The 121,598-nt window shown below is 39.2% G+C and overlaps 7 protein-coding genes across 10 annotated transcripts; 5 read left to right on the top strand and 2 right to left on the bottom strand.

Annotated features, from left to right (window-relative positions):
* Positions 1-52,950: 52,950 nt before the first annotated feature.
* Positions 52,951-57,026, bottom strand: cks1b (CDC28 protein kinase regulatory subunit 1B). Its single transcript, XM_014474239.2, has 4 exons — positions 56,905-57,026; positions 56,645-56,712; positions 56,383-56,510; positions 52,951-54,620 (listed from the first exon to the last, which is right to left on the bottom strand). The coding sequence occupies exons 2-4, from the start codon at positions 56,701-56,703 to the stop codon at positions 54,571-54,573; spliced, it is 237 nt and encodes a 78-aa protein (XP_014329725.1). The 5' UTR covers positions 56,704-56,712; positions 56,905-57,026; the 3' UTR covers positions 52,951-54,570.
* Positions 57,027-59,305: 2,279 nt separating this feature from the next.
* LOC102220499 (pre-B-cell leukemia transcription factor-interacting protein 1-like) lies at positions 59,306-72,578 on the top strand. 2 transcript variants are annotated; one of them, XM_005796515.3, is made up of 10 exons: positions 59,306-59,461; positions 60,230-60,357; positions 63,468-63,552; positions 63,632-63,699; positions 64,418-65,021; positions 65,640-65,873; positions 67,515-67,570; positions 68,108-68,194; positions 68,338-68,518; positions 70,122-72,578. In XM_005796515.3, exons 2-10 carry the CDS (start codon positions 60,286-60,288, stop codon positions 71,042-71,044), a joined length of 2,310 nt encoding a protein of 769 aa, XP_005796572.2. In that variant the 5' UTR covers positions 59,306-59,461; positions 60,230-60,285; the 3' UTR covers positions 71,045-72,578. The 2 variants fall into 2 exon arrangements, with proteins under 2 accessions (XP_005796572.2, XP_023200790.1); XM_023345022.1 differs by lacking the exon at positions 59,306-59,461 and adding an exon at positions 59,478-59,692.
* A 111-nt stretch (positions 72,579-72,689) lies between these two features.
* Positions 72,690-75,356, top strand: LOC102227667 (protein S100-A13-like). Its single transcript, XM_014474248.2, has 3 exons — positions 72,690-74,180; positions 74,255-74,394; positions 75,059-75,356. The coding sequence occupies exons 2-3, from the start codon at positions 74,266-74,268 to the stop codon at positions 75,188-75,190; spliced, it is 261 nt and encodes an 86-aa protein (XP_014329734.1). The 5' UTR covers positions 72,690-74,180; positions 74,255-74,265; the 3' UTR covers positions 75,191-75,356.
* A 2,976-nt stretch (positions 75,357-78,332) lies between these two features.
* On the top strand, positions 78,333-85,771 carry LOC102220762 (protein TonB-like). The gene is made up of 3 exons (XM_023345096.1): positions 78,333-78,481; positions 82,220-82,350; positions 83,314-85,771. Exons 2-3 carry the CDS (start codon positions 82,231-82,233, stop codon positions 83,842-83,844), a joined length of 651 nt encoding a protein of 216 aa, XP_023200864.1. The 5' UTR covers positions 78,333-78,481; positions 82,220-82,230; the 3' UTR covers positions 83,845-85,771.
* Positions 85,772-88,605: 2,834 nt separating this feature from the next.
* Positions 88,606-91,808, top strand: LOC102227924 (protein S100-A1-like). Of its 2 annotated transcripts, XM_005796460.3 has the most exons (4): positions 88,607-88,794; positions 90,420-90,466; positions 90,686-90,839; positions 91,051-91,808. In XM_005796460.3, exons 2-4 carry the CDS (start codon positions 90,453-90,455, stop codon positions 91,231-91,233), a joined length of 351 nt encoding a protein of 116 aa, XP_005796517.2. In that variant the 5' UTR covers positions 88,607-88,794; positions 90,420-90,452; the 3' UTR covers positions 91,234-91,808. The 2 variants fall into 2 exon arrangements, with proteins under 2 accessions (XP_023200865.1, XP_005796517.2); XM_023345097.1 differs by lacking the exon at positions 90,420-90,466 and having other exon boundaries at positions 88,606-88,794.
* Positions 91,809-100,460: 8,652 nt separating this feature from the next.
* On the bottom strand, positions 100,461-111,025 carry she (Src homology 2 domain containing E). The gene is given in 7 exon segments (XM_014474478.2): positions 100,461-103,551; positions 104,592-104,711; positions 105,931-106,150; positions 106,456-106,677; positions 107,760-107,886; positions 110,126-110,619; positions 110,622-111,025. Coding segments are annotated over 7 exon segments (1,422 nt in total). The 5' UTR covers positions 110,677-111,025; the 3' UTR covers positions 100,461-103,367.
* A 1,431-nt stretch (positions 111,026-112,456) lies between these two features.
* pygo2 (pygopus family PHD finger 2) lies at positions 112,457-120,261 on the top strand. 2 transcript variants are annotated; one of them, XM_005796518.3, is made up of 4 exons: positions 112,457-112,598; positions 114,738-114,798; positions 115,392-115,444; positions 117,574-120,261. In XM_005796518.3, the coding sequence occupies exons 2-4, from the start codon at positions 114,750-114,752 to the stop codon at positions 119,221-119,223; spliced, it is 1,752 nt and encodes a 583-aa protein (XP_005796575.1). In that variant the 5' UTR covers positions 112,457-112,598; positions 114,738-114,749; the 3' UTR covers positions 119,224-120,261. The 2 variants fall into 2 exon arrangements, with proteins under 2 accessions (XP_005796575.1, XP_023200626.1); XM_023344858.1 differs by lacking the exon at positions 114,738-114,798.
* Positions 120,262-121,598: the final 1,337 nt, after the last annotated feature.

Genomic DNA, 121,598 nt, shown 5'->3' with positions numbered 1-121,598 from the left:
AAAAAGGACGTTTAAATTAAGATTAATTTTGAAGGTGTGGATTATCAGACATCTGGGATGTGACAAACTTCATCAAGCTTTGGACATGAGGTGAAACGTCTTCCACAAACAACAAAATAATTCCAGTTGCCATCTATTTAGGGACTAATTAATAAAATTAGTTCATTTTATTAATCTAAAAAAATGAATATTGATCAATTTCTTCCTAACACTAGGAGTACTAGGTTTTCGATTTCTCCCCAGACTTACTGAAACAGTGCCAAAAGAACCTGAGTCCAAACTGACGACTCTGATGGCTCAAATTAGCATCCCTTCTTCAAATGTAAATGTGGTCGTTGACCGTCAGGCCAGAAGGTAGGAGTGTGAATAGTCCATGTTGGGGGTGGGTATCTATGATACCAACAGGAGATCAGGTCTCCTGTAGGTAATGCTCTTCAGTCTAGTTTTGAAGCATACATGAAGTGTTTTTGGAGAGATGTGACCTTTTGCAGCTGATGTTGTGCTGCATTATCCAGTCTAAGTCTAAGTCAAAGTCTAAGTCTAAGGAACAATTGTGCAACTGTGAGATGCGTTGAGGCCATTACCAGGGTACTTATAAGGTAATGGACTTATTTACAGAACAAAAGCAATCCTTCAGGTCATTTGGCCTATCTCTGGATGTCAAAGTGGAGTCAAGGTGGACTAACTCCAGCACTTCTAGTGTTCTTCCTAAACCAATAAAACAGGCAGTGCCACCCTTGGCAGCAACAACAGCCGTCAAGCGTCTGTTAGCCACTAACGAGACTTTTACATCTCTGCAGGTGAAACTTTCACCTTTTATTTACAGAATAGTTTCAATTCAGACACATTAGAATGTTTTGAACGGGTTTTTTAATTCATCATACAGCATTTCAGTCAGATTTAACTCAGAACTTTGACTAGGCCACTCTGAAAGAACTTAAATGGGTTACTAGACTATAAGCACACAATGCTTTTCCATTTAATCATTGACAATAACTGCATTATGAACATCAAGCATGTTTTCCCCTAGGAAAAAATTCAGCCAGGAAAAAAAATCAGATCAATGCATTCCTAAATAGAATTGATTTTCCTTTTTTTCATGTTTGAGGTATATTCATGTAGAACAATCCTTACTAACAATTAAGTGTGCTTGTTTTAATAAATCTTTTGCTAAATTCACTCACTTCATGTACTGAGGAGCCTCATTGCATCATTTTGAGGTTTTACCATATTGAGAATTAACCTTTAGTCAGGTATTAACTGTTGTTGTGTATGTGTGTGTGACTGCTGCATTCTTTAAGTTTATGACCCTAAGGAGGTTTTCCTCCTCCTGCTGATTAGTTAGGTGAAGGGCTTCCTTCCGTATATTAAAATGTGCTCTGCTAAATGCTACACCGCATACAGACAATGGCATATTTATTAACACGTCTGCCAACCATTGGCAACGCAAATGGAAGCTCAATTAAAGCGAATAAATTAGGATTAACACAGAAATGCGGCGCATTTTCGTTTTAATTAAATGTGTTTATTATTTATTTTCAGAGTCACTGCAAGAGAGAGGCGGCGGGGAGACAGACGCCTCATTGCCTCTCTGCAGACTGAAGGCAACATTGTGAGGTAGAGTGGTGCTCAAAGTGGCTGAGATACACTCTGCAAAACACATTTTATGAGAAAATGATGGGGATGTCATTAGCTCTGATAGAAATTCCCAGATAATCCCAGAACCGGATTTTAAACACCTTTACGATGCCTGCAATGCGACAGAGGCAGCTGAATCTGCACTGCCCTCCAATTCCATTCTTTTAAAGTTACGCCTGGCCAGGTTTTATGAGCTTCTACACAAATCATATTAGATGAGTTGCCACCAAGTCATTTCTTATACATTACTGCACCTCATCAAATCCTAGAAGCAGAGAAGAGAGCGGGGGGGAAAAAATACAACCGGGAGGCCCACACGGAGCAGCACGTAGAGAGGCAGCGGAGGGGTGACATGCGTTGTGTCATCAATGTCACGGCAGCTCGTCCCACTGTCGTGTGTGGTATAATATCACCAGCGCGGGTGTTAGACAGGCTCTCCCCGGCGTGCCAATGTGTCTTCTTGGATAGGAGGCACAATGACAAGTGGCAGAAAATCGGAGACATGATGCAGGCAGATGCACAAACAGGCAGATATAATCGCACAAATGCGCTTTATCCCTCCAAACACGCTTAACATCCAGCTCAAACTGACTTCTAATTGGTTGTCTTCTGGTTATTCCAGACCGATTGTGTGTCGTGTTGGTACATCTCACCTCCATTAATAGCAGATTTGTTCAACATATCTGAATTTTTAACAATTCAGACCTTATTGTGAAGCTTAAAATTCTCTTGATAAACTGTTTATTTTTTACATCTGTAGCTTACAGAACTGAACAACCAGCAGCTGAAGGAAGACGGAACAATGCCACTATTGTGAAGGATAGGATGGAAAGCTTAAATAAGGAGTGAACAAAAAAAAACGGGTGTTGTTTGTGAGCATGAAGTTTCTTTGGTTAAAAAATATGAGGTTTTACCATTTTTATCAGTCCTGTGAATATCAAACTTATTTCCATGTTACTCAAGACTATATGTGTCTGAGTTCTGTTTATAAACTTACATTATTGCTGTTCTTTCTTTCCCCACTTTGGCCTCCTGCTTTTCTGAGAGTCTTTTGCTAAGAAATTTTACATTTTACTCCTTTTAAAGTTCAAGATGTGGATAGAAGTGGGGCAGAAATCAAAACTCAAGCTAAATGCCACCAGACTACTAGTTTGTGTCATTACTGTGGAGAATTACAGGCTGCCTAGACTTACACAAAGTGCTTTTAAATCTCTCTATGGGGTGCTGGAGTGTTGGCTCTCCATTCTACTGCCTCTTTAACAGTATGTGTCTTTATTTACTTCTCATCACAGGAGAAATTCTTTTGAATGATTTTCTGATATTTTGTCAGTAGAAATCTTCCTCCTATTTCTTCTGAGTTTTTTATGAAAAAATAGAAAGTTTTACATGCATAAAACCGTATTTTTACCCCAGCCAGAGGATTCCAAAAGAGCTCTGACAGGTGCTGAGCTAAAAAATTGCAAATCAGAGGTGCAGTGTCAGGTGTTTCATTGATTTTCTTTTTGTTTTCTTTTTTATTAAGGATATAACTCTCAGTTACTGTTTGTCTGCAGTAAATAGTCTTTTTCTCAGACCGAGAGCTTCATCTTTCGCCCTCCACTTGTCCACATTTCTCATTTTTTAAACACAAACTGTGCAATATGCTGTCTTGTACAGACAGGGCGGAAACTAAGAAAAAAAAAACATTTGTTAAAGTCTAAAAAAATGCATCAGATCTCACCCCAGCCTGGTAAACAGTGCATTTATTGACTATTAACATTCTACATGAATATTTGATATGCATACCCCTTAGTGAGCGTGCCAGCTGTTTAACTGAAATTCAGCTTGGAAAAAAATGGATATATAGCTCTGGAAGAAATTGAAAGACCAATGCAAAATGATCAGTTTCTCTGATTTTACTCTTTATCCACCTTATTCCTACCCCCCATGAGGCTTTGCGTAAGATATGGGCACCACTTCCGCCGCTAACTGGAACCGCCATTTGTCGAAGTTTGTCTTATATTATGTATATACACATAACCTGCATCTTAACTCGAGTCGAGCAAATCTCAATCTCGTAATCTGTTGATGACAATGACAATAAAACTTATCTTATCTTTATATGTTAGCAACCCGCTAACTGGCTTTCCACAGAGGTTTTAGGCTATAAAATATGTAGGAACTCCAGCTATCACAGCTTAGATGTGGCAATATTGTTTTACCGCTACCTACAGCTAATGTGGGAAGGGATGGCGGCTTAAAAAATGGCCACATTTCTTCAATACGCACTAGCATAGTTAGCTACTTCACTGACTCAGTTGCTTCTGATGCAGATGTGGGTTTTCTTCCCTTGGCTTTCTATCCACACAATGAAATGAGCACACATGAAGCATTTTGGGGTCTCTTTTCAAGTTTAGAATTTTTAAGCCAAATTTTTTTATTTCCTTATCTGAAAACTACAGCTTTTGTTTTGGGAGCATGTTCAAGACACACCTGTTGCTGCCACAAACTAAACCTGGTCTGATTATTAAAGTACAGCCACGAACTGCACAACAGTTACCCAAGCTCCTCAAGGGCAGACACTTTCCGGTGGCAAGCTGCTCTCTATAACAGGTTAATGTGTGATTCGGTTCGGTTCTGGTCCAGTGGGGAGATTCTCCATATTACGGTCTGGAGCGCAGAAGCTGCAGACATTTCTCCACTGATTCGCAGCATCACTCAGCAACGGATAACCTTGAGATTCTGGTTGTGATGGACTAAATAAAATCAGATATTTTATTTTGTCTTATAAAAAATGTTCCTGGCCCAAACATAATGATAAAGACTCAGATCATGAACTTTATTGTTTTTTAAATACAAACGAAAAATAAAATTCACATCACACCAAGCTAATATTATGTAGTTCTGGTGTTTTACATTGTTGGCGCAAAACGGCGGCAGCTCAGATCTCTGACCAGCTTCTCTGCTTTTCTCTTTATTACTGTCAGTTCTTCAGACAAATGAGCTGCTAGCTAGCGTTGCTAATTCACGGTCATTCCGTTACAAAACATAATGATCATGTTCCTGTCGCTCCCCGTGATTAAACTCACAATTACAATCCTCTGTACTGAGCAGCTCTCTGGTAGCAGACGGTGTGTCCGTGAACAAGTTTAACTAAATATTGTAATATAACTGAAAAGAGAGATGTAACTTCTATCATGACTATAGATTAGCAAAAAACCCTACAACTTACAATGAAATACTGATACTTCTGGTGGACGCCAGAAGTAAGACTCATAATCGTTTCCCCATTAAGCCTCCCAGAATAAGGTGGATAGGTACAGTATATGTTTTCAGTAAAATGAACATTGTTTTTTATTCTATGAAGTACTGACAACATGTCTGAAATTCCAAGCAAAGAAATTTAGTATTTATTTGCAGAAAATGAGAAATGGTAAACATAACAAAAAAGATGCAGTGCTTTCAGACCTTAAATAATGCAAAAAAAAAAAAAAAACAAGTAATATTCATCTATAAACAACAATACTAATGTTTTAACTCAGAAATCAACCTTTGGTGGAACAACCAGGAGGTTTTCAGGGGGATTCAGTGCAGTGGGCTCTTTATTTTTTCCAGACCTGACATTCTCTATTTTACAAGGCCTTTGACTTTCTATGCAGTTCCACTCAATTATAATCTCCCGATGTCTCTGCGATTTATCCCATTCAGCTAGATTTCTCCAAATGAATTTCAGCGAACAGAAGGGGAAGTTGTGAACGATGACAAAGATTTTCTGCGCTGTCTAGTGAACAAGGCCTTTCAGTCTGTGTTGGCCGCGCTTCCAAATACTGAACTAACATTAACTCATTCAGCTCACAACTTCTCTCCTTACACAGGGAGATGGTTGTTTACAGTGCAAGCAAAATCTGGTAAGCTTCATAGCGTCGAACTGGCGCATTACATACATCACGTACAAAAGTTAGCAATAGCGATAAGTTTAAAACATCGAACTCTGCGCCTACAGGTAGCAAATGTTTCTGAATAGCTGAGTTTGTAGAACAAGAGTCTGGTTTTTACTCGCCGATTGTTTTATGATCACAAATTCTGTGTTAAAGCTGAACCAAATTGCCCTAATTTCTTTATAGCTCATCTCACCTGCACAATGACAGATATTTTGAAAAAGGCAGAAGCAGATTAGGGAGAAGTCTAGCGAGAATAAAACCAGTTGTTCCTACCTGCAGCTTTATTGTGTATTGCATCTACACTAACACCTGAGGCACAGCTGCAATATTGTGCCAAAGGTTCAAATTGTTTAGCTTTCTATTCCAAAATCTTCACAGCAGCCAAACTGAGCCACATGTAGCTATAAAAATCAACAATCTCCTAAGAGTGCATCTCATTATTAATAACTTGCATCTCAAGTTAATTTATTTCAGCTGTTCAATTCAAAATGTGAAACTCATATTTTACACAGTGATATATTTCAAGTCTGTTTTGCTAATTTTGAGGATTTAAAGGCTTACAGTTAAAAAAGAAAAACTAATTCAGTTTCTTAAAAAAAATAATGTTGCATTAAACCAAGGAAAATTTATTTTAATATAGAAATTATTTTGTCATGTTCATGTTTTGGATTATTATAACCATAGAGAAGACAGCAGACAGTCATGGACTCCCTCCATAGTTAGCCACACAAGGTCAGTGCTAAAGATAACAAACATTTCATTGAGTATTATGCCTCCACAATTGAAAGTTTAGTAAAAGGAAAAAACTGCAGTAGAAAAAGATCCACAACCACCAGAAATAAAAGAGAGGTTAAAGATGTTTTATGTTATTGCGGCAAAGAAAACTTCCTCCAGAAAACATCAACATCTAGTGACGAAGATGTAAAGAATAAGAGACAGTAAAGCTTTATAGATGTAAAATATAAATGAACAGATGGCTCAATATTTCTATACAGTAGTTTCTGACTGCAGTTTTAATGCTTTTACAAATTTGTGGAGGAATCAAACCGGACCTAAGTGCTTCGCTCGCAGCTTGAGTTGAGGTAGGCTGGTCTTTGCGTGAGCACAGAAACCTTTTGTTGTGCATTAGCTCTCCCCTCCACACCTGAACCCAGTAGGAGGAAAACTGAAGCCTCAGCAGCACTCTTCTCTGAGTGCCACAGAAACGCCTAAACGCCCATCGTCTTCTCGAGTAGATGCGTGCATGAATCAGCTGTCCATTAGACTTTGAGGAGGGAGCAGAAAGACAACACACAGCTTTTTCTTTATATTACCTCTGCGGCCGCAAAAAGGCATGAGAGAGCTTTGCAAACAATGATACATGGCATGTCTTGCACAAGTACATTATCATAAAGAAAGGCTCTATAGTAACTTATTACGAGAGAGAAAGAAAAGTAGAAAATGATGAAACCCCTGTGCAAATATGAACAGAATGGAAAAACGTCTGAGGAAAGCCACGCTGACGTGAGTTAATGTTTAAATTAACAAAATAATATTTTCATTAAAAAAAGAGGCACCAGAGTTGGTTGGGAGAGGGCAAATGAAGGAGACATCAGAAAAAAAGGCAAAGGTGTTCATTCAGTGGTGAAGGCAGGATGTGTGGGAGTGTGTGTGTAAAATTAGGAGGTAAATGTGGCAAGAAAAGGAGCAAAAAGGGAGTCATAAACTGCATTTATAAACACGTCTCTATAGTAACCAACTGGTAATTTCACCAGTGGGAGCACGGGAGGAGGAGGGGGAGACAAACTGGGCCACCATTTACCAGACCAGAGCTGGTTATTTCAGAAAAGAGAGCGATGAAGGTGGAGAACGCTTAGAAAATGTAGAAACAAGCAAAGCAAACTGACAGAAAGAGACTCAAACTTTGTAAATGAAGAGAATAAAATGAGGGAAGTCTCAAACTACTTCCTTTTCTTCAAACATAAGCAGACAGCAGGTTCTACTCCTCAGGCCTCTATAATTATGTGATTGGTCTGTGGTTTTACCAAGCCGAGGGAGTGATTCTCTGCTGGGTTTTTATTCGGGGTTTTTTTACTATGAACAGCTTTCCTGGCGCTTTGAGCCTGCCTATGTGAAATCAGTCACAACACACCTTCACTGCAGCAGGCAGGTAGGTGATAATATCGCTCTGGTTAAGACAAAAGGTAAAAGTATGAGCATGTAATGCAGAGGTCGTCTTTTTTTCAGTAGCGGAACGTGCTTCACATACTGTACAGAGCTGCAGCACGATATACAATCGCCCTCTGGCTGTGGGACGGTGCTTTGTCTGGTTAGTAAGTGCAGACAGTTCCTAGTAAAAATGTCATGTTATAACTACACACTTAAAATGATCTTATAGGGATTTTATGTGATTGGAAAGAACGAAGTGGTGTATAACTGAAGAAGAAGAAGGAAATGATTCACAGCTTCTAATTATAAAAAATCTGCAAAGTGCAGCATGCGTTTGTATTTAGCCCCATTTAACATGCCTCTGAGAGATGATTTCATTTCAAACAAGCCCTTACAATCAATACAATCCAGATTTCTTGTGAAGCAGCTCTGTATTTAGCTCCATTCATCTCCTCATCAACTTTTGACTAGCTTTGATGGAAAAAAATCTTCTCTCTATTATAATAGCTCAAAGTCTGGGCCAGACTTTAAGAATGGCTTACAAGCCACTCCTTTTTTCTACAGTTTTCCTGTCTTTTCTTTCAGTGCAGCGCCACCCCAGGCAAGGAGGGGAACAGGTAGCTCAAAGGGTTTGGTTGGCTTGGTGCGGTGCACTGTGAACGCGTAACGCACCAGCTGAAAACATAGCAAATGTTGCAGTTTTGGTCCCCAATCAAACGGTGCAAAAACACTGTTTATTTCTATTTGGGGGGGAAAAAATTAACAATTCAAGGTGTTTGAATAGGTTTGCAAGGCACCTGTCCGCATGTGTTAGCCTCTGTCATTTGCTGTTGTGGCTTTCCAACTATCAAGATTTTTTACTGGAGCGTATTGGTTTCTAATGTACTGTGCTGACAGTTTTTCACTGTCCCTGCATGTCTCCTTTCTGCCAATCTCCCCTCCACAGTCACATGGATCATTTTTACTCATTGCAAGCATTGGTGGGATTAGAAGAAGCCCAGACACCCACTTCAGACTGTAAATCTCTAAAACGCGTCTGTCTACATATAGCATATCTGACGTACATACTGCAAAGCTTGATATCGGCACAGCGTGTTTCATCGAGGTGTCATCTCAGACTTTCACAGAGAGGAAGAACATCTAATCCATAGTCAAGTACATGACAGTTTGCATTAACCTGGACTGTCTGAGCTGAAAGATGAGGTTGTACTCTGCTACTTTTAATCTTTCCTTAGAAAGCAAGAGAAAAATATTTCTCTTCTCCTTTTTCTAGTTTCTCTATAACTTTCCTGACAAGATTGCAGATAAGGTGCCAGCAGTAAACAATAAGACCACGGCTTCATGTCAAGAGACCAAATGGGGGAGCTATATTAAGGGTCTCACTGGGTTGCAGATGAATAGCAGTGCATGTTTGACTCTTTAGCCACCAGGTGGACAGGAGGAGAAATTATAACCAAAGCAACTGCAGCTAAATCAGCTGAGCACTGCAGTGCACACAAGTTTTGCTTAAATAGGAAACAGATTAAAGAACCAGCATGTGGCCAATCAATCAGCAAAACTGCTAAAACAAAAAGGTTAAAGGATGAATGATAATCTGCATCATAAAACTTTAATTTGGAAGATCCCAAATGATGTCAACTTTCACATAGCTATAATATAACTAGTTTGGCCTGTCCATGTTGTTGTTTCAGTCAGATAATCTGTTCTGCCATTAAGTAAATACTGTAACTTTTCCACATTTTAAAATCAAATCACAACACTGCAAGCCCACCAGACCCACCGTACTGTTTGTCTTGGTTGTCAGAAAAGGACACACAAATAAATCTTACCTTGAGAATATGTTTTGTCCGGTTTTCTTTTAGATACAGTGATTCCAACTCATTGTGAGTCAAAACTGAGAATGTCTTGTTTTGAACTCTTTACTTTAAAACAGTGATCTCAACCTGCCTCCCTCAAGGAGCAGAGTCCTGAAACTTTAAAATGTCCCTCTGCTTCAGCACACCTGAACTCATTAGCAAAGCTCTGTAGGGCCTGACTGCATGCTAGTGACGCAGCTTCACCATTTAGTTCAAGTGTGTTGGAAAAGGGATATATTTAAAAGACTAAAAAATAGGACAAATATTGTTTGTTGTTATTAGCAACATGCTAATGCTAACATGTTTAAGAATGCCAACATTTAACAGTCTTACTAATAGCTTGAAAGCTCAAATCAGATGCATTTTGAGCACAATTCAGCTACAAATCCTTAAATCATGTTTAAATGTACACACAGAGATGCAGCTACTGTAAAATGTAATTGGAAATACCTACTGATTGTGGATCTGATTCCTGTTTCAATTGGTCAACCACTAATAATTATTGAACCGTGATGAAAACAAACTAACTTTGAGGGACATCTGGATGGAAGAAACAATTTCTTGGACTCCTGTAGAAAGATTCCCCTTCTAGCAAATAAGTTGAGTCAGAATGTATAAGCTTACTTTAAACTATCGGAAGTCAAAGCGAGTTGGGAACATCTCCAAAGTGAGCACAAATTGGCACTTGGTCAGTATGAAGCATCCTGTGCTGCACAGTAAAAATTAGTCTCAGTCTACCCGTACAGCTGATGAGGATTTACCAGGGTTGTTTTGATGATTTGATTCAAATGTCTGAAATTATTGTCTCAAGTCACTGAATCTTTTCATGATGTTTCATGAATAAGTATTTTTTTCCTCCATATGAGAGAAAAAACCTGCATCATTGTCCCTTTTGCAGTAATGAGTAAACCCACTGTGTTCATCAAGTCGACTTGGTACGGTACTAAATTCAGTGGGTATTTATTACATATGTTTGCTTACACCTACAATCAAAGTCCAAGTAACAGTACATAAATATGCAAAAAAATCATAGCTGCTACGCCCATCATTTTAGCAACACAAACAAATAATTTATATATTTGTTAAATTTAAAAAACTGATTTATTTTTTTTTAAACCTAGGTTTTGAATCTAAACTCTCTAACAAATAGTCTTTATTGTTTAGTTTGTTAGTCACAGAACTACTTTATTTACAAAAGGAAATATTTGCGTTTTGCAGAAAAAAAATCTTGTATCTTCAATGGTGGTACATGGAGCTATTTTGGTGAACAGTTGTGCTGCTACATGTTTACATCTTTCCTTGTCAATGAACCTCACAGCAGTATGCAAACCCACGCTAACGCACATAAACAAATGCATGCTCTGTGGAAAAAACATTTGCTTTGTCCTATGTTTGTCCTTGTGAGTGACGGGTCTGACACACGGCCTCCAGTAAAAGTTATCCAGCCACTTTAGCGGCTCAGCGGTGCTGTTGCATTGTGGTAACCTCTTTTCCTCTCCCCTTTCTCACATTCTTCCAGCTTAATTGCTCCTTGCTCATTTTTCCCTTATATATTTCCTCTGATTCTGCTTACTGATTCGTTCTTTGTTTTCCCCAGTTCTGCTCTGATTTCTTTAACAGATATAGTTCTGGAAATCTACTCTCTCGGGAACGCTCCAGGCAACATGCAGGGAAATTAATGTTGAGACCACCTCAGCCACTATGTTTATACAGGCGCTATGCTGAAATAGAGCAGTGCAGCCACAGAGGACTTATGCAGATTAAACCTGCAACAAAGGATCTATGCTGTAAATTCTACTTTAAACGTATGAAAAAAAAAAAAATCCACAGAGATGCAAACCTAAAAGTTTACACTGTCTCACAAGAGAGCTGAAGCAAATAAATTACCAGTTAATGGTAGGGCTGCATGCCAAATTTCTTCATTAATTTTGTGATCTTTCCCACACATGTTTAATAAATCAGTTTTAAGCAGTGCTTGTATTAATATGTGTACCCCCTGTTGTGATTCGGACTATAAAAATTAAGATTTATAATATTCCATCTGCAATAAAAAGGCACAGTAGACAGATTAAAAGAACTCTCCAAAGAAGAGAAAGCAAAGAGACCTCCTTGTAGAGCCAAGCTGGAATTTATTGCACCGGACAGGAAAAGCGCGTCCCTTTTATTATTGATAAACAAAGAAGTGAGAGGAAAAGACTAAATGCAGCCCTCTCTCTATGTCGAAGCCGGTCCAGAGTAATTTTGCTTTAAGAAAACGCCGGGCTCCATTCATCTGTCCCAGCTGCCGCCATTTACACGTCCAATACAGCCCAGTCCTGTCAGAGGCGCATTGAGGAAAATTGAGCAGTGCCCCTTCCCTTTCCCGTATAGTTTCTTAGCGCCTCTCATTTGATCAAAAGTTGCAGGGCAAAAATAAATAAATAAATAAAAATCTTGCCCAAGTTTCTGTTTTGCAACACTTGTCCAGTCCGGTGGGAAGACGAGGAGGAGGAGGAAAGTTGGCAGTTCAGCTCCTCTCTTTTCCAAAAATATCCTGTTCCCTAAAAGAAGCAGCCGAGATGTGGGAAATAAGGTAGGTTGTCGTTCAAGGTGGAACATTGGATTTAGCTTGTTATCTGCTTCCTGGCTGTAGGGAGGAATTCTGCATGAAAAGCGAAATTCAAGGGATTGTTTACAGGTTTATATGACATATAGGAGCAAAGACACGACTGGCAATGCTAGTGCCCACCAGTCTAATTATTTAAAAGCCAACATACAGGCTGTATATCCACATATAGATATAGATATAGATATCCACATAGATATCATAACTAAAGTTTTATCATTGAAATCAATTTGAAGAGTCTGATAAGAACCTACAGGATGTCTATGTACAACCCAGAATTAATGCACAAAGTGTCAGTTGCAAAAATGGTCCCAACAGAACCATAAATAAATATTTAAAACGAGTAAAAACATAAAATGTGATGGATCCAAATGGAGGTGCAGCGTTTTGTCTCCTGTTTTATGTTTCTTTCTGATTGCCATTTAATTTTAAACTTTTCTTATCGATCATTTTGGTGTATTTTTACTTTTCTCCTGTTTCAGTGTGTTAATCTGCTTCATAAGTAAAGTTGGATTGGATTGCCACTTCTTCTGGTTTTGCTTTTTATTACATCTACTCTAAATGTTTCAGATTAAACTCATTTTAATCTCAAACCAAACTGGAAAAAAACTATTTATGGTACATTACATTTTATTAAGGGAATTGGCTAACCAAACCAACCAAATATTTTCAATATTTTAAGTCATTTTTTGTTGCTGATTGACAAGAGAGACCTGAAATAAACTTCCTCTGTTAGCTATGAAGCAGATTATATAGCACGAGTTGCATAAATATTAAGGGCTTTAGCTAAATATATCCAAGAGTATGACTATTGCTCATTTTGCAGGTACTGTTGCATGTAACCGGATAGAATGGAAACAATTGAACATAAACGTTCATGTAAAGGAAAAATCCCAGTTTGGGAAAAAAAAAACAACTAGTAACCCATTTTGTTTGAGACTGCACAGACCAGCACAATCCTGCAGCCTCATTTTCACTGTAAAAGACAAGACTTATTAATTTGGCAACGTATCAAGTTTTAAATTTGAAATTATTTTCTGCTTTATAGAACAAAAATGCATGAATATTTGCTGCAATCTGAGCTAATTTTAGCCCATGTTCCCAGCTTGCCTGGTAGTCTTACAAACCTCTATAAATGTTCCTCATCACCTAAAAGGCTTTGTTTGACAACAATTAAATGCATTCTAATATTGTCATCTCTGTCTTGCATCTGGATTAACAGGTAAGTCTCAAACTCTGAAAGATGTTGCTTTTTTTTCTTCTCTGCACAAAAAATTACAGTGAGGACTGAAGCTTCTGCTGATGACAAACAAGGCACAAAGAAAATAATGTTTTTTTTAATAAACCAACGGAGCAGAAATGTCATGCCTGCCACTGAAGTAATTGCTTGTTTGTGTTACACCGTAAGTATTTGGTTCACCTTTTTCTCCAGATCAATGCTTACAAATATAGATCAGGCAAGCTTGCGTTTGACGTCCATCTTATCAGATGATTTTAATGAGGTGAACTCTGTCATCGTTCCAGGATAAAAGTAGACTAAATTTACAAAACCAATCAATTATGTGATTGTTTTTCTGGAGATAGCGTGCGCTCGTTTTTAAATTTAACCTTTAAAGCTTCCTTATGTGGGTTTTTGTTCATCCCTTCATGCTTTTATAACTGTCTCCACGTCTTGTGTATATTTGTGTGTGGCATCGTGAGTGGGACAGTGTGTGTTCTGTCTGTCATTCAAATAACGAACTGTGAGAGCTGCAAGCCTGAGATAAGCGTAAAGATCTGATTTCACTTCTCAGTTTGCCTACTGCTTGGGCTAATTTTCATAATTAATTAAAAAGCCGGTAAACATTACATCATGCAGCTGATAAGAGCCCCTGTTGTTCCACTTTCCTTCCATTAACTGGGAATTATCACTTTGTGATACGTTTTCCCGCTGTACTTCATTACTGAATGCCAGTGGATTGATGGTAGGAACCTAACATTGGGCTTTCCAGTGAAGTGACAAAATGTAGCCCCCGTCAATCTGTCAATCACTGTGATGGGACTGAACTCAACAACACAGACAAAAGAAAATGCCTGGAGCAAATGTTCAGTGGCCTCATGATGCAAATAAACCCTTTTGTTTCGTCTCAGTTGGTTAATGGTCATTAAAATTAATTAGGAAAAAGTTAATATTTCCACACATTGTTAACATGCTATTCATTAAGTTCACATTGTTGTATGAAACATGTTTTTTATTGGGTCTGATGTACTACTCTAATCTTATAGGTTGTGTTTTCATTAGCTATAAGAGGAAAATCATCGTAATTAACAGAATTAAAGGCTTGAAAACATCCGTCTATGTGTAATTAATCTGTATGTGTTTCACTTCATGAATTGAGCCACTGAAATAAATGTACATTTATTTCAATGTGTTTATTTCCTCAATGTGCAGACGCTTTCCTCAACTCCTACTGTTTCCTCGTCTCTGGTTTTAGCACAGCCTATAGCTTCTTAAATGTCACTTAGTTAACTAACAATTAATTAGTTAACTAAAACAAGCTCTAGATCAGGTAGACAGTTTAAGATTAATTTAATGCTTTTGTTGTGTGTCAACTGTATGGCTGAAAAATACATCATGATAAAAGCGTTTTATATCAGTCAATATCAGTCATTATTATTTTTAGTTTTAAAAATCGGAAATACTGCCAAACTGTTTTCACTCCACGCTGTTGTTTTTTATTTTAAGCTGTTATGAGCTACGGTGGCAAAACCTTCAACTGCTTCTACAACCTAAGGCCCAAAAATACTGGGGCACGGAACCTCCGAGGACGTTCGCCGGACATGTCCGCGCAAGGATAGATTTTTATGACCGCGTACTCGGTGTCGCACAGTAAACTACCCGTTGGAAACAGTGTTCACATCGAACCGGTTTTCATGTGACACCGGGCTGATAAGGTTGAGAATAAGGGTAATATGAGTTCATATTGTTTCAAAGTTGACATCAACATGATAAAAGTCAACATAAAGTTGTCACGGGGACGTGATAGACACGTAAGCGAAAATGCTTGACAGCAACAGGCTTTATATATTCACGCAAATATTGACATGGTGAATTATGCAGAATTATAAGAACAAAAAACAAGACATCATCCCAGACTTCTTTATCAGCAGCGGAGCAGAGAGGTGGTCCGATAAGTTGAGTCTGACTTTTTTTTCTCGAACAACAGCAAGGAAAGGATGATCGGGTTTGTGCTCATTTTTGATTGCTGCACAAATTATTACACCGATCACAATTGTGCTTTTGGAACATAATAAAAAAGCTTATTGAATGGATTCCTGATTGCAGCTAAAGCCAGCGCAGCATCCTGCTGCTCCTCTGCCCACAGTAGGATGCTGCGCTGGCTTTAGCTGCAGGTGGTTGCTAAGTAACCAAAGAATGAGTGAGTTGCTAGGTAACCATAGAGTGAGTCAGCTAGTTGAAGCCACCAACCTTGCCAAGCTGGGTGAGACGTTGAGTAGCTGTAACCTTTCTGTGTAAATTACCCAGAACGCCATTCATATTACTGAATATTTTATTATCACGTGTCTATCGTGATATATTTTCAATTCAGTTCAAATTCAAAAATACTTCATCACAAAGGGAAAATTTGTTATTGATTTATTGTCCCACCATATTCAACTGTTTTCAGCGTTTTTTTACTGCAGACATTTCTTTAATAGCAGCATTTAGTAGGAACAATTCATCCCTCCATGAATTGTATTTATGTAATTATAATATCAAGCATTTGTGGTCATATGCCCATCTTCCTCTGTATCTGCTGCCAGTTCTCATATTCACAAACTAAGAAAAGAATAAATCATGCGTAATTTGAGAGCAACCTGAGCAACATGGACGACAAAGAGAAGAGGACTGTAGAAGAGGCTTCAAGATGACGTGCTTGCAGCTGCCTGTTGTGAACAAGCCCTCTCAGCATCGCAGCCCTCAATGGTTTGGATGAATTAGCGTGAAACCACGGGGTCTTCACTTTATCCCATCACCCTCCAGTTCCATCTTCTCTCCATGAATCTTTCACTCTTATTCCTTCCACTTCCTCCCACTTCTCTCGTTTCATTTGGTTCGTCTCTTCGCCCTCCTCTTCTGAGCCCCTTCCTTTTTACATAGCTTTCCTCTTTTTCCTCAGCAGTGAAGGAGCCTCTGCTCGTCCATTTTACACCGTGGCCGTGTCTGTTTGTCATTACAGTGGAAACTAATTTATTCGTGTTGCTGCTTCTCATACTTTTTCATAGGTTAAATTATATTTAGAGCTTATGCTACTTATTGTTACTATCTTACCCTTTCTTCAGTCTCCGCACTCCAATAGCTGTCAGGAAAACATTAAAATTGATAGACCCAAATGAATACAGCGCAGTTTCTCCTTTTTCAGTGGCCATAACTGTCTAATTTTACACTTCTAATTAATTTTGGTGTCTTTTTCACTATGCATAGAGCTTTCCTCCTACTTTTAAAGAACTCTGCATTGACAAATGTCTTCTGTTTTTGCATTTTTCATCACGTTCACTGTAAGTATTTCAGACTAAATTAATCAATATAAATAACTGAGTAAATGCTATGGCAGATTACATTTAATAAGGGAACCAAACCAGATATTTTCAGTGTTTTAAGTCAGTTTTGTTCTTGTCAAAATGTTGCTTATTGAAATGATGGTTAAACAATTTTGAAAACATTCAGATATTCCACTAAATATACACTTCCTCTGTAAGCCTTAGGCTAATCATAGAGCATAATTTACACTACTGATCGTTCTATCTTAGAAGTTTTTAAAATATTTAGAAAGACTAAGGACTTTAGCTTAAGATATTCAAGAATATAACGTGACTCGGTATTGAAATTGTCTGTTGCAACCTAAAAACAATGAAATATTGAAATTATTCCCTGTTTTGCTGCAACCTGAGCATATTTTATTGAACTTATTTTAGCCACATATGCTAATTATTGCTACCGTTTTACCCTTTCTTCAGGCTCCACACACTCCCCTAGCTGTCAGTCACGCCCACACACAACATTTCCAGCATTTTCTTTGAGCTTTTCATAAATAAGTAGATCTCCAGTTGTTTGTGTGTCTCCTTGCTCCCCTTTGCGGGGAGTTTCTTGTCAGGATTAAGGTCTTGTAATGAAGAGCGGAGGGAGTCGGAAAGCTGAAGGTTTTGGCCGGGACGGTTTTCCGATGGATTAATGCAGGACCCCGGTGTTTGGTTAAATCCCATGTAAATACCCTCTTTGGGGTTGCTGCAGATGTAGAAATAAAAACACAGAATTAGAGTAGGACTGGCACGTTGGGAAAACAGATCAATGCATTTAGAAAAGATAAAAAAAATTCAAAAGTCTGTATAAAATGAAAGGGGCTTTCATTTCAACAACAAATTAAACTATTCAACACCAGCAACTCAGAAAGAGGGCATCTAATTTGAAAGTTTGCCATCCACAAGCTCTGGGTACTTTTTCATTCATTAGCCTGAATCCTGACAGAGGAAGAGGTAAAAATATGCTAATTCCCTGGATGTCCTTCTAACACACCTAGAGGTGACAGAACGACGGCACGGCACCTTGCAAACCCCCCAAGCTCCTGAATTCAGGCGTAAGCCTAATAAATACTGAGCCACACAGCACAAAATAACTGTCTGCTTTAATTGCACATTTTCCCTTTAGTAATTGATGGAATAATTAAGACTCAGAGGAGTCACTGAAACCATCTGGTCAGGTACAGAGAAAGGGTGTCCACAGAGGTGGAGACAGAGACAGTGGCATAGAAAATAAGAGGAGAGTGTGAAACACAAAGCAACTGAGACAAAGGAAATAAATATATGTAATAAAGGAGAGTCCACAGTTTAGATTTAACTCTTAGTTTTCAGGCAAACTAACATTTTTGTGTAGATGACCACACCAAGCTTCACACACACACGTAAAAACTTTCAGCAAAACCCTTCAAAATGCTCATTATGGACTCAGAGATTATTCCCAACATCATCTTACCTTGAGCAAAATAAAATCCTATAGCCAGATGTGCTGGGTCAAAAAAAATATCTCTTATATTATTTATCTCATTTTGATCGTTTCAAATGTTTCAAAAGCTTTTAAAAGGTAGATAACTTAAAATAGTGGTTAATTAGTTACTCTAAAAGTGGCTTTTATTTCAATATAATGGTTACATGTCAACAAAAACAGACATCTTCCCTTCACGACAGTTCTATCTTGTTTTGTTTCTTCTTTTTTTTACCTATTTTTAAATCTTTCATAAATAGGCACGAGCGTGATTATTAGTAGATATAATCCCAGATTATTTGTAATTAATCTGTTAGTGGTAAGTAAATAAACATAATATCCTCACTCCTATAAATACCTGAGAAAGATCATAACCTAATAATAAATAATTCATGCTTGTGACAGAATTTTGCAGAATTATAAAACAGATTATAATATTTATGTTTGTTAATAAAGATTAGCATAGGTTCTAATTGCTTCAATATAATTTTAAGCCATTGTTTTGGTTTGTGGATCATAAAGTAGATTTTTGCCATGTCTATTAAAAGAAAACAATACTCTGGGGTAACGTTTTTGATGCCATCCCCTCTGTGAAGACATTTATCCTTCGGTGAAAATGCAGATATCCACAGGACACCTGGATAAAACTCAAATGGATAAAAGCATCAATCTTCCCTGGTGTAAGGCAGGATTACAAACTGTTGGCAGGGGCATCTGATTGTGTCACAACAGACATGCCTAACATTCTGACAGCACAAAGAAATGCATCCTCCCTTCTGCAATGCATGTTTTCTGCTTTGTTTTTCTACCCAGGCCCTCCCTGCTGTGCTTCTGAAGCTACATTCATACTGTCAGTGTCACAAATTGCAGTGCTAATGAGAGATTTTTTTTTTTTTTTTTTTGTAGGGCTGAATAAAATGAACACTGCATGTGTGCAAACAGGTAAACATAGTCGGCTCCCAATTAATGGTGCATTACTAACATTTGTAACCATGGTAACGTCTAGTGCAGGTCGACAATGGCGATGTTTGTGGCTTACTAAAGTGTTTAATGAACCTGGAACAACCAGGAGCTTTCATCAATTTAGACGAACATCTATCTTTTCTATTGTTCATGTTTATAAAGTCAGCGTATAATTTCCTGCCTTTCTTTTCTAAATCTGAAATGTAACCAATAATTCAAATTTTAGTTGCACTTGCAAGCATTTTTATAATTTTGATGTGATTTTTTCCAATTCAGATTATGTGTTGACCAGTGTAAATTACCAAGCTTGTTTTGTCATCATCTATTGAAACATCTTTCTGTGTTGTGGTAATACTGTTTTATCTTTTTCAGCAAAGCCTTATTTCTTTGTTCAGTAGTGATGTCTTAACAGTTGAAGATATTTTATGACAGTAAATAAGACAATACTTATTTACTGTACAATACAATTTCTGTTTAGTTTTTTAAAATAACTGTATTCACTAGCTTACATGAACAGAGAACAGAAGTAACAGAAAAAAACAAGGAAAACTAAAACATCTCTGTGCTTTTAATAGCTGCATTTACCTAGCTAGCTGCTACTTTGTTTATTTTTAGCTATTCTGTTGTTGGTAGCTTGATTAAAAAAAAAAAAAAGAAATAGCGTTTACCTAACAAAAAAGTAATTGCTTTTACCTAGTAAAAGTGATTACTTTTATTATTAATTTTTCTAGGAAAAATTATCCACTTTCAAATAGCTTATTAGCATTTAGCAGTTACATTATTAGCTTGATAGTTTGATCAATGTAACAGTTAGCTTGGTTACTTTTAGCAATTTCTTTGCTAGGTATGTTTATAAAAATAATAGCAATACTTATACCTTACTAACTTGCTCTTAGCTACTTTTAGCTACAATTGCCTTGCTGAAAGTAATAGCTAACCAATTAGCAAAAGCTAATCAACTAAAATGTTCTATCTGGGATTTGAAGTTCAGTAAACAGTTTTCCTGTAAAAGTAAGTTGTTTCTCCACCATTAGCACATTGACAGCCCTAAAACTTTTCTCTTGGCTCTGATTGGCTGTTTCAGGAGCAGCGCATTTCTTCAAACATAAAAAGTAGGACTGGGAGGATGCAGAGGAGCATCACAACATGGTGGCAGATTTAAAAAGCACGTAAAAACGGATCCATCCATCCATTTATCCATCCATTATCTGGTGCCTATCTCCAGTGGTAAAAGGTCAAGAGACAAGGTAAGCTCTGGACAGATCGCCAGTCCATCGAAAGTCGATGTAAAAATAATATTGCTTAGAAAAGTTACATAATGCAACTTTCATGTGCTGAACTCCCGAGGTATGCATCGCCGAAGGTCATGCAATTGTTTATGATCCATTTATTGATTGTTCATTATGGGTTTTTTTTTTATATTTTAGAATAGAATAGAATTCAACTTTATTGTCATTGCACTGTCACAAGTACAAGCAACGAGATGTAGTTTGCATCTATCCAGAAGTGCTCTATGAGATATAAATATTTATTTACAGATGTACAAGACTATGTACTGTATGTTTGGGCTATAAGGGGTCATAGCAAGAGATATAGATATTGTGTATAAATATAAATATGGGAGCTATATGCACAGATTATACAGTTGTTGTTATTTACATAACATTTCTTAGATTATTACTGATTTAAAATGTCTGTCTTAAAACAAATACAGTAAATACCATACAATTAAGTTTTTATGTTTTGCATTTAAGTTTCATAGTTCTTGCTTCTTATACAAGTCCTAACTCTCAACTTTCATTGTTTTTTAGTTTTCAGTTCTAATGGGTCAAAAATACACATTAACCCAAAGTAAAGACAAAACGACAGAGCCAGCAAGGCAGGTAACGTAACATAAAATGAAGCAGTCAACAAAGCTCAGCTCACAGAACATCAAGTTGGTCCCAGGAGGAAAACCGAGGAAAGGAGCCAGGCCCACTGAGGCCTGAGGAAAAGAGCACAATTTATTACTGCCATTGATGGAGTAACTGGCCAGATGAAGAGAAGGCATTGCTGAAAGAAAGGGACATGCAAAGTACAACACTTTCTCTAAAACTACAAAGTGTTTTAGCTGTCGGTAAATGATGGTAGTGGAGGTGTGATAATGCATAAATGTGTTTCTATTGGTGGGTGGTGAAAGTAGGTGATGTCTGAATACCTCTCAGAGAGTCTCTTTATTAGGAACAGCTATAAAGTGGAGATTGGAGTACTATCAAACACCAGAGAATGGGAATCGGTTGTTAAACAAAATTACCTCAGTTCTGCTGGAGAACTACTGAGCACCGTTCTGAGTCTCTGCATATTTGTGCATTAGTGGCAGGTTTAAACTGCTCTCTGGTGAGCCGACCACAGAGTTGACCTTACAATAAAAGTATACTTCATAAACAATTATTTACTAAACAGTTTGTCAATCTAGTTATTAAGTTTGAGTAACTAAACTCCAAATCAACTTTATTTGCAGATAAACTGACTAAATTAGTCCTTTGTTTAGGGTGCTAAATTGTGACATTTTCATGTAATTTGTTCAACTCTTTTTAGTCTAAAAAAAATATTGTTCTTTTTGGATCCAGCTGCCATCTATGCCTGGTATACCCGCCTCTAGAATTGGATTTACTTCACAATAATTTCAATGTAGCAGATATTCCCGTTTGTGCTTTTTTCCAATAAACTTTCCAGTATTGTGCTTGGATACAGCAATGAACTTTTGTTGCTTTCCTTTCTTGGTTAGGGAGCCAGAGTACTGACAACTGTCAAGTCAGCAGTCTACGTCAATTCAATCTGGAGAGACTCAGACGGAAAAAACAGCGATTAAACAGGTTTATTGACATGCATGAATTTAAAGTTCTTTGGCGCTCGGGCCCCGGCTGAGGACATTTAGCTGTGAATTGCGATCAGCTCGGATGAGCATTCCCGATGTAGGTTAGGAATGTCATCCCCCGGGACCCGACACTGGTGGTGGGGGTCGGTGAAGGATGGGAGCCTGAAGAGTGGAGGTGGAGAAGGGGTGGAGGAGGGTTGAGCGCAGCTGGAAAGCGGAAGATGCCATGGATGGAGGTCCTTATCAACTGGGCCTTGGTCGGTGAGTGGACGTGACGTGGCTTGGTCCTGCGTTGATAGGTCGGCGGTGATGAGCGGGACGCGCCGACTGGATGATGCAGGTGGGGCTAAAGAGTCTTCCAGTTTGAATTTGCGCCTAGGCTTCATTTCAATCTGGAGAGACTCAGACGGAAAAAACAGCGATTAAACAGGTTTATTGACATGCATGAATTTAAAGTTCTTTGGCGCTCGGGCCCCGGCTGAGGACATTGAGCTGTGAATTGCGATCAGCTCGGATGAGCATTCCCGATGTAGGTTAGGAATGTCATCCCCCAAAAAGGGAGGCTGAGGCCGGGGCCGAGGCCGGGGAATTAGCATCAGGGTCAGAGAGTAATGTGGGGGAGCTACGCTAGCTCGGGGCTTACAGACTAGGACTTGAGGAGATCGTAGTAGGTGATGTTACTGTGATAGGGGTAAATTATGAAGCTGGTGGATAACGGTCAGCGGGGATGCTGCTAGGCGTGTATTGGCGAGATGCTGGTAGATGAAAGACACTGGGATGGTGCGAGGTATGAAATGACGGGATGTGGGTAGATGAAGGCCAGCTGGGGAAGAGGTGCGGCGTTAAATAGCAGAATGCTGGTAGATGGAGGCCAGCTGGGGACGCCGCTATGCATGAAATGACTAAATGCTGGTAGATGAAGGCCAGCTGGGGACGCCGCTATGCATGAAATGACTAAATGCTGGTAGATGAAGGCCAGCTGGGGACACCGCTATGCTTGAAATGACCGGATCTGGTAGATGTGGGCCGGCTGGGGAAGCCGCTATTTGTGAAAAGACTGGATGCTGGTAGATGTGGGCTAACTTGGGGGCGCCGTTAAGATGAAACGGCAGGAAGTTGGTAGATGAAGGCTGACTGGGGTAATGTGGTGATGCTATGAAATAGTATGTCAATTAGAAATAATATCCCCCCAAAAATGAAAGCTGAGGCTGGGGCCGGAGCTGGGAGTTAGAGACTGGGAGAGTGAGAAAAGGTCGGGAGCTACGCCAACTCGGGGCTTGCGGGCTGGAACCTTAAGGAGGCTATACAGCAGGGGTGGGCACCCCCGGCCCCCGAGGGCCGGCGCCCCGCAACTCCCAGACGCCTCCCCGGTCCAACACACCCGAATCCAACAGCTGAATCTCCTCCTAAGTGCAGCCAAGTTCTCCAGAGTCCTGTTAACGACCTCATTATTTGACTCAGGTGTGCTGAAGTAGAGACGCATCCAAAAGCCGCAGGACACCGGCCCCCGAGGACCAGGAGCGCCCACCCCCGCTACACAGGGTGACGGTACTGATGGTAGGGGAAAATGATGAAAGCCAGTGGATGAAGGTCAGCCGGAGACATAGATGGGCGTGGAATGGCAGGGTGCTCGTAGAGTAGACCGACTGAAATGATGATTTAGCTGTAGGAAAGAGATCAGCTGCATGGTACTGAGATAGCGAGAAAAGGATGGGAGAGGGAATAGATTAGGATGTAAGAAGATAGCTGCCTGCTACTGGAGGTGAGATGCTAGAACCAGGATTAGATTCGCAGGGTGACGTTAGAGGATGCGAGCGAGATATGGGGACATTCTGGAATGAAACTTAAAATAGGGGAGTGAAGGACAACAGGGAAAGATGAGCATAACATTTGCTGGATGGGAGTGTGCGCTTTGCGTGAGGTTGACCAACCACCACCAGTGAATTGCGCAGTGCACGTCGGGCACTGAGGGAAGCTATGAAGACGGAGACGAGATACGTAAAATTATATGAAGAGAATGCTGAAGATGACTATGGAGCTGTTGACGTAAGGTCGAGAGAATACCTGGAAAACTGGTTAAACGTGATCTAAAGAGTTGAATGATGTCGTATATAAATTATGGCCTCGAGATTGAGAGAATGCAGGGGCTTGGAATGATGGATGAGCATGAATAGGAAGCTAAGACTGGAAATGAGGATGAGAAACTGAGGAACTATAGGGAATAAAATTACGGTGCGAGGCGTGGATGAGGGTTTGAAATAGATTATTTTGTCTAGTAGCTGGACTGGACTGAACAAGGGCTGGGAGATATAGCTTATCAGCGAGAGTGATAGAATGGCAGGATGCTGGAAGATGAAGGCCAGCTGGGGAAGCGAGAGTGTTCGAATGGCGGGATGATAGTAGATGAAGGCCAGATCTGCCATAAGCGGAGGTGATTAGAATGATTAGTGGCAATTAAATTGATTAATGGCCAATGATGGCGAGGAAAATGGTGGAGATTCGGCTTTGCGGGTCAAACATGATAGCTTATGGCGGAGAGCGGCGATGTGGGGACGCTTACGGAAATGACCCCTCGGGAAACAGGCTACAGAAGTGGAACGGGCTTCGTAGAATGCTGAGGACTCGAGCTGCTGAAATGGAGGTTGGAGCTGAACCGGCTGCATGGGGGTTCCCTCTCGAAAGGGTCATGCAGGACAGGCTGGATAGAATGAGAAAATTAGAGAGGAGGTGCCGTCCTATACTCCCAGCGATAAGGAGGTGCTGGCTTTACCCCGATGGGGGTTGAGAAAATGGGCGATAATGAAATCTTTTTTTTTTTTTTCTTTTTTTTAAACCGAAGATGTGCAAAGCTTTGGCGCTTGTGAAAGGAACCATGCGAACTAACTTGACTTGGACCTAAGCAATGATGTTGGAGGTTCTGCTCCTCCGGATAGGGCCTTGGCTTCAGAACAACTGCGAGTGCTGGTAGGTCGTTGCTAACTGGCAGCAAGGGTGGCTCGTAGGTGCCTTATGATAATTGGCTCGGAAGAGGGACTGGAACGAATGTGCTAGTGAAACCTGGGAAAGCTAGAGGATAGGCTGCATAGACTTGGAAATGACAGGATGGCCTGGGAATAGCATGCGAATCCGGACAATTGTCTGGTGAGAGATGAAGCTTAGAAGCGCCAGCAGGGACATGAGCTTGAAATGTCGGCATACGAGGCAGTTTACTGTTGGCGGGCCACGGTTAAGCAAGTTATCAGGGGGCATGGACTTATTTGGGGGCAAAATGAATCTACGTAGCTGAACGTAGGTAACGGCTCGGTAGCCGCGGGCTACTTGTTAACAGGCTTAAGATGCTGTAATATTAGCTGAGCATCATTTATCTGTCGATACCTGCATCCGACAGCATTGCTCAACGTGGTCGTTACCTTGGGGGAAAACTTAGCAGGGTTCTGCGTTTGTGGCGTGATTATAATGGACATACACAGCTCTGCGCAGCAGCAGCAGGTCTCCTTCGCTGCCGCACCGGTGTAAATCCAGCAAGCATCTCAGAGTTCAAGTTGCGTTTGAGGGCGGCTCGGGAAACAGGTTACGACATTTAATGGATTAAACAGTTTTAACTGCTGAAAGTGACGGGGACGCGGATATGGGAAGCGCGGGAGCCCCCATAGTATCAAATCAACATAGGAATGACGGAGAATTGGCCGTTCTGGGGTGGAAACGGGCAGCTTCCGGTTCAGGGGGTGGGGAGGGGCACTGCTTACTCTGGGCAGGCAATACACTCCGAAGCTCACCCGTACCGTTGGGCCTGGCGGGGAAGCAGGTAAACTCTTGAGACCAAGGATAAACCCAGAAAACGACTTAGACAATCCTAAAACTTAAGCTAGGAAAAAGGGGCACTTTGTTAAAAGGCCAGGTGCTCGAATCCTGACAACGGCATGCAAAATGTCGAGGGTTTTTTTTTTTTTTTTTTTTTTTTTCCTTTTGATTATAATGCGCATCCCGCTCAGCAATGCCAGTGGGAGCGTGACGTACTGTCACGCGGTTAAAGACGGCGGGTGCACGATTTAAGATAGTCACTGTTGAAGCAGAGAAAATGAATACGGTAACCATGACGGCCCATGAACGGCTCTACGTAGCTGGGTGCGCATGCGTCTACCGTTTTATGAATGAATAATCCCGCTGTGCGGATAAACGTGACCAAACACGAACGCTGGCTTGAGAGGGGCCGAGAAAAGGAGCAGTAAGTCCAGTGCGGGCATAATAAAGTTAGAGGAGGAATATACGGGGCTTGATAACGGAGGCTACTACCGAGGTCGGGAAGCTGTAGAAAAGAGGTTGGCGATCCACCTTGGGTCACGCCGGGAGGGATGCCACTATTACCAATTCATTTATGCATTCATGCAATTAAAAGCTCTGAAGCACTTGAACCGCGCCCGGATGGCGCATGCGAAATGGGCCTGCAAGTTCGGGAAGGGGATAGACTAAGTTCCGCGTTTCCTAACGTTGCAAACATGAATGAGACAAGTGAGGCTACGTCTTACCCTGAAAGCCCGAGGCGGGCGTAGCGTGGGAAATCCGAAGGGAGGCGCTGATGACCGGGCTGCCAGCAGCTATGCGGAAGTGAGTGAAGCTGTTGAAGTGGCCGAACCAGAGCGGGGAACCGGTAGAAAGGCGACGTGATGAACGCGGTGGAAAGATGATGAACGACGAGCTGGGAGGGCGACGGAGATCGGTGCGGCGAGACCTTGGCGGGCCGGCCAGGGGCCTGAGGCGGAGAAAGATGGCCCAGGGATGAAGACAGTGGGATTATGTGGCCGCTTGCCAGAGACAGGCCGTGGAGTGGGTGGCGCGGGAGCAAGGGACGGTGGGTCCCGGTCAGGCGAGAGAGCGGCGGCAGAAGCTGCTTAGAATGAATGAGGCCGGGAGGAATACTTCTTCCATCCGAGGAGCGACTGAGGGAAAGAAGGGGCCGAGCAAACGGCTTAGCGGCTTTTAAGAGGGACATTAGAGGTGGAAGGGCGAGCAATCACGGAGAAAAGGATCTGGTGAGATAACTGACTGGGAGCTGAGGCGTGCGGCTGAACAGGTTGAGCGCAGCTGGAAAGCGGAAGATGCCATGGATGGAGGTCCTTATCAACTGGGCCTTGGTCGGTGAGTGGACGTGACGTGGCTTGGTCCTGCGTTGATAGGTCGGCGGTGATGAGCGGGACGCGCCGACTGGATGATGCAGGTGGGGCTAAAGAGTCTTCCAGTTTGAATTTGCGCCTAGGCTTCAAATTATCTACACCTTAACATAAAATTTATATACTTAAAAATATTTTGTTATTGGTCTTATGTAATGTTAACATTTTCAAAGAAGAAGGGGAATTAGAGCTTTTCATACCCGATGAAAGGATAACAACCTGAATTATATAAAAGTAAATATAAAGTATGAGTTTCCCCTTTTTAACAGAATTTCTGATTACATTTTTTTTTTATCTCTGATGATATTTTTGTTGAGATGCACCTGTACATGCACAATTTGAATTCATTGCTGATTGGCTGATTCCCACGAAACCTGTTGAATCCAGTCCAAAAATCACAATTTGAGTCTGATTTCTTAAAATCATTTACACTTTATAATCTTAATGGTCTAAACATGGGTGATTGTTACATTAAAGTATACAGTACATTGTTCAAATGGACATTTTTCCACCTGTAGGAGTTATAAGTGTAGCTTCCAAGCTAATTTATTTCAATTAGAATGACATTGGTGCTCCAAGCAGGTATGTGAAATATTTTAATTTCTTTAAAGTTTCATTTTAAAGCTAAAAATATAAATTCTACAAGCTCCCTGAGGGAGCTAATATTAAAATGAGCATAGAAGATCAAACTAATGGTATTCACATCTTGAACCTGCTCTTTTCTTCTCTGCCCTCTGTAGGTTATTACATTTACAGATGAGAGCATCCATCTAAAAACACTTTGCTTTACTTAACAACTTTGTGTTTTTGTTACAATGTACAAGACTCTTTTTTTTTCTCTAGCTTTCCTTATTCTTTGTGTCTCAGTTTTCAGTCTATGCCTCCTCTCACGTCCAAAAGGCTCTAATGACAGAACGGAGACTGAGATCTGTAAATCTGAGAAGGTCCATACAAGCAGTGAACACAAAGAGAAAGAGTGACAAAGAAAAAACAACAATATTGGAGAAATGAACATGAACTTAGTGGAAAAGTAAAGCTTGTCCATGAAAGACAAAGAAAGAAGGAGGTTGTTAGTTGAAAATCAGACCAGGGTGCAGCAGCAATGAAACAACTTAAATAAACACTACAAGACGAACTCTGGGACTAGAGACGCAAAACAGGAAAAATTACAGAAAATCTTTGCCATTTTCTGGACAAAAATTAGCTAGCATCTGCTCTGAATGTCCTTCTCCATCTTTAAACAATAGTGTATGTTGCAGATGATTCACAATTTAAATAAGTCTAATAATAAATTAGATGATTCACTATTTTAATAATTCTAAATTTTATGCAGAATTTTCAACCACTGATTCACAAACTCCCATCTCCCACGGCAAGACAACCATGGCAACCATCCAGCTGTGCAAAACGACTAGTTGGACTTAGCTCCACCTCTGAGGTACAGATCCTCCTCAGCAATATCAGCAATACCCCACGAATCCTCCACTCAGCTCCTTCAGACTAGCCAGCAGCAACCAATCAGGAATGTCACAACTAAACATAGCTAAAAAATAATAAATATAGTCCTACTACTTTGGAAAGGATTTCCATTTAATGTAGATTAGCTCTCTCCTATTTATTAGGATTCCAAATTATCCAGTGATAGTAAAATGGTGTTGTCTAAATACAGATTAGGATGATTATAAGTTATAAAGAACTGGAAACTATTTCCAATTCTGTATTTTTATTGTAGAGGAGTTATTGTTTATAAGTACAAAAAGTGACAGAGGCTGCAATTGCTAAATATTCTGGTAAAAAGATGTGAGATTTTTGTGCTTTCTAACTTGGAAACAAGAGAACGACTATGAAAAAGTTGAGTTTGTCCATTTGTCTTTGTCTCCCAGTAAGGCAACGTTTCCTTTCCTCGTCACAAACTGACAAACTTCTTTCTCTGCTGCTCTTTAGTTGTGTTCCTGTGTCAGAGGAGCACCTGAGTGTGCCAAGGTGCACCAGCTGTGGATCCTGTTTCCTGTCTGCCGTCTCTGGACCAAAGGTCGGCAGCCCAACTGTCACATTCAGTCCGTCACAGGATCTGCTCCATTCTACAACAATGGTGCGGGGTTCAAGGTCTGCTGGCAACACTTGACCCTCCAGTGTGGGCTGCAGGTGAGCAGTGAGGAGAGTGACAGGGCAGGGCTTCGAAACGGCAGCCGACACAACAAGGTCACCAAGCCAAAGGGCCATGAAGTGAGTCACAGGGATGAAGAAAACACCGGCAGACTGATGGAGGATAACCAAAGAGAGGGACAACTTTTTCTGAGAAGCATCTGTCTCTCTCATGCTCTCAGGCTTTATCTTTGTGTTTTTCCCTCTTTCACACCTGACTCTTCCTCACTTGCTCGCTCTGTTGATCCGTTAGCTCCTGGCAAGGCTGTCCGTTCCCCCCTCTCGCTCCGTGATGGAGTGGTGACTTGTAGGATGTAGGAGCAATGGAGCGACAGAGACCTGAAGCAAAAGGAAACACTCTCCTCCCTCTACTGTCATCTTTATTGGGCTGGAAATATCTAATTGAATAAGAGCTCAATGCCTTGATGTTAAATTATTGAACGTCACATTAAACATCAGAAATTAAAATAGAAGCCGTTTAGAACTCTGATTAACTAAACTACAAATTTAATTCAGATCTGAACTCTGAGATAAAATACACAATAAATTCTGTCTTGTCAATTCAGATCTTCTTTTCATAACATTTATAGGTTTTTTGTATCATCATTGCAACGTAAAAATCATTCAAATAAAACTTTATATGGGGTGACTGTGGCTGTGTGGTTTGAATAGTGATCAGAAGGTCGTAGGTTCAATTCTAGCTTCCTCCTGAACATGTCACTGTGCCTCTGGGCAAGGCCTTTAACCCCAAATTGCCTACTTATGGGTGAATGTAGTCAAAATTACTGGAAAAGCGCCACATAAATTAAGTCTAATTTACCTCATAAAAATACATTTTTCATGTAAGACAACAAGTAGATCTCAACTTCTCACCTGAACTTTATAGCAAGGGCAACAAGACTACATCCAAATCTCAATATTTTAAAACACATATTGGAAAGTGTAAGATAATTTAGCACAAATTGCAAGTTAATTTTAAATGGCGTGCTAATGCTAACCGAAGCTAAGTGCTTGTGTTTGTATTAGATGTGTGCAGAAGAAGTTGTTTTTCTAAGGACTTGAAAGTGTTGTTTTTTTTCTTTCAGTTTGTCCCATCCTTTGTTATCTGCTTAATTAGCTTCTTAATCATGATTGGACCATTTAGTTTTGGCAATTTGGCCAATTTAGCCATAGTGCTAAGCCCCTTGGGGGATTTGATTCTTAGAAATCGAAGTGCGACAACAAATGGCTTTGAGGAAGGACGAGTATATTTGGTTTGTGTTCAAATCAGGGAGGACAGAGGCGGGGGGCTATCAGCAGCTCAATATCATAATAGCGTCTTACAGCTCCAAGGGCTCCCAACGCTGTAGCAAGCAGCCCATGAGGTCAGCCATAATATCATTTAGCAGTGATAGAAGCATCTGTGCTTTGAGCGCCGGGTCTCTTTCTGGAATTATCTCCCGAAGGCATTATCGTTTAATTGCCAACACAGCCGGTACAAGGGTTCAGGACGGGTTATCCATAATGGGAAGGAGAGTTATTTTAAAAGTGAATCACACAACTCGTTCTCCATTAGACGGAATCGTTTCCTCTTAGGTATTGAACATATTGATCTCTAAGCTTCATTTAGATCTAACGTTCGTCAGAATCATCAGCGTTTCAACAAACTTTTTAAAGTCTGGATCGGTATCTGGGCTGACCTCAGCATGGAGGTGTGTGATACTCCAGCTTTATGACTCTTGGTCCATTCTGTCTCATTAAACGGTGACATCTGAGCAGTAAGCATAACTTAAAGTTAGCATAATTATCTCCTGCCTCTAATTAAGGAACCTCTTGTGTCTCAGCACTATCTGATTGTTTCACTGTGATGTTATTAACTTTTACCCAGAAAAGGCAGATCCTGCGTTTCTGCTGACTGCCTCTTCAGCATAGCGTCTATTTAAATTCAAAGCCTATAAGTTTAATGATAGAAAATTCATGCAGGCATACAGCACCTTGCAAAAGTATTTATATCCCAGAAACCTTTTTGCATCTTTTCAGATTACGACCACAAGAGACTTTGGATTTTATGGGGATTTTTGTCACCAGCAAAGAGTAAGTGGAAGAAAGAATGACTGTAATTTAAAAAAATAATACATATAAGATGTAAAATATGTGACAGGCATTTGTAGTCAGCTCTGATACGCTCAAATAAAATCTTAAGTCACCTGATTATTAGAGTCCACCTGTGTGTGATTTAATCTTAGTAAAACTCAGCGGTTCGCAAAATATATTAACAAAATAAGCTGCAACAACCTCGATTTTAAGTTGCTGCAGCTCCATTTATTTATTGTTTTAGGTCTTAAAACAATATTCTTAAAACAATATCAAAGTTCAGTTCTAAAATGCAATGATTGCCTTTTTAGAATAACTACAGTAAAACTTTTTAAACTGCAATCGATGGTTTCTTGGCAGCTTCTGATTATTCTTTTTCAAAAAGGTGTAGTTTGTGGTTCAAGTATTGATTCAGGGAGGCTAAATAAAAAAAGTGTATAAAAAATACACTTTTTTTCTTTTTTTGTGAATGAAAAAAAAGTAAAACCATGTATTATTTCTTTCATGTTGGAAATCAAGCACTACTTTTAGTACTCAATCATGTAGTATCCCATATGTGTGAAGTTTGGAGCTGCACCATGACAACATACTGTATTTAAAAGTTCAAGCGGTATAAATACTTTCGCATGGAGCTGTGATTCTTTTTGAGCCGGTGGATTTTCTGACACGCCATCTTTCACTCTGATGCTTCGTAGGTTTGCTTAAAGAACTTCTTTGTCAGTGTATATGTTTGCGCAATGAGCACTTAATTGAGATACACGGTGTTTGTCTTGGACTGAATACACTCACATAATATTGATCCTGAGGCCTTGTTTATGTCACATTTGATGGAGCGTGATCAATCCAGTCCTGGCACTATGATTGATCACCAATATACCGTCAGAAGTATTGATTAGTGCTATGCTTAGAATAATGCCACCACCCTAAGTAGGGTGGATGGAGAAGAACATGCTGAGTTGGCCTGATTTGCTTCTGGAAGTCCTCTTCTTCTGGAAGGTTCTGTCTCATTTCTGATTTTTGCAGTCCTTTTTTCAGTCTCTTAGTTCCTCCGATAAAGAGGAAGAAGTGCATCTCTCTCTCACTTCTTCCTCTCGGCCCCCTGTTTCTCCTCCTCCCTGTCTATGTTCATTATCCCCTCCTACCTCAATTTCTTGACTTGTCATTTTTCCAAAGTCTCTCCCGGATCTCCTCTGTGCATCTGTGAATTCCCTCCCTGGCGTTGCCCCTGTACAAGTAGACTCTTCACTCCATCCATCTCTGTCTCCATCCTGCCTCTCCACACTCCCCTCATCCATCTTTCCTGCTCCCTTATTCATATCCTCTGAGCTTTCCTCTGTGCTGTGTGTCATGGCAACCAAGTTTCTCCTTGACCCTTTGCTGAAAAACCACGTGCACATGTTCCTGTGAAATGTCAATAAGACTGAAATCTTTAAGGAGATCATTCAATTTTCCTAGCTTTGCTCAACATTTTGTACAAAGCTTAAGTATAATTCAAAATGAAGGAAAATGTGATATTTTACTCCTGATATTGTTCTTTGAATGTTCTTGATGTGAGATTGGAACTGCTTACCTTATTTTGGAGACTAATGCAGTGAGGAGGGGTTTTCTTCAAGCACCTCAATGAAGTTATTTTAGTGAGAAGGTGTCATCTGATGTTGTGTACTAACAACAAAATCTGACATTATTTGATAAACTTAATAATCCAATCTGACACATCGATCTGGTCTGTCCACCAATCCAGTTATTCTAGATACAGTTAGCAAAGGGAAAAGCTAATAATAATGCGGTATTATGTAAATATTCTCTTGTGTTTCCAGCATACCAATCTCTTTAATATGATTTTAGTTTAGCCTTTGCAGTTATAACAGCTTTAACTCTTCTGGTAAAGCCTTCATCAAGGTTTGCACTGTGTTTCTGAGTCTAGATGTGCATTGTTGAGGTCAGACACTGATGTTGGATGAGAACACCTGGCTTACCATCTCTACTCTAATTTAACCCCAAATGTGCTCCTGAGCAGGCAAGTCAACTTCTCTCAGACCAACAAACTTCACACTTCACCCTATTAGTCACTATCAATGTGGTTTTTCTGGCAGAAAAGTTGTTGACTCCATTTCCAGACAGAGAATGGTGATATATTGGCCAAAATGAAGCACTGTCACAGTGATTTGCACCACTGCATCTGACACTTAGCAATACTTTAAATAAATGAAGGCTTGGATCCAGCTGCTTGACCAAGGAAAGCCATTCATTGAAGCTTCATACTCACAGACTCATCATGCAGATTATCCTAATCTGCATGATGAGATCTTAACAAAAACAAACTCACACTGTCCTCTAGGAAAGTTCTCAATATTTTACTATGTTTATGTTTGAAACAACATAACATGCGTTTTTAGACAAAGGAAGAAAACAGTGTTACATCAGATTATGTTTAATATTCTAGTGAATGAAAACGTTTTTGTGGAAGGACAAGTTACGCCTTTAAAGCAGGGTAACCCTTCTGATTTGTTCACATTCATCAAGTGTATTATTATCAAGGGTATAGAAATTACATTGTTCTGATCCATCAGGATGATGTACTTAGCTTTTGCTGTGACATTATCGACTCAGTTATTTAGATATTTCATATTTAAGTATAAATGGTGGTCTGAAGAAATATCAAATGCATTGTATGATAATGCTGAAGCCCTTTTTCACTCAAGAAAGCAAGATTTTCTTCTTGTTTCTAAAAGACATGACTTTTGTACGTCGTTAATTTGCTATACGCAGCACAATATGGATGTAAAAAAGGCAAAAATGAAGGTTCAAACTAAAACCTAAACTTTGAAGGACTTTTCAAAAGGCATAAAGAAAAATTTTGAAGACTGCTTAAAAAGTTTGAAAAGAAGTGGAAATGTGGATCTACTTTAATTCGGTCGCTAATAAATGAAACTTGCCACAAAACTAACCTTTCCAGTCTTTATTAGCAGAGGTTATATGTATATATGTGGTCGTAGGCTGAAGTTGTTGTAACATAATTAAGAAAGAGTTCAAATGTCTCTAATTTAGTTGTTATTCCATAGAAGTCTAATTTGCACATCTTGATAAATAAGTCTAATAATAAATTAGATGTGTATTCTGAGATGTCATTAGCCACAATAATAATCTTAAATCAAGAAGTAAATTATTTGGAACAAACTGTGAGCAATTAAGAAATGACCTTTCAACCCAGAAGACAGGTTTACACAGGTGTTGCACACAATTATTAAACAAAGGGTGAGGGCTCAGGCTCACACCTGGGAGACCAGAGGCTCTGCAATCTGGGTCGGACCGACTGTAAAGGCAGAATAAAGAAAGCATTGATGATGTCTTTGTCAAATCGTAATCCAAACCACTTGAAAGAACTCGCATCTGCCTCCACAGACCTTGAGCACTGCATTTCTGCCTCTGGAAGAACAAAAGCCGCCACTTTTTTTTCTCTGTAGCTTCACTTTGTTCCAGGCAATTTGGTGACATCCTGGCTGGAGGCAGTTATTTCCCCACATTGCCCTTCTGACTACGAGGGGAATTGCTCAGGGGCATTTAGTTTACCACACACTGGCATCCTATTTGTTGCGAGTTTGAGTTGTCTCAGTTGGTTTCCTTTAAAAAGGGGTCACCTTCCCATTTAAAATCCCATCATTTAGAAACATGCCAGGAGAAATTGCTCCTCTCTCCCAGCAGTGCTTACTTTGATTTGAAAAGTTAGAGGTTTTAATCCAGATCAACTTTCTCAGTCCCACATAGCAACTGTTCATTTTGGAGCACACTGGTGTTTAACGAGTTTTGCTAACGGAATAAACAATGGGCAGTAATGGTTTTCACTCTTGTTTCACTCCTGAAATTTCTCTTTAAAGATTTGTCCCTGTTGTTGTCAGAAAATATATAGTTTTCCCTCAATAAAACAAAACATCACTGTCAAGTATTCAGTTTGGTTTTTGTTTTACACGCTTTACACGGAAAATATAAACCCTTAAAACAAATACAAGGTGCCTAGAAGACGTTGGTTAAAGGATACATCACAAAGGACTTCGTGTAGAAGCTGAATAATATTAAAAATGATGCCATGATCAGACTTCTTCATCCACTCTTTATCAAAACCACAATAACGTCTCCACAGTGTTTAATCTTTCTGGTTTCATTAACTTAGCTAATTGTCCTGTTCTGTCACACTGGCTTCTCTTCATGATGCGTCTGCCTCTGCCCTTCTACCATTTGGATCCAAACATGGCGGTAATCACCACAAATCTCTTTAAAACAAAACAACTTGGTTCTTTCCCTCTGTGACCGGCTCACAGTGTTCAGCGAAAAACAGATTTTGAATGATTTGTGCATGATTCCTTCTCACTTCACTTGCCAAAATGTGCACAGAGCCCTGTCCAAACTATGAAAACCTATTTGCTGCAGCCTATTTGGCGAGTACTGAGCTCTAGTTAGAATCTTTCTGGAATAATTTTGTTCCAGATTTGCAGCTATTGCACTCGGATGTCTTGATAACTTGTCATATGCAGTGAAGTACACTAATTTCAAACAGGAATATTTCTGAGGAGGTCCTAATTACCAAAGTTGTATTACCTGCATTTCCATTGAGCATATAATTGCACAATTTTACATCTTGATAATAAATTTGCTTAATGAAAACACAGCAGTTTGGGAAAAGCTCTTGCTTTTTGATTTAAAAAAAAAAGCAGGACATGGTTTTTTGGCCATATCGAAATTGGTTTATTTCAAAAACCTGCATCAAATGTGTCACATGGTCAACAAATGTTGCTACTGACGTAAACCATAAAGAAGACGGCGACAGGAAGTAGTTGGAGGACAATGGCGTTTTTAATATTTGTAATGACTTATCGCATGAACCAAATTATTTACATGTGATTTTAATTGCATTTCTTTAATAGGAATACTATAATTGTGAAATTGTTATTTTTCTTTTGACACAATTTTGCTCACATCTGTAATGGAAACACAGCTATTAATATTTTCCTTTTTCATGTTTTCACACATAGAACAGAGGTTTGGCATATCCTTGATTTTGTTTAACTGCATTTGTAAGTAACTAGTTAACCTGACAGTCATGTTTTTGGACTGTTGCAGGAAAACAGAAGCTCCAGAGAGAACACATGCATGCATGAGGAGAACATGCGAACTCCATGCAGAAAAGGTCAATAGTTGAACAACCTTTCTGCTGCGAGGAAACTGTGCAAACCACTGCACTGTCAAGTCATCAGGTGTGAAATAACCAATCAAATCAATTGTTAAAAGTCCAAAATGAATCAGTCCACCCAGAGGCAGACAACCATTCAAGCCCACTACTAAGCCCTAGTGAGAATCACCAAAAAATACTTGATTTGTTGAATTTAGCTAAGCTTCCAGTCTCTAATATAAAACTAGTTAAAGAGAGTATCACATGTAATACTACTTATAAAATCAAAACATTTATCCCAGCTAATTAATTCAACGTTTTGGTGGTTTAGCTCTAACGTTGGCTGAGACTAAGGTTTTAAGCCTCTATGGGCAAAACCTCAGTCCATAGAGGTTTTAAGCCTCTGTGGACAAAAGCAAGCAGACAGGAGTCCAGTCAGTTTTCTCCCCCACTTCTTCATCTTCCTCTGGCGCCCGTCTCCTCTTCTTTTTGCTCTCCTCGCTCACCACAAAGCAGGGCCAATTAGAGAACATCCCATGTTCTTTCTTGGCTCAACCAGGACTCTCTCCAGGGCCGCTAATTAAACACAAACCATTCTCCTCTCCGTCTCTTCCTGCCCCCCCCCTACCTCTCTGCACCGTCACCTCTCTCCGTCTGCCTCACATTCTCTCTCCCACAGCAACCTCTTTCCATCACTCTGCTCATGTTTCCCCCTCTCTTCGCGACTCTCGCCGGGCACTCCGTTCTTCGCCCTCTTTGCCTATTTGTCACGGCAGAGGTTTGATATTCACATTGGGACAGTCTTCAGAGTCAATCTGTACAAAGCACAGGACTTGTTATCCCCCTTCTTGCTCGTGTTAACCGTGCACCCCGTGACCTCGTGTTCACTTTCGGAGAATATCCAGATCTGACAGTGCTGCTCCCTTTTAACAATGTTCCCCCAGAACCGTCCACAGCTGAGCCCACTGACACTGACAGTCGGTCCTGTTATTGGGCCAACCGTAGCCATGTTTTTTCTCTCTCTCTCTCTCTTTCTTTTATTTTCAGACTCATCACTTCCCATCAAGCCACCGTGGAGTAAATATCTGCAGCTTCATGCAGACATTCACCTGGCAAACTGTTTGTTTTTTTTGTTTGTTTTTTTTTTCTTACTGCATGTAAATGTTGGCACAGAAAAATAGAAGGCATCTGTTGCTGCCACATTTTTGTATAATGGGTTTCATCCAGGAAACTTGATTAGGCAAACATATGATCCAGCAATTGTGTTTATTCTCATTAAACACTGATATTTGTTTTTGGCTTCTGTGCAAACGACTCGTATAATAACTCAGGGAAGAAAACTTGGCAGTTTTTTATCCTGGTGCACCACTAGAGACCAGATATGTTTGTCTTTGCATAATGTTCTTACTCCCTGTCTTGGCAGGTAACAGTACAGCATTTCTTTTACTAAGTAATACCTTTGAAAAGCAAATATAAACCTAAAACTCTTGAAAGTATGGAATATTAGTAAATCATAATCAGTTTTTCCTATGTTTTATCAGATAAATAACTTTAAAATACAGACTCAAAATGATTTGTTTGGCTCTTATTACCATATATATGGAGCCATAAGGCCTTTTGTTGTAAACAAAACTTTTATAAAAAAGACAGAGTAGATGGATGTGTGGATGCTTACAGGCAACAGAAGAAAACGGATGGAGTGAGCGCTCTTACTTTCTGCTGCAAACAAAAACTGAGTGAGATTTTGTGAAGGTAAAAAATGAAACTCTTTTGGCTCCAGTATTATGAAAAATATAAAAAAAATTCTGTATGGGAAGGAAAATCCTAAGCTGAGGGATCAGCACCGTACCCAGTTAGATGAGAAAATATTTCATTTTAGTATTTTATTTTGTTTGTTTGTTTGAGTTTAATGTGTTTTCTTTGGTCCAAAACATCTGCTGATGTACATTGATTGCTTTGTAAAATGTTATCACTTTCTTAAAAACTTTCTTTCTTTCTGTTGTTGCCACAACAACAGGCTGCAGCAGTGATTCTTTCTTTCTTTCTTTCTTTCTTTCTTTCTTTCTTTCTTTCTTTCTTTCTTTCTTTCTTTCTTTCTTTCTTTCTTTCTTTCTTTCTTTCTTTCTTTCTTTCTTTCTCAGTGTCTGAGCCAAATGAATTACAGATCAATTATTAACAAACTAAGTTCCCTTCCAACAACATCATGTGAAGCTAAAAACAACGTGTTGCAAAAGAAAAACAACAAAAAAATTCAATGAAGCTAGACTTATAATTCTTCATAATAGAGTACTTCAAATCTTCCCAAATTAAACCTACTGTACCTCTTCTATGTACCTAATAATAGAAAAGTTAGACTTTGGATGCTTCCATTCACAGAACCCAGTACTTGAAGAGTACTGATGCCAGTGAGCCGAGGAGCAGCAATGCTGGTCAGAACTGGAGCAGAAACTACAGTGTCAACCTGAATACTGCCAAACAATTTACAAAAACAAAAAATTTATTAATTACAACAATTTAGTCACAAATGGTAATTTTCTACGGCAGCAAAACACAAGCTTTTAAATCCCTGGGAATGGTGGCGATTTGTTAAGTCTCTCAGACAACACTTCCTCGTCCTTATCGGAGAAATCTCTATATTAATTCTGACTTTATGAACTTTGAGATGAAGCTTCACAATCACTGCTGTCTTCTTAGGTGACCATTATTTTATACATTAACACCTAAAATCAGTGTTTCACATGTAGTCTTATGCTTTCTGCTTGTTTTCATTTATGCATTTTAACATATTTCTCAACATTAAAGCTATAAAAATTATGCTAAATATACCCTGTAGACCACCAGATAAAAGACAAAAAATAAGGAAAGATTTATGCTAGTTGAAAAAACTATTGTGACAATCCATGCGCTGCAGTCTCGATTCCTGTATTGGACTTTAGGCGTTAACAGTTTTTAGCGACGGACCAAATAAAAAAAGGGAAGTTTGAGTAATCTGCAGATAGTGCGCTACACTCCGTTTACTCACCGTTCTACAAGCAGACACAAAATTAATGTATGACATTGGCTGCCAAACTGGGGGTCAGGCCTTCCAGATAGATTTGCATAACCGTGGGAATGATTAATAATCTTATTAAAATTGCATCTAAATGTTGCTGGAGGGTGTACGTGTATGTACGTTGTAGAACCTGTGAAACACTGTCATGGATTTGCTTTCTAACATTTTCTAAACATAAAAAAAAAAATTCATAATGTTCTGTACAGGTGAGGAGGAGGTCAAACTGTGTTTATATTAAGGTGTCACCCACATGTAGTGTTAGTAGTTTAGAGTTTTTGTATTAACAATGTGCAGGACAATGCCAAGCAATTTTAAGACTTTAAATCTCATAACAGTTTCCTATGAGCTGCATGTGCTCATGTGAATGTACAACTTCAATAAAATATAAATGAGTGCAAAGAAAACAGTGAAAGTCGGATTAATATTTTAGGACACATTTGTCTACTCTATTATATCATTTTACTTTGATATATTGTACCTTAGCAACATTTCCATGCATAGATCTGTGGGGGAAACATGATTTCTGTGGCTGTCAATGCAGCCATGTGAATTTAAGAGGGAAAATATCAACCAGGACTAATTTAATGTTCTTGATTAAATGTAGGAGTTTTGGCAATTTAGTCATTTTGAGCATGTGGGTGTGCATCAACGCAAACCTTAGAGAAGCTGCTGATATTAATCCTAAAAACTTGAACCTTGTTTTGAAGGGTTACCAGGAGAATGATTTTTTTTAAATGGCAGTAAATTTTTAGAGCAGAAACCAGTCGGTAAAAATTTTAAACATTTCGTCAGACAATGTTTAAAATAGATCAATAATGTCCAACTTTCTGGAGGTTTTATTGGAGAACATGTCGCTGTACACCAAATTACTCCAGATTTCTTTGAAAATCCAACAATGGCAAACCAAAATGAACTGACTGTGTTTATTAACATCTCCCATTATAATTTGGAGAGAACAATAAATTCAACTTTAATTTACTGCAATTAAAGGTTGTTGTCCAATGTTTTTAATCCCCAGGATGTACTTAGCCTTTGTTTCTGTATGTACATGATTTCATTTTGGGTATGATTGTGGTTTTGTCTATTCTAAAATACCAACTTTTAAAAAGATTACTCGAGTCTCTTTCCTAGCAGATTAGTAAGGTGATAATATGTATAATGTAACTGTGCAGAACAGCTGTGAGCTCAGGCAACACAGTCAGTAACACCTTTAATTAGATGCACAATAAATTTTAAATTTAATTGGTTAATTAATGATTGGTTGTCAAGTCTGATGTTCTTCTGTGTCTTGATGCCTCTATTAGTACATCTATTTTTATCACACCGTGTGCTTTAGGTACTTTCTCACAAAGTGCATGTGTTTCGACTAAATAGTTTTGAATCTGAACGCAACAGTTCTTGGTGAAAATGCTGTTTGCTGATACTTTCACAGATACCTTTTCCTCACACCATATGTTTCCTAATTTTAAAGGTTCATCCTGTCATAATGCTCTGATCTGTGAGCGCAGAACCAAACAGCAATGATTTGTTTTTCTCTGCACTTCTTCCAGATTTGATTTCAATCCAGTGACTGTGAAGGAAGACGTTCATCATGGAGATGTTGAGATTCAATAGGGCTGAATTCAATTCAATTCAATTTATTGTTTGTCACTGTACACATGCACAATTAGGTTAACAGTGGAGATACAGTACAGACCAAAAGTTTGGACACACTTTCTCATTGAATTCAATGAGAAGGTGTGTCCAAACTTTTGGTCTGTACTGTGGTTAATTACTGTATATACAATGTAAACAAATATGGGGATTTTTACATTACTTATAACATTAATCATGAGAAATAATGGCATGTTTAGAAGAACACTTTAGAAACAACAAAAAACACTTTATTTAATTTTGTGGTGCAAATACCTAAATTAGTGCTCTTAACAATAGAGATGGCATCATAAGGGAACAAACAATGTGGAAATAAAGAAGCAACATTTCAAGACATCAGCCAGGAAGTTAGTCTAAAGATAAACAGGTCTTATAAAAGGACATTTGAGAAACTTGTGTAATAAAACCCAAAATGTTTGACCCAAATCATATTGTTTAAACGCCAGTTCTGCCAAATACAGAGATTTATGTCAATTCTGACACTTTAAGAGAGCTTAAGGTAATACCCTAAAAAGAATATCTATGTTTTCTCTAATTTAGCTTTTGGATTTGTTTTTCCAAAATAACTGACATAAAGTAACATAATATGTCAGATTTAATATCAAAGAGTGATATTTTTTGTCTTTTAAGGGGAGTCTAAATTATTGGTTTGAACTATTATAATAAATAGGTTGTGGCTACAAATAAACCTCTATGAAGTTGCTCTGCTTAGAACCAAACCAGACCTTAACCAACCAGACTGAGACTTGAGAATGTGACAACTTTCTTTTGAATGTTAATGTTAATGTTGAATGTAAACTAATGCTCAGTTTCCATTATAAATATTCACAAAACTTTATCGATAATCCGCTAATATCGAAAGAACACAATTCCCAATTGTATCCATTAAATAAGAAATGCAATTGAAGTAATAAATTAATAAGTTTGTTAATGTGATAAGTCAATAAAAAAAAACATGCTGCATCCTCCTACCACTTCCTGTTGTCTTCTTCTTCATCTTTTCTGCCTGTGGTAACATCCGCTTGTTGACCTCATGACCCGTTTTAATACAGACAAAAAGTCAGCGCAAAAACTTTCTCTTGAAAAATTAGCATTTTCAAAACTGGCATGTTTCCATTGAGCAAATTTATTTTTGTATTTCCAATTTGAGCAATTATCTAGTCAATGAAACGCAGCTTTTATCGCCATCTATCGACACTGCACTGCAAAACATTTGAGCCGCATTTAGTTGTGTCTGCAGTCTTCTTCTCGCTAAGTCAGACAAATTTAGTGAGTTTGAGATTTTGAACCTAAGTGTCTGAGTTTGTGAAAGGTAAATAGTAGTAGTAGTGAGTTGTTTTAACTTTTTATTAATTCTGTCAAACCTCCAAGAGTTGAATAAACTAGAGTTTTTAGGTTAGAACTTAAAAAAACTGAAAGAAAAGACAGGAGTGGGAACTATTTCCCAGAATGCTTAGCGGCATGTTTTTGTGCGTTACATTGGTATGACTCGTGTGCAAAAGTTTATTTTAATGCAATTCTCAGTTTGCAAAGCTTGAGGATGCTGTCCTGTTAACACTAAATGTTTTAGAGCAGAATTCATTGTGATGTTTAATAAAATTCATTATCAGATCAGACATTTTGTTCATGCAACTTGAAACGAGAATTTAATTATTCTAAAGTAAAATAAGTATTTTTCCTGCATATTGTGAAATAATTATTTGGTTCAAATTGTAGCATTAAGTTAAAACTCACAATTCAAGATTAATGAACTTTAAAAAACAATATTTAGACAAGTTGTCTTCTGTTGTTGAATCAACTTCATGAACTTTCATTTCTGAGTTAAAACCAAAACAATTTTCTTGAAGGCAGCAGCTGGACTTTCATTTGCAAGTTAAACCACCTTCAAATGTTTTACAGTGTATCTATGCGGAAGGAAAATATCTGCTTAAACATACCTGGAGGAGTGTAGCCAGGATGCAACTAAAACTGAGAAGGTGACTAATCATTAACAGGCTGCATGAATAATAAAACAAAGCAATCAAAATAGTAGAAAGAAACACATAAACAAGCAAAGCAAAACAATAATTACATCAGAGCATCAAATAGAGTACAGAAATCCAAAACTCCTGACAGTTTTTGTAAGGAAAAGGCTTTAGTTGTGACAGTGCAATAAACAAAGGTCAGGAAAATCAATAAACTCATTGGGATTCATCATCTGAGGACCGTGAAGGTCTAAAACAAACAGACTGCTGTCAGGACTGTTCTATAAATGTCAGCCCATTATGGAGTTGGAGGAGGAAACGTTCATTGTAGGGGTTTGTTTTTTTAATCTGTAGGAGCTAATTTGAACATTTTTGGCACCAGAAAATCAGTTATAGAAATTGTTCTGCCTGTGATGCCCAGTAGATTTACACCACCCAGGGACAGGGAGTGGAGGGCATGGAGGAGAGATTGCTCTGGAGCTCACTCTGCCAACAATTGATTGATAAGAGGTTTTGTTTTCCTGACGCCAACCAGATCACCCAACTTCCCCCTCTTCCTCATTCAATCCCCAGTCCCTGAAGCAAAACTAATCCTAACTAAACTCCCAGGATTCCTCCCATTTCCCGACCGACTCTTATTTCTCTCACTCCCCCCACGCTCTGTCATTCCTGAAGTGGCACTAATCCTCCCACCCTTCTCTCTTTTTCATCTCTCCTCTCCTCCCCTTTACGTTTTTATGATCTGTCGCCACCAGACCAAGACTAATCTTCCTCTTTTCCTCAACGTACTCTTAGCTTCCCTCCCTTACACTTTCCCACTGCAGGTCTTCCTTCTTCCCTTTGACATCCTACTGTTATTCACCTCAAACCATAACTGTATTTACCTCTCTTGCTGCTCCCCTCTGGAGCACATCTCCGTTGCTCTAAGACCTATTGACAGGAAAGTCTGTAGAAAACGGAGGGGGAAAGGCTCGTGTGAGAGCCGGTGCCATGTAAGTGATGTTACAACCCAAAATATCCTACAGAAGAGAACTTTATCTGACACTTTGGGACCAGGAGCTCTACCAAAGAGATGAAGGTGTGCTGGGTATCCATCTGCCTTTTAAACAGGGAACTGCAGTGCAACGTTCAGTGTATTTCCTGGGATATCATGTGATCCACTCACAAAGTAGAACATATTTGAGTAATATGTTGTCATTTGCATTTATTCCTCTTAAAGCTGCAGCATGTAACTTTTATTTAAAAAAAAAGTTTTACATATTTGTTGAAACTGTCACCATATTGTGACATACAATCTGTGAGAAAAATTAGCTCAAATTATTTGAATGTCACATAAAGTCCAAATAAAACACATTAAGGTTTGTCGTCACTGGATGACAAGCGTGGTTTTGCAGGGCTCAGTGACAGCAGAACCAAACACGTTACCTCCTTCATAGCTGGATTTAGACATATTCGGCCAGCTGCATTCAAGATTCTCAACATGTACTCATTCAGACAGCAACGTTTTCATTTAATTGCAACGAAAGTGGCAATTTCATCCACACGCCAAAGCCAAAGTAGGGAATGTGGTCGCAGCAAGAGCAGTAGGCTGTCATCTCATTCTTCACCACCCTGGTGCTAATGCGTATATATCTGCCTTATCCACGTAATTACAGATTTATCAGAGGCTTTCTCAGGTCCTCAGCCACCGACAGCATATGAAAAGAGCCCAATTAGGCAATTATCTTTAAAGGTAAGGCCTAATTCAGTCATTTGATCTTCCCGAAGAAGCATTGAGGAGGATACAGCAGAGCCCTGCCTGACAGCTAATTCAGGAAGAGGAGCGAAAAGCATGGAGGCTCATATAAAAGTGGAGAGGCCTTGTCATCATGTAACACTCTGGAAAACGTGATAGCAGAACCCGAATGTTCAAGCTACCTGCCAGGAAAGATTAGTTTCTGCACGCATGTTGTGAACATTCAACTGAGCCTTTGACCCATTGGCTTTAATGCTATTTATGGAACTGAAATCACTTTGATAAAACATTTAAATAAAGATAAATGCTCCTAGGTCACTTCCCCAGATAAGACAGGTCCTGCCCTATATATAAAGCTACAAAACATCAACCGTAATTCTCTGTTTTGTTGTCAATGAGTCTATTCTGCTTGGGCAAAGTAAAATGATGGAACATTTACTTTGGTATTTGATGGAAAGTGACTAATAATGATGGTTACTTTATTTTTTGTAACATTTCAGTGTCACACTGCTTCACACACACTGATTTCAAACACGTTCTCAAATATTTCTATGCATTTTCTCACAAGACAGCTGCAAACATCAGTGCGTGTTATTGGTATTTTATGTGATAGACCAACATAAAGTAGAGCAAAATGGAGTAGTGGAAGTGGCAGCATTATGCTGTGTGTGCTTTTCTCAGAGGAGCTGGTCTGAGTTGATGGGTAGATGGACATGGGTCACCTTCCAGCAGGACAAAAAATACAAAACCTAGCTCAGATCAAACTCCATTACAAATGCGCGCAAAACTTTGTCAATATTCTACTAATGTCGAAGAAATATTTAATTGCCTTCTCATAACTAAGAAAAGGAAACATGCCGTGCCATCATCCTCCAACTACTTCCTGTCGTCTTCTTCTTCGTGGTTTGCGCCAGTGGCAACATCCGGTTATTGGTTATGTAATTTGTGCAATCAAAGAAAAGTGTCCCATTGCAGTTTTGCAAAGTAACCAAATTTTGATACAGCTGAAGAAAACCCTCCATCATAAGGCCAAAACCTTTTACTGAGAAGTACGACTATTTTCATTAGGCAAATTTATTTTCACTGTGCAATTATATCCTCAATGGAAACGCAGCTTATGTTATAATAGTAAAAGTTCAGATCTAAATCCAGATTGGTTTTAAAACTGGTCCATCCAACCTGACTGCGTTTGAACTATTTTGAAAAGGAGAAAAGGTAAAAATTTTATATCTAGAAATAAAATGCTGGTGGAGACGTAACCCCAAAAGACTTACAACTGCAAAAGGTGACTAAATAAAGTGAATGCAAATGCATGCCACATTTTTGGATGTTTATTATTCATTACTTCATTGTAAGCTACAAAATGAAATCCAAATAAATACAATGAGGTTTGTTGCTTTAGAATAAAACTGAATAGGTAAGAATAGATTTGAGTAGAACTGTAGACAGCATGTTTTAAAAATGACTTAAAATGTATATTTTGCTTTCAGACAAGTGCCTTGAGCCAAGCTGTGTCTTTTTTATTTCAACAAGAGTGCTTTGGCTCATTCTGACAATAATCAGCACAATGATACCCAGACATGCTTCCATGCATTATTCATTTCTGTCTGTCTGATTACCCAGTACCATTTGAAAACCATCAGACTCAAATGTGTTTGGATTACAAGTAGTGAGGAGTGCAAAGGGGAAAATGGATCTTATATTGCCCATCCATCATACACAAAGAGCCTTTTGCAACAGCAGGGGAAGGAAGAATCCATTCACTGACTTGCTCTTGGTACAGTTCATAAACAACAAGCCCAGTTTGACACAGTGGCTCTCCTGAGGGAGAGTACGAGTGGCCAATAAGTCATGCAGTTCTCCAAAATCCACCAAAAATAACTCTGCTGTGCCCAAGCTATTCATTACAGTAGGGTTGAGGGGAGTCATTTTACCATTTCCATTGATTACTGTCATTTCTGGAGGGCTATTGTCAAGAGGGTCTGAATGGAGAGGCTACTTTAGGCCCTACTTGCTGATCAATAGAGCAGTCTTGATGTTTAGACGGCATTTCACACAGCAAGGCCATGTGGAAGACCTCCTCAGGTCTCCTCCAGCTGGATCGATAAGCCATACTTACGCACACACACTCCATTTGCTCTTAACCTCAGGTGCGCTTAAATGTGCCTCATTTATGTGAGTGGCTCAGTGAATCACCCCAGATTGAGTCGCCTTGTTCTACATACAGAGAGCAGTGAAACGCCTCAGCCGGCTCGCACCGGTGCAAGAAATATACTAATGTTTAAAAGACCCCCGAAATGATCTGCCAAGGTTGAGAATCAAGATAAAGTGTTCGCTTGACTCTACAATTGATTTATAACCGACCTCACACAAAGAGCTTTTGAAAATACATGAGCCGGCGCCTCTGCGCTTACGGCTGATTTCATTTTGAGTCTGAAAAAGACGAAGACACGATCCAGCAAAATGTTTGAACCCTTACCGCAGTGGAGTGACGGAGAGAGAAGTGAGAGGCCTTGAGGGGCTACGTAGCGCCCTTACAGTGCAGCGTTTGTAAGGACAGGAGGCTTGACCTCTGCTGCCCGTATCGACAGACGTTACCGATTTTCCAGCTTTCAGCACCCAGTCTGCCAAACAGCCGACAGCCTCCTGCTCCCAACCTCATTACACTTTTCAATACCGCAATTCATAGAACAACTTTTTACACAAACAGGTCATAAAGTTCAATAAGCTCGATCTGCAAGGGTCAATCAATGCAACCAGACGCAGCGCTGCCCTGAAAGCGCAGGTCTTAAAATCAGCATCTCCAGAGGAGCTTCTGGGACCGGATCAATGCCTGGCCAGCTGACTCCTTTAAAGGACCTTTTTAAGAGCGGCAGAGATTGGTTTAATATGGAAGAGTTGGTGATCACTCGTGGCCTTTAACATCTTGTTGTAAGACAAGTGAATAAAGTCGTTTGCGATCGCATTAAACAAGCAGGAGCTTCATTAAAAGAAACAACAGGATTAAATGTGACCCATTACGCTTCCTTGAACAGGTTAGGATAGGCCTACGGCACAAACTAAACATGCTCACTACGTCTTTTCCACAAAATTATTCTTATATTGTGAGATTTTAGTCTTCTCAGATCTGCCCAGATCTAGTTACTACCCAAAAGTGGGTAGCAACTAGTTGTATTTCTTCACTTTCATTTACTTGAGTAATTTCTTGGGGAAAAAATAGTTTTATCTGTACTTTTTACTTTTACTTGAGTAATTTTATTATGAAGTATCGCTACTCTTACTTAAATTTCTGGGTTTTCTACCCACTGAATGAAAAACAAACATGATTTAACAAACAATTCACCAGACAGAGACACACACCTGCACTTTTTGTTAAAGTTTCTGAAGTTTTATATGGAAGAAAGCTGATTGTTAAAAAGTTTATTTTGTTACTTTTTGTTACTTATATGAATTATCGTCATTTTTGTCCTTAAAATACCAAGATTTTCACTTGCCTGAATATTGCAGAATATGCCTTATCCTTCCTGATGTGTCATTTCTTTGCCCTGTCTGTTTAGTTTATTTTTTTAAATTGTGGAGTACAAATTACTTTAGACCAACATTTAGCTTTATACTTTTAACATCGGATCAAGACCAAGAGAAACTCCTGTTAGTTTATAGACTGTGGATTACTTAGCGACCCTGAACAAGAATTAAACATGGAGGACCAACATTTAGATTTATACTTTACAAATCTAGAAAAAACTTAGAAAATACTATCTACTTAGCAACCCAGAACTGGAACCAGCATTTAGTTTTATACCTAACCAATCAAGAAAAAATTTAAGATCCAGAGAAAACCCTATTAGTTTATAAATTATGGATTACTCCCTTACCTTTTGTCTTTATTTTGGTTTTGTTGTTTTGTTTGTATTTCCTTCTAATTCATGTAAGGCACTTCGAATGGCTTTGTTGCTGAAAATGTGCTAAATAAATAAAATTACCTTACCTTAACTTTACTTTTCGGTCTATCTGATTATGTAATTTTTAAATATCAAATACTCTGTTTACTCATACTTGAGTAATTTCTTGGATGGTTGCTTTTTACTTTTACTTGGGTAAAAACATGTTGAAGTAGTGCTACTTTTGGTTACTCTCCCCACCTCTGGTTCTGCGTTTTTCACAGAACTGAACTGGTTATGACAGCAGAGCCACTGGGTAGACTGGACCTCTGTCTGTGCTGCTTTTCCCACTTCACTCCTACTTGCCAACTTGGCTACCCTGAGTGGATCAGAGACGTCACAGTGGCAGGTTAAACTAGACATCACGTCAACCAAATCAAGATGGCGGTAAGGTGACACAGTCTGATGGGAGACAAGTGATTTTCATGACATATTTACACCAAACTTAGAGTAAAAGTGGAAACTCTTCATACTGGGTAACAAAATAAGTCCTGAAGCACTGCACACACCTTCTGTTTTTTCCATAGAGCTAGTCTGGTACATTGCAAACAGCAGCTTATTGTAGATATTGCACTCGGTCTTGTTTTAACACCACAAACCCTGATATAAGCAATTCTTCACTGGAAACTATGCCATGTTTATTTCCTAACCTCTGAATGTTAGCTGTTTGCATTAAAAACCACCTCCTTTATATCTGTTGTTTTGCACATCTAGGGCTAAAATACAATACAAAGAGGTGTTTAAATGCCAAGTTTCACACTGGAGGACATCTAGCCTTAATTAATTACCAACTAATTAGATTTTAAAGGCTTTTGTTCAAATCAGGGCCGTCTGAAAATGTTAAAGTAAATTATGTCTCAGAGGGATTGCATCCTGGTCCACATTAGAATCTAAAATAGCCTGAACATTTTATAAAGTGCATAACTGACTTTTCTCAATGAGTTGCTACTTCTTCCTTTCCTTATTTTAATAATATGAGAATAAAGACAGGGAAAAATGTCAGGCTTGTTGCTTCAAGTTTTCCCCATAGCTGATTTAATCTGGAAGTTAAAAGGATTTGCATGACTGAATCCTTATAACAGATGTAGTCACACTTAGCCACATACTACTGTAGATGCAGTGTAGTTGTTTGAAGGTATTTTCAACTTTTTAAATGCCTAAATGGTTTGCAAAAAAAGGTAGCGAAGGTCAAAGGATTTATTAACATAACTAGAAGATATGCCTGGATCATTATTTTTAGTATCCTATCTCTAAAAACTGGCTGCTAAAACTTATTAACTAGCTTCACAAACGGCTGAAGTAGAAAATATTCACATCCCCTGATCCTTAATTAGCTTTATTTCAAATTACAACCACACACTCCAGCCTATTTTTTTATGTGATAAACCAACACTAAGTTGAAATTCTGAAGTAAGCAGATTTTCACTTTTTTATATATTTTCCAACCCGACAAGACAGACGAATTTACAGCTACATTTCACTGCTGCTGCAGCTGTTCATCTTTTGGGGAATGTCTAAGAGTTTTGCACATCTGCAGATTGAAATCTTTGCGCATTCTTCTCACCAGCCTCCCTGATCCCCCTGAAGAAAAACATCCCCACATTACCACGCGTCCACCACCGAGCCTCAATGTGGAGCTGAAGCGTTCAGACCAATGCCAGTAATTATTAACATAAATCAACCCAAAGTGTGACATGTCCACCTCAAACATGATTTCCTTCCTCTCTCAGTAACTTGCATTCGGATCAGTTTTAATCCCACCAGGATGTTTGATTTAAACATGTTCGCCTCGTAGCCTCGAGGCTCCTGCATCTTTTGGGTGGAAATCATTTAATATTTAGATTTCCTTTCACATGGCCACTCCGGAGGAAATTGCTGCATAATGTTAGCTAAATTAAATATTGCGCTAGATGTGTGAATGAAGGATTAATTTATCAGGCAGCTTGTTGTTTTGCAGAATATGAATCTCTTTTCTTTTTCCTTGTGTACTGTGAAAGATTGGTGCTATGAATTATTTAAGCTGTTCTGAAATTCATTTCTGGAATATTATCCTCTGGACGGTCTAATGGAGCCAATTTTATGGCTCAAAGTTCCATCAGGCGTCTTTTAAATATCCTCCCCCTCCTGCACTTTGCAGCAAACTTGGCTTCTTTTTAGGAGGTGTCCCACTGCGCTGACAACACCAATAAATATGCCATCTTCAAGAAGCACGTTTCATTTCCTTATCTACCCACTCTCCATTCTCTCCTTCTTTGTCTCCATTTCCTCACCCCTCTTATATTACTTTCTCATTCACATACTTCTGTACCTTTTCACGTTGAAGAGGAACGTCTGCCCAGCTTGGCTTTGTCTCCTTGAGCCTCGCCTCCTTTCTTCTTCCTCCTGCTCTCTGCTCTCTTCCTTAACTGAGCGCATCTTCACACTGCCTTGTCATCCATCACACTTCTCTTTCACTGCTTTCCTTTCTACTTTAAATTATTCATACTCCTGGCCAAACTTAATAACAGTCTGGAGTTCTTTTGGAAGTTTTATGTTATTGAATGGCGGTACAATGTCAGGTGCTCTAATAGAACCAAGCTGTGATTCTGATGTTGTGTTTCTCAGAGCTGGAAACAGGTTTATTGTCTCTACAGATTAGGACTGAATCCTTACATGCAGATCCTAGATAAACTAGTCATACCTCTGAACGTGTTCACAATTTGTGTTTAATGTAAAATGGATAATTTATGATCATATCTGTAAAGGTATGGGGCTCGGATATAAAAAAAAAAAGGCAGAACTGAACAAATGCACAAGAAAAATGTTGATTTTCTGTATATGGAACAATCTGTCTAAAGAGAGTGGTTACTGCATCGCAGGAGGCGGCTCAGGTTGCTGACCATCACAGCCTGATCATTACCCAGGGAACACTTTGCAGAAATTGTCACAAATCTTCCTGTGAGTCACAAAACATTATTTTCTTCTATTCCCTGTGACTTGTAGAGTTGCATAGTTACTACCCACGGTGTGTGAGTGTCGCCATGAGCTGTTTGCACCCACTGTCAGTCTGCTAGCATCTGGAACACAACATCCTGTCCTCCTCAAGCCATCTCCACATCTCAAAGCTTTACATTGGGACTCAAAGCGATGGCGCCGTTTTAAATACCCACAGGTCTTACTTTTTTCTTTTTTTTTAAAGGATTAATGTTTGATTTCATTGCAGAATTTATGCAAAAAGACAGACCAGTCAATGTAAATTCTCTGCATTTCTGTTGTGCTGCACTGCCCTCTACAGTTCAAAGTGAAAAAGACAGCAGAAAAGGGAGAAATTCTAAAAAGTGGAAAATTGTGATCTAATTTTTAAGCTTAAAAATTTAGAACCACAAAACCTCTCTGTGACCTAAGCATGTAACAGAACTGAACAACATGACCACTTGGAAACTACAAATAACTTAACACTCTATATGAATACATTTCAGATCTGTCAGTATTACTGCAAATTGATTGTTTAATGGGGATATATTTGTCCTTATGAGTAACAGTTTCAACGTAACTTATTTTTTCCAGTTAACTTTCTCAAGCTGTCATTTTTATTTAATCTAAATGTTTTGAAGTTGAAGCAGTGTTTCAGTGTGGATGTATATTTGCAAAACAGATATTTAACTTCAATGTTTAGACAAAATATCAAAAGTTTTGTATTATTTAAATAATAGCATGACGTTTGTAGTGTTAAAATACCATGCCAACATTTGCAGAGCATCAAGAAAGTATGAGACTGAGGCCTACTGGCCAAATATCACATTATCATAAAAAAACAACTTCAAACTCCCAAAATATGTTAAATAAAAATTATTGCTACCCAAACAGCCCTTTGCTTTATGAATATGGTGTGACAAAGACGATATATTGTGCAGCCCTATTGGAACATCTTGTAAAATTTATTTTGGTAAAATTAAAACATGCTTTCATTTATCTGATGTATAGTGTTCCAACTTTAACACAAACGCCTTGATTATGTACAGTGACAGTCTGCAAATTGGTAAAAAGTTTTTACAATATTAAAATTGTAGTTGAATTTAACATTTTATTGGAAAGCATTGACCTTTGGTTTTTAGTTCAAAGTTGAAGATTCATGCATCATCGTCATTTAGTGGCTTAACCAGCTGAAACATTCCTACGCCTTTTTTTTAAGCTTCAAATTGTCCTTCAAGGTGTATCCTCCATACTCTGGGGAAATTTTAAAAAAGAAAATCAAACAGAAATGTAAACAAGATCCAAAGCAAACACAAAAGTGAAGGAACATGAAGCAAGATCCTGCCAGTGACAAACACCACTCCAACTTAGGAAAACATAACAATTTGCCCCAATGCCAAGTGAAATAAACAGGACAAAAATAAAATATCTGGAAAGCATTGAGAAATGAAAATATACATCTTAGAAGAAAAAGGAAAAAGTACATGTATACACACAAAGTTAAATTTTATTCCAGTAGTTTTTGTCATTAGATTCAGTCTTGAAGAGAAATACGAACTGGCTGCTGCTGTAAAGAGTAAATTAAACTGATAACATTTGGTTATTCTGCAGATAAAACTTTCATTTTCTAAGGTCACTGCCTCAAAGAGATCAGTCATGATTACTGAATACGCCTTAAAAGACAGGTCTAGACAGTAGTTTTGAATTTGTCTATAAACTGTACATTTCTCAAAGTTTAACATATATAATCAGTTTAAACACCCAGGAACAAATTATAAACTCTATAGCAAGCTTCATCTTAGATCTCTAAACTAAAGGGCTGCACCATATTAGAAAATTATTCTATTCGCTCTAATCTGTGCTCCAGTTAGCATTTTGAGCAAGGCTATTTCCAACTTTATAACACTCTTGGAATATATTAGTCAATTAATGCAGTCCAGTCTTTTGAAATATGAATATTATGTTGATATATTGTGCAGTCCTATATTGTGCAGACAACTCTAACCAATCAGCTTCACTGTTTCCTGGAAAGTTTATCTTGTTGAGTCATTCATGTTGCAACTCTAGACAAACCCAAAACGTTGAACAGGGGGTGGAGGTAAATAAAAAAATTAACCCATCAGTAAAATTTTAAGTTTACATTTATTTATCAAAGGGCAACACAATTTATAAATACTGAGCAGCTTGTTGGTACATTCAGACCAAGTGAAGTGAAATCCTCTAAAGCAGAATGAAAACAAAATCAAATCTAGTTCAAAAACAGGAATGTTGCAGATTCTCATGTGTTAAATGACAATTTAGACTCATACAACGAAGCAGCAACATGTCAGCTCGAGTCAAACTAATCTAGAGTAACGATCAGGTGGTTTCATAACTGTATAACTCCTGTTAAAGCTTCGCTCACCACACTATGGTAATCGCTCTAATAAACTGCAGATCCAAGCAGACGTTGAAGCCATTTTAAAAAGTCAAAAAGGGTTTGAATGTGTCAGACGTGTTGTTGCAGATTCCTTTTCTTACATAAAGACAAATCCTTTTTTTTTTCCCCTCTCCAACACGTTCACTCCACATCCATTGTTCATAAATGATAGTCCATCTCCAGGTCCCTAATCATCAGCACAGAGATCCGATCCAACGGGAGGTTGGTTTGACAGCATGATGGGAACTCTGATCGGAGGCACTTAAAGGCTGAGCTTTGCAGGACTCGAAAAATACCTTTAAGATTTTGGGTTAGGCAGAGGGCGGCGAAACAGCAAGATGTGAGGTTCTAGAGGGTGAAAAACACAGAACAAACCATGTCAAATACAAAAATACATTTAAAAACAGCTGAAGTCAAAACTTTAAACAAGTCAGGGTTCAACATCCTTTGCAGATCTGACAATATTATGGTCAAGTCCAGTCCTCCACAGCTATATCATCCTGCTCTAAACACACCAGGATCCCATCAGACACTCAGCTCTACAGAGGCCTGCTAATGAGCCAGTCAGTCGGTCCAGGTGTGCTGGGGAAGGGACGTATCTGAAAGTTGTAGGATGGTAAGTCAAGAACTGGACTTGGGCAGACCCAGCATCAAGATCATATATGGGTGAAACATTGAGAGAGACTTTATTATGCAGGAGTAACGAGGGAGCCTCTACTGGAACCCTAACCTGCTCCACAACAAGTTGGGTTTCAATATAGAAACGTATTTCAAAACAGAACCACACCCAGGCTTGTGTCAGACACTCTGAAATAAAGACGAAACCCTGAAAACAAAGAATCTCCTTTCAGAATAATAGACAACTTGTAGCGGAGAGAACAAGCAAATCTCAAGAAACCTTGATGCAGTGAGGTGATTCAGGGGGCGGGGGGACATTAAGGGAGCGGTCAGTTTCAGGCAGTTGAAAGAAAATTACATGTTCATTATACATAAGTTGTTGTTTTTTTTTTTTTAAATCACTAAAGCAATAACATTTTACTACATCCCATTCCTAAAGAAAAACTTTTTGATGAAAAAAATAGACCAAGTTAAGAATTTAATCTATTCAAGTGCCTTGACAAGATCATCTTCCAGCTAGCAAATAGGAATACATGTTCATTTAGGAAACAAGATTGCATTTCACTGAGAAATGAAAACGTTTTGCATCTACAAGTATAAGAAAACTTGCAGATGCATTTTTTGTAAATTGCATCTACAAAAAAAAGTATATAATCCAACATCAATACTACCAGTACAAGCATACATAACCAAAATAAAAAGCTTAAACCTCTTCTTGGCTCTTGACACATTGCACTCCGTTGTCAACACTTCCACTCCAACCCTGCTTCGTTTTGTTGCTGTGCACATTTCGTGTATTGCTGTTTCGCTTGCTGTTTTTACCTCCCAATCGCTTATAATAGTCATGTTTCAGAAGCACAATTTCTCTTATAGTATTTGGGGGGGAAACTGAATGTCTGAAGATAAATTCCTTTTTGATAGACTTATCACTTAACTGCATTATAGAGTTTTTTTTAAGTTTTGTTTTTGTTCACACCACAACAACCACATTATTTAGAGTTACAAATCATAAGTGCCAAAATTTCTCAAAGTAGAAACTGCATACGTCAGTTGAAACCAAAGATAATTTATGACCCATTATTAAAACTGTATGCTAGACTTCAAGTTTCATCTCTATTAATTTCAGAACTTAAGTCCTGATCTAAGAAGATTAAATATACATATAATAAAGACTCACGGAGCAACCACTTTATAGTTTTATAGTGAAGTAATTGTTTAATAAGCCAGACAACATTGGAGAAACATACCTGTGCATTTCACTTAATTTTTTATTAACAGATTAATCATGAAGAATGGATAACTGCATTTTAGTATTCAAAACCTGGTAATTATCTTAAAGTGTGGACCTAAACGCATGGTCTCCATCAAGGCTAGATCTTCCACATGTCATCAACAGTCACTTGTATGAAAAGGAAACTGAAATAAACAAGGGTAAAATCAGAAATGCCGCCGTGTAAAGGTAAATGTATGTTTTAGCTAACACCAAGCATACCTGGTTGATGGATCATGTAATGCACCCATCCCTGGCTCTGCTGGACCCCCAGGTTCCTCCACTCGGTCTCAGACATCAAGTGGGTCTTGGGTACACGTTTTGCGATGTCTTTGGGCAACATTACATGTCTGCAAAATTATACAACGTTAGAATAAACTGGACGCCTGTTCAGTTCGTGTTGGGTTGTCATGCAGCAGTTACGCAACATGAGGCCAACAAATGTCAATCATGAAAGTTAAAAAAAACTGTGAATAAAGCCCACCTGTACTCGTATTTGTCATCGTCATATTTGTCAGAGTAGTAGATCTGTTTGTGAGACATGGCGGAGGCCTGGAAAGAAGTTTCAACCGTTAGTTAGCGTCCAAAGTAAAACTAGGCTAAGTAGCGTGTTAGCAGCAAGTTTTAGTAAAGAAGGCGCAGCTAAGCTAACGGCTTCAAGTTAGGCATGAACTGGTGAGACATGTAAACAACAAAACATTATTTAACCGTTGTAAACGACAGCGGAATAACTTTTAAACTTACCGTATGAAAGCGCAAAGTTACTTTGATCGAAAAATAATCAATTTATGTAGTTGTTCACATCCGACAACAGCGAGATGTTCGCTCTCTCTTTGTTTCCCTCTCGACTGTTTTCAAGCCCGCTTTACTGCGTTCAAAAAGACCTGGCTTCCCGTCATTGGTCAACCAGAAGACCAAGCTTACCTTTCATTGGCTGCTCTGAAGATGAAAGTCGATTTCATTGGCTAATACATTTGTTAGAGGAAATAACGTAGTTTCCATCTGACTTTCCAATTGGCCAGCACAGTTTGGTCGGTGGCTTTAATGAAAATAAAAAAAAAAACAAATCTTGCCGTTTTCTTCATTTATTTAACAACTTGAGTCGCAAATTGTTTGACAACTAAAAATTCAAGCTTACCACCTAATGAAGTTTAAAGTCTGCTCTATTTGCATTTAGTTTAGTATTTTTTTTATGTAAAAGTACAAATGTTTTAAAATGTACATTTAAAACGATTTAATTTTTGCTTTCATATCGATTATCATCAGTGTCACAGCAGGAGACATTTTCTACAATATGTAGATCACAGCTTTCTGTAAATACTAACAAAACCTTTTTTCTTTATTTGATATTTTCCACTACTACTGAAAAAATAGTCTAATTGTTCCATCTTTGACACTGGTTGGTGGGATATCAAACCCCGGTTACACCTCTACTATTTTTAATTATTAGTAAGAAAATAAGATTCTTGTGAATTACAAGAAATAAAGGGGATCCAAAGTAAGTGTTTTGTTTAATGGTTTCTTTCTGTCCAGAAAACAAATCCGGCTCATTTGAGACTACGCTCTCAATCTGATACCAGTAGTTATAAGCACAAACATGCATGCAAAGTATCATGAATATTTCTGTACCAGTTTACTATTTGCAAGGGCAAAGACCAACTTTCACACCTACTGACCACTTACAATGATAACCCTACATTTTGTTTTGGGACAGTGAGAGGAAGCTTGGACACCTTTGGAGAATTCATGCATGCAATTTATTTTATTGATAAAGACCGGCACAAAGTAGAAAATTTAAGACTACCTTTTTACATAAAAAATTTTAAAAGTGAATTGTGAAAAATGCCATGCACTTGCATTCAGCCTTCTTTACTGTGATATCTTAAGTAAAATCTGCCATTTTGTCTTTTTTCTTTACCAAATGGCCTATCTTAAAGTAACAAGAGGCACAGGACATACAACCACATACCTGACGGCAGTCAAGATAGATCAACCTCTATGCAGAAAGAGCCTATAGGCCAGGATTCTGTGCAGCAACATAAATACATATTCAGATTAATCCAGCCGTACAGAAAGATCCATCTTTCCATCATCAGCTTTCCCAACCCTTTGAAGCATTCATAAAGCATTCATAGGAAGGATCAAGAAAATTATGGACAACCCTGACCATCCTCTTCAAGAGACTATCTTGGGAAGGCAGAGCATCTTCAGTCAGAGGCTTCTTCAGATTCAGTGGAGTACAGGCCGCTGCAGAAGACCTTTCCTGCCAACAGCCATCACAATCTTCAATAACTCTTTGAAGAATCTAAGTTAATGAGTTACAACAACATTTAACATTTATTAATTCCCTTTGGTATTAATAAAGTATTTTAGAATTTGAATTGAATTTTGAATTTGAATGATTCTGCCACCACCATGTGTCATGGTGGGTGTGACAAATTGAAGACAAGTCTTTTTATTAGCTTTTCATCACATGTAGTATTTTTCATATCAAGCAAAAAGCTAGAATTGGATTTTATCTGACTAGATCTAATTTTTCCACGTGTTGGCTCATGCCCCCAACATAATACAAATGGCCTTTTGCTTCTGTAGCAGCTCTTTAGTCAAAACCTGCTGTTTTAAATGTGCTCAGAAATATTTCTGACTGGACTAAATTAAATATGAAAGACTCGAGCTGTTTTATTTTTCCCCCCGACCTCTATATAGTTTTACTATATTGTTTCCATATTTTGATATAGATCTACGGAGTTGTAGGAGGCAGAAAAGTGCTTATCACAGTCTGAATACTAAACACACTAATTATAGAGGATAAGGAATCAGATGATGAAACCAGTGTCCACTCTGCAGCAACCGGATCGGTGGCTTGTCCACTCTGGTAAGTCCCACAGTCAAATATAGCTGTGCAGACGTGTCAGTGAGCCGCTGGTCCGTGCAGCCTCTCCCTGCTGTGTATAAATATGTGTGCACACATGCTTCCTTGGGAGTCGGGGTCACACATGAATCTGTATTATTATAAACCCAGGAGAAGAAGCCCCGTCCATCACCTGCCGCTTTTTTCCACCTGCGTGCGTCAATCACGTCCCTTTCCTGACAACGCTTCTGCCTGAGTGGTTCAGCTGTCGTCCGGGGGCGGGCGCTCCTGGGCAGATCCTGAAATCCCATTGGCTGAGAGGTCTCTTTGGTTGACGTGACGCAGCTTGGAATTCCCAAAGTTCCCAAGTTCACAGGAGAAGAGCGTTGATTTTAGGAGTAAGCGAGAGGTTTTGGAGAAAAAAACAGCTAGCGACTGGAGTATAAACAGGTTTGTGTAAATAGACCGTCTTTTATCGGGTGTAGTTTGACGTGCTGGACGCTCCTGCTAGCTGCAGGGCCTGAGTGGGAACGCGGAAGAGTGGGAGTGGGAATGTTCAGGCTACCATCCTTTGTTTACCTTCATGAGTGTACCTTCAAATTGGTTGCTACAACAACCGCAGCCCCTAAAGTGTGTCTCTAATTTGATTTAAACGGAACCGTTGCACTCCTGAGCCTGCGGGTTAGTGAGTATGTGTCTCTATTTGCCTGTTTTTGGATCAATGAGCTGCTTCCAGCTGAGGTTTCACCATCTTTGGTGATTTATCTGCCGCTTACGCTGTCTGGCTAAATGGATGTAGATGAATTGTTTGTCTGTGGATGTTAAGTCAGGTGTTTTGCTTGTTTTCCCTTCTTAATTTTGCTGCGCAGCTGTGTATTATGGATGCCACCATCCCATTACATAACTGGAATCGGGCACAATCAGCTCTTTATCCCGCCTGAGCTCCGTCTTGTTGCTTAAACCTTTCTTAGGTTGCACAATTGTGTCCTTTTAAACAACAGTTTGCATAATCACCTCAAACACCGCATGCATTGTGGGAGAATGTGCCCTTTTTATTTGTATTTTTTCCTCTACTTCAAAACTATGCACAATACTAGTACAGTACTGTTATAAAATAATACCACAGCCAGTTTATTGAGTTAGGATAATTTGTTTGAAAAGATTGGTGCCATTTCGACATGTCCACTGAGGACACGTTGTTGCTTTCGTCATGTGCAGGATATTATAAAGGTGAATCTGTGTGGTGCTGTGCCAACCTGAGCCTCCAGAGGGCGATGTCTGACAGCAGCAACAGCACAGGCAGCACTGGCTCCTCCACCAACAGCTGGACCCTCCTCTCTCCTGAGGTAAGAACCAAACTTTGGCAGGCACACAGTGACAGGAAGTCCAAATCCTTTGGCTTAGCTTCATAAGAAGAGAAAACTAAACCTAATTTAGCAATTATTAATGAGTTGCATGTTAAGCTACGTGGTGTTCCGCTGTTGTTAAACATCTTAGTCAAAACTTTAAATGAGCACAGGACAACAGGTGAATGTGCAGGTTTGTTGCTGACCGATATTTTCATTTTTCAAAAACTCCACTCATCCTTATAGTCTCCAAAATCATGGAGATTCAGCAAGATGCTGCTTCTTTTCTCGCTTATTTCTTCATTTTGTCTTTATTTCACTTCAATCCAGACCGTGTCTTCCTGGTACCTGGCCGAAACCACTATGCTCACCGTTGATCTGAATATAAATGAACAGATAAAAATTGCACCATTAAGTACACCACTTAATATTGATTAATTTCAGGCAGTGAGGAAAAAATGTTGCATGTTCTTATATGGTGTAAGTAAGTAGATATGGTGGTAGTAGAAAAGGGGGGAGGGTGGAAAAATAAAGCAAAATTGATTGCTTGTAAAAGTTGGGATACAAGGATTCAGGTGATATGTTTAAAGCAAAGGAAAAGGCAAATATTTTGAATAACACCAGAAAGAGTACACATACATAATATTCACCAAACCTCATTTCATGGAGAAATGTTGGGACTCTTTCGAGGCTAAAGTTTGTCCATAAAGTTTGTCGGTATCCGGGTCGTTGTTGTTTTTTTCACTTCAGAAAGGAGCTTTTTAATGAGGCCTGTGATTATTTCAACTTCTTCATGTTGTAAGCTTAACTCCTCACCTTTTGTTTTTTTTTTTTGAAGGGTTTCAAACTTAAACATACTCATAAATGGATTCATTTGTTTGTCCAGTACAGTGCTCACATATTTGCTTTAGTCAGACTGACTTTCATTGTTGAAAGACAAGTAAAAGAAAGCTTCAAGCCACTGGCTCTAACTCGTCTGACTTTAAAGCCCACTATCAGTCCTTAATGAGCAGCCACAACCAAAATGGATGAAAGCTTTGAATTTTTAATTCTCTCCATGGAAAGAAGGTGCTGTTTTAATTAAATGTCTTATTATGTTTGTATGGCAACACACATAAAAAACTTTAATGACAAAACCATAACGACCAGCAGGGGGCGACGTTAGAGAGGGAAATGTTGTCTTTTACCTTGAATTACCTGCATTTGAGTTGTAACCAAAACACTTCCATAGCAACCGCTTTTTTTAAAAAAGGAGATCCAATCGTAGTTTTACGCACAAGCATGAAATAAAGAACACCAACTACTGATAAGTAGCTTATAAAGGACAACTTAATAATCTCTTATCAAAACCTATTGAGTCACTTGAGTCAACAAATGGGTGAACATATAAACAATAAAGAAGATGTTTGTTTCTATGCATTTAAACAAAAACAGGTACAAAGAATTATTTTGGGGGAAAAAAAGAATTCATATTAAGCTTTTTTTGGCTTTAGCTTTCTCACTGAATTTATGACAACCAACTTTAATTTAATAATTACTGCATTATAAGATAAAAAAAATCATATGCAGTCTTTGCCTACCTGCATTTCACCATACTCGCATGGAAACAAACAATCCGGTTCTTCTGTGGTTTTGAGGTGGCAGGTGTCAATTCATCAGAGTATAAATAGAGGACACTCATGTTTTGGCAACCAAAGAGCCAAGACTTCTGAAAACTGAACCCAACTGCTCTAGAGCGTTTCAGATGCAAATTCTTCTCTCATTTGTTATAGTCATCCAGTTTACTGGTCAGGAAAAAAAACAAACTAAATTTGAGTGATGCAGAAAGTTTTCAATAACAGAAAATGCTCTGACCTCCAGGACTTCAACCAGAAAAAAATCTAATCAAGAATCCCCCCTAGTTTATTATATTCGTTGAAAATGTAAGAAAGTGTTTTAATTTAGTTTATTTTAGGGTGAGTTTTAATCCCACTTGCTTTAATATTTAATAGTTATACTGGACATCTGCTGCAGGCATCCTCATCTCACTCTCCAGTCACTGGCCAGACAGTAAATTACATCACTTTTCTCATATGAGTACACTCTTAATGTGTAAAGTACATACTTTCTACATCATGTTCAAAAATTAATGAAGCATTTTTATATCTGTAGTTGGATGGATTACATTACAAAGAGATGACATATTAATCTTGATGAGGAAGAATTGACCTATTGATATCTGTCTTAAGTGTCCTGACTTCAGTAGGAAACATTTGCATGCCAGCGATGTAGGAAATGAAACTCTTGTTTATGGAGAGATGCTTATCAAGACATCCCTCAAAGTGGATGTGAATCAACCTGGCTAGTGAATGCAAGTTTAAGTACAACATTTCCTGTCTAAACTTGTAACCCCGAGCCTAAAAATCCTACAAATCTGCCGGATGTTTGCAGGAAACCAAATAATGAGTCACCAGCCGTACAAAAGGCTCAGCATGAATGAAAGCCACTCCTTCCTCTGCTATCTTTTACTGCAGAGGAATGTAACTGCATTGTTGGTTTTGTCTGCCTCAGGTGTGAAGACGGCTCAAAGGTTTCGTTCCTTTAAGGAACCAAATGCTGGGATTGTTGCCTGGCTGTCTTCTGATACAGTCTGCAGAAAAAAAACAAAAAAAAAACTGAAACTTTAGATATTGTCTGGAATGTGATCAAATATGAAATAAATGTAATATTGGCATTAAAATTGTAAAAAAAAAAAAAAAAAAAAAGCAAAATATTAACTTTTATCTTTGAGGATATTTTATGTACTTCAGAAATGTTTATGCTTTTTCTTTTAAAATAATTCAGGTCACACTGGTGATCACACACAAGTCGCATATATTTGGAAGCGTAAACGACCACAGAAAAAAAAAATTCAGATTTGACAAAAAAATAAGAATTCGGTCACTTCAGGCTACAACGAGAACATCACCTTTGTTTTTGATTTTTTTCTTCTTTTTTTTCTAAAATGTACTTGTTGTTTTCACCATGAAGGATGTGTCTGTTAGTGGTTTATGTCGACAGGTATGTTTTCCTGTCATTGCCACCTGTGAGATGTTTTAACCTGGATCCTGTTGGCTCTTCTCTCCCCACAGGAGGCTGCCATTGAGAATGTTGGGCCTGCAGACGACGGCACAGAGAGTCTGGGCGATGCCCCCAGTCTCTCTGAAGAGGTGGCAGGTACTGACCAGTCTATCTCTACCCTGGGGTGTAAATGAGCTGCTGTTTCTGTTCCGACATGGTGTGTACTTTGTTTCAGGAGCTGCAGCAGAAGAGAAACCAGCTGAGCTTCCAGTAGAAACGGTCTTGTCTGAAGAAGGCCATCAGGTTGGTACCGATAGTCGTGCAATTACAGACCTTATAAATTATTAGGAAGCAAACCTTTAAAGAGCACAAGTCTTCATCATGAAATACTGGACTATAGGCCTGAAACGATTGAATTAATCGATTACTGAAATAATTGTCAACTGATTTAGTGATTGATTAATTATCAGGACTATAAAAGCTTTTAAAAAAAGCAATTTGCTGAAAGAACAATACACGTGGAGCATTAAGCCAAAAAAAAAAAAAAATATATATATATATATATATATATATATATATATATTGCATTTAAGATAGAAAAACATTCTTTGTTTGTAAGCAGAACTCCTCAAGTGGCATTTTTAGCTTCACCTGGTTAAAATTCTGCTAAAAAATCTATTAATCACCTTTAAATTATCAACCATTAGAAGATAGTATTATTTTTTTAGCTGCAAATGCATCTTTGCTACAAATAATCAAGTGTTCATTTAAATAACTGTTATTGCATAAACGTAACTGAAAAATTAACTTATTTGCAACATTTTATGTACATCAATATTGTGTAAAAATAAGGCTTAAGTAGATGAAAAATATGCAGTTTTTTAAATCTGATTAATCGTCAACATAATCAAATAGACTAATCAGCTACTAAAATAATCATCAGTTGCACCAATAATGAAATATGTTGAGCTCAGTAGTTAAAAAAGTGAAACCCTGAATGATAAGTTTCTCTTATATTCAGGTGTGTCAGGAAACTTCCCCAGAGTCTGGCGAGGGTCCGATCCCTTCCAGCCCGTCCCGACTGAGCCCTCTCCCCTCCAATCCTCTGGATACCTCGTACATCGACACGGAGAGTCAGCCCCCGGTCATCCACGACATCGTGACCACCTCTCCCAGCGACAACGAGCCTCAAGGTGCCATGCCTTTGGTCAGCAGCATCGATCTGGCCGCTCAGCTGGAAATCCCAGCTGTTGATATTCTGCTAGCGGACCCCACCGAGGTTCCCCCTCTCGTGACGGACGCCTCCGAGGCTGCGCTCCACACGCCCACTGATTCTGAACCGACGCCTGCGAGTGCAGTTGCCGGGAGTGACGTCTGGAGCTTTCAACCTAAGGTTAACGTTCCCACGGAGACCCTTACAGCCGCTGAGCCTCCGCCTCATGTCGAGGCTGAGGTCAGCTTTGCTGCAGAGCCTCCCAGTCCGGTCCCAGAGCAGCTGAAGACTGGAGGAAGTCCTGAGCCAGAGACGGTCGGCTCTGCTGAAGCAGAAGAAGACGTGGCTGATGCTGAGAAAGAGGAAGAAATGCCATCCGAGTCACAGAAGGTGGATGAAGAAGAAGAGGAAGGTATAAGAGGTTCCAATCACTATTCCTAAATGCATTCTCATTAATTGTTTTATCATGAAAAAATGAATACAGTCAAAAAACAAAAAACACCTGAAGGCTAAAAACTAGCTTCATTCTTTGCAGGTAAATCAAATAAGAAGAAGAAGAGGCGAACTCTGAGATGATTTGTGACCACGTTTCTTATCTGTGTCGTGTTAGCATCTGGAATATGATTTACTAGTCTGACAGCGAGTCCCACACCCTGTTGAGAAAATGCATAAACCCTCAAGCATAAAATTACTGCTGTTGTAATTTAGAGGAAAAGAAATGTCACCCATTTCCACAAGCAACAGTCTGCTTTTGTCACCGGCATTTCTCACATGGTGTTTGCAAAATTCCTTTTGTTTTGCATGCCATTTTCTGTATGTAGGGCAGGCTGCCAGTGGATAATTTTTGTTTTGGAAACGACTTCAACACTTGACAGTTTAGCCTCCAAAGATGCAGAAATGATTAATTGAAGTGGTATGGCGGGACAGCTGAGTATTTGCGGTTGAGTTTCAGGCTCGTTGGCACAAAGACTCTGCTGTTGCCGTCTTCTGTTTTCATCTTCTGTGTTTCTTTCTTTATTTATTTTTTCAGATCCGTCCAACAGCATGGAGATGGGTGAAGTGAACGGCTTTGATGATGGACTAAGGAGGAGGAATGTTCCCTCCTTTGAAGCGCCAAGACCAAGAACCTCCGATGAGGAGGACGACGAAGAGGAGGTTGAGTTCAAGATGGCGGAGAAAAAGGAGGACAAGCCGTGGTTCTCCATGAACAAATGCATTGTGGCTGCTTTGGTCCTGCTCTTCTTAGGTTCCCTGTTTCTGTCAGGTGAGTTCCTCTTCTGCGCTGCTAATCGCAGGTGGTTCTGCTTTTTAAAGCTTTTTGCAGCAAACAATTGTCAGTTTATAGACGTGCAAAGCTAATCAAAAATTAAAAACAACCCCGTAAGTAAAACTGACACTACAAGAAACATTTCGAGTCAAAGAATGACAAGATGACTTAATCTTCGCCTCCTAATTATCTTTGTTTTTAATTTATTCCTACCTGAGAGTAGGAATCAAAGATCACAATAATTTAATTTTACATTTAACGCTAATGTTTCCAAGCCCTCTGAATAGGCCACACATCCTTTTCTCTGGTACCAACTCACAGGAAATACCATCTGATGGCAATTTGCATGATAAACGGGTTAAATTTCTAACCAGCTACAGGGTTTATGTGTGTGCTTGAAATCCTTGAATTTCAAATAGGTGTTTTCAAGGTTTGGAAAGTGCTTGATTTCTGTATAAGTCTCTTGAAAGTGCTTGATATTAAAACTGCACAGTTTTGTATTAAAGTGCAATCTAACATTTGATAAAAAGCCTATATTTAATAAGCGTTATTTACAGTTTTCTAAATTAATGTTTCTCAATGTCTGAAGTTGAATGAGATAAAAAAATGTCTTGTTTTTGGTCAGTTAGAATGAACAAAACTATTTCTATTTGCTAAATGCCTGAAAACATAGTGAGAATGTTCCTCAGAGATTTTTTTTTGTAGCTTTTCTTTTTAATTTGAGCAGGAGGGTCATTTACCCAGGATTTGTTTGGATTCTTTCAATGTAATGTATGTTTATTATTCCTAATGACTCCATAAGTTACTAATCTCTGTAATTTAATACGAAAGGTTGTTTTTTATTTTATAAACAATGTTCTTCAACTATTAGATTTTTATGTTGAACTAGTGTTTTGTTCTCAGACCAGTCAGGTGTGTAGGATCTGTGTGAGAGATTTCTAAACAAAAATTTTTTTTATTTATTTTAGGTAACCTAGTTCCTGCGGTGAAATATAAAATACTATCACGACATTAATAATTGACACTACTCTTTTTTTTTTTTTTACTTCACTTGTGTTGTTTTTATCTCCGATGTGTGGTACTGGAAAAGTGTGAAAACCTTTACCTCGAGTAGTTTGAGTTTGTACGAACCCTGCGGTCATACAGAATGATCTATTCTGTTTAGAGAACGACTGTATTTGAGTCATGTAAACATGTTTCTTTGCCGTTGTCAGCAACACTCGGGTGTCCGTTTTTGAATCCTGTCGACTAAGCTGCGCTACGTCAACAGGCTTCCTCTCTGACCTGGATAATGCTAGGTCGAGCATCAAAGATAAGAGCGCAGCGTAAGCTTCAGCCCTCACCGGCCAGCGCTCTGCAGATTGCCGGAGGATTTATCTGCTCTGACGGTTCCTGCAGCGACAGCAGGAAAAAAGCAAATAACACTTTTTCTGAAGTGTAGAGTGACAGTTTGTTGCTGTTTAGGGGGAATCATGAGGGCGTGGATTGATATCGGCGCAGAAATGTTGGAATGTTTATGTTCGATGGAGTGAGAAACATGATTCCTTTTCAGCTGACGTGTGCAGGCTGAAAATATTTGTTAATAAAAAACATCTTTTTGCCAGATTTATGTAAAAGTTGTGTTTTCTTGTCTTGCAGGGGACATTGACGGCCCTGAATTGACTGGCGAAGACAAGGTCAAAGACCAAATGCAGGTCAGCTTTTACCTTTTACTCTCACAAACTGCAAAAACATAAAATCCTACCAAATATTTTTGGTCTAGTTTTTAGTGCAAATTTCTTAGTTTGATTGAAATTAGATGAAACTAACTTACAAGTAACTTTCAGCAAGATATAGGACTTTGATTTAAGTAAATAATTTCTTAATATTGATGCAAAAGTTTGACTGGCAGATTATTTAACTTGTAAGAAGAATGTTTTCTATGTTATGAGTGAAATAATCTGCCAGTGGAACTAGTAAATTAATTTTTTTAATCAATATTAAGGAGTTATTGACTAAAAACATCTTGCTTGGAAGTGACTTGTAAGTCTTATTTCAAGTGTACTAAGATGTTTTCACTAAAAGCTAGGCAAAAAAAATATTTAGTAAAAAATGTAATGTTCAGTATACAGCTGAGCCATTTTTGTTCAATAATCATCAGCATTGAAGCTGTTCACATGAACAATGAAAAAAGTAAACAACTTATTTTAAAAATATGCATTCCATTCACACACCCATGAATTCCTCTTCAGGACTGGCTTTGCAGAGATCCACAGGATATGAAAGGGCTGCTGGATGAAATAACAGAGCAAATCACTCATCTGGAGACTCAAATTCAGGTCAGCATGCAGTCCTATTGTTCTTTACCTTCATCCTTTCTTACAGTGAAGCCACTTTAAAGTGCAGATATCTCGCGCTTTATTTATTGCTGAAGCTTTGGGATTTCATTTGCAACCTGTCTCGTTTTTGCCTTCTGCTTCAGCTTAGGAAAGAACAACTTGATTCGGAGATTCAGGCGTTGGCTGAGAGCGACAATGAACAGGACAAAGCTGGTCTGGACGAGAGGAAGTTGAAGCTGAAGGAGGAGCTGGCGACCCTGCCTAAGCTGAGCACAGAGCTGGAGAGTCTGCGGGCCCGAGTGAATGAATACAACCAGTTCGCAGGTACGACTGCGACGTTACAAATATGGTTTATGTGAAAAATAAACACATTCCTGTTACAATGCTGGCCTTTTGTGATGTGAGGAAGGAAGAATAAGCCTTTTTTAGATGGAAAAACCTTGAAAAAAAGCACTACAATAACGTGGTTTAGGGGGAATCAAAGTAAGCTAATACTTTTTTGAAGAACCTTAATTTAATTATAAAATTCAGTCTTTATTTGTAGTTTATCAGCAAGACTTGACTGACTTTCCTTCTTTACTTGAAGAAGTTCTCCTAATCTTTCAGAATGTGATGACTGTCCTGATATTTGGACAGATTTGGTTACAAAGTTTAACTTTGCTCAGATAAACTCATAATTTTGTTAATTAGTGTGAAAACTGCAAAAACCCAAAATATCACCAAGTAATTTTGGTCTAGTTTCAAGTGCAAATATCTTGGTGCACTTCAAGATTACAACTTACAACTACTTTGTTTATTTATCCAGCAGCCATTGCACACTTACTTACAACTTCGTTACAGGAACTTGTTTTAAGTAAATAATTCAGTAAAAAAAAAAAGTACAATTGAATTCATCATTTCCTGCAGTTAAGCCACTGGAAGATTATGTCAGTTCTAAGAAGACATTTTTTCCATGTTAGAAGTGAAATAATCTCCCAGTGGGACTTGGACTTTTCATCAATGTTAAGGAATTATTGACAAGATATGTGCACTAGAGAAAAGATTTTGGGTTTTTTTGCAGAGAGTGGTTTGACTTGCAGTGATGCTGAAAAATAAAACCCTCCTCATCCTCAGCTTTCTTGTGACTCCTCAAGATTTCGGAATAGATTTTGGAACATCATCTTATAATTTCACCCCTGAACCAACTAAGGAAAAGTAATCCCACAGCATAATGCTAATGCTGCCATCTCCATGTTTCATGGTGGCCCGTGTGTTGTTTTACTTTTAAAGGTGATCTATTATGCTTCCTTGAACAGATTAGGATATGTTTAAATACAAAATTGTTCTTAGAAAATAATATTTTAAGTCAGTTCTGACTATTTTGAGCACCTTTCAGCTGTTTTGTCAATTTAAATGCAAATAAGCTACTGCTGGCTACGCCCTCCACAACTCGATGTTTACACTCCCACGTAAAAATGGCTGCAAACAGAGCCGCAATTATACAACCGTACATCTTGGAGAAGCAGAAGTAGGGGCTCCTGCACAACCAACAAGAATGCAGCAAGTGGTTTCTGAATGGTAAATAAACAACAAAACACTTGTCCAGCAGCCATTGCACAGGGAATACAGCGGTAAACCCAAGTGGTGGAGCTCCACTTGGGTTGCTAGGTAACGAGCTGGGGCTGCTAGGTAATGGTGCAGCCTAGGTAATGGCTGTAATGTTTTTTTAAATGGTTCATTTATCAGGCACCAAAAAACGGCTGGGTGTTTTTTGTTGTTGTTGTTTTTTTTAAGCACTTGGACTGTTTTTACAAGAAGTTAAGACCCAAATGAAAGTGCAAAAAGTGAATTTTGCACTTTCGGTGCGCTTTAAACCTTTGTTCACAGTTTCAATACCTCAGTACTTGCACCGTCTCTGAATCTTTAATATCCTCATTTCTCTCTGCAGGAATGGCGTCGTCTGCTCCCACTTCATCTTCTGAGTCTGATGCCGAAGACGCTCAGAGCTCCCAGACAGCAGCCGGACCAGAGAGGAAGCAGGACGAAACGCTGGAGGAAGAGCTCCACTGTCAGAAGGATCTGTTGGACGACATCAAGAAAAGACTGGGAGGGATGCAAAAGGACAATGGGGATGGGAAGCAGGTTTGGGAGAACCTAGATGGGATCCAGAAGCAGCTTTCCAAAGAGGTGGAGAGTTGGGAGAAGGCGAAGCCACATGGGCCAAAATGGAAAGGGAAGAAAGAGAAAAAACAGGAGCGGGACCACTGGAAAAAAGAGGAGAAGGACAAGGAGTGGAAGCACAGCAAGGAAGAGAAGAAGGAAAAGGAAAACTCTCACAAAGAGTCCTGGAGGAAACACCAGGACGAGTGGCAGAGGAGGAAGAGCGAGCGCAGAACGGACCGGGACGAGAGGAGGAAGGAGAAGCCGTGGCACAGCCGGCCGGGGAAAAACTCCCATCAGCCCCGGCAGCCGCACCACCATCAGCACCACAACGACTTCTGGAGGGACCAGGAGCTCAAGCTGCACCGCAACGTCCGCCCCCAGCTGGGCTGCTCCTCCCTGGAGGACTGCGCCTCCAGGGAGGGTCTGTACCCGGTGGAGCTGGCCGAGTTCGAGGAGCTGCTGGAGGGCTACCTGAGCAAGCTGGAGGGCTCCTCCAATGAGAGCAAGGACAAGCTCCGCAAGGTCACCGCCGACTTCTTCGAGGACGGCGTCTTCATCCACGACCGCGTGCGCTTCGGGGACTTCGCCGAGGACGTGGCGGACGTCCTGGAAGACATGGTGGACGTCATGGAGGGCAGCCACTCCCTCGAGGAGGAGATGGAGGAGTTCGAGCGGGAGGCGCTGTGGAAGTTTGCCGCCACAGCTTAACAGCCAAGAAGGATTCAAAAGCATTAAAACCCAAGAACAGTTCTCGTGGTGGTTTTGTAGGACATTTCCCTTCCTTCTCCTCCTCTTCTGAGCTGTAGTTGTCGTAGCTTTTGGTACGAACTCCTAATTGTGTCCCTGAAAGTCTCTAATTATAAGCTAGACTGTGTTTGTCATTTTGGGCTTAGTTGTTACCTACCTCTGTCCCAGTCATGGCTCCTGATTCAGAGTAACCGTAAACTGTGTGACGTTTTTTTGTTTTTTTTCTTCTTTGCTTTAATCTGTGCATGTTGCAGTGAAGTGAATTTAAACCCAGATCAGACAGGAAGCGACATGAAGTCGATCAGTATTACCCAGTAAATCATTCTTCCAGTTAGTTCTCCAGTCTGAGGAGATCCTGCTGCGTTCGGCGATCATTATCAGATCAGGTCCGACCGGTTTCTTTGTCAGCATTCTTTTTTTTTTTTCCACCTAGCACACAGAGAAGGAGAGAGATCTGTTATGAGCCTCCAGCATTTTTTGTTGAATCTGACTCACCTCTGATCTGTTGACTCAATTTCTGCTCCTGGAGAAAAAAGCAATAGCAAAGAGTCGAGACTTCTTAACCACTTTCGCACTTTTCCTCAAGCATGTCGGACACATTTCCTCCACTGCTTTCTGTAACACATAAAAACACTCAGACCAGTCTGGGTTATTAAACATGGATAACTTCCTTCAGCTCATCTTCTGATGCAGCAGAATTAGTTCTGCAGCCAAACCTGTAATTTTCCTCCTCTTGTTTTGTTCAGAAGTTTGAGTTGACTTGCATGCAGGTGATTTAGACGTTGTTTCCAGAGTTCAGTTTCTAAAAGACATGAAAGCATTTAATTTTCACACATCTGGTGAAAGTGAAAAACAGCACAAAAGACAAGACTGAAAAGTTCATAGTATGTTCCTTTTACTTTCACCGGTTCCCCTTTGTGTTGATGTGAAGTTAGAGCCGTCGGGTCGGGATTGTTCAGAGAAGCTCCGGCGTGATTATTTATTCTGTCACTTCTTCTCCTGTCGTTGGTATGAATCCGAGGAGCGACGGACTCTGTCCCGGGCCGTTCACGCTGAATGTTGAAGCAACCTTCGTTTACGTTGCGTACCAGCTGCTGCTTATGTGCCTTTACCACAATATGAATAACTCCGATTGGACCAGAGGTCTCTGATTTCACTGACTTCTGCTAGAAGAGGAAGGAGTTTTGGTGACTTTTAATTTGTCCTGCTGTTTGCAGGGCAGAGAGTCAATGTTAGGGAGTTTACTTGTGAGGTATTGTGCTGGTTTATTTCTGAAGATCTGCTTGACCAAAGGTGTTTGAAGGAGTCCTCAAAGCACAGATCGAAGTGAGAGCTTAATCGATATTTGAAAGTGTTTCTGTGTCCGCGGGGCGACAATAGGGCCTAACGGATGTGAATTTATTTGACCCCTGGGCAAATATAATTTCTTTCATCATCAGTTGTCTCCTGTTTTGACAAAACAAATGTTGAGTTCAATAAATTTTTCACCATTTTGGTTGAAGTTTCTTTTTGTTTTCAGAAGTTTTATGGGCTTATTTTGGTCCATTTGACAAAGTTTAATTCCAGGGTAGAGTGTGTAAATATCAAACTTTTTTAAGACATTTCTGTTGTCCACTCAGTCCATTGGTAACTCCTTGTTTCTTCCTGAACATCCCAACAAGTTTCCTATTGGTAGAGGTTGACGGTTTGGTCTTTGACGAAGCTTTAAGACATCCTAAAAATGTTTCTTAAAAAAGTTAGTAATTACTTATAAATGGACCCGAAAATCTTTTCCCAGAACCTGGAGACTTCCTGAGACGTTCCCATTGTTCTGAGGATTGTCCCATGCGATGAGTGTTAAATTTTTGTTCTAACTTTCTGCTCCAGGCAATCACAAGATTTACTGAGAGCTTAAAAAGCTTTCCATCAAGTGGACAGAACAAGATCGGGGGTCTTCAAGTGCCACTGTCCTGCAGCTTTTGGATGCATCTCTGCTCCAACACACCTGCATCAAATTACCGGTCAATTACTCAGCTTTTGCAGAACTTACTGACATGCCAAAGAGGTATTTCTGTCATTTCATTCATGTGTGTTGGAGCGGAGAAGCAGGACAGTAGCAGTCCAAAACTGGAGCACTCAAGTCTTTTTCTGGTCCAAGCTGGAAAGAAACTGAACTACTTCTGCATGATCGGAGTGCATAAACTTCTGCACTGGTTTATACACTAACTGGCTACAATTCCCAGCAATAAGAACTCTGGAGCCGCCCAGCCCAGTGTGACACACACCGCCTCTGATTCGCTACGTGCTGGAAACAGGAGCTGATGGCATGACTGGCATCTATTATCTCAGCTGTGGTGCCCAGCTGAAGCGTTTACACGCAGACCCGGGTCTGTGCCTCAACAAAAGGCACGCTCTCCATGTTGGCTTCCGCTGATATCACCCAGCTGATATGCTGATGAACGAGAACAAGTTGTTCATTTCGCAAGCGCAGACAGAGGCTGCCATTCTTTGAATAACACAACCAGGCAGATTAGAGGCTTCGGCACAGATTCACCGCTCCCTCCCTGGAATGGCGTTTGCTTTGATTTTAAAAAGCTTACATCCCAATAACTAACGCATGAAGAAAAGAAAAAAAAAAAAAAGCTAGCTACTCGCTTGGTTTTGCAAACACGTAATAAGCATAATTTCTGTCTTTGTTTTGACTGTGTTAAGTTTTAGACAACAGAGGGTGTGTTGGACCTCGGTACCATTATTTGAGTCATGTTTTGTATAAACTAATTATTGCTTATAATGCACGATTCAGTCAGCTGATTGGACTCGCCTGGTGCTATCGGTGCAGACGAACTCAAGCGGCGTTTTGTCCAGTCGTCAGGATCCGCTGTGACCTTTTGTAGGTCAGCGTGGCAGTTTGCTGTTTCCTTTGTTTCTTTCGTTTTTGTTTGATGTAATGGAAATCCGACAGAGATGAGGGCAGGAGGGGAGTGACGACGAGGGGTTTTCCGCTGATGTGTGCACCAGCGAAGAAGAAGAAGCCCGTATATTTAGAGAGGAGATGGACAGAGATGAAGAGGAAAGGAACTTCGCACCTTCTGCTGCTTCTCAGCCTAAACTCATCAAGGTAAAACATCAGCTGCTGATTCCGGTTTTTATTTTTTAAAAATGCATTCTTGATTTTTACTGGTTTATTCACAGCATAAGCCACCATGGAAGCTGCCATCACCACCATCGTCTCCCAGTTTAAGGTGTATGCTGGGAATGAGGGATCCTCCTCCACGCTGAGTAAAGATGAGTTTCACAAACTGGTGACCTCTCAGCTTCCCAACTTCATCAAGGTTTGTCTCTTTTTTGCTTTTATTGTCTCTCTGCTGATATTGGTTTATCGTCCACATTTGAAGGCTCTGAATACAGCTCTGAAAAATGAAGAGATCACTTAACATGATCAGCTTCTCTGATTTTACTTTTTATAAGTTTGTTTCAGTAAAAAGAACATTGTTCTTTTTTTTCTACAAACTACTGACATGTCTCTGAAATTCCAAGCAGTTTAATTTTATTTACAAGGTTATAAAACTAAATCCCTATAATTGATTTCTCCTTTTTCATGTTTTACAAACTAGAAAGTGGCCAAAATCACTCCACTAAACGTGTTGAACAAAGTATTTATGAGAAAACTATTGAAACTAATTGCAATCTCCTTGGTTCTGGGGCAGAACCAGAACCAGGAGACCTGGGTGACATAACAGCAGATCTTTAAAATGTTTTGGTTCTAATTTTGCTAAAAACTAACAGAATTATTTTAAAGTCTGTTCTCTGAGCCAGACTTTACAACCAAACCTCTAAATTTGTGCGATCACCATAAGAAAATCCAAGTTTAAAATGCACTGAAGCAGACTAACAACTCACTGACACCCATTAAAGTGTAACTGAGTATCGTAAAGTAATTTAGTTTCTCGGTTTCTGCTCCGTATTGATCTGCATCTCATCTGTGATTGCCCGCAGAACGCCAGTGACCCCGCCTCCATCGACCAGCTCATGAGCTCCATAGACGAAAACAACGATGGGGAGCTGACCTTCTCCGAGTTCTGGCAGCTGATTGGAAAACTGGCGAGCAAACAGGGAGGCTTCAGCTAGCAGACCCGGCCCAGTCGGCTCGGTTAATTCCCGCTGTAAACGGAGGGAGAGGGCATCTGATTTCTTTTATCTCTCTGTGCCAGAGCCACATGTATAACTGCATAGTTAACCATTTGTCTGATGGGAGGAACTTTGAATTAAAGCCTCTGTTGTTTTAAACCCTGAACCACCAGCTTCGACTGCTGTCATTCATTCACCGCGTTATATGATTTCCAGCAAACCTAAATTGGAGCTGTAGTGATTTAAGAGCTTGTAATCTTAAAAAGTCTGCAGCCATCCTACACTTACAATGCTCCATAAAGCTGCCTGTTGCATAGCATTATGATCCGCACTGCAAAAACACAGCAAGTATTTATGTCTAGTTTCTAGTGCAAATATCTTGGTACACTTGGATTAAGACAAAACAACTTACAAGTAAATTTTCATAAAGATACAGGAGCTTGTTTTAAGTAAATAATTCCTCAATATTGACGAAAAAGGGCTAGTTTCACAGGCAGATTATTTCATTTATAACAAGATGTTTTCCAATGTTATAAGTGAAATTATTTGCCAATATTAAAGAGTTATTGCCTTAAAACAATCTCCTATCCTCCTAAAAAGTTACTTGTTAGTTTTTGTCTCAATTCAACTGTACTAAGATATTTGCTCTAGAAATACTTGGTAGTATTTTGTGTTTTTGCAGTGCAGCAGCGAGGACGGCAACGAGTGACCCAAATGCATCCTATTGTGTTTTCCTTAAACGAGTCATTTCAGCATTAACTAATGTCTAGACAGAGTTATGTGTGCAGGAATGATCCCCCGCCGTTTTATCGCCTATGGGCCTGTTTTAATTTGCTACTGGCCTGACTGTGAGAGTGCGCCATTTTTCAGCGCGATAGGTAAATGTGACCTTTGTATCCAAATTACAACCCCCACGCCCCCTCGTCGTGTTGAGATGTGAGCGTGGGAGGGACGGACGATGGTCGGATGAGTCACAGAAACGGTTGAAATGGGAACGTCTGTCTGTCTGTCCGTTTGCAGGCGCACTGCAAAAACATCTTAACAAGTACTTATGGTCTAGTTTCTAATGTGAATCTCTTAGTACACGTGAAATAAGACAAAACTAATTTGTAAGTAAATTTTTAGCAAGAAATAGGAGCTTGTTTTAAGTAAACAATTCCTTAATACTGACTAAAAAGTAAAATAAGACATTTTCCCCAGATTACTTAAAATGTCTTGTTCCACTTGCTGATTATTTCACTTATAAGTAGCACATTTTCCATCAATATTAAGGAATTATTTGCTTAAAACAAGCTCATATTGAGTGCTGAAAAGTTACTCGTAAGTTAGTTTTGTTGGACTTTAAGCGTACTAAGAGATTTTCACTAGAAACTAGACCAAATTACTTGGTAAGTTTTTGTGTTTTTGCAGTGCGGTTCGCTTCTGCAGATAAGCATCTGGTAGCCATGCCTCACTTACCGAGATAAAATCTGAAGATGTAAATCTTTTACATGGTTGTAAAAGAATCTGGCAACAAGGCCACACAAAATATATTCCAGTTTGTTCCATCCGCTTGTATTCAGAATCTAAGCTGACTAAAAGTTGGCCACTGTGTATTCACAGCAGCTGTTTGAAATCCAGAGGTTCTTTTAAAGTGTTCATGACTCTTGAACTTTTCTACAATTTTTCACGTTACAATCATAAACTTTAAGGTGTTTTCTGGAGGGGGGAGTATGATGGACCAACACAAAACGACGGGTTATTCTGTCGAGAAAGTCAGAGCATGCATGGTTCTTGGGGTTATTATTAATAAAAGTATTGCAGCTGTGTTCACCTCCCCTGAACCAGTACTTCCTTGTTTTGCTCCAACTACATCAGCAAAACTTATAGATTCTCAAATTTAGGTCTAGACTTTGACTAGGCCATTCTAACTCATGAATATGCTTTGATCTAATGTATATCTGACTGTGTTTAGTATTCTTGCTCCAGGGTCACGCTTGTATTTATCTTTCCATCAACTCTGACAAGCTTTCTTGTTCCTGCTGAAAAAAATAACTTGCTGCTGGTACATCTCCATTTACCCACTGTGGGACAAGAAATATTTAATTTAATACATATGTTATTATTTAAGGCCAGAAAACAACAGAAGTTGGACTGCAAAAACAATATTCCTTGTTCCAACATGAGCAATTTTCTATTTTGTACATTCTTTGCAAATATATATTAAAAACCTATTTTGTTACCTTTATATGTGATAATATAGCCAGAAATATTATTAGCCAGAGTTTTTACGTATTGTTTTATAACCTAACCCTGCATAAAACTGCCGTCTTCATAAAGCTGTTTGTTCACTAATGTTACTTAAATATCTGAAAGAAAAGCTGGATTTATATTCAGATTAAACTACGAACAGGTGGGATCTCTTAATTAGATGGCCTACATAAAGGTATGTGGGTGGGTTGAATTTTATTTAGGGGCATCAGAGTTAAAAGATGTTTGAAGTTTAAAGCAGATTTTTATTTCTAAGTTGGATTTAAAGCTGCGTATCATTCTCCTTTGGCACTGCCGCTTCTTTCTGTTGGTCTATCAGAAAATCCTAATAAATCACATTAATGTTTGTTGATCTGATGGGATTAAAAATGTATTTTATTTCTTATACCAACAAATATGAAAGAAAAAAAAACTGCCCTCAGATCAAACTCTGCATTTCAGTTCTGCTTTAACGCAGTTAATCGTTTCATGCGTTTTGAAATGCATTCTCATAACTTAAAAACAAATTAAAGTTTTGGGTTGTGGCTTAATAATTTGCGTTTTAAAGTTCATTTAAAAAGCGAAATGAAAATGAAGTCATCACACCCGCCCTGCCTCTCCGTCCCAGCAGATGAAGCTGCTGCAAGCCGCAAAATGAGGAAATCACGCATGACGCGGAACAGCTGGCTTATCAGCTGAACAATAACCTGAAACGTCTAAATAATGAAATAATAAGAAAAAACAACTTTCAGTGTATTTTTAAATTTTTTTTTTGCTTGTATTTTCATCTCCTTCCCTGCTTGTCAGGGTCGCTGTCTTCCACTCCTCTGCTCTCCCTTCCCACTCTCCCAGGTACACGCCCTTTGACTTGTGAAGGGGGGGGAAACTTTTAAGGACAGGGGGGGGGGGAACGAGCCCAAATCACGGAAGAGATTCTGCAGTCCTACTAGTTTGGCAAGTCCGCAGGGCTCAAAGCAGCGCAGAAAAAAGGCGGATGAGAGCTCCGAAAGTCACTTTTGGCGCACATTTTACACAGTTATCTTCTCCCGCAGACGGCAAACGGTGAGTTTGGATGTTTTCCTTTTGGTTTATTGTAAGTGTTTCCTGCGTGGAAGCGGCGTTTTTTTTTTTCTTTACTTTTTCTTTTTTTCTCTCTCTCTCTCCTGTTGCCACGTTTCGATAAACTCCCGCAAGAGGCTCCCTGCTCCTGTCTGGCTGCAGGACCCGCTGTTTCACTGCCTGCTTGTCCTACAAAGTTTTGGGGCTCAAGTTGCGCTTTTCTAGAAAGAAAAGTCCAACTATTTAATTTATATTTTTCCGCTTTTTTTTATTTCTCACTGCGCTTACACCCGTATTAGATTCACTTGAAGACACTTTAATATAGATTTGGACTGAGTGATCAGCTGCAAAATCCAGGTGAACCTAACACACCCCACGGGTGTTCGTGAATGAAACGCGCAACTTTTACGTCCTGCTTTTATTGACCAGGAAGCCGAGAGCAGCAACTTGTATCCAGTTTTCTCTCTTATTTTTTAAGTTGTTAAACCAATCCGTCTCGTTAATCATGAGTCCTTACGCACACCCACGGGTCTGGATGCGTGGATTTTACTTAGGTGGGAGACAGCGACTCTTCCCGCTGTTTATAGCCACAGCCCGACTTGTTCCTCTGTTAATATTTCATGCCACACCAGCGGTAGTATTGTCATTACTCTGCGCATGGACCGTATCACGTTCACCCGTTGTTTTTCTTCTTTTTGAAACGCAACACCCAATCCCCCCTTTGGGTCTCTGCGGCGAAAGGCGAAACTCTCGGTTGTAGGACTTTGCGTTTAATTATTTGTGCTGTTGTGTTTGGCTCTGGGGGTTTTTTCTTGAAGGAGAAGATGAATGACATTGAATTGGATACTTTTTTTTTTATGTGGGGAATATGTTTATCTATACTTGTTCATAGAAAGTACCCAGCAGTGTCGGAACAACGGTGGGTGATGTGTGTGTGGATACGAGCCGTCAGTTAAGGGCCCTGTGTACTCAGGGCTGGAAGGGCGTGTCAGGCACAGGAAGAAGTCCCCTAAAGTCCCAGCTGAGCTCAGGATCACTTTAAGTGTTTGGATTACTTTGACAACTAGGAGTGGTCACGCAGCTCTTATGTATATACTCTTGAGCCCTTGGTCATTTTTTTTCTGTGTCCAATTTGCAAAGTCGGCCTAAGGCGTAAGCTTTCTTGGATGCTGTAGAAGCTTGTAACTGTAAAAGGCAGCTTGGATACAATATTTAGTGATATATTTGACATATTTCATTGACCATATTCTCCCTCTGTCAGCCCCCATACTAAAACTCACGTAGAGTTTAGTAAGTTTCATAAGCTCCAGGAGAGTAGGAGGCACCTTGATGATTGAAAAGACTGGCACAAGAGAGTTAATCATAACCAATATTTCAATACTTTACAGATATTACAGCTTCAAAGTTTGTTAGTATGTGGCAGCCCTGCCTCAAAGATGAAAAGTCACAGTACCAAAACACAAAATGGTTGTTTCTAATTTATGTTTATGTATATCATATGTTTCTGGGGGCAGGGGGGTTGTTGTTGTTGTTGTTGTTTTGGCAAATAATATTATAAACCTTATTAAAGCAACAGTATGTAACTTTTAGAAAAAACGTATAAATGTTTTCTACATATTTGTCGAAACTGTCTGCTATTATAAGACAGATAATCTGTGAAAAAAAATCCAATTCTCCTGGTGCTAAATAGAAGCAACCAGCCAGAGTGGGAAGGAGAGTCTTATTGCTGTCAATCACCGCTCCCTGTAGCGCTGCTCACACCACTCTCTTGTTTCAGCTGCTATACTACTGGTGGCCATGCTAAAGCTAGTTAGCATGGCCACCAGTGATGGCAGATAAACAATTTTTCTGTAAGGATAAGATGTTTTTGCCGGACCAAACGAGTAAACTTGACATGGCAGTTTATTAAATTACATTAATAAAAAAATTAAAGAGGCAAGCACTGGTGTTGGCTCACCAGTGAACCGTGTAATTGATGGGTCACACTGGAGACTCTAAATCAGGGGTGGGCACTCCTGGTCCTCGAGGGCCGGTGTCCTGCAACTTTTAGATGCATCTCTACTTCAACACACCTGAGTCAAATAATGAGGTCGTTAACAGGACTCTGGAGAACTTGACTGCACTTAGAAGGAGATTCAGCTGTTGGATTCAGGTGTGTTGGACCAGGGAGACATCTAAGAGTTGCAGGACACCGGCCCTCGAGGACCAGGAGTGCCCACCCCTGCTCTAAATGGTGGCTGCTGGTTAGTGAGCTGGTGTTAAACATTTTTTTTAAAAATACCTAAAAGAGAGAAGTGAAATGCTAGATTGGACAGCTCATAGGTCCTTGTCATTCTATCGGCGTAACGTCACTAACTGGTAATATTTAATGTGCGCTTTGGAAACTGCTTGTCTTTCAGCCTGACATGCACACCAGGAACGTAGATGTCAATATGCTGTCTATGCGTGCTTAAAACAAAGAGTCAACAGTCTCTCCCCGCGCTGTTTATTTGCTTTGCAGCATTTGAATACCGAAACTGACTGCCAAGCGTGTTTGCCTCCAATGAACGTCTTCTCTGTGCTCCGGGGCAAAGCGAGCTCGGAGGTATGGCCCATAAATTCCTGTCTAAGTGATCTCCGCAGAGAGCAATGAGAGGAATTCCCGCAATCACCTTTACTGGCTAGTTTCAGTCTGTGCAACACGCGAAGATTATCTGTGCATCGGAGGAAGGGTTGGAGTACGATGAGGATCGGACAGGAAGACAGAGAGGGAAAGAGACAGAAGGGCAGACAAGGACTAGGTAATCCCTCTGGTAATCCAAGCTTACCTGGTAGTTTAGAAAGATCAGATGACCTATCAAAGATCAGAGCCGCCATTGTCCATCACAGCTCGTCTCTCAGACTCCCTCTCACCTTTTCCACCTCTCTCGCGTCACTGTTCGACCCCAACCGCAGCTCAGGAGTCTGACAACTGAAACGAAAAACTTTGCAGGGATCCTTGGTTTCAGTTTTCTCAGAACATGTAGCATCTGGAAAAAAATATGACTTAAAACTCAATATTTATCTAGATACGTGGTTCCCAAACGATTTCAGAAAAGTGTCTTCTTGGTCTTCAAGGTATTTTAACAGATATTTTAAAACAGAAAGTTGTACAGAAAGTTTTTTGTCACAAAATAAAAGAGAAAAATAAAATTCTTATCCATTTGCACTGCACTGCTTGTGTTCAAATTATAACTTAAAGTTGAAAAATTCAAGGCAGACATTGGAAAATGTACAAAAAAAAAAAAAAAATTGCCCGAAATCGAAATTCTAAGACTGAAGTTTTCTTTTTGTTTGCTTGTTTGGTTTTCTTAACTGTATCCTCAAAATACAACATGGCCGCCTTGCATATAAACAGTTTATTTGAACTTTGGATGATCGTCTCATTAAATGTTTCACACACAGCTCTGTTGAAAATGCACAGAAAAATAAGCTCTTATTGGTATTTGTTAGTCTGGTCACTGGTCAATCCTACTGGTTTTCAAACTTTTAACTGGAAGCTGTTTGTTTTGGTCAATCGCACATCCAATTTTGATTGGTAGAGCACTACATGTAGTTGCGCCAGAACTTATGCCTGGTTTTACCGTTTGCGTTTTAGTTCCTGTTTTGAGTTTTGAAAGGTTTAAAAAGTTTCAGATCAAACGTTATACACAAACGGACTGAAAGATGGATAGATATTAATCTAATCTGTTTCCCTAATGAATGTGTCTTCTTGTATCCCAGGCAGCGGAGTCATGGAGGGTGCCATCCAGGCCGTGGTGAAAACCTTCCTGAAGTCATCCAAAGGAAAAGAGAGTCTAGGAAAGAAAGAGTTTCAAACCCTCGTCTCATCCCAGCTCGGCAACATCCTTTCGGTCAGAGCAAACGTCTTTGAACAGTTTGTTATAAAACCGATTCATAACGATAGTTTTTGTGAGACTCACCACTTCTAAGTTGTATTTTGTGAATATTAGTCAAATTGTTGTGTGAAAGTAGTGGATGAGTCTCAGAAAATGTTCCAAAAATAACTAAGGCTACGTTCACACAGGAGGTCTTGAAGCTTGATTCTTTTTCTTTTTTTTGGCGTGGTTGTTTATCCTGCTAATTAAACCCGATTGCAATGAGGATTTTGTGTGAACGGTTTACAACCCCAAAGTGGCCTGCATGCGCAGACAAAGACTGTTGACGTCACACAGCATGGAAGGAGCCGTTTATGGGTCGATTTTAAAGTTTATTCAGCAATGAGCCAACATTACCGTCACAAGATCAACAACACGAAGCAGGATGATGAAAAGAAAGTAAAAACAATGGAACAACCTTTTGTGGAGCATTGACTGCAACTTCTGTAGGAAAGCTTGTTTACATGTGAAGTGGTGGGATTGTGATGTGATGTGCTTCAGAGCCACAAACGTCATTCATAAGTTTATAATCCTAATTTTCAGTCGTCGTTTACGTCCAGATTTACCATGTCTGGCTTGTTCTGGTGCTGAATGACGCATGTTTCACATCAATGACGTAAAAGCTGGATAAAATGCGGCATGACCGTTCAGACAAATGCTTTAAAAAGAGTCAGATATGTATCCAAATTAGCACCAAACATGGAAGTGGCACAAATTGGATTTCTAAGGATTCGAAAAGATCGGAATTGGGTCGTTCAGACTGCTATGAAAAAGCCAGATAAAGGTTGAAAAAGCGGCACAAAAGCAAACTTGGGTTGCATTTACCTACTATGTGAAGGTAGCCTATGTTATGACTGTTAAGCGTTAGTCAAGAGTATTGGCTTCTTTTGCTCACTATTACTGTTGACTGACTTGTGGTTATGTATGTCCAACTTGTAGGGTGCAGACAGCAAGGAAGCAATCAACACTATGAGCCAGGGACTAGACTCTGACTCTGACGGCAAGGTTGGCTTTGAGGAATACATGAAGCTAATAGGCTACCTGGCCTGCTCGCTCAGTGAGCAGCGTGTCCTCAGCAAACAGGAACCTGCAGAAAACAATGCATCCCAACCAGTGGTGCAAAGCACCCCTGGCAGCACAGCAGAGCAACCAAAAGAGAACGCAGAGCCAAAGGAGGAACCAAAACCAAAAGAAAACGACGAAACAAAGGCAGAACCAACTGCTGAGGCAAAGGTAGAAGCAAAAGCGGGCGCAAACCCTGAGGTAAAGGTAGAAGCAAAGGCAGAGGGGGAAACCAAGCCAGAGGCAGCTACGGTGGAAGCAGCAGCATCGGCAGAGGCTGAGGTAAAAGCTACAGAGAAGGAGCCAGAAAAAGCTGAGGAAACACCAAAAGCGGAGGAGCCAACAGAGAAGTCGCCTACTGCTGCTGAGGAGGACGTAGCGAAGAAGACAGAAGAGGCGTCTTCATAGGGGACAATCCACTCCTTCAACCAAAATCACACTACAGAAATCAACCCTGCAGAGAAACGTAACATTAATTCCAAAATAATTTGGAAAGCCACTATTTTTATATACATTAAAATACAACAGTTTAAACACAACAGAAACACTATTCTATATATATGATTATGTACATGACAGTAGCTTTGTACTACTTTTACCACTATGTTTATATGTACAGGATGTGCATCCCACTATATAGCACATTTACCTCATTATGATGGTGTACTATGACAGCATGCAGTTGTCTACTTTAATGTGCATGCAGTATCCATGTGAAAGATTCCCTGGAAACTATGATTTTCCTGCACACTTGACTGAAATATCTTAACTTACCACTACAATCAAAAGGCCTTTCATCCAGCCATGCATTGTCTATCTGGGAATTTTTCACTTTCTGTCACTTTTCCACTAACAGTAGAGCAAAGCGGTTCTTTTGTAAAGCTTTGGCAACAATCACTTTGCCAGGCACGTGTGACTTAAAGGAATAACGGGACATTTTGGGAACTTGCTAACCAAAATTTGCGTCAAATGAACTTACCAAATGCTTGATTCTGATCAAATTTAACATTAAAAATAATAATAATAATAAAATTAACAGGCACCAGTAAATCTTACTGATTACATTGTGAACTCTTGTTTTTATTCCATACAAACACAATTTTATGCTAGCTTCTGAAGCTAACAGTAAGGATAGCTGTTGTTCCATGCTAGTTTAGCTACTTGTATAACCTGATAGTATATTATTGTTGTTGAATTTGAAAATATTTCTGTATTTGGTGCACTTAAATATGCTTTTTAAATATTCAGCAGTTTGACAGATACTAAATTGAAAAATGCAAACAAGATTGTAAAGTTAGCTTATACATGTAGCAGAAGTAGAAAGACGGATACAAAATAGCTACTTTCCACTTCTCGCATGGGCTAATGTCACATTTAACTTTACTTGGAGGGTGCAAGTTTTGAGTTTTAATAAAATCACAAATCAACAGGAATATCCCTATTTAGTTAATTTCACTTCACCACAAACAAACATACACCCTAAATTTTAATTGTTAGCTTATTAGATTAATATGAATGTTGAGGCAGAGCCATTGCTTCAGGCCTCTGTTAGCGTAGCGTGTTGCAGCATTTGTACTTTGAAATAGGCATTTTGGTGTTTCAATTTAAGCAGGAATTGAAAAATTTCTCTTGATGTTGGAATTTTTGTCTGAAAATTCATGTACTTCTCACCAAACCTGGCTTAAAATCCAGCATATCTGCAATATTATAATATTATATATTATCTCCTTTGCTAGATAATAGTCTGTTTTATGTTCTGGTGCTTTAAATCCCATTATATGAATTGTACACAAATTCCACGTATTTTTTTACTACGTTGCAGCTAAGTTGGTTATCTCAATTTTGACTTTGTTTTTGTCCAATTTGTCCCTGTAAACATGTCCAAATATTCCTTTATTGGATGCACTTAAATCACTTTTTTGTATTTTTCTCTAAGTTGGTGATGTGGCTAATTTAACAACACAATAAACAAACTAATTTGTTAAAGTTCTGCATACTTATCTTAATTGTTTTCTCATTGCCAAATTTCTTTTTCCTCACTTTTTCTTTGTCTGTTGCCTTCAGTGTGTTCCCTTAACTCAGACTCCGACATTAACTGGGAACTGGAGCGTTGGGTGTGACCTTCGGTTAAATAATTAAGTCACTGAGGGAATCTACACCTAAAGGACCAATAAGGTCAAAAAGGGAGCCCAGAATAGCCCTGTGGGAGTGGGTTGGGGATTAGCAGGCCAGGTCAGAAAAGGTGCTTCTGCAACTTTATCCCCCCCGATATGTGTGGAAAGAAAAACGACTGCAACAAACCACCAAGGAGCCTAAAAACTCATCTTATTGGAAATCTTAGATATCTTGTCATGAAGCCGCAGCAGGTTTATAGTGACCTGCTTCTTCAAACACTTAGCAATGCTACAGCCTGACCTTTATTTTCTAAACTGTGTTGTTGGTTCGAACTCCAGCTGTTTGTTCTTATGTTTTGTCGGTCACACCCTTGTACCTTTTGAACACCCTGTTTGACCTGCAACTGGATCCTGAGGGCATTAGGCCTTGGGAAATTACTGGATTAGGGATTTCACGAGTGACACGCCCAAAGACGCAAACAATTGCATGAAAGTAATCCTGGATAAGGGGTTGCGCATCATCCCTGCCGGTGGTTGTGCCTCTTTAAATCAAGGAACAACACTGAGTGTATCATATTACCTTTTGTCCTATAAGCCATTTCACAATTATTTCCACTGCTATTCAAGTTTTTCTTTCTTCTTTACATCTAACTTTAAAATTTATTAACTCATCATTTAACCACTGCAGCGATTACTTGCCAAAGTACCAAATTCTGTCAAATTGTTGTATTTCTGCAGCTTGTTGCTCCTCCACACACTACTAAAACATTATACATTGTTCCCTATCAGAGCAGGCAGCACTTCACTCAAGTGCCAAGTGAAAATGAGAAAGATAAATAAGCACAGATCATGTGATCACCTTGCCTCACTGAGGCACTCCCATTGTAAATACTCTCATTTACACTAACTCGGTGCAACTTTTACGCTCACAGTTGCTTCCTGCTGCCTCTAACAAACTTCCTGGTCTTTTTTGGTGGTTTTATTATAACATCTTTATTGAAATGTCTTCCTTTCTTTAATGCATGTTGGTACTTTTTGGGACTGATCCGTGTCCTGCACCACCTCATAAGGGCCTGTGACAGCTCGGTTAAGGTACATAAGGTGGTTTACCAAATTGCACAACCACTGGACTCCAGCCTAATGTGAGCACACTTAGACTCAACATCTTCTGGGAGATGATTTATAATCAATATTCTTCATTTGAAGCCATCACCCTTTTAACTATTTATAATGCAGTTTTATTTTTGTGTCCCATAGCAAAAGTCCACTCAGCTTTTAAATGATTATAGAAACATACTGGAACTGGAGCGCAGCCGGGAGTGTTTGCATTGCCACATAATAAATCTCATTCATTCTCAGATATAGCAGATGAAGATTAAAGTTATTAATCCCCAAACTGGAACAGCAAGTGTATATAAATATACAAATGTGACTTTATGGCTACTGGGGTCAAAATGGTTGGGATAGTGGGATGTTTCCCAGGATGCCGTGCAGGCCTTACCTTGTTTATTTTCTAGGAGTGTGTATGTGTGTGTGTTTTTGGCAGAAGGACTCACATCAGTCCACTGTCACGTCCAGTGAGCTTTACTGTTCTCTTATTTCATACGTAACGCTGTATCGTTTAGTTGGTTTTTTTTGTTTCTTATAATCTACATACTGGCTAAAATAGAATAAAACTGTGACCGTAACATATTTTCAATGTGTGGCGTGTTCATTCACATTTCAGCTACCAACACTAACGTCAATATTTTAGTGAGATTTCATTTAATAGACAAACACAATGTAAAGCTAACCCAAGAAGTTAAACATAAAAGTTCCCTGGTTTTCAAACTCTACAATCAGCTCTGTTTACTCTATCGTTTTCTGAAATGCAGTGCAACCAACTGCATTCTGAAGTCATCTAATTAGTAAATAGACTCTGCCTGCATGTTATTTAATCTCATTATGAATCCAGCTGCTTTGTGAAGGCCTGAGCGGTTTGTTTGGGAATATTGGTGAAAAAACAGGAACATGAAGACCAAGAATCACACTAACAAGTCAGACATGACTTTGTGTTGAGGTTTGAAGCAAGGTTAGGTTGTAAAACAAGAAACACACCTAAAATGAAAGTCTTGCAAGAAGAAAATGAATAATAGATTCAGCCAAGAGGGCCGTAGGGCCTCCTGGTGGGAGAATCTGTCAAAGCAAGAGCTATTAATCTACAAAGTTTACCTTTTTTGTTTTCAAAAAATGCCCCCAAAAATTGTTGAATAAAATACAAAATATTGATGTATTTCCATATTTACTGTGTAGCAAACTAACACTGCAAATCAATCTGAATATTTAATTCCCAGGGTAAAACATGGAAATGCTTTTCTTCAGATTCAAATTCAGAAGTGCTTTACAGTTTCCAAAGGGAAAATAAATGTTGTTGTAACTCATATTAATAAAAAAAATATATATCTTCAAAGTTGTTGTAGATGGAGAAAGTATTGGGCAGGAATGATTTTCTTTTATCAAATAATACAAATTTTGTTGAGTCTTTATTACCCAATTGATGTACAAATCAGCATAATGCAACACTTTGACCTTTTAAAAATTAACCAAAGTATGAAAAACTAAAACTTCTAATGTAACTAATAAAAAAGCAACTAAAATTAACAATAGTTAACTAATAATGACTAATAGAAAATAGCTAACACGCTCTAAAAACTAATCAAAACTAACTTAATTATGCAAACAAAAAGTCACAATAAAATGTGACTTTTTGGGATTTAACAAAAAAATTCCCAAACTATTATAACCCTGCAGGGTCCGAATGACCCGTCCAGTTGAGATTTTCTCCCAATTCTGCCTGAGTTTGAATTAGGGGCATCAGGTAAAACAGAGGTGAATAAAAAATGTACGCAATACTTTGCAGAATTTTACATGTAAAATATTTTTGAAAGACCTTTGTTTCTTGTCTTTCCACTCCACAATTATGCCATACTTTGTGATGTTTAATCGCAGAAGATCCCAATAGATAACATAAATGGTTGTTCAAGGGATATTCTGCCATCTTTTTTAACTGAGTGGAATGGGAGAAGGGAGGAAGGACACCTTCAGGTCCAAAGGGGGAGATAAAGTTTAGGGGAGCGGGAGGAGGAGGGAGGAGAGGAGCAGGTGATATTTAAGCCACTGGCAGACTCTCTCCCCATCCATCTCTGCTTTGGCTCTGTCCCCTGCTGCTCTTTAAAGACAAAGGAGGCCCTCCATCAGCACTCAGGTAAGACCGACACAGAGACATTCTGCTTTTCTTGACTTTCTCCTCTGCAGCTGATAAGAGGGTTTCTTGCAAACTATTCAATGCAGCTGAAGTAGATAACCGAACAGGTCCAGATGGGGTTTGTGGGAGAACAGACAAGAGGAGAATGACAGCAAACTGATAGATAAAACAAGTTATACCAGTTTATACCTCAAAATGTCCTCCAAAACATTTCCATGGCAAATTACCAACCTGGTTGCATCCCTCAGCTTAAACTTCTTCATCATTAAGTGTATGTCCATTGTCAGAAGGTCCGGTGTTGCGTTACAGATAGTATCTGCATCTATTGTATGGTGTCAGTGAGACGGCTGACCATATAGATTTTCCAGATAGCCAACCTTGTGTTGAACCTTCATCAGCTTAATCAGACCTAATAACCAGTAACTGACAGCAGCTTAATGCAAGAGATAATTATAAGAAAATCCTAATTTCAAAAAATATAATTGTTTGAATATTTTGAAAAAAATCTGCTGATTTTCTCCTATTTTTTTTAGCCTTTTGTCATGTATTTATTACAAAATATATATTTTACAGATTATATGTTTGTATGTACATAGACATAGGAGAAATACTTTTGCTATACTCAAGGTACAAAGAATAAAGTTAAAGCCTGGATACTTCATACTTCACAAAAACTTGGCTAAAGAACTATTGTTCGTTTCTCGTAGGTCCCTTTTAGCTACTGCGCAAAAAACAACTTCAGCCAACATATTTCAATAAAAAATTATCGAAACTTCCAAACCAAGGCTGCAGGAAAAGAAGGCAGTCATTTTGTTCTTTCAGCCTATAGAGAGAACTACTCTTTCTGTACATATAGGCCTTTAAATGGCTATTTTCTGCATTTCTATGGAAGATGTGTAAAACAGAATAGACATACTCGACCAAATTAACGTTAAAAGTGACATATTTGTTGGCATCACGCTGAAATTATGATTGCATACAAGTATGTTTGTGCAACTGTTAAGTTGGTTATATGATGTAAATATTTGCAACTAAGTTGCATCAGAAATGATGCAGTTGACAGTAGACAAAATTCTGCACAAAAATGTCAAGATCTTAATTGTCTCTTCTGGTAACTCTATTACGTTACTCTACGTTACTCACAAATGCTTGAGAAACATTCGTATAAATAATGAGATGTTTGAAGTTGCAGGGTTGAAATTATTCACAAATATTTTAAGAGCTTAATTATCTCTTTTGGTAACGTTATAGCCTATTTTTTTTAACAATATTATGAGACATAAATACTTGAGAATATGTATCAAAACATTCTGCACACGGATGCTAAGAGTTTAGTTGCCATGTAGAGCTAATTTAACCATATTTTTTAGGTCACCTTAATGATTGCATCTATGGGAATGGCTTGGTAGACTCTGCACAGGCACCTCGGGTTACTCAGCTCCTTAGTTTCTCTATGTAAGTGTTAGGTATCACATCGGAGACGTGTTTTACTTTAGCGTTAGATGCATTACCAGAGCAATCTACAAGAGAGATAACCAGACTAATGGCATGCATCAGTTGCTTGGATTCAAACGTCCCAGCTTTACATTATTGACAGTGACTTATCTGTGTCTGTGTGTGCACAGTCTCCCCACGAGTCCAGCACAAGACGCTCCAAGATGCCGGACACAATGTGTGTAAGATTGTTCAGCAAAAGTAAAGCTTCTCTGAAGCTTTATTCCAAAATGTGACCACACACTCCTCCTATCCGTCAGTCTACCTGTCCCTCCGTCATTTCATCTTTGAGGTTGCTTCACCTCTGATTGCCATGTGGCCACACATGTAAGCAGAGGCTGGAGCGGGCATTTAATCCAAGAGTTTAATGATTTCTACTTCACCCCCCACCTTCCAGCATGTCCAAGGAGCCCAGTTCCAACCTGGAGAGTGCCATGCAGATGCTCATAAAAACCTTCCACAAATATTCGGGGAAGGAGGGCGATAAGTACACCCTGAGCAGGGGCGAGCTGAAGGAGCTGCTAACGGAGGAACTGGGCAGTTACCTAGGGGTAAGTGTGGAGTTTCTCACAGGATAAATATGTGGTTGTGAAGAAAAAGATAAGAGCGCATTTGCAAACATGTGTGACACAAGTAGAGGTATGCACATTGACACTCTCATGTGCAAGTTTTGACAAGTCTGTGCAGTTTTGTAATCCTGCACACACACATAAAAAAATTTTTTTTTAAGTTAATGTTATAAACTCTGTCTGTCTCTAACAGAACTCCAAAGACAACGAAGCCGTGGAGAAGGTGATGAACGACCTCGACGCCAACAACGACGGCGAGGTGGACTTCACAGAGTTCATCATCCTGATGGGCGCCCTCACAGTGGCCTGCAACGACTTCTTCCTGGATTCAAAACCGGAAGACAAGGGGAAAGACGGGGCGGGGAAGAAAGATTGAAACTGTGCAAGAGAGGCCGGAGTAAAAACAGGAGGAGGAGGAGGACAACAACGACAAAGGAAAGGAGAAGGAGAAGGAGGGGGAAAGGCCTGTAAAACTGATGGCTTTTTTTTCCACTTTTTGTCTTACGCAATTTCTAAATACTACAAACCCATATGAGAGGAGATGTCCGGCGCTCAGTTTATGGGGTTCACAGAACATGAGGAATTCAGTGGGAGTGCTGTTTTCCCCCATGCAAATGTTATTCATACCACAACTAATCCGGATCAAGTTCCTCTCACCGCAGCGAGAGACTTAATGTACACATCAGGGTTTATTTCATCACGTTTCAGCTCAGACTCATCCGAGTTTTACAGTAGGGGAGGTTATGAGAAGGTACCAGACTGGAGATGTATGTTTGATCCTTTCTTGCACAATGGAGTATCTGTGAACATATATATGAATATATAACGTTTCAGATCATTATATCATTGTATGTACTCAGAGTTGAAAGATAGGTGATGTTGCACCTATTTTTTAATCTTTTATGGAAATAACCAGTGCTTCAAAATATTAAACGTTGCATTTAACCAACATGGATGACGTGGTGTCTGATTTTTCCAAAAATGCTGATTCTCTAAATGTATTATTATTTTCTCTGATTTTAGAAAAGGTAAATCAACAACAAAAATGTATTTTGATACAGAAATGGTTAGTAACTTTTATTTTGCGCAATACAAAATTGATTTGCAGCAGCTCTGCTCTTCAAACCACACATGCAATATGTTAGAAAAAACACAAAATAGCCCCAGTTTTATCAAACAGCATCAACAAAACACAATGTTGGCAACGCTGTCGGCTTGTGTGTTCAAATTTTGGGGCTTTATCCTTCGAAAACTCCGTCGTACCTTCTTCCTGGTGAGAGGTTGTAAAATTGAACGGTCTATCTTCAGATTTATTCCCGCCCTGACCTCGACGTTTACCCTGTTGCTTAGCAACCATAAAGCTCAGTTCGAAATATGGCAGAATATTTTTTTTAAACTCTTATTTAATCCCTTTTATTGGTTACATTATTAAATTGATCCATTTTGATTACTTAAAAATGTAAATAATAAAACGTTTTTATTTTTGTACAGCCAGATTTTAATATACTTATATTTAAAGCTGTTGTTTTTTGTTTTGTTGGGGGGGGTTTTCCCCCTACTTCATCCGCCATTATTACAAAAACCAAAATCTCACGTTTGGCCCGCAATGCTTCTTGGGACAGGCTGTTCCACGGAACATACACCAGACCTGTTCATCAAATCTGGAGGGAAAAACAACATTCATGGGCCGCGCTTGGGGGATTCTTCGTTGTTGTTTGTTCTTCCAACCGCTAATACATTTCAAGAAGAAGGAGTCTTCGTCGCATTGCTATGACGTAAGCGGCTTGTAAACGCAGCATTCGAAGGACGCAGCTCCTAAATATGGACTTTTCGGTCTTTACTGTGGGAACTTTATATTTTTTTTTGTTAAATTGAGGATAGTCTAATCATAATGCAACAGAGGTTCCTCACCATCTGCCTGTTGTAGAACTCAATTAGCTGGACATAAGTACTCTTCAAAATCTTACCAGACACTTCAACCAGACAGATTAGCATACCAAGAAATAATAAACAAAGCAATACTTTCAGATGAAGCATTAAAAATTAATAAAAAATGAGCTTTTTGTTGTAACAGCAAGCTATTATTTAGAACACCTCTTCAAATACTGAGGAGAACCAGTAGAAGCATTCAGCTAATAAGAAAAATATCCACTGACTTTCACACCATGAGGACTAAAATCAACTGGTTAAGAAGCTTATCAGATAAATTATGTGACTGGATAGTATTAAAAGCTTAAGAAAAGTGAAAAAATAAGAGCTGAGGGTGGGCTTTGGCCCCATTAAGATGATGAAACTGGAAATTCAAAAATGTATAGTATCTGATCTAAAGCGCCACCGCTTCTTTTTTAAATAAGATTAGAGAAGTAGTATTTAGTGATCAAGAGCTCCTGGTCATTTTTTCCTAATGTTCTTGTTCCTGACCTTGGCTGTGGTTTGAAAGGCTGTCCACAGCAGGTTAATGGCTTGGGATAAAAGTCCTTAAAGGTCAAATGTCATTGTATTTTAGAGACAGAAAACTCTGAATCATAATTATCTGCTTTTTATTGCTTTCAAAGCAGATAATTAATTCCATAAACCCCTTTCTGACACCAGCAGAGCCTTCACTGCAACACATCTGTGAAACTGAAAGCCATCAACCTGGATGGAAAATGATTTGCTGCCAAGGAACGCAGAGCGTGACAAAGACCTTTTTTATGGGAACAAGTATCCAGATTTCTCCTCAACCACCAAAAAAACAACTCTCTCTGCTGGTAACACTTATTGCTCCAGAATTATCACTCAGTTCAAAACCTAAAGCTGAAGGAATGATTACACAACACAGATCAAACCACAGCTATGACAAATATAACGAGTGGAGTCAGTATTGTGACTGTTATGGTGGCCGTGGGTGTTATTTGTGAGCATAAAGTTTCTGAGGCAAAAACAATTGGGTTTTTTTATGTCCTTTCCCAGAAAGTAACTGAAGGGGAAAGATCACTTCTTTTAATTTAAACTAAGTCACTCTCTCCAGACTTTGCTCCAACATGTTTATATATATAAAAATTAGTTGCCTCAACAAAATGTTTATTCTTCCCATCTAAGCCAAAAAAAAAACCAGATCATGTATCTGTACCTTCTTTCCTTCAAGCTTTACATGTATTATCTTGAAGAAATTTCTTTAGACCAAACAAAATGTAATTTAACTAATTGTTGTATCTAAAAATTCTCTCCTCTGTAACATTTCTAATGTTAGATTACTGTAACCCTAATTACTTATTATGTATAAAGTGAGACTTTCAGCTGCTTCCAGTCACTGAAGCTGTGTAATATGTAAAATATAAGATATTTGCTTCTGACCCACCTTTTGGACAAATGGGGTCGATGATGTTTATATCTTTACATCAGAGAAAGACGCTGGAATCGCAGCCAATTAGGAAACAACGTGAGAAGGTAACTGGACTTTTCTTGAAGACGTTTCACCTCTCATGCAAAAGTTTTCTTTAACACAAACTGAAGAAGCTTTCCACGCATTATTGTGGTCACTTACAGGCAGATTCAGCAAGTCACAGAGAGCTTTTAAATATCTAGACAGAGTCCTAGTCTGGTAGGTCTCCCAGCTAGTGCTTATAAATAATTTCCTAGAAGGAAAGTTTATAAAATTCTTTATTCTTTTATTTTGTTAGCACTGTTTTCATCTTGCATGGTATGTGTGTCCTACTTGTTTCTTTTCACATATTACTCAAATTATTAAGAAAAATAAATATACCAGCTATGAGCTGCAAAGCTTTAACATAACTTAAACGGAAAAGTTGTTACTATGATAGTTTATGCAGTTTATTGGACATAATAAACATTTATGGCACATAATTGGACATTGTTTTGGAAATAACTCTTTTGCTGCTAAAATTCTATTTTATGTCTTTCAAACAACATTTTTCTCTGAAAATGGCTCGAAGCAAAATACAAGGGAACTAAAGATTGCTTAAGACTTTTGTTTAGTGCTGCATGAGAATATTTTTTTTCCCCTTTCCCTTGAGAAAACACTCAACAAGAAGATGTGATGCAACACAGAGATTTAAACAGCACCCCAACATTTGAGAAACGGGTTGTGCTTGGAAAAGCTACGCCTCATACGTGTGCATTAAAGTGTCTGGAATGAGTTGTGGCACCTGGATATGAGATCGAGCAGTTAGGATGTCAGCAGTGACTGTGTGTTATTGTGTGAGCGTGCTCTTCACTCTGTGTGTGTGTGTGTGTGTGTCTTTTTGTTGGGGATTCCCACAGAGTAAACTGCTTCAGCTCACACATCACATCCTGCCAACAATATCCTGCAAGTCTTGTTCTGCTAGATCTAAGCTGACCCAGATGTTTGACTTGAATCTGCATAGAAAACTCCTTTGGGAGCTGAGAGAAAAGAGAAAACAGAAAGCGGGCGTGATATGTGAGAGGATGTGTGTGCATGCCTGTGTCAGTATGGTGTGAATAAAGGACAGCAAAGACTGGGAGGGGATCCAGATTGTGAAGTGCATTACTGAAGTGCATAGCTTGGAAAGCGGGGGGATAAAATCACAGAGGAATGCTGGAGTTGCTGTTATAGCAAGCAGCTCTCTGTCCCTCATGCATGATGCACATCAGTAGATTCGCACGTCCTCCTTCACCACTTTGGCTTTTATTGCTCAGACTGAAACTAAGACAAAGGGCCAAATGTAAAACAGCTGAAACAGATCCTATCAGCCGGAGGGATTTCTTCATATCTGGGTGTACACTGTTAATCTCAAACAACTTTTTTTTGCCTTCAGCAACATTGAGAAACTGACTCCAGGTCAGCCAGTTGTCCTCTGGGCGGGGCTTACCCGATCCGCTCTCATTCCTCGGCCATCTGCGTTCTCCAAAGGTGTCCTCTGATAGATTTGTTTGAATGTTTTTAGTGTGCGCAGCCCGCTGACAGGTTCCCGATCCGAAGCAGTGCCCAAAAATGTTAGCCCTGCTGTGACTCTGAAGAGAACCGAATAGAGAACCGCATTTTTCCATGCTATAATCATTTACGGCCTCTGTAATAATCTGCTGTCACCTTCAAAAGGATCAACAGATTGTTTCCACACTGAGCAAAAATGTTCAGACAACAGGCAGTGTTTAAATGCCAGCTGTCTCCCAACTGCGGACGAATGATCCTAAAGTCATAACTCCATATGTCCCTTATGCCAAAAACAATCAGTCTGCTCAGCATCTGCACCACATGTGGCAGATATGTGCAGGATAAGTGTGAGAAGTTAAAATACCGCATTGAAAACCAACATGAAATAAACATGTACAGTAGAAACATATTTCCTCCCTTACGGATTTATTCAATTTTTGCATTTAAAATGCTTCAGATTGTAAAATAAATATTAATATTGCACCAAGATAATACAAAAGCAGTTTTTATCCATCATTTAATTTGTTAACGTAAAAAGTAATTAATCCCCAGACCCAATAACTGTTTTTTTTACAGGAATTTTTAACCACCTTTTTTTTTCTTTTTTTCATTACAGCACCACTGTTTAAGGTTTTGTCAGTGATTCTTCATTAGATTTAAGTCTGAACTTTGACTAGGCCACTGAAAAGCCATACGGAAGTGTTTTGCTAGTGTGCTTGAGATTATTATTCACTGATTTGCTTGAGTTTCAGAATTTGAACTGATGGCCGGAAATTAGTTCGACAGAAGCAAAATTCACTCAAGTCCTCCATGTCCTGAAGCAGCAACGTAGCCGAGACTACAATGCTACCATCACTGCATTTCACTGCCAATATAATGTTCTTTTTCTAAAATACTCGATTCTGATGGATATAATCTGACGCACCGCTTCTAAAAAGCTTCACTGTTGAATATTTTTTACAGTAAGCTTGGAGATAATCAAGAAGTTTTGGGGCATATATGTGATACTTTTAAGCTCTGCCGATGTAAAAAAGATGATGTGTAGTGGAGGTCAACTGGGTTGTATTCAGTGTCCTGCTGGGTCAAAGCCAGGTGACCTTTAGAGAGAAAACCTTTTCCAGACCAATATTTGCCAATAAGTTTGATTCTCATCTGCTCTATCATTTCTTCATATTGGTGCATGGTTTGTTACATGTTGAAAATGTTCAGCCTATTCATGTTGTTAGATAGGTGCTACTGAACTGATTTGTTAGATTCTCAGGGTGGATGGCAATTATCTTCTCGCACAAGGCCAAGATGGTTTAAGTGCATTTTAAACTAACTGAAAAACAATTGTTGTAATATGGCTGCACTGCATCACCCTTAACTATTGCAACATTTATATTGAATATTAATGAAAATTAAAAGTAGGTTTCTAAATATCTTTTATTTTTAGTCCCTTCAGGGATTCTGCAAGATTTCTTTCAGTTAAACAAAAAAAAATCTTCTTAATTCTGGCACAACATGCAACCATTTTACTTCAAGCAAAAGTGCTTTTTTTTAATGTACTCACTTATTTATTTGTTTGTTTATTTATTTAACCTTGTAAAAAATATTGTGTATATGCATATTTCCTAGATTCAACATTTTTTTTGTTTTCCCTTTTTTCACATATTTATGTTTTAAAAATCTTAATTTAGAGCAAAGCTGAACTGAAGTCAAATTCCTTGTTTTGGTGCACAAACTTGGCAAATAATGCTGGTTCTAATTTTTCACTGAGATATTATCACAACGCATAAAACGTTAAGACTTCATGTTTCCGATCTTGTTGTCAGCTCGTAGCTGACTGGTCGTAAAACAAGTTGAAACAGAAACCTCCTACAAGTTATGCTCCAAAGCAGGCCCCTAACTCGCACATGCTCTTCATCCTCTCGTCTGCAAACAATGACTTAAGATCACCGTGCAAACAGTGACTGAAAACACGGCCGACCTCACCTGCCGAGGTCAAACCGCACGGCAAGCGCGTCAGCCAGGCTGCGGTCGGGCATGGCAGGTGCTGCCGCCTGCATGCATGCATGAAGAAAAGAAGATGAGCTAACAGAGAGTCGGGCTGTGTCACTGGCACCAAGCCTGATGCGTCTGATAAGGCCAAGAGGAACACTTCGGTTACCAAGAGGCCAGGTCAAGTGAAACCAAGATGTCAAGGCACAACGTCCATCAGGAGGAGTGGGGCGGCGATCGTGTCAAGCTGTCATGCAAGCCGAAGAGGGGGCAGCGGCTGGACAGAGGGGTAGGATGACTTATACATGGGAACAAAGTGGAGTTATTCATTCAAGTATACAGCAGAACAGGCTGTAGCTCCATATCATCTGATGATTAAACCCGTTCCAGGTGTAGTTGGCTCTGTCTTTGGAGAACTTGAGAAGGGCGGCTTTGCTCGTGTTCATGAAATTAATCTCGATAGAAGTCCTCAGGGACTCTGAGGCTGCCAGAGATGAGTCAGAAGACAAAGTTCTGATGTCTGTTTCAGGAAGCGCTTAAGCTCCACCTCACTTAACTAAAGCCTTTTAGAAAAATAATAAAGTTTAATAGAATGTTTTACTGTTTTCTTTTATGTTCTATGATTGCTGCAGCAGAAAAACATCTTGAGTAGCTTCCTGCTTCTGAAACGCCTGCAAACTGCAATGCTAAAACACACCATCCTGTGCTGCACCGCTAATATTTGTGGGTAGAAGTCGCACCTTGATCAAATACTTGAAGAGGACATGAACTTCTGACATTGTTGTGGTTGGATATTCGACCGCTCCTCTTGGCTGCGCTGGTGGCGTTCAGTTAATCTTGTTGGTTTCCTGCAGCTGACCCAAATTTTAACTCAAGGCCGGGACTTTGGCAGGAGCAGATCTACTGGTGAATTCACTCCATGACTAATTTAAATCTGTTTGGCCTCATTGAGCATCAAAACGTGTCCCAGTTTGCAATACTAAGGTGATAGTGAAGCTATGTTGAAAAACGTGGTGACAGTTCATTGAAATGTTGAAAATCCCAAACTGCTGCGATAACTTGAAGAGCTCAAACTTTGAAAACATGGATCTTCTGTTTCATTGTGAACCGTGCTTGATTTATTAGTTGCTTGTTTTGGTCTTTAAAGTCCTTGAAAACTTTGCTTTGTTTTACCTTCATGCACCCAATGAAGACATCAGAACTTTGTTTAGATTACTTTTTGCATGATTACTGGTTTGGTTTCCCTCTCCAAAAGCCGCCATACATTTAAACTAAAGCATATTAAAACCTGCATTCAAAGGGCAAATGTCCTGCAGAAGAGATTTGTGGCATATTTAGTTTCATTGGTAACATTTTATCTGGAGGGGTGTGCATAAGACTGACATGACAGTGTCATAAACAAAACATAACAACGGCCATGAACAGGAAGGACTCTTTATGAAGTGTCATTTGGTAAATAATCACACTTTAAATGCAAAGTTGCATTAGAAGTCCATTAAAAGTGCATTATTTGGTCAATAATGACTCTTTTAATGCCAAGTTCTGTTAAAACTGGCATAAAAAGTAAATTGAAAGTATCAACTTTGCATTTAAATTGTCATTATTTACCAAATGAAATTTCATGGCAGCATAAACATTCATAAAACTCCTTCATGTTCATAGCACGTGTTATGTCATGTTTATGACAGTGTCACGTCAGTCACTTCAAATAAAGTGTTACCGTTTCATTTCTTGCAATGTTTTTTCCCCCACTAATTAAATCCTATGTTAAACTCAAGGTCTATCGGCCAAAACCGGTTCTGTTTTTCTCTCAGAATGACACCGGAATAGAACTTTAAGATATCAGTCAAATGTTACATCAATGTTAAATGTAATGTAATATTAAGAAGTACAAATCAAATCCAGAGAAAGCTATAATGTTTTAATGGTGGTTTATTGTTGCATTGTTGCATTCTTTGTAAAGATTCGTGATCTTGATGTCACCCAAAATGAAAATCAGCCTGACACCTTGCATTAAAACCAGGTTTGTAAAACTAAAACTGTACAGTCAATTAATTTTACATTTTTAATGCTTTCCTTTCTGAAAAGGTTCGGGAAGAAGCGCCTTGCGGGTCACCAGACACCGGTCCACGGACCCAGAGGTGTCGCAGTGTTCGTGAGAAGACTGAAAGCCATCTGAGGTTTTAAGGTAATAAGAGCGAACGCGTTGGATCGGTTCCCTTCATGGGTTAAAGCACAAACTCCTGGTATCAAACATACATAAGAAGCAGCCGTGTCCTCCTCTGCGAGTCAGACAGTCACCTGCCTCAGGTGACACTGAACCGGCGAAGACGGTAAAGGAGATCCGTAAGAAAAGAAGGGAAGACGAGAGCGATGGTGTCCAATGCTTTTTTTTTTACCCTCTTCACCTTAAGCATCCTTGACATTAGTGTAATGATACGACTCTTACTCCTTTTAGGGCTGCTTTTACTTTAATCCATACTGTCTGGAGTACAACGAGGTAAACTGTTTGTGCTCTGCATAATCCTCAGGTTTAAACCTAATCCCTCATCCAGACCTTCACCTCTTGACCTTGTCAATCTTTGGAACAACAACTAAAAGTCAGCATGCAGATCGAGCACAAAAAGAAAAACCCGTACTCATTCTACCCTTGTTGCTTAAGATCCTGCCCCTGTACAGCACATAAAGCACAACAGACTCACGTTTTCCATTTTCCATTGCTTGTTTTATTGGGATTCAGCACATTCAGGACCACTTATTCCGGTTTCCATTTAAATTACATCAAAACAAATCGACTTAAAACAATAACACTTTGAAGTGGCACGTAAATGGTTAACATTCAAGTATTTGAGACCGTGATGTTGGCCTGAAACTCGGCTTCAGGCTGAATTCTGGTCTCCAGCGTGCCACTAAAATAAAACGCAAGGCTTGGAATGTTTGAGCTGATAGGTAATAAAATTTAAAGACTTTCAGGGAACATTCAAACATCCCCCATCAGTGACTTTCCCCTTGAAGCTGCAGAACTGTCTTACCTGGAGGGAGAACTGCCTGTCTTTTAGGCATCAGCTATCAGAATAAAGAACATTTCAGTGGTGATTTTTTTTTTTTTCGAAACAGAATTTCCAAAGGTTTTAAAAACAAACAGATCAGCTGAGCAAAGAGAGAATATTTGAAGAAAGAATTTACCTGAAAACATGCAATAAAGAACAAAAATTTCAAATAGACTCACTTTGAAAATTATCATATTCCTTGTGTGATGTCACTATGTGAGTGGGCCACTTTTAAGGTTGTTTTTGCAAGGGAATATTTTATTTTAATCAAAGATAAAATTAACCATAACATGCTATTGTATGTATGACAAACTAGAGCTAAACACGGTGTGACTAATTTTCCCCCAAAAAATGATAAATAAATCTGCCGCTTAGCTTTAAAGAGGTAAAATCTTCTTCCAAGATGTTTTTATTTTCAAGCTTTTAAGTTTTTATTTATGTTGTATTCAATAAGCACATTCCCCATAACCTTTTCTCCTGACAGCCTCCCTTCTTGCACCGACAACACAAAAACATTATGCTCCATCTGGACCAAAAATTGGTCTTGATCAGTCAGAGCAGATCATATCCAACTTAAAGATAAGTGATGAACATATCCGTTCATCACAGCCAGGGTTTGTATATATGTGCTTTTTATTCCATTTTAAAGGGTTAGTGCAACACTGTGTATAAACATGTAAGTACACAGCATCTACATCTACTTTGTTGCTTCTCAAATTAGATTTTTTTTTTTCTTCCAACATTGTTCTCCAGTTTATTCCACATAAACTGGAATTGTGCCGCAATAATAACAATAATAATTCAAAGCCATACCAGTCCCTTTAAAATAAGCCTCAACTGATTAAAATATTTGATATTTTGTAAGTTATAGTTCCAAGGAATTGGTACAGACGCAGAGACGTTTTTCTGTTTTCTTTCTATTTCTGCAAAATAGGAAATACTCCACATGTCATTTCAATTTGAAAAGCCGCTCGCCGGTGCTGTCTAGAAGGTCAGATTGTCTAATAGTTTAAAAAACAAGAATAGCAACAAACAAGGCTCTATGGGGGATCAGATTTATCTTGGCACCAGACACAAACAAGCTCAAATGCAGCAAAGAGTTGTACCTTAACATCGCCAGGTCTACAGGAAAACCATTAGATCTGTATGCAAGACAAAAACAAAACTTTCCTACTGTCACAAATGTAAACATTTACATGGACCATAACTTAAGATTTATGTGAGATGAAGCTGAGGTTCCATGATGCTGTGGGCCGGTTTCTCCTCCAAAGATCCTGAAACCTTTGTTATAATTCAAATCCTCATTGGCTTTCAGTATAACAACTTTGTGCTGTGGTCAGATTAGACTAAGACTGAGCGTTCCTGTAATAAATACGACATGTGGGCGATGCGGTTTCTGGTTTCTCAAGTAAATTGAAATGCTTTTGCTAGAGTACACTGCACTGCGCAGTCTTTTAAATACCAGAACATTTTTAATAGAAATCTGGTGGTCTGAGTTGGTGTTCTGAAGTTGTGCCATCACTGGAGCTTTCCGTAACAAAATGAACCAAAGCAAACACCCAAATTAACACGGAAACGGTTCACCAGACACAAAATCAGCCTTCAGGATGCAGATCCAAATCCAAAACAACTGTTTTTTTCTCCAAACTTAGGCGAGAAGAGCAAAGTCAGAACAATCTGGAGGGAAAGCAAAGAGGAATGGTCAAAAGTCTCTCTGTTTGCTCCAACTACTTTGACACAAATTTGCATCAAGGGTGCCAGTAAGTAGAGCACAACATATTAAAAGTCTCAACCCATCCCCCAAGCGCTGATCGCCCATCTCTTAGCTCTCTACCTCCCCTATAGGTTGGGAATCACTGTAACGCTCCATGAAATGAATAAACATGTTAAGCCTGATCCTCGGTTCTTTGTCAGTAAAAAGTTCAATTACTGCTGAGCTGGAGCTCTGTCTCGCACATTGTTTTGGGGTGAATCACCCAGTCTTCACAGTGCAGTGGAAACTGCTCCCTCATTCACAGTAAAACGGGGGGGGGGGAGGGAGATCCTCATGGGACAGCTGATGCCAAAACCAAATGCATAAATTATAATTTTATGTAACCGCTCTGAGAATATCAGTTTTCCATATCTTTAGATGTGTTTTAATGCATGGAGCAAGTCTTTGTCTTGGTAAAGGTGGAGTACATCCTCCTTGTCCACTAGAGGGCAGGAGAGATAAATTCAAATGTTTCCAATACCTGGAAATTTTACTAACAACAATAAAACAGCAGCAGCAGTTTTACTAAGAGGCACAGCTAATAACACATTCTGAAATCAGTTCACATTTAAATCTGAAAAAAAAAGAAATGCTTTGTCATTTCTGCTGGGCTTGTTCACATGCAAAATAGCAGCCTGGATGTTTTGCATCAGCTGCACATCAAAGTAAAATAAGTGAATAAAAGCCAGGCAGCTGAACACATTTTAAACATCAAATCAACAAAAAAATAACACATTTGAGAGGGTTGTAGTTGTACAGACAAAAGAAACGTAATTTTTAGATTATGTCCTCTTATCTCTGCTTCAAATGCATACGAGGTTTTAAGGTCAGAGTCAGTGGATGCGAGGTACGGGGTGGAGCAGCGTCATGTGCTCTGCCCCGGTGAAAGGCAGGCGGCTGGTGCAGTAATGGTGCACCACCTCCGGGATGCTGGGGAACACGCAGCTGCTCTGGTCCAGGGTGAAGCCGTTCTCTTTGGTCTGGGCCACCATGATGTGAACGCAGCCCTGACTCGTCCTGGACACAGACGAGATTCATGAACACTAACATCTACTCACCATTTCATCAAAACTTTCAGCTTCAGATTAGCAAAGGAAATGCAATGGAGATGTGATGAACGTAAAACAAAAAGGAACGAAGACAAAAATGAATTAATAACAAAGATGTTTCGCCCCTCTTCATTTATTGATGGTTTATTTATTCCTTCCCTCCTTAGTGCATTTATTTAGTTATAAAACTTACATAATATGCATAAAATAATAATAACTGATATTATTATTATTAATAATTATTATTTTTTAATAATTATTACACAAAAACTAGAGCTATTAAAATACATCTTAGTAGTAGTATAATAATACTTATAGCTCTTATTATTATTATGCAATTATTAATAATAATGTTATTACGTAATATTATTATTACAAAACATAATAATAGATGTTTTATTATTATTATGTAATAATATTGTAACATAATATTGTAATTACATAATATATAATAGTAATAATAAAATACTGATAGTTTTATTATTATTATTATTATTATTAGGCATAATTGTTATAAAGCCTAATGTATTTGTTTTGCAAGGTTTCCCCCTTCAGTTATTTCGTTAATTAGTTTTAATTTACCTACATATAGCTACATTTATTTAGGTTTTATCTTAAATAAAAGCATTATATTATATTATTAAAAAGTTGTAGTATCTTTGAGTTTCTAGAGAAATCCTATGCTAGTTGAAACAACACAGGATGATGGTCGTCAGACCAGAGTGACGGCTGAGCTTCAGCTCAGGAGAAGCTGACCCTTCTCTCTAAATGCGCATACGGATATTTTATTTTATGTTCTGCTGGGTGTAGCTTGACTTTCTGTTTTGTTTTTTCAAAATTTCTCTTAAGATATGTTTTTGGTTTAAATGCCTCTTTATCCACACCCACTAATTTGTCCTGCATTCTTTCAAACACAGACTACAGCAAAGCCACAAGTCAGAAATGTGCATCCAATTAGAGACATTTTATCCAGCGGAAGCTGCGCCTGCATCTTCAGGAAACACTCACTTGAGGGCGATGGAGTACTTGCTGTTGTCTGATTCGCTGTTCCTGACCAGGAAGCTGGCCTCTTTGCAGGACTGCAGCTGGAACTTCGCTTCCTGCCGGGTCACGCAGCCATGGTACCAACTGGAAGAGACGCAGAGCAGAATCCACAAGACCCTTTGATATTCAAAATGTTTGTTGAGACTTTAGGTGATGCTTTAATTCCTAAATATATTAGTTGGATATGACTCCAAAAACATCTACACCACTTTAACCCTCTGATGCATGAATTATGATCCTTTGTGTCAGAATTTTTTTTCCATTTTTTAAAATTCTTTTCTTAAGGCATAAAAAAGGTAGGAAAATTTTTTTGTAAAAATATTTTTTTTTTTTTTTTTTTTTATGTGATCAATTGTAATTTTGTCCAAATACAAAGTTGTTATTTGAAAAATACATCAGTAGTATTGTTCCTTAGGGGTTATCTGATGTCACAATATTTTTTTTACTTGCAAGAGTCGTCTATAGTAGAAGGAGGGACCGGGTCGGTTCTCATGCTTTTTTGTCTGTTGGCCATATTGTATTTAACAAAAATAATTTCTTGCATTTGCAGCTGATGGCCAGTAGTTGATGGTATATTTTATGATGCATTAGTGTCCACTTCAGTGGTCTGTGTGCATTTATAACATAAAAATCCACAGGAAGCACAAGAAAATGGCTTTTAGATAGCTGTCCACTGTAGTGACCACTATGCATGAAAGGGTTAAAACATGTAGGTCACATGGGTCATGGAATGCTTTGCAGAGTCCTATTTGAGTTTTAAACATTTTATAAAACTTTACATGTTACAAAATCTCCTTTCATTTTAGCTAAACATAATTTGTGAAACTTGAGAAAACATGTAAACACTGTAACTGAGTAACGTTTCATCAATAACCGGACATTTAGTCGGAGTCACAGTTGTGAAATCTGTACAGATGTGCCCAAGATTTACAGCTCCTGCACTGTAATAAAGGCTTCCTCTTCTTCTGATTCAGAAATCATTTTCTTCAGCTTTCTGCTTCTCTTTAAACATTTTTGTAACTTTTCTTTCTTTGTTCCATTTTTTTTGTTGGTGGTTTTTGCCATTTTGAAGAAGAATATTGCTCTTCTCCATCTTAAATTAATTCAAGACTTCCCAAAAGAGAAAATACAATTTCACAAGAACAATAAATGTACTGGAGCATAAAGTGGACGCATGATGATGCTCCCTTCAAATTTCAACCTGCCCATTCGTGTATATAAAAAATATATCTAAAGGTGTGATTAATTTCAGAATATACTGAATATTTTGTGTTTTTGTCTATAAAGGAGAGCAGGGTGTTACCTCTGCTTTTCCAGGGGCAGTAATGGATCCAAGCAGCACGCCTCTCCATCAGGGCTGCTGCAGGGAAACGTAGATGGCAGCAGAGTTGGGTGAGAGGATCTCAAGATCTTTTGGCTTCTGCTTTTTTGCCTCAGATAATGTTGCTGCTGCTGCTGCATCTGGGTCTGCATGGTGAGTGTATGAAAACATGTCTCTTCTTTGACTGGGTTGTCAAATTGTGCTGGGAAAAGATGAGCACAAGCAAAGTAAAAAAAAAAAAATATATATATATATAAAAATCTTTCTTCTTGAGTTTGAACTTTCTGTTGATGTCTGAAAACACAGCAGAGTACTTTGATGTTTTATACAAGATGTTCAGTATGCTGTTGGTCTGTGTAGTTCATAAAATATGCATGTGAGGGTGAACCAGGCGGAGCAAGACAAACATAATCATCTACTCTTGAAAAGCTTCAACCAGAATCCAACTTCAGACTCAGTGATGAACCTTCAGATAATAACAATGTGGTGAAAGATGCTTTATTATACCCGACAGAGTCCTGACGATGTGCTGCTTCCTCCATTCCCATGGCAACTCGTACTCAGTTGCGGGACGCTGGTCCAGCTCCGGCTTCGTCCGCTCACCGTCGCCGCTTCCCTCATACGGGTCGTCATAGATGGCAGCTGGCTGACCTTTTTCCGCAGGTCCCTCGCTCCCATCCGCCGACATACTCGCCTTGAGCAGATCTTTAGATCCCCGACGTCTGATCTCTGGCAGGTTGAAGAGAAGGGATTAAAGATTAAAATCTCTGCCGAGAGATAAAAGTCTCCACCGCTGGAGCGACACAAGGCCTGCAGCAGCTGCAGGGAACATTGTGGGAGAAAGACGGGAAAGCTGGACACAAAAAAGTTCTGGATCAGGATCTAGCTGAATTTCAATTGAACCAGTTTCCTTTTTTTATTTTTTTTTTACATCATCGGGAGAAAACCACTCTCAAATGTTTACACACCCCATCACATATTTAAATGAGACCATCACAACGTTTTCCTTGTAATTTTAGTAATCGAGACAGCTGAACTCTATTTTAGGTTCATTAGTGGCACTTTAATTGATGTTATATGTGTTCCAAAGAAAACAATAAATGCTAAAATTGCTTTAAAAAGTGCTTTAACAAAATATTAGCTTAAAGGTACACACACCTATTTAAATGTTTCCCCAGTAAAAAACTCAAAGAAGCCTAGCTTTCAAAACTGGCTTGAATAAAAATCAGACAAATAGAAATTAGCCAAAGAAATTCTGCTTGAAGTTGTGATTTAATAACTGATCTCAGCTGCTAAATAATCCTGGGCCGCGTTCATGGCCCTGCTGACTTCCTTCCATGTGATTTCAGCCTCTTAAACTGACCGACTCACATCATCACATCCTCTGCTGACTTCACACCGTCTCAGTGAGAAACAATCTAAGAGACGGAGGAGCAGCAATAAAGCCTGCCCACCTTCACGCAGTGCCATTGTGTGACTCTTCTGGTAAAAACAACAAACTGAAAAGGTTCTGGAAGCATCCGATTCCCTGATTGGACACTGCATTTCCTCTGACTCTGAGAGGTCCAAATAGGGCTGCATCCTAGATTCTGGGAGCCGGCGGTCGGGGCCGACTTCCTTTTGAGAGAATAGCACCAGGAAACAGAAACAGGAAAGAGGAAGTGAGGACAGGAAACTACACCCATTGTCCGAATGAAATGCAGTCATCATAGCCAAGCCAGAGAGCAGAGTGACTTCACATTCTCAGAAGGATGATGAAGTGACTGAAAATGGGAATGTTGTGAGGTCAAGTGTGTTTTACGAGTTCCCACCGGTTATCATTTGTTGTGCATCGTATGGCTCCATGTAGCCATCGTTCTCCCCAACTCTCTCTGCATCCCTCTGCTCTCTGGTCTTCTGGGCATCAAACGGGTCTGCGTAATCCTCCACAATGATCAACTAGATCAGGAAAATACAGGAAAACCGATAATTTAGGGGGTGTAGATCCTTTAAACTGTGAACTCATAGACGAAACTCGTGTTTGAGGTTAAATTTATACTGTAATCAAATAAAATTCATTTCAAAATGAATAAATGCTTGAATTTCTGCTTGGGAAAATGTTGTTAGATTGCTTTTTAGAATATTTAGTGTAATTTTCATGCAGCAATGGGTTACTAACACATTTCTTATATCAAATCTACACTGTAAAAAATAAAGTCTCTAATTTACGGTAAAATACTGGCCACTGTGGTTGCCTGAATTTTACCATATAAATACCATAATTTTTTTATTTTATTTTTTTTTTACAATGTACACACCTGCTCAACTGTTCCCGGTCAGCTAAGCAAAGTGAATGGCATTTACCAACTCACTCACTCTTTGGTTACCTAGCAACAACCTGCTGACTTACTTGCACAGCAGCAGTTTAAGATTTTGTCACTGTGCCTTATAACTGCCAAAAAAAATTTTTTTTAAAGCAACTAAATGAATTGAAAACTGTGGATAAGACAGGAAAGGTCACACCATCAGAATGGCAGAATTTCAGATATTTAAAACAATAATTATCGATATCGACTGATATGTAACACTTTTATCGTGATATGTTTTTTCAGCCATATTGTCCAGCCCTACAACAAAATGGAATATTTTATGATTTCATGATTTCTCTGTCGATATCTGTCGATATCAATAATGTTGATAAATTTTTCAGCCATATCGTCCAGCCCTAGGTAATTCTAATATCTACTATAATTGGTGCAGTTATTGATGGTTTTTCCCATCATACTTTTTTTTTTTTTTAGGATAAACTGATGGAGGCTTTGGCCAGGCTCTGATTTGAATCTTACGGAGTTTTGTAAAATATGGTAGCGGTCACCAGAGGGGAAGAACGTTATGAATGAGAGGGATGAAGCAGAGCGAAGGAGGGAGGGCCCTCTGCGTAGGTCAAAACTGAGCCAGAGGAAGGTGACAACCTCTTATGTCTGCCAACAGTTTTGTAATCGAGGCAGAGGAAGATGAAAGTAGAAGATCAAACAGTGGAGAGAAGCAGGGAGACACAATCTGGGAGGAATGGGCACAATGGGAGGCACAGACAAAGAGAGGAGGAGGGGAAATGAGACAATAATAAGTCTTTTCTGAGTTTGGACTGGATCCAGGCTTCTTCACTGTGAGCAAATTGTATGCCTTTCCTGAAGCTGCAGTCAGACAGTTTATTGGTATCCCATCTGTATTTTTACAGAAGGTAGGAGAAACACGTCAGATTAGCATGCATCACGCAAAGATTCATAAACTAAAAACATGTGTTTTTACTTTTACCAGAAGAAAAGCTTGAAGGACAAGTATATTTTTGGTATTTACCTGTCATTTTAGGAAAAATAATAAATTTTGTACACGAATTAAAACATTTATATTTGTAATATTAGACCTACCAATAAAAAATACAACAAAATCTAATAGAATCCTAATTAAATTTTCTATATAAGCTATTTAAGTAAAGAAAACTGCCCCTCTAATGTGTTTGTCTGTCTGTCCATGTAGACTACAATCCACCCAATTGTAAAAGTGAAATTGAATACAAACTGAACACGGAAACGAATATCTCTGGTGTAACACCAGAGATATTTTTCTAAAACTCAGACTACCTGCGTCTCTTTGGTCATTTCCGCTCACAGGACATTACTGCCAAAGACCAAATAAGCAAGTATGAATAGGTGACTTTGTGGTTATTCACTCAGTAAATGCAACATTTTCAGGGAATTTGATGGAAACCATCACAACTCAATATGGAGGATCAAAAGTGCAGAAATTTTCATAAAGCCATGGTTGTCCTTGTCCAGTCCTGCCAGTTTCAGATGTGTCTCTACACCAACACAGTTAATTCAAATGGTCCAACTACCTAAAAGTCAATATACAAAATAAAAAAGAAACAAATGCTTCAGTAATGTATAAGTGATTGAATTAATGCATATTGAGATGAAATCTGAACTCACTATATCTTAAAAGCAAAATTGGTATTTCAGAATTTATTCAGTCATTCTTGTGCTGTAAAACTAAAACATATAAGGAATGTCTATGGGGCCAGAGGTGGTCCATATTACAATTACAGCTCTTTAAATAAAGTTTCAGTTCCTGGTTTCTTTTCATTTTTACAACAAATATTTTTAGGAGAGTCAAAATGAGCTCTTAGAATAAAACTCACAGTTTCCGTTTTGGACTGGGCTGCAAGTTTATCTGCTTCGGAACCGGCGGTACCACTGATTGTAAAGTTGGGGCTTTTGTCCTGTTTGTCCACTCTAATCATCCGGCTGATGTAGGCGCAGGCGGGCGCGGAGGTCTTCGGGGGTCTGTGTTGCTCCTCCATCACCGCCTCTGCTTTGGAGTTCTTGCGGCTTTTCCCGGCCAGCAAAGTGTCCCAAACCTTCCCATCTTTCTGGGAACCAACCCCGTTCCTGCTAACCTCTGCGCCGGAGTTCTTTCGGTTCTTTCTGGACAGCAGTGAACCGACACCTCCTCCACCTCCTGCTGCGCCGTCTGCAGAGGAGTTCTTCCGGTGGCCCGTTTTGGTCCCTGTTCTGATCATCAGCCCGGCTTTACTTGCTCTCGGATGGGAGCCGGACTCAGAGACTGACCGGATCTTGTCCGTACCGTTCTTCAGGGCCAGGGGGAACTCCTTGAACCACTTTGCCATTTTTTTCCCTCAGGTGGAAATCTGTAAACTTCCCTGCCTCGTCCTGCACCTTTCAGCGCCATGCAAAGGGGCCCCAGGGACGCACCTTCAGAAAATCACTGCCTCTCTAACAATAGACTTCCGCTGATTTATTCTAATAGACAGAACATTTTCACACCTCACTTTTAAAAAATCCTTTAGAAAAATGGCCCCCAATGAAACATAAGCCTGATTAGTAGAAGAAAAAAAAAACACTCAAGTTTTATCCCATTTGAAAATTTCTTACATTTGGTCTTTTTTTTCAGTTTAAAGAAAATTTATTCCCTTTGGATAAAAAGATGCCATCGGAGCGGGATCATCCGAAAAAAGGCAAAGTTTTTCTTGATGGTGATTTTTGGTCCCATTCCCAGAGCGACTAATGGGTCAGTTACAAGCGTCCACAGTGGAAAAAGTCAAATAAATGAGCCGGTGTGTGGGGTATCTGCTTTACCAACGGGGAGGCAGTCCCTGGTGGGCGGAGAATCAGCGGCGGTCCTATCTTCACTGGTGCCCTGGGTCCTTACTTCAAGCCTGGCCACCTCGCACTCCCCACGGGTCAGTAATCAATGGAAAATATCTCTATTTATAAACATTTTTCCACACCAACAATGTTTCAGGTTTCTTTTCCTTCTTTCCTTCTTTCTTTTATTTTACAGAAACCAAGGATAAAATATTGTTAAATATTAATAAGGTTCTTGCAAAAATATTCAGGAAAACACAAATTGTCCACTATTTTGGCAAAATAAAAATGAAATACATGAATATACAGATAAATTCCAAAAATTCTAAATAATTTTTACAATGAATAAATGAATGAATGAAAGTATTTGAATCTGTAAAATAATAAAACATCTTTGAAAAAATAGTAACAATGCACACATTTGAATAGATTTTCTTTTCTACATACATTTACAGTGTTTTTTTTTTTTTTACATATGATAAATATTCCTTTGATTTTACAAAATATATTTATCAGAATATATGTTGTTTGTTTTTTGGTTTTGTTTTGCTATTTTTTTCTTTTCTTTTTTTGTATTACAATGTGAAACCCTGATCATTTATTATGGGGTAACGAAAGCACGGAATAAAATGTAAATAACAAAATACAAACAAACAAAAAAATATACAAAATTAGAACACACAAATATATTACCAGGGACCAAAAATCAATGAGAAAATTATTATAAATTCACAAAATTTGAGATACAAATATCTCAAACAAATTCAATAAAAGCAGATGAAATATAATGACTTAATACGATTTTTTTGATTCGGTACGAAAACTTTCAGGAAAACAAGATCCTCTCTATAATATAATATAACATAATATAATATCTCAAGGTTTAAATTTTAGCAGCATGCACTTACAATGTTGTTTCACCACAATTCATGCAACTATTGTTCAAGACAGCAATAACTTAAGACAAATCAATTTACATGTGGCATATTAGTTTTAATCCCATTTCACCCAAATAATTGACAGCTTTTTATTGAAATGCAGGTTGGGAAACGGGCTGTTTAGACCAGCTCTGCATATTTTAGACTAGCCAAAAGTGTGGGTGTGATTTTTTTTAAATATAAATTTATCTTAGACCATTTTTGCTATTTTTCTGCAAGGCGGTATAGATACACCTTTCTATTTGCACTTGTACTATCGAATTCAAGAAAAGTGGGCATTTTATGTACCAAAGATGGCGGTGAAATAAGTGGTAAACACTTACCAACACCCCTATTTGTGTGACGAAATGCAACCGTCCGTGCTGCTCGCTGCCCCTGCTTCTCCCTCTTTGTCCGGTAGCGGCAGAAAGGCCGTGATAATTATGACCGAAATTTGCGTTTTTGAATGAATTACAGTTGAATGGTGGATCAACAAGCACACACCGTGTGAGGACTGGTTTGCTGGCAATGACACACCAGCGAGTTTCATTTTAAAGGACAGCACAGCAGAGCAAGCATCGGAGAAAGGGTACAGTTTGCTTCCACCATAGCCTGCCAGATGGCTAGCAATCTGCAGCTAGCTCGCTAATGTTAGCATAGCAAACAGCAAGTTCACACAACCTAATCGATTCCTTTGTGCTATACATTATGTGATATGTGTTAAAATTATTTGCACCTGCTCATACATGACTGTAGAGACACATATGGTAGAGTTTTTTTAAATGATTTGTACGAGTTTTGAGTGAAAATCTCAACACTGCTGGTTAGCCACATTGGGTAACGTGGCTAACTGGTTAACAAACGTAGCGTCCTGCAAGTTGCTAACCAAACATCTGCAAGTGATTAGAGGAGGACGGGGAGCTCTGTACCGTATACCTACTGACTAACAGCTGGTAGTACGAAAACCAGCATCAACCAACAGAAAGAAGCTGGGTTGCGTCTACACGAAATTGGTACGGAGCCCTGCAAGTGCCAGATGTAGTAATAAAAATAGAAGTTGGGAACATACGTTTGCTAAGTTTAGGAAACGTGTGCACAGATATGCAAAATGGCATGATCAGCATCTAGAATTCAAACTTTCTAATGATACCTGTCTGGTTTAGATCTCACAAAAATGTGGTAAGCATATAACGCACCAATTTGGACACTTTCAATGGAAAACTCGTTACTCATCGACCAGCTTTGGGAATCTTTTGTGATATATGTTCCATGTTTTTGTCTTATTTAAAGCAAATGATTATCCCAGCGGTCATCAATATATAAACGTTGTGTGGTGCTTCTGATTCTTCTTTAAAGGATAGCTTGGATTTCTGAAATTAGATTCTGTAAAGATATGAGCAGTAATAGTTTTGTTACCTGTGATAGGTAAGGGAAGAGTGAGTTGAGAAGCATATAAATCCACTTGTGAAAGTTTGGACAGATAATCAAATAAAATTCAAAAGTACTTTATCCTTCACACAAAAAGAACAAATCACAATAGAGCTACCCCAACATGCTGCACGGTGCAATTCTAGAGATATATTGACAATTATTAATAATGTTGTAACCCATGGATATGAACAGTCTCAGTTTGCGTAGTATTAAATTGCTAATAGAATGAGTAATAACTTTACAGCACCTCAAAATGTTTGACATAAGATGTCAGAGCTTGGGTCTGGGAATGACATCCGACCCAAATCTGAAAACCAGGGAAGCATAATATGAAAAAATCCTGCAGTTCTGTTGTCATCATCGATTGAAGTTTTCCTCGCACTGATTCTAACCTACTCTGACGTTTTGCATTTAGTAACAACTAGTAGGATTTATTAATAGTTGTGATGCTAAATTTTGCTAAAAATATTAAGGTTTCATGGAAATAACCCAAAATATTTAAACAAAAAAGTGTAACATGGTTTGATGTTTAAAATGACTGACAAAGAAGTTTTTGTTTAAGCATAAATTAATCCAAAAATCTGCCAAGTTTTTGAGGGTTATAAACGACCTAAATTGGAGTTCATGGTTATTAGAGCAGGACAGGAAATTATTATCACAGTACATTGTTTCCTTCTGCATTAAAAACAATATAAAATTGTTAAGCCTTTGTTTCAGATCGTAGTGAGGTTGTTGTCACTTTGTTGACAACAACCTCTTTACTGAAAACACAGCTCAGTACAATTCCTGCTGCACATTGACACAAATATGACAGCAAATCTGTGCATACTGTTGACTAACCCGAATCGGTTAATTTCCCTTTTAATTTCAACTTGTGGCACTTTATGAGCTCCGTAAATTTCTGCTACATAACATTAGTGTTGTCACTTTTGTCTGACGTTGATTTGGTGACCAAATCCTGGCGTGACAGACACCGTGGCTAAAATATTTGCAGACCTGGGCCGGCGTTATTGTACCAGCTAATCCAGTTCACTTTTAAGTGTTAGCCAATGCTGTAGTTACAGTACTGACAGGGAGGTTGAACCTGAGATCCAAAACACAACAACACCAGACAAAACTCTTCAATTAAAGAGTATGTTGCACCATTGAAGAAAAAAAGCAACGTATTGTCGTGTTTTGGACCGCTGGGCCTCTGTGGCAGACTCAACCTGTTGGCATGTAGCCTTCAAGACGTCGTCATTTTTGTAACTTTTTTTTTCCCTTGCATATGAACGGTGATTTGCCACTTCACCAACAGTCATATTAGCTAATGGCTTCCGAATCGGGGAGACTACAGGCGGGACAAGGAAAACGAAAAGGTAGGAATTACCTTCACCCATCTTCCGATCAGATCGGAATCATCCATTACTGCGCTGCAATGGGCTGCACTGGTGCTGTTAGCAAATCACTTTTCGCCTCCCTCATATGTAAACTTCACGACTGTCTTCGGTGGTGGCTGTTTCTCACAGAGTGAGTCTGTGAACAGGTTATTACGTCTATCTTGCTATAAATGTATCTTCAATACCGTTTCCTCGTTCTCATGTCTGAAGTCTTTTCCTGTCTCCCTCATTGACCTTACCTCTTCTGCCTCTGTTTGCGGCCTCTCCCTGTTGGTCTGCCTGGGTCATTTGCGATTCAAGGCTTCATAACGTTGGTGATGATAACGCCTGGATGTTCAGCATTTTGTCCTCATGCCAGTCTATGTCCCATCATTGAATCCATCTCAACTGTTGGACTTGAAAAAGAGGCCCTAGGTCTAAAGCTGCTCCACTCTGTCACTAAGGGGTATTGGCCAATCCAAATGTGATGCTGCACCTGATTGGTGGTAGATCAATAATGTGAGGCATTAAGAGAATGTTGTTTTTTTTTTAGTTACTGAAGTTTCTCCTCCTTCTGTTTTTTCCTACTTCAGCTTCACAGATGAAGAGCCCGGAGAAGAAGAAAGCCAGGAAATCTTCCACTCAGGTGAGGAGGGTGCATCGAGGTTTTCCTTGACAACGTACGGTAGCTCTTAAAAAAATATCCGCCGCTGTGCATCAAGTCAATCAGGATGCACAAAATTGGCCTTTTTAATTTAAAAGAAAATATGAAAAACTTGACTTATACAAAATGACAAGTACAAATATGTGCATAGCTATTTCACATATTTTTGAGTCAATGTTTAATAGATGCGTCTCTGCCTGCAAGAACAAATATGATTCCAGACACAGGTGTCTTTAAACAGTCACTTGAGATTAGGTCTGGGCAATAATCGGTTTTATTGGTTAGTCAAACTTTTTGTTTTTGAAGGTTTAATTTTTGGAAAATCTGGATTTTTTTTTTTCTCTCCAGTGCACTCATAGTTCAGAGTTATGTCATCACTGCCAGAGGCCGGCCATCTTGTTTGACAAGCGTGTTTTGCAGCTTCTGTTTATTTGGACTTTGAATTCCGGTTAAGTCTATGATGATATATAAGACTTTTTTTCTTTTTTAATTATGAGAACATAGTGAGAATATTCGGAGAATAAAATAGTGCATTTATGAAAACTCCAACCCGGAAAATAACAAATATATCACTCAAGGTTTTTTTTCTCAGCAGAACGCTCCTTTGTCATAATTTCAAGACATTTTTCTAGTAAAATTGCATCTTAACTTTGATAATATTATGACTAATTTCTGGTAATTAAAACAAATTCTCTAATACTCTGTTGTACAACTCACAGAAGAGATGATTGAGATATAAGCCACTTTTCGAAAATGTTTTTTGTTGTTTTTTTGTTTTTTTTAGAAAAGAAAGCAAGAAAAACATTCAAATTCAAATCTATTTTTTCATATTCAGTTTGAAAAGTGCACTCAGGTGAGTCATTTTGAGACTATTAGCACAAATTGTACGGAGCTCTGTTGAATTAGGTCAGTCATTTTAAAGGGGGGTGAATATTTATGCAAGTATTTACTTTATGTTGCATATTTTAATTTGTTATTATTTTGTGGAAATCAGATTTCACTAGTGTTTTATGAGTTTTTTATAAAAGCAAAAAAAAGGAAAATTTTGTTGATTAATAAGAGCAACATAAAAGGCGGTGAATACTTTTTTTTTTATAGACACTGTATTCAATTTTAAGAAACTTAGAGCAAAAAAAGGACTCCAAAACCCCCGCAACGCTATCGGCCCTATCTGTCTATCTTGCTTTTTATTTCAAATCTCCATGTTTCTTCACAGTTTATGCTATTATTACTTAGTCTACTTTGTGGGTAAAGGGTAAAAAGGGTGGACTGACACTCCCTGACATTTGTTTTTATTAATGGACTGTTAACATCCAATCTGAATGTTGGGTTTCTGATACAAATACAGAAACCCAAAAAGAAGCCTGAGTTGGTACTCCCTACTTTTAGTTTTTATTACTTGGCTGCTAAAATCTGTGTATCTGAGAGGCACAAAAATCACAGAAGAGTTGATATGTACTACCTAACATCCAGTTGTTTATTTTTACAGCTACTTAGGTTTCTACTATTATTTACTATTTGTTGTTTGCAGTTTATCCATTCTATTGTCTATTCTTTTCTTCTTTTTTTTTACTTTAATGGGAAAGTGAATTGAATAAGAGGTTTTGGGTGGGTGTTTCTCAAGAAGTTATTTTGCACACATCTGCTTTGCCTCCCTTATAAACAGGGTGTATGCCTAGCCATAAAAACTTGTTAAAAGGCTTAAATTCATTTTTCAGAAGTAAGTTGGCCTTTTGTTCTTAAATTTTTTTCTTGACAGGACTATTTAATCGTGTATATTCTGTTTTTTGGGGGATTTGTGGGACTTCACTGTCAGGCCAAAGTTTGCGTCAGACATCTTCATTGGGTTCTGTGATTCGAGACAGTTGAGGCTACCGCTAACTCACTGCTAACATACCCTTGCTAGCTAGCTAGCTTTTTTGCATCCATCATAGGTAAGTGCAAGTTTATGACCAGTTTGCTGGAAAAAGTTCATACATTTCTGTGGTTATATTGGTCTTAAATTCCATTCATAATGGAATTTAAAAGGTCTTAAATTTGAGTGTTAAAATCTGCAGAAAGCTGATAATATTTTCATTCAAATTTTAAAAGCTAAACTTCTTCTGTTTCAGGCGGCGGGGTTCTCCCACCTCACTGAGTTTGCGCCTCCTCCTACGCCCATGGTGGACCATCTGGTCGCCTCCAACCCATTTGACGATGACTTTGGATCTCCGTCCAGACCGAGTGGGGCAGCCGGACCAGGTGGGGCTCCGTTTCTCCCCAGTCCAGGTGCCGGTGGAGGAGGTGGGTATGGAGGTGGAGGCAGAATGGGTCCAGGCATGAACTTCATGGGAGGCCCGAGTGGAAATGGTCCGCCTGGACGCAGACCGCCCTTCGGCCCTCCGAGCAACGCTGGACCACACCAGCAGCTGGGCTTTGGAGGAATGCCCGGCTTTGGAGGCGGAGGAGGTGGAGGCGGTGGTGGTGGAGGAGGCGGGGGAGGTGGATTTCCTCCTGGTGGCCCCTCTCAGTTCAATATGCAACCAAACTTCAGTCCCCCCATGCATCCTGGGCCAGGATTTAACTCCATGTTGTCTCCAGGAGGAATAGGGGGTCCTGGAGCCGGTGGGCCGCCCCATCCTCGTTTCAGCATGCCCCCCCAGCAGCAGCACGGACAGGGCGGACACCCGTTCAACAGCCCACCGTTGCCTGGAGGTGGAGGTCCACGAGGGCCCTTGCCTCCCATGGGAGGAGGCATGGGTCCTGGGATGAACATGATGGGTGGAATGGGTGGTGGCCCTGGTGGCAACATGGTAGGGGGAGGGTTGCCAGGTATGCCTCCTCAAGGACAGTTTCCTCCCTCACAGGAAGGCCCCTACCCTGGCCCCAGTCCGCCAGGGCCCGGCAGCGAGGAAGGGAAGAACTTCGGTGGAGGAGGGGGACCGCCTGGTCCTCCGCCGCAGCAGCAACAACAACAGCAGCAGCTTAACATGAATCCCAACGGCCCCCCAAATAACAACACTACACCCGGCCCTCCTTCTAACTCTGGACCTTCACAACCAGGTGGAGGCTTTCCCGGCCACCCCGATGTCCCACCACAAAGTGCAAACACACCTGGCCAACCTCCGTCAGCTCCACCGCAACCCAACTCTTCTCCTACCGGTCCACTGAACGGATCAGGTCAACCCCAGCACCCGCAGTCCGGTCAGCTGCAGCCCCCCAACAACACCAACACCCCAAACTCCAACAACTCCAATCAGCAGCAGCAACAATCAACTCCGCCAAACTCTGCAGGGTCTTCCTCTTACAACCAGCAGAACAACACTCCCGGTTCCGGAGGACCGCTGTCCAACGCTGCCCCCAACTCAAATCAGAACAACATAGCTAACAACAATGGAGGCAACACTCCTGGCAGCAACCCCAACCCCCCCTCAAACTCCACCTCGACCCCTAACACCCAGTCTCCCCTGCCTCCTGGACCCACGGCCCCGACAACTGGGCCCAGCTCAGGGCCTGGAAAACTCGGCGGACCCGGTATGGTCTTCCCTTGTGGCATGTGTTTGGCGGAAGTACACGACGACCAGGACGCCATCCTTTGCGAGGCTACGTGCCAGCGCTGGTTCCACCGTGACTGTACGGGTCTTACAGAACCGGCGTATGGGCTGCTGACCACAGAAAGCGCCGCCGTTTGGGCTTGTGACTTCTGCATCAAGACCAAGGACATACAGGCCGTGTACGTTCGCCAGGGTTTAGGCCAGCTGGTGGCGGCTAACGAGAGCTGAGCAGCATCGATTGGACAAACGGACTCTGATCTAAATGAATGACCTGTGTGCCATGTCAGCTGCGGCTTGGCCAGCCCTTTACTCGTTCACTACACAAAAGCGACACACTCATCGACTCTGATGCTTAAACGTAGCACTTTGAGTGACTCTAGACAAATACATTTTCCTTCCCCTCCCCGGCAATTAGAGTTTGAAATCATGATGAATGTTACCCACGCTGAGAAATCCGCCTGCCAATCAGCAAAGCACTGACACCAACACACTACCTCAAATCGCTTGTAACTGACTGGCACAGAAACTCCCGCACTGACTGACTCACTGAACCATGTGTGTGCGTGGCGATATTTCCAGCTCACGCACTCAGAAAATTAAATCAGGCGGTGGGACATGATGTTTAAATACTCGCTTTGTACTGGTATGAGTTCAGCAGATTACTGGTTTTAATTAGAAGACGCCCTGGAACGGCTACCAGAAGTAATCAAGGATCCTCCAGTCTGGAATGCGGTTAAACTATTTGGTTAAGTGTGGAAAAAAGAAAATGAGTAGGGAAAATTGTTTTGTATTTCTTTCCTTTTTTTCGTCATTTTATCCTTCCAGTATTTCCTTGTTTCTACCTTCTCCTATCTTCCATCTGTCCTTCCTTTTTCTTTCTCTTCTTCCTTTTCCTACTTTATTCTTCTTTGTCTTTTCATCCCACTGTTTTTCAATGTCCTTCCTTTATTCCCTTTCTTCTTTACTTCCTTTCATTATGTCCTTTTCTGTGTGACTTGACTCCTACATACACTTCCTTTTTTCCACTATTCTGTGCTGCTTTTTGCTTTTCTTGTAGGACTGGGTGATAAATCGGTTTTATTGATTAATCAAATTTTTATTTTTGAAGATTACATTTTTGGAAAATCATGATTCAGGAAACCCAAAGTTGCTTCTTTGTTTGACAGATTCAAACGAAATTTGAATTTAGACTTATTTTAAAATTTGAATTTCAAGCAAAATTATCTTTTAAAACATTTATTCAAAAGAATATTACAACAAAATATTAGGGCAAGGCTAAGATTGTTTTTAAAAATCTAAATTATTATTTATTTTGATTATTTTGTAAGATTGTTTATTTTTATGATAAAAATAAATACATTTACCAGAAGCTGTAATATTAGGAGATTAAAGTATTATTTCTTGAGAATTCCAACACAAAGTTGAATTAAAATGAGGAATGTTGAGCATCTTTTAACGTTATACTTTGGTTTAGGGTTTAGAGATAATACTTAATAGAAAAACTTAAAATTTTAACATATCAGCATCAAATTATCAATAGCTGGACTTTGAAACCGTGTGTATATTTAAATAAGGAAGCACATGAATTCACATCAGATCCTGATAACTAAACTGTTTTCTCATTTAAACAACTTTTTCCTTGTAATATTAAGATGTTTTTCTGGTAGAATTGAGTCTTTTTTTTCTCCTAATATTATGACTTTATTCTAATAATTAAACAAAAATTCTCGTAGCCTGGCCCTAATACTCTGTTGTTCAGTTTACAGAAGCGATGACATAAAAGCCACTTCTTGAAGATATTTCTTTTGTCATTTCTTTTCAGAAAAGAAAACTGGGGGGGAATTAATTAAAATAAAATAATTTAGTCTGGCATGATAAAAATCTGAGATTTTAATCTTAAGATCGCTCAGCTCTTTTTTTCTTTTATTCTTTCTTCCTTGTGTCTTTAGTTCCATCTTTCCTTTCGTTCTTCCTTTTTTCTGTCCTTCCTGTCAGTGTGTGGTTTTTGAAACTTCCTTATCTGATACCTGGTAAAAGAAAAAAAAAATCTGCCATAAATTAAGTGATTTTTTGTGTGTTTGTATCTGAAAGTGAACTTAAAGGACTGGGAACTTTGGAAACCTTTTACCAGATAAATGTGTAGGAACCCTGTGAAAAGGTCCCATGAATTCGCAGCTTAGTTTTCTACTGAAACGCTTCAGTTCAGCACTGCCCTTTCACATTGTTGGCCTTTTACTGCAAGCAAGGGGAAAAACTGAAAACAATATGTCAGTGTGTGGCAGTATAAACATGTCAGTATTAAGTGTATTGTGGAAGCTAAACCTTACATGCTTTAACCCTACTTACTGCATCATTCTGTACCCACTGCTGGTTAATCCAAAGGAGTATAAGGTCGGGATCTGATCCACGATTCACCACCAAGAAAATAAACAAAAAACAAATACAAACTTGTAAATATACTGACAGAAATATTTGTCTAGAGTTCCCATCACTTGTGAACAAGTCGCAGAGTCAAACCAGTGAACAAAAAAAAGATGAGTTGAGTTTTCGTGTCTTGGTTGTATACATGGTGTTTTGGTTTTTATACGGCCGTTTTTTTTTGT

The sequence above is a fragment of the Xiphophorus maculatus genome, chromosome 13 (genome assembly GCF_002775205.1).
Source record: "Xiphophorus maculatus strain JP 163 A chromosome 13, X_maculatus-5.0-male, whole genome shotgun sequence".
NCBI lineage: Eukaryota > Metazoa > Chordata > Actinopteri > Cyprinodontiformes > Poeciliidae > Xiphophorus > Xiphophorus maculatus.
Note: the sequence above shows the minus strand (reverse complement) of the source record. Positions and strands in the feature narration are given on the sequence as shown.

Bases quoted from the DNA above. Each gene is read 5' to 3' on its own strand.
- cks1b (XM_014474239.2), bottom strand. From the start codon at position 56,703: ATGTCTCACAAACAGATCTACTACTCTGACAAATATGACGATGACAAA. The intron at 56,511-56,644 runs GTGGGCTTTATT...ATAATTTTGCAG, and splicing joins GATGACAAATACGAGTACAG to ACATGTAATGTTGCCCAAAG. The intron at 54,621-56,382 runs GTATGCTTGGTG...TTCACCCTCTAG, and splicing joins TTACATGATCCATCAACCAG to AACCTCACATCTTGCTGTTT.
- LOC102220499 (XM_005796515.3), top strand. From the start codon at position 60,286: ATGTCTGACAGCAGCAACAGCACAGGCAGCACTGGCTCCTCCACCAAC. The intron at 68,195-68,337 runs GTCAGCATGCAG...CTTCTGCTTCAG, and splicing joins ATCTGGAGACTCAAATTCAG to CTTAGGAAAGAACAACTTGA. The intron at 68,519-70,121 runs GTACGACTGCGA...TTCTCTCTGCAG, and splicing joins TGAATACAACCAGTTCGCAG to GAATGGCGTCGTCTGCTCCC.
- LOC102227667 (XM_014474248.2), top strand. From the start codon at position 74,266: ATGGAAGCTGCCATCACCACCATCGTCTCCCAGTTTAAGGTGTATGCT. The intron at 74,395-75,058 runs GTTTGTCTCTTT...GATTGCCCGCAG, and splicing joins AGCTTCCCAACTTCATCAAG to AACGCCAGTGACCCCGCCTC.
- LOC102220762 (XM_023345096.1), top strand. From the start codon at position 82,231: ATGGAGGGTGCCATCCAGGCCGTGGTGAAAACCTTCCTGAAGTCATCC. The intron at 82,351-83,313 runs GTCAGAGCAAAC...TCCAACTTGTAG, and splicing joins AGCTCGGCAACATCCTTTCG to GGTGCAGACAGCAAGGAAGC.
- LOC102227924 (XM_005796460.3), top strand. The intron at 90,840-91,050 runs GTAAGTGTGGAG...TGTCTCTAACAG, and splicing joins AACTGGGCAGTTACCTAGGG to AACTCCAAAGACAACGAAGC.
- pygo2 (XM_005796518.3), top strand. From the start codon at position 114,750: ATGGCTTCCGAATCGGGGAGACTACAGGCGGGACAAGGAAAACGAAAA. The intron at 114,799-115,391 runs GTAGGAATTACC...TTCCTACTTCAG, and splicing joins GGGACAAGGAAAACGAAAAG to CTTCACAGATGAAGAGCCCG. The intron at 115,445-117,573 runs GTGAGGAGGGTG...CTTCTGTTTCAG, and splicing joins CCAGGAAATCTTCCACTCAG to GCGGCGGGGTTCTCCCACCT.